The 120,806-nt window shown below is 40.0% G+C and overlaps 2 protein-coding genes across 13 annotated transcripts; one reads left to right on the top strand and one right to left on the bottom strand.

The window, feature by feature from the left end:
* Window positions 1-16,591: 16,591 nt before the first annotated feature.
* CP (ceruloplasmin) lies at window positions 16,592-81,888 on the top strand. Of its 2 annotated transcripts, XM_013991587.3 has the most exons (20): window positions 16,625-16,803; window positions 22,802-23,049; window positions 27,687-27,899; window positions 28,944-29,117; window positions 30,916-31,170; window positions 32,602-32,773; window positions 36,927-37,066; window positions 38,902-39,054; window positions 40,078-40,289; window positions 52,284-52,434; window positions 54,946-55,158; window positions 55,981-56,188; window positions 58,342-58,481; window positions 59,624-59,752; window positions 62,276-62,382; window positions 64,381-64,597; window positions 65,026-65,165; window positions 66,232-66,394; window positions 77,320-77,424; window positions 81,445-81,888. In XM_013991587.3, the coding sequence occupies exons 1-19, from the start codon at window positions 16,658-16,660 to the stop codon at window positions 77,421-77,423; spliced, it is 3,285 nt and encodes a 1,094-aa protein (XP_013847041.1). In that variant the 5' UTR covers window positions 16,625-16,657; the 3' UTR covers window position 77,424; window positions 81,445-81,888.
* On the bottom strand, window positions 70,458-119,126 carry HPS3 (HPS3 biogenesis of lysosomal organelles complex 2 subunit 1). 11 transcript variants are annotated; one of them, XR_014822198.1, is made up of 18 exons: window positions 118,784-119,126; window positions 105,323-105,569; window positions 105,078-105,179; window positions 104,345-104,516; window positions 104,156-104,241; window positions 99,131-99,323; window positions 94,325-94,406; window positions 91,146-91,300; window positions 89,550-89,658; window positions 85,831-86,012; window positions 84,803-84,983; window positions 83,506-83,739; window positions 81,967-82,152; window positions 81,442-81,630; window positions 80,284-80,391; window positions 75,750-75,956; window positions 75,056-75,150; window positions 70,458-71,284 (listed from the first exon to the last, which is right to left on the bottom strand). XR_014822198.1 is itself a non-coding variant. In XM_084986488.1 (18 exons), exons 3-18 carry the CDS (start codon window positions 105,091-105,093, stop codon window positions 71,157-71,159), a joined length of 2,319 nt encoding a protein of 772 aa, XP_084842614.1. In that variant the 5' UTR covers window positions 105,094-105,179; window positions 105,323-105,569; window positions 118,784-119,126; the 3' UTR covers window positions 70,458-71,156. The 11 variants fall into 11 exon arrangements, 2 of the variants coding, with proteins under 2 accessions (XP_084842614.1, NP_001092058.1); XR_014822200.1 differs by having other exon boundaries at window positions 75,750-75,925; XR_014822199.1 differs by having other exon boundaries at window positions 75,056-75,146; window positions 75,750-75,925.
* Between the last annotated feature and the right edge of the window lie 1,680 nt (window positions 119,127-120,806).

The raw sequence follows: 120,806 nt of genomic DNA, 5'->3' as shown, positions 1-120,806 counted from the left end.
CATAACATGAGTAAGCATTTGAATCAGTCTTTAAAATGCAAATCCATATACTACCATGCCTTGGGCTTGGAAGACTACAGTTTTCAGAATACAGAAGCTATAGCTTTCCAGAACCAAAAATAAGGACTCATGCTCTGACCTTGTATCTAGCAATATTAACAGCTGGGATGTCTTCCACTACAAATAACAGAAAACCCAGCTAAGAGGGGATTATCAATGGTGTTTGTCTCAAATATTTTAAAAAGTAAAGACAAAGGTGGCCACTAGAGTTGGACTAGCAACTTGATGATATGACAGCCTGTGTCTTTAATGCCCTTCTCCTTTCCCCCATGACTGCTGCCTCATGGTTGCAAGATGGTTGCTGTAACTCCAAATACTATTTCTAGGTGGAAGGCAGAGAAGAAAAAAAGAGCAGCATGAACTATGTCTTTTTTTTTTTTTTTAATCAAGAAAGCCAAAAATCTTCCAAGGAACCCCAGCCAACTTCTGCCTATCTCTCATTGGTTAAACCCCTATTATCTGACTACTCTTAAATGCAAGGAAAGTTGGAAATAAGTTTTTGTTGCCCCTATAGCAGAAATAAAAGGGAGAAGGGATTAGAAGTGTCTCGTGGGTTGGCTAATAAACCTCTGCGGTAGACAATAAGTAGGAATATTTGAAAGCAGGAATTGATTAAACAAAAAGGTTCAGCATGAAATTGAAACTAAAGGTTAGACTTTTCGTTCTTTTAACTTTTTAACCTCTTAATTTCATAAGTAGCACATGAGTACCTGGAATATTATCAAGAAAATCTTTGACCTTGTATCTTTTCACCCAAAAATACTCCAGGGTGTGCCTCCAGAAGAGGCACTTTTAAAAATCAATATATTAATAATGCTATTGCATCATGGAACAAAATTAATAATACTACTTCACTCTTCCATATTGAAACAAATAAGAACCTATTAAGTATGCATGCAATTAGCACCCCTTCCCCGCCAAGAAACATCCAAATCAGAGAGTTTTAAAAGTTTTACTGATAAAACCAGAATATTCTTTAATAAACTGCAAGAGATGGTGCCCAAATCTCACCAAGAATAATGCCTAATTCATCCACTCATTGTTTTATTTAAGAACACAATCTTAGATTTTGGGATTCAGAGATGAACAGGAGTCATGGTCTACTAAAATTAACCATAACTGGAGTTCCCGTCGTGGCGCAGCGGAAATGAATCTGACCAGGGACCACAAGGTTGCAGGTTTGATCCCCGGCCTCAATCAGTGGGTTAAGCATCTGGCATTGCCATGAGCTGTGGTGTAGGTTGAAGACATGGCTCAGATCTGGCATTGCTGTTGCTGTGGTGTAGGCCGGTGGCTACAGCTCTGATTAGACCCCAAGTCTGGGAACTTCCATACGCTGCGGGTGCAGCCCTCAAAAATACAAAATAAAATAAAATAAAATAATATCCATGATTTAATGGTTAGATGAAGTGTGGTTTAGTAAATGGAGTTGAGTGGAAGTGTAGCCATCTGTATGCACTCTTAACAGGGAAGAGTCAAGGACTAAGAATGTGTCAGTGGGATGTGTCTCCTGTACAACTATTGGAAGATGCTCTTATTCTAATGATGAGTATCCATTGTTTAGACATAAATACTTTAGAGCAAAAAAAAAAAAAAAAAGAAAAAAAACTAAAGGAATATGCTTTAAGCATATACATTCTTACGCTCAAATTCTATACTTAGCAAGAAAACTTTATTCCAAAACATTTTCTGAGTAGATCTAACAAACAAAATTTTTTTAAAGACCAATAATATAGACCCATCTTCCTTTACTTTTTGGATAAATGAATTATCATATTGTTTTATTCCCCAAGTTTGTTTGTAATCAAACAGCTCTGAACCTGGTCATTTTTTATGTAAGCCAACAGAATGAAGATTCTGATTCTGTCCACCAAACCCTGGACAGAATCCTTGCAATGGGCAGAGAGATTTGGAGGCCCAGCCTAAGATGGTCTGGGGCCATGCTCTAATGTTCTCAGACTCACAGTGCATCTCTGGGAGGCAGGTCTGCAATTGAATTCCAGCTACTTCAGTCACTAGCTATGGAGTCCTGGACAAGGTGTACAATCTTTCTCATCCATAGTTTCTTTATCTGTAAAATGAAGACACTGATACTTATTTTATTGTTTAAAAAGAGAAAGAGAGAGAAAATAGGCCCAAATTGACTTATGTATGCTAAGTCCCACATTACCAAATTGAGATTTAATACTTAAAATTATAGTTTTGTCTTCTCCAAGGAATGGAATTTTAAACCAGTCAATCTGGAATTACCTGGTTAGTGCTAGTGAGGTACTCTGCTTGAATAGACCCCTGCCAGCCCCTAAAGGAAGATGACCTTGCCTCAACCATCTTTTCTTGGCTGGTAGAACCTTTTTATTTATTTATTTATTTATTTATTTATTTATTTATTTATTTATTTTGCTTTTTAGCCTCACTTGCAACATATGGAAGTTCCCAGGCTAGGGGTTGAATCAGAGTTGTAGCTGCCAGCCACAGCCACAGCAATGCAGGATCTGAGCCACGTCTATGACCTACACCACAGCTCATAGCAACCCCAGATCCCCAACCCACTGGGCAAGGCCAGGGATTGAACCCACATCCTCATGGATACTGGTCAGATTTGTTTCCGCTGCACCACAATGGGAACTCCCTGGTATAACTTCTTTGTCCCATTCCCTTCTGCCTATGAAAATCTTTTATTTTGTACAGCTCCTTAGAGCTCCTTTCTCTTTGCTAGACGGAATGCTGCCCTACTTATGAAACACTAAACAAAGTCAATAAGATCTTCAAATTTTACCCAGTTGAATTTTGTTTCCCTAATAGTGGTATTCCATTGGCAAAATAATGCCCCCCAAAGATGACCACATCCAAATCCCCAGAACCTGTGAGTATGTTATCTAATATGGCAAAGGTGAAGTAAGGTGGCAGATGAAATTAAGGTTGCTAATCAACTAAACCTGAGATACAGAGATTATCCAGGATTATTGGAGTGGATCTTTAACGTAGAAGAGAAGGCAAAAGAGGTCAGAGTGATACAATGTAAGAACAACTCAATATGCCATTGATGGCTTTTAAGATGGGAGGGGGTCTCTCACCAAGAACAGTGGGCAGCTCTAAACTCTTCACTGTGCCCTGCCCTGCATTTTTCACGGAAACCCCAGTAAAGTCTGTGGTCTATGCTTCCTCCTGGGTCCTGCTTCTGAACAACTGTAGTGCCTCCCAAGTGGCCCCACGTGACAAGTGTTTCTCATTTCTAAGGGAACTGTGAGTCACAGTAAACTTTTCTTCTATGGCATTGGGCCCTTCGTGTCATCACTCAGTCACCTTTTATAAAGTAAGACCCGGATACAAATCAAAGTGTTAAGTGCTACACAGAGTGTATTATCCCAGCACAAAACTGAAACCAGCAGGAATGAAGTCAAGCAAAGGCAAAGGAGGAAGATGTTTCAAGAAAGTCACACATTGAAGTTCTCTGTAATCAAACCTTATGAATGAATTACTCTTTAATCTTTTCTAAAAATAATTCTAGTGTTGTGGTTCTCTTTCATTGCTTATTTGTTTTTTGGTTGGTTGGTTGGTTCGTTGGTTGGTTTGGGGAGTTTTTTGGCTGTGCAGGGGGCATGTGGAAATTCCTGGGCCAGGGATTGAACCCACACCACAGCGGCAACCCAAAGCCGCTGCAGTGACAATGCCAGATCCTTAATCCACTCACCACAAGAAAATTCCTCTTTTTCATTGTTAATAAATCCTATGCTTTGATTTCTACATCATTCAAGGGAGTGAGAGAACACAAATAAAGGAATAATTGAAATCTTATGCCGTTAAAAAAAATTCCCCTTTCCCGTAATACATCAATACCATCAAGGCTCTTGCTAGATTACAGTTTTGGCTTTCACTCTTCCCCTGCCTATTACCCCTTTACCTGCCGGAAGGTGAAGAGCAGGGCCTTGACCCACTAATGGGCAGCCAAAGAGGATGGAGCAACCAATGACCTATCTGTGTGATCACTCCTTAGACCGTCCTAACTGACCAATAGAGAAGAGGCCCAGCCAGGATCATACGACACTAGGTCAAGTCAGTAACAAAGTTCTGTATGCAATCACACTCACTGATGAAATTCCAGAGTTACACAACTTCCTGTGAAAAAACTATCATCAGAGTGGTCTGGACATGGCCGGAATAACCTGCTATTTTGTACTCAGAGTCTCCTGCTGTAACAAAGTGAAGCACTGTCCTAGGTGGAGATGATTTTTTAAAAATTCTCATCACGGAGTAGAGCCAGTTCTCAAGGGTCAAAAAGAAATATAAGTAGAGAGTGTGAACAGGAACAGTGGAGGTGATGAGAGACTGTATCTTGCCAGAGAGAAATAAAGCTGAAGCAATAGTCTGTAAAGAAGACTGCTTCATTTTTTTTTCTTTTTTGGCCACCCCACAGTATATGGTGTTCCTAGGCCAGGGATCAGATCAGAGCCACAGACCCACCGTGCCAGCGCTCCAGAGACGCCTGCTGCCGATGCTGTTGCACCACAGCAGGAACCCCATGAGAAGACTGCTTCCTAGACGTTAGCCATTATCAGCCCCAGGATCTTGATTGCTAAGTGCAGACAAGATTCATCCAGTCCAGAAATCTTTAGGTCGACAAGAAATAAATTGTAGAGAGTTCCTGTCATGGCACAGCAGAAATTAATCCAACTAGGAACCATGAGGCTTCGGGTTCCACCCCTGACCTTACCCAGTGGGTTAAGGATATGGCATTGCTGTGGCTGTGGTGTAGGCCAGCAGCTGTAGTTCCAATTAGACCCCTAGCCTGGGAACCTCCATATGCTGTGGGTGCAGCCCTCAAAAGCAAAAATAAATAAATAAATAAGTAAATTGTGGAAAATGATTAAAACTTGTGTTATGTTACTCGGGTTACTAAACAGGCATACAGTAATTACTTAAGAGAAACTATGAAACTATACCCTGGGGTTCTGAGGTAAAAATCTTCTGACAGACACAGCTAAGAAAACAGGTTATTTGGCCTAGTTTAGATTTCCTTCTTCTCCTTCTTGAAATGCTCTGCTGAGTCTCTCCCCGTGGCCCCTTTGCCTTCTCGTCTCACCTCTGTCTGTGCTAAATGCAGAAATTATCAATTGCAACATCTTTCCAAGTTCACTTTTAAGTACCAACTCTAGAACTGAAACTGAGCAGGACTTCCTTTTGTCTGTAGAAAAGGTTTAGCCAAAAAAATAAGTTTAATCAGAAAAATGAAAAAACACAGAAGCAAAGGAAAACAGTCAAACAGGACAGAACACTAACAGTTCAGTCAGTAAGCAAAATCAAGGACTTTTAGTTCCTTCTCAAGAGCTGCAGCTAATATTCTGAGCCATATCCTATGGGCTGTCTTGTAGATGCCGAAACCCTCACAATGCAGAAGACGTTAACCACATGATGACCAGACTGCAGCCATGACATAAACAGCCACGATGCTGGGAATTAGACTCAAGGAAATGGGAATGAACCGACCCTAGAACTGAAGATTAACTGTACTTAAGCCAATCAAGATGATGTTGTTCGGACCACTGCGTGACCAGTTTCAAGATGACTGTCAGAGTAGACTGTGATGTTTCTGACTGTAGCCCCCTCCCTCTACCTGTATATCCCTGAAACGCCCCTTTAAAAGGTCTTGCCCACTGGTTGTCAGGGGTGTGGGGGAGTCAGCCTTTGGACATGAGTCTATCCTATCACCTCAGCCCTCTGGCCGCAGCTGCTGGCCTCTGAAATAAAGCAAAGTTTCCTTTCCACCAACCTTGCCTCTTTATTGGCTTTAGAGCCGCAAGCAGCCAGGCCTCACTTTCAGAAACAGAATCACTGTAAGGAGGTTTGCAATAAACAACTCTGTCTATGGCTGATTTTTTATTAGCCCCCAGTGGCCTCTCCCTCTTATTCAGACAGTCCCGAGGCTGAGAGCCATCTCCCTACTTCCTGCCACACAGCAGCTACATGCCTTTTAACAGAAAGGGCGACTGTCTCAAAATAGGACAGAAATATGACTTCATGACTCTTCCTGCATTACACCATAAAATATTTATTTGCACTGGTCAGGGGTGTTACTGTTTAACCGTTTCATTTCACCGCAAATATAAGGGATACTATGAGTATATATTCTGAAGCCCTCAGCTCAGTAACTGTCCCAGCATTTTGGGGGTAGAATTTTCTAGAAGAAGGGACTTTGGGGATTGCTGCTGTGCTCTGATCACCAACCTTCCACCCCATGGGGCTGAGTCTGAATGTGGAATGGAAATGAGAAAGAAGAAAATGCCTGGAAACTTGCTGGCTATTGGAGGACAGAGGAAATGAAAAGTACCCACCTAACTTGAGACTAAAAAAACAAGGCAAGCAGCTCCATGTAATCAATAGATCCATAAATATAGGATAATTTATTCTCTGGGTAGGATTATGCAGACAACAATCCAGAAACATTCGTAGCTGCACACTGCACCACCAAGGGGCCATTGGGACAATTTTATAATTAACCTATGGTGTGGGGGTAGGTACTTAGAAACAGGAAGTGCATTCCTAAGTCAAGTTTTATGAATGGGTCACTAGTCTCATGGATGCTGGGAACATATTAAGGAAGATCTTCATTATCAGAGGCTAACAGCACAGAGGCCACTTGGACCTAAAGGCCATTAAAAAAAATCTATTAACTACAAAGCCTTGATGACAGAGAAGTGATTTCCCACAGATTACAGTCCTGAATAGGGTCAGTGGAAGAACAAGAGGATCTGTATGGGCTCAAGATGGGGTGAAATATGCCAATAGCCATTCACGGCACTTCAGACCTCTTTTTTTTTTTTTTTGGAGGCAGGGGACCAGTAGCATATGGAAGTTCCTGGGCCAGGGGTAGAATCCCAAGCCAGAACTGTGACCTATACCACAGCTGCAACAACGCCTAATCCTTAACCCACTGTGCCAGCCTGGGGATCAAACCCTCACCACCACAGAGATAACACTGGATCCCTAACCCAATGTGCTACAGCGGGAACTCCCACCTCTGACTTTTTTTTTTTTTTTTTTTTTTGCTATTTCTTGGGCCACTCCCGCAGCATATGGAGGTTCCCAGGCTAGGGGTCCAATCGGAGCTGTAGCCACCGGCCTACACCACAGCCACAGCAACTCGGGATCCGAGCTGCGTCTGTGACCTACACCACAGCTCATGGCAACGCCGGATCGTTAATCCACTGAGCAAGGGCAGGGACTGAACCCGCAACCTCATGGTTCCTAGTCGGATTCATTAACCACTGCACCACGACGGGAACTCCGCACCTCTGACATCTTGATGGTCCCACAATTTTATCCATCATTCTCCCACATAGACCCTGACCAGATATCCAGAAGTGACTTGCATTCCTAGCCTGAAGAAACAGTATAAGCAGCAGCGAGAACAAGAGATTCCTACTAAGCATAAAAGAATATTAAGTTCCCCATTTACCAGGGAAGGAAGTAAACCAGCAGTAAAAGCATCAGCAAAGTGAACTTTCTATTGGATCACTGACTGTTTTCATACAAGAGAGTAAATCAGTTATGTTGGATTCGAATGATGGTAAATATGCACAGCATTCCTGTCTCATTAAGGTACACGTTCTTCCCTGTGCAGCTGTCAAAATGTCTGAAGTGTACGGGTTTGAGGCACCACCTTTCTCATTTGAGCAGTTTCTTGGTTTATCAGAGAGATGTTCAAAGTGGTGGGAGTCATTCATGCTGTAAACTGGATTTCTAGTTTAGCGCCTATTGTATTGGAATGTATTGGAGAAGGAAAATATATGTTTGCCATTCCCAGGACAACTACCATGGGCCTGCCACCTGGACTAATCAGTGTGAAGGTTATGAGGAATTCCCAGTAAGTAGGTATAAATATCTAAATGGCTCAGGAGGGAAGAAAAGTCTAAGGTGCATCAGCCCAGTCCACAGATAGGGCAGATAAGACCATAAACAAGCTCCACATATCCAGACCCCTTGTTTGGGAGACATAAAGGCACCTGCTGTCTAAAAAGCATCTTATTTTCCTGTCTAAATATTTAATATCTTGTGAGTTATTCAGCAGACTTGGTAGGAAAGCCACCCCATATGTCTGTGATTTGTTTGAGTGTGGTTAGTCCTTTCTGTGCAGATGGGGACTACCAACATCAAGACCCCATGTTCGGCTCCCAACCACCCCAAGCCATCCCAAATACTAAGCCGTAGGAATCCAGGAAGCATTTGACTGGCTTCACACTAAGCAAAAAACATGTTGTTTAGAATCACTATAATCAGGGCTCCAATCAAGATGGAGGAGAAGTATGCAGAACTCACCTCCTCCTAAAAATGGATCAAAAATACATCCACACATGGAACAGTTCTCACAGAACACCTGCTGAACACTAGTAAATAGCCTCAAACACCTGAAAGGACAAGAAAGTGCGCAATATAATCGAACCAGCTAGGACCAAAGGGGAAAAAGAAGAAGAAGGTGGAGGAGGGGGGAGAAGGAGGGGGAAGAAGAAGCTGGACAGAACCTTCATCCCTGGGAGGGAGATGTGAGAGAAGAAATATCTCTGCACCCTGGGAAGCCCCCTCACCCACAGGGAGAGAGCCAGGATGGAAAGGGAGCTTCAGGAATCCCCTGGTGGCACAGTGGGTTGAAGATCCAGTATTGTCACAGCTGTGATTTGGGTCACTGCTGTGGCACAGGTTTGATCTCTGGCCCAGGAATGTGCCATGGCCATGACCACAACCAGTTTGTGGCAGGCAGAATAGAGAGGGACCTGCACAGACAGTCTGTGCCATGGCCCTATACATCACAGCCTGAGACGCCTGCTGGTACAGGTGGGGGCTGGATGCTGGAACGTAGGGTTTAGAGGAGAGATCCAGGGAGAAAACTACTGTTGGCTGCATAGAGAGAGCCTGAAGTGTTGGGACTCTGAGAGTGTAGAGTGCCAAAACCAGGAATGTTTGAGAAAGAAGCTAGGGCTGCCATAGAAGGCAAGCCCCACTGTTAAGTGGTGAGAAGAGAGGGCCTGGAATGCTGTAACAGCTTCTTTCTCCACAAGCCAGCCCCCTCCCTTCACAGGCCCCTGGAGCAGATGCTGGTGGATTGCCCCAGGCAGCGTGGGGTAGGTGCATGGCGGGTGTTGAGCAGGGTTGCTGAAAGCATAGATAGCTCTTCTTCACTTTAGGATAAAAAGCAGGGCTGAAATCTCTGAAACTTCAACCCAGCCATAGATTTACAGCTCCACAGCCAGCTGTGTCAATTCAGCTTCTGCAGGACATCCAAGTGGGCCACAGGTGCCCCTACAGACAGGATGAGTCTGGCCTTGGCAGCTTTGGGCTTTATGAGAGCATGCACTTGGGGGCTGAGCTGGCCCAGGGGCTGAGCCCCCTCCATAAGCTCCCACAGCAGGTCCAGGTGTGCAACTACTGCATCCTGGGACCTGACTTCAGTGGATCTACACTGGTGGCCTTGGGAAGACCATTGGCCCTGGTGTCCCTCAGGCATTGTTTTCCTGCTCCTAGTGGGAGTGCTCCAATCCCACATACCTCACACCTTAGCTCAGAAACAGATCTGGGGGCTTCTACTCCAACAACTAGGGAACAGACTCAGCCCCTGATAGGGCTGTGATAACCACAGAGCAAAGAGGAGGCCCTGCTCAATACCCAGTGCAGGCCCTGGTCACCACAACACCAGTCATACCTCCTATCAAGGGGACAATGGCCAGCTTACACTGAGGAAAGAGGAGGTAGACATCCATACTAAAAACAGCTCTTGTACCAAAAAATATCAAACCAACACAGCCTGCACAGGGATGCTCCCACATAAAAATAATTCTCCAAGACCACAGTAGGTAACTGTTTCTCCTAAACTCTTAGAGCAAAAGAAGTATAAGTAAAATGAGGAGACAGAGGAGCCACTCCCAGTTAAAAAATCAAGAGAGTTCCCCTGAAAGAACAAAAAAGGAAACAGCCCTCTTCGTTCTAATAGACACTGAGTTCAAAAATGAGATAATGAAAATACTGAAGGACTTAAGAAAGACTATAATCAAACATAGAACTTTCATCAATAGGAATCATGTCACCAAGAAGATTTTTGGTCACCACTCAAGCCATTACTATCATTTGTGTGGTTGAACAAGTGAATTGCTCACGGCATCCCCTCGGCACCAGAGACAGGCCGCAGATCCAGCAGCCAGAATGACTGTGAATCTCTGCATACATTGAGGCCTGCTTACACTGAAGGCTAACGTATCCATGAGACAAACACTATGAGAAATAAGACCAATGTTTTTGTTTTGTCTTTTTGCCTTTTTCTAGGGCCGCTCCCGAGGCACGTGGAGGTTCCCAGGCTAGGGGTCAAATCGATACTGTAGCCACCGGCTATGCCAGAGCCACAGCAACGCAGGACCCGAGCTGCATCTGCGACCACAGCTCACGGCAATGCCGGATCCTTAACCCACTGAGCAAGGCCAGGGATAAAACCCGCAACCTCATGGTTCCTAGTCGGATTTGTAAACCACTGCACCACGACGGGAACTCCCCAAGACCAATGTCTTAGGAAGTAAATGGTAAGGTAAATCCTCATTCATAAGTAACACTGCAAACTTGGGATCACCACTGGCCACTACCAGCTTCCACCCCATTTTGGCATTTATCTCAGTGGGTGATAGCATACTTTTTGTCCCTTAATATTTTCATTAGGTAAACTAAAATTACATACAGGGGCCTCGGTGGGAACTCACATGAGCAAACACATTTCATTTCCTTGTGCTGATGCTTCTGGAGAGGTGATTTGAGTCTGTGAGCAGCCCATTCCCATATAAAAGACCAGAGTGGAGGGAATACCCAAGGTCTCCCAAAGGATTCCGATTCCAAGCCACCTGGGAGGGGCAGCCTAATTTAAATGCCAATGAATTACAGTAACACCAAGTAGGAGGTCTTGTGGCCACTGGAAAAATGAGACCTTCACCCACTAATAAACCTGAAACCTCCTTTTGTCCAGAATCCATCCACCCAACAGGCAGGGAAATTCATGCGCTGATGGGTGGTCAGCCTCTCACTTTGTTGTGAGGCTAGGTATACTGCTGCCAATTGTTTTTCCATAGGACCATATTGATTCTCTTCCCCTTTTCATAATTGAGACCAAAATCCTAGCAAGACTTGTTTCCCATTTTGTTGCCACCCCAACTGCCTTCCGGATATAATATACACTTGCATCCAATTCACAACTCACATCTGGTATCAACACCACCAGTCCCTGAACTTGTTTGACAACCAACTTAGCCTTTTCAAAAGATTCTTATTGTGGGATACTCCAGTCCCAGACTGTTCCCTCTTTTACTAAGGCATGTAGGGGTCTCGACATCTGGGCAAGTTGGAAGATAAAAGACTGCCAGTACCCTAGCAAAACCTACTAAGGCTTGTTATTTGTTTACATTGAGGGGCCCTAAACACACCTCTATTTTATCAATAACAGCTTCAGGCATCACTTTAGTCTTACCAGAACACATAACTCCCAGGAACTCGACTGCTGTCCCAGTCCTTGCACCTTGATGGCATTTATTTCCCATCCCCACCTTTTTAAATGTTCCTGAAGAGACACGGCAGCTTGGGAGAGAGCAAGTCTTCACAGCTTAACAGGATTATCATCTATCATCAATGTAATGGTAGAGAGCTAAGGAGTGGGGAAGCCCATTTCTCCAAGTTGGGGCCACCATCCCATGACACATAGTAGGGCTGTGCAGATAACCTTGGGCAAAGAGGGTGAAAGACCATTGCCTCTCTTCCCGCATGAAGGCTAAACTGGTCCTGGTGTCCCTTATCTATGTGTATGCTGAAAAAGGCATTAGACAAATCTAAGACAGAGTGACGTGTCCTGAGAGAAGAGATCGTATCCACGAGTTGTGTTGTGTTTGGAACTGCTGCAAAGACAGAGGGTATTACCTTGTCTAATTCTCTAGAATCTACTATCAGGCATCGGGTGCTGTTTGGTGTTTTATTTTACTGACAACACAGAGCTATTAAAGCTTGGTACCCATCTTATAACCCCTACATTCTCTAATCCCCTGGTGGTAGTCGTTATTTCTTCTTATCCCCATGGCAGGTGATATTGTTTTGTTGCCACCACTCTCCCAGGGATGGGTACTTTTGCAGGGGCCCATTTGGCATGATCTACCATCACAGGCACAGATTCACAAGCTGAACTCGCCTGTGGTGATTGTGAGGTCCAGGTCCTGTAGGACATTCACACCCAACATATGCTCAAGAATGGGTGAAATATCAGTCAGAAAAGAACAGAGAGGCTTCTTTCCAATTTTTGAGTATAAGCTTATTTGTTTCACACATGCCATTTGGCCTCCATAAACAACAATGGCTTATATTTCTCCTTAGAACCAGGAAAGATTCCCATGAATCAGGGTGCACCGGGCACCAGTGTCAACTAAAATCAGAACATTCTGTTTATTGGTGTGGGACACTCAGTTCCACATGGGGCCTCTGGTTGCCCCCTTTAGCCAGCACCAAGGAGCAACCTTGACCCCACTCTGAACCCCTAGGAGTCTGGGTATCCACCACTGTTTTTCACCTTCCTCAGCAATGGAGCACAAGCTTATGCCCGTTCATTTTTTCTCTTGCTGTCAGGAGAGTGAACTCTTTTTCTTAGGGTAATGCTTTCTTTCTTTCTTTGTTTTTTGTTTTTTTTTTAAATTTCTTTAATGGGTAATGCTGTAAGATTAAAAATACTCAATTAGGTTGTGTATCTATATGCTCTTTAGCGGTCTCAGCTAATAAAAGTTCTTGCCATAATTTCTTGAGGGAAATTTTAGTTGGGCCCCTTTCTTTAATTTCCTCACTTTCTGTTGTTTTCTCTCTGGCTTCAACTACCTGTCTATTTTCCCCTGCATCATACATTTTCAGTCTCAAATCAGCTGTCATGATGCCATTGTCTGCAGGGATTGATTCATTATGGGGGTGAAAATTGAAAGCAAGGTCCCTAACCAAAGTCCCTAACCATCTGGACTGCAGGACACATCCCTCACGCCTGCTGTAAATAACTCCTCATCAGGTCCTTGGAAACTAGGGGCTTTGATCATATTTTCATTCCTAATTACCTCACTATTTCTTGTAACTCTTCCATAGAGGCCATTTGAAGGGTGGGGACAGCATGTCTCCCACATTTGGCCAAGCCAGGCTTATACCTACATGTATACATTCAATCAAGTTGGCTAGGCACCCTTGATTTCCTCCCACTGAAGCTGCATACAAACATTGCTGGAGAAGCAGTCTTTACTGTAACTGAGGACTTGCCATCCCCCACCCCAGCACACACCCAGTATCCCATAAAAGCCACACCCATGCTGCAACCCCTTCCCTACTCTTATGGTTAAACCTTCCAGTTAATTCAACTAACTCAGAGGAGGAATATTCCCACATTGTTGTTTGGGGGCTTGTAGGGATCTCTTCTCAATTATGTCCTAGTTCCCTAGTAGCCTGTGTTTCCAGTTTGGATCAGGTCCTTTTCCTCCTTTATAATTATGTCGGAAATCATGAGAAGAGGTGGGTACAAATGCAGGACACTGGAGGTGAACTTGCAATTAAGAGACCAACAACTTAAAACAATCTCATATACATATAGACTCTTATATCAAAACTTCAGAATAACTGCAAACCAAAAATCTATAATTATGTCTTCATCTTCTGCTGAGTCATATCCCAAGGATCCCACCTCTTGGGGTCCCAGTTCTGCAGTGAAATAACTGTTCTCACCTGTTAATGGGCCAGCCTAACCATGTTACATTTTAGTTGTCACTGACTTGCCATCACTTTAATAGTCTCTTCAGGTTGTATTTTCTTTTGCATAAGGTCAGAAGTAGCAGAACATGTCCTCTGGACATCCCTTTCTAACACCAGACTCTCTTCAGTCTTCTCTAGATTCCAACTGAGCTGTAATTCTTTTTCTGTGCTAATCCTTAGAGCAAATAACAAAGGCCATGTGACAACTGAGACAGCTTGCTCACATTTTTTTTTCCACTTTTGATTTCCCACTGCTTCAGTTATTATATCTAAGAAGCCCTTTGGTGTTTAGGCATCCTATACTCACACAGTGGCCCTAAGTTGCCCACAAACCTAGCCGAGTCACCCCATATGGAAGGGGCTGACCAACCTGGGATTCCCCCTACAACAATTGGCTTTCCTCCAGCAAGACCTCCTTACCCACTCCTGTGTTGTTTTCTGTCCCCTGGCTGGCTCACTAATTGTTGGAGGATGGAGAGGATGAAAAGTGCCCACGAACGGAGAAGGAATATTAACACCAAAAATGAGGCAGGTGGCTGCATATAATTAATGGATCTGTTCATTATAGGATAATTTACTCACAGGGTAAGATCACTGAACAACGATTCCGAATCCAGATGCTGTTCACACCACACAGGGGCCACTGGGACAATTCCATAGCTAACCTAGGATATGGGAGTACATGCTTAGAAACAGAAAGTGCATTCCTAAGTCAAGATTTATGAATGAGGACATAAAGAACAGACTTGTGGTTGCTAAAGACGGGGGAAGAAGAGGGATGGATTGGGAGTTTGGGGGTGATAGATGCAAACAATTACATTTAGAATGAATAGACAATGAGGTCCTACTGTATAGTACAGGGAACTACATCCAATCTCCTGGCATAAACCATAATGGAAAGGAGTCTTTTAAAAAGAATGTTTAAAAGAAGATTTATGAAGGAGTAATCCCAGGGACACTGGAAATACATCAGTGAAGGTCTTCATCATTGTTTGGAGGATAGCAGAGTACAGAGGCCACCTGGACCTAAAGATCTTTAAAATCTATTAACTACAAGCCCCTGATGACAGAGAAGTGATTTCCCACATAGTGAGGTCCCAGGTAGGGGCAGTGGAAGGCCAGGAGGAACTGTACAGTCCCAAGATGGCATCACTTACACCAACAGCCATATACCGGTTCGTATACAGGGGCTTAGAGCCAATTAGCAAAAAGTGGCACTTCTAGAATAAACAGCTAAAAGGTGGTCCCTCTGTGGGGATCATTTGGGGAAAAAGAAGCCTTTCTGGGCACCAGTTTTTAAAAGGAACAGCATCTTACAAGGCATAGGGTTGGCCAGTGGAGTCTGGGCAAGATTTTAGCCATACTCAGGTCCTCTCAGTGGGCATGAAGGCTCCAGAAAGAGGTCTTGAGACATCCTGGGCATTGTGACTCAACTTTCTGTATCAGGACAATTCGTTAAGATTATTGCTAGCTGGAGAAAGGAGCATCCCCACTATGTGACCTTACTTGGGTCATTTCAATTAATTTGGACAATAGCCCTCTGAGGCTGAGATTTTTAAAGATGAGGAAACTGAGGTTGAGGTCAAGCATGCATCTTGACTGGGGTCACGTGATACCATCAGTTTTGGTCTTCAACCTGTTTTCCCTGGCACCATTAGTCTCCTTCCTCGACTTATTTTTTCTCCGTAGCACTTGCTGTTAATACTGGAGATTTCACACGTCATTTATATATTGTTGTTCTCTCTCCAGTAGACTGTAAGTTGACGAGGGTAGGGATTTGTGTCTGCTTTATTCACTGCTGTATCCCCACAGTGCTTAGAACAGTGTCCAATACACAGAGGGCTCACTTATTAAATGAATGAATTGTTCAAACACTGGGGCGCTTTCTCCTATACCAATCTATTTCTACAAACACTTTTAGGCAATACTTACATAATGCACTGAGGTGTTCTAAAGAAAAAGTTTACATCAGCACAAAATGGGCACTGTTATCATCAGGATTTTCTTCAACTAAAAAACAAATAGTCTTTTACCTCCAAATTTATGTCCAAAACAAAGAGAGAGAGAACCAGGTTAATAAGCTGGGCTTTCTCGATTTACCAAGATCAACATTTGCTTTTGAAGACAGGTTTATTTACCTCTAATTTCTTCAGTAATTAAAACAGAATCATCAACTACTGTTATCCTCTGCTAGTTATTCAGATATAGCAATCCAGAATAACCTGATAAACATTCTATGCAGATGTGCTCGGAACTTATGTAATAAATAAATCCTTCAAAATAAATTCCTATTTGGGGATATTCAAGTTTGGTGTGCTAAATATCAAGTTATGTTAAAGTTGCAATTAGGTATTGTTAGGCTTTTCAAAAGGAAAGAGCTTCATATTTTGATTTATTTTGCAAATTTTGCATAATTTATCCTGATTTATTGAAAGTTCACTGTGTGCAGGGCTCTGTACTGTGGCATATTGTTGGAGGAACAAAGGGAGCATTTAGACATGATCTCTACCCTCCTGGAATTTATACTATGAATGGTAGAAGCATAGAGTTATGCACAGTTCAGTGCCTCCAACAATAACTGTTGACTTTTTATTCGTAATCAGAGGATCCTGGCAATGGAAAACGAGTTTTTTTTCCTGGGTTTACGAGAACTGAACTGAAGTGGAAAATGTTATTTGCTTTCACGAAATAATTTTGTCTTGTGCAACATAAAATTCTGTCAGTCAAGCAAATAAAGGAAGAAAGCCTTATTTATAAAATTACCTGCTTCTGATTTCACTTCATTGCCTCTCAGGCTTCAAGAGGGGGAAAAAAAATGAAGATTTTCTTGCTCGGTATTTTTCTAATTTTATGTGGTACCTCAGCCCGGGCAAAAGATAAGCATTATTACATTGGAATTGTTGAAACAACTTGGGATTATGCCTCTGACCGTGGGGAAAAGAAACTTATTTCAGTTGACAAGTAAGTCACTAATTTTTTCTTGCTTATAGATCAAATGTATAAATTATCATTTAAGAAAATTAAGACAATGATGAACTACTGATAAGGATGAACTATTTCTTTAATTTGTTATACAGAAAAACTACAAAATATGGACTTGAAACCCTAGACACTTTAATAAATGTCCTCTAATTCCTGGGATTTTGTTTGTTTGTTTGTTTGTTTTGAGAGGTTGACCTTACTTCTTTCAACTTGGTCTTGGGGAACTGTGTGGGCTTCTTATTACCCCCCTCTAACTGTTACCTCATCTCCTATTGGGGCTCAGTCTTTTTGTCTGTTTTCGCAGCTCTTTCATCTAAAGAATGACTGTAGAAAGGTTTATGTTTACTATACCATTTACTGATTATTAATGGTAAGAAGAAAAAGGTTTTTAATCTTCAAAGAATGTTTATAGAAATCAAATCTAATTTTAATATGACTCTCCCTGATACTTGTCAGATGACTCTGGACAGTTCAATAGGTCCATCTTTCTCAGACTCAGCATCCTAATCTGTAAAATGAAAATAATAGGAATACATCATGGGGTTGTTTAGAGAGTGGGTGCACAGAAAGCTCTTAGTACAGCACTTGGCGCGTTATACATGCGCAAAAAAAGTAAGACAGCTATTATAATGTCCCCTCGAAAAAACTCTATGTAACTTAAAGGTTTCTTGTGTCACTTGAAAGCTCCTTTATTTTAAGCTATATTCACCACATGAGAAGACAGAAGTAGACTTCTCTTTGAAGTTTTTTTGTCATGGGAGTTTATCTTTACTGAGGTCATCACTTTTAATAATGTTCACTAAAAAGTTAACACCAAATTGAAGTTTGTTATTCCAAACCAATATTCATTACATTTAAAGATGTATTTTAATGGTGATAAGTGTAATTTAATGGTCATAAATATATTATAAATTGTCATAAAAAGTTGTATTAATGGTGACAAATGATCCCAATGACCTATAGCTGTCAGGTGGGCTGGGAACCAGACCCCTGACCCCTGGACCCTGGCCTGGGTGCTGACCATGACCTCTTGCCAGGCCCTCAGGCTGCCCTCTTCCCTTTAATCTCCATGCTTGGTTGGCAATAGGCCCTCTGGAAGCACTAAAATTTGCTCTTACTTGCTCCTAGACTAGCCATGAAGTGAGAAGATGGTTATTTAAAGAGAATTCTTGGAGTTCCCTTCATGGTGCAGTGGTTAACGAATCCGACTAGGAACCATGGGGTTGCGGGTTCGATCCCTGGCCTTGCTCAGTGGGTTGAGGGTCTGACGTTGCCGTGAGCTGTGGTGTGGGTCGCAGAGGTGCCTTGCATCCCATGTTGCTGTGGCTGTGGTGTAGGCCAGCGGCTGCGGCTCCGATTCGATCCCTAGCCTGGGAACCTCCATATGCTGCAGGAGTGGCTCAAGAAAAGGCAAAAAGACACAAAAATTAAAAAATTTAAAATTAAATAAAAAAATAAAGAGAATTCTCTATTTAACTGACAAAAAAATCTAGTTAATATATTAATGCGAAATAAATCCTTTTTGTGCCTTGATTTTTCTACTGAAGATGTGAACAAGTAAAAATGAAGTAACTGGGAAAAAAATAGCTAAACAGGGGTTCCCATTGTGGCTCAGCAATAATGAACCCAACTAGTATCCATGAAGAGGCAGGTTCCATCCCTGACCTCACTCAGTGGGTCAGGGATCCATCATTGCCATGAGCTGTGATGTAGGTCACAGATGAAGCTCAGATCCTGCATTGCTGTGGCTGTGGCCTAGGCTGGTAGCTACAGCTCGGATTAGACCCCTAGCCTGGGAACTTCCATATGCCATGGGTGCAGCCCTAAAAAGAAAAGAAAAAGAAAAAAAGATACCATAAGTATTCTATAAATGTTAATACTTACTTTTACTATCAGAAAAAAAAGTTGAATTTTTTCCTAGTACCGCCCGTTTAAGAAAACAGGGGAGTAAACAAAACATTTGTAATGAAAAAACCTGCACAGAAGGCATTCATTTTACTACTTCAAACATGGTCTTAAATTTTAAAAATGATTTTTAAAGACACATAATCATGACCTAAAATTATCTGGAAAAGTCATTTATGATGACTCATACTGCAAGGTTACTAAGTGCAAACTAGTAAGCAAAAGCTGCTGTGGTACAAACACTTCTGTAGGACAGCCCATGTGTATATGCAAGTGAAGCACTTATACCATTTCACACGTTCTAAGCTCTAGGATTTGGTATCGAAGTTGCTATCTTCCCCAAGAACATATCCAAAAGAAGACTGACACTTAGATATAGTTTTTATACTATGCTGGTGAAGGTAGGCTACTTATAACCTATAATTCACTTGAGTTTGTGCTATGTACACCCTGGTTGAATCTTTGTCCACCAGTTCAATTTTGACTGTTTTTCTTGTATTTCCAGTGTGTAGTAGGTAGAATTTTTTTAATGGTCCCAAACGATAACCTACCCCAAATCTCTAGAACCCATGAACATGATGAGATATCACTCCCACAATTTATGTTATACTGAATGACACAGCTGACTTTGAACTAGGGGCATGATCTGGGTAGACAAAGAATAAGTCAGAGAGATTCAAAGATAATTGAGGGAGAATTCAACAAATTATTACTGGTTTAAAGATGAAAAAGGTCAGTTTGAAAGCAATACAGGTGGCCTTAAGGAACTGGGAGAGATCCTCAGTTGACAGCCTTCAAGGAAACAGGAATTTCATTCCTACAACTACAATGAACTGAATCCTGTCAACAACCTGACTGAGCTTGGCAGTGGATTTCTCCAGACAAGTACTCAGCTCAGCCAACATCCTTATATCAGCCTTGAGGTAACCTAAGCAGAGAACCCAGGAATGCCATGCCCACTTCTGATCCATAGAAATGTGAAATAAAAAGTGGATGTTTGGAGTTCCCGTTGTGGCTCAGTGGTTAATGAATCTGACTAGGAACCATGAGGTTGTGGGTTTGTTCCCTGGCCTTGCTCAGTGGGTTAAGGATCCGGTGTTGCTGTGAGATGTGGTGTAGGTCGCAGACGCAGCTCAGATCCCAAGTTGCTGTGGCGAAGGCTGGCGGCTACAGCTCCGCTGAGATCCCTAGCCTGGAAACCTCCATGTGCTGTGGGTGTGGCCCTCAAAAAGGCAATAAGTAAATGAATAAATAAATAAATAAATAATATTTATTTGTTGTTTTAAGCTACTTTGTGATCATTTGTCATGCAGCCGTAGAAAACTAAAATACTATGTCTCAATTAGTGAAGCTAAGAATCCAGAAATTTTCATGTATGTTACCCACATTTTATTAACCATGTCTAAACATAAACCAAGGTCCCTGAGGGCATTCTGAATTTATGGGAAAGAGTAACATTGTTATTACCTTACTAAGGCAATATTAAAAATGTTTTAATTTTCCTACCATTAAAAACTCACTTCTGGATATGAATCTACCAGGAATTATGGGAATTGCTGAAGGATTATGGGAATTGGGGGAGGGCTAAAACAGAGGCAGGTGATTACAGAGAGGGGGCATATCTATTGTAATGAGCAGAAAAGAGCATATTGCAATTGTCAACAGGAAGAACTGCAATTAATGTGAGTTATTTGTTTGGATCAAAGTGCAATAATAACAGATTTTTTTTTTGACTGGATATCTGACTGGCAAACTTCCTGCACATTTCCAGTAACTGAACCTTTGTCCCCAAGCTGTGCTCTTGAAGTTAAATAGACATACCCTAATGACCTTTGGTGTTCCTTTGGAGATAGAACATAAGCAAACACAAACAGACCTCCCCCAAAGTATTACATGATGGGAAATATTTCCCAATTTGGTTAAGATTTAATTTTGTTTCAGAAGAAAAAAAGACAAGATAGTAAAAACACTTTTAATATTGCTGTGTGTATATAAGAAATTCTAAACGTTAAAAACTCTGAATAGGGGAGTTCCCTGATGGCTCAGAGGGCTAAGAATCTGGCACTGCCACTGCTGTGGCTCTGGTTACTGCTGTGGGGTGGATTCAATCCACTGGCCCAGGAATTTCCACATGCCATGAGTGAAGTCAAAAAGAAAAAAAAATTTTTTTAAACCCTGAATAGATTATAAATTCAGATCAATTAGTTTAAAAGTAATTTTCACCCCTACCCCCCCAAAATCTTTGTATACAAAAAACAAATCCCAAAGCTTAGGCAATGCTCTTCCTATTTCAGGAAATGATTAAGACAGGAGAATTTCAATGCAATGAAAGCATTTTGACAAACCTGCTGTAGTTTAATTGAAATCAAATGGGATATAGTCCTTGATGCTATGGAGTCACATTCAGGAAATATAAATACACACTGTATCTAAATGAAGCCTCAAGAATTTGAGGGTTATTGTGTCCCCATTGCAGCTCAATGGGTTAAGAACCCAACATAGTCTCTGTGAGGATGCAGGTTTGATATGGCCTCACATGGATTAAGTGGAAAATGGTAAGGCATCAAATGTTACTGAGTTCAAAGTAGGCAAAACACTCTCTCTCCCTCTCCCTCTCACACACACACACACCCACACACACACACACACCAACATCCCAGATCATCAGCCAAAGTGTTTACAGTTTTATTCCAGTGGAGGAGGCCTTGGTTGTGGAGGGGCTTGCCAAAGTCCGAGTCTTAGCTGGGTTCTCATGAGTGGCTAGTTGGCATTGCCCATAAATAGATCACACTGAGGAATACAGGTTTCCATTTAGGACAGAAACTTGAGAATCAATTCAAAAGTTTGAATGCCAAATTCTCTTTCTTTTCCTTTTCTTTTTCTCATGGCTTCTATTTACTTTACTGATATTTTAAGGAAAGTTTGTAGCAACTATTAATCAGCCAATAATCAGAATATAAACATTCAATATTCAAGTATTTTTGGTAGCAAGGTATTAAAAAAACACAGGGGTAATTTGAATGCAAAGGCAATTTTAAAACCTATACACAATGCATGCATCAATTCCAACTTTAGTTTTGCTAAAAGAAATAAAATGATAGAATTACTTTAGCATTATTAATTTTATTTTAGGAAAAAAACATACATACACACACTATGACATCTCACATATCCAGACTTATTACCTATAAACTCAAATTTTTCCAGTGGCTGAAAGAGGTACATCCCAAGTGAGAAATGTCTTAGTAAACTACATTTTTTTCCTTTTTCAGGCACACCTGAGGCATATAGAAGTATCTGAGCTAGGGATCAAATCTGAACCAGAGCTGGGGCCTACACCACAGCTGCAGCAAGACTGGATTTTTTAATCCACTGCATTGGCTGGGGATCAAACCACCACCTCCACTCAGACAAGCCAGATCATTAACCAACTCTGCCACCGTGGGAACTCCTTAACTGCTTTATTTTATTTTATTTTGTTTTGTTTTTATTTAGCTTTTTGCTTTTTAGGGCTGCACCTGCAGCATATGGAGGTTCCCAGGCTAGGGGATGAATCTGAGCTGCAACTGCCAGCCTGCACCACAGCCACAGCAACGCAGAATCCAAGCCATGTCTGCGGCCTACACCTCAGCTCACGGTAACACCGGATCCCTGACCCACTGACCAAGGCCAGGGATGGAACCCACATCCTCCTGGGTACTACTCAGGTTCATAACCCGCTGAGCCACAACAGTAACTCCCACAACTGCTTTATTTTAATATTTCAATTTAATTTGATATTCTATTCCATAATACGTCCGTGTTCTAACATGAAAATCTTGTAGGAAATACTCTGGTTATGCATTATATTTTCATGGTGCATTTACACATGATTGTCTGCCATACAGCTGATGTGGGATGCCTGACATAATTAAAATAGCAGGGCTAAGTGCCATCTCTCCTTTTCATTTTTTGGAGGCACCCATGACAATAGGCAGACATTTAATGTGATATGGTCATTCATTCCTCTTTAGTGATAATGTTATCCCCAGAAATGATGGCTCCTAATACTTTTTTTTCTTTTTCTTTGCAGGGAACAGTCCAATATCTATCTTCAAAATGGCCCCAATAGAATTGGAAGATTGTACAAGAAGGCCATTTACCTTCAGTACACAGATGAAACCTTTAGGACAATTATAGAAAAACCTGTCTGGCTTGGGTTTTTAGGCCCTATTATCAAGGCTGAAACTGGAGATAGAGTTTATGTACATTTTAAAAACTTTGCCTCTAGACCCTATACTTTTCATGCACATGGAATGACCTACTATAAGGAACATGAAGGTAAGTTCAGCTCATATGCCAGCTGAAATTTCCTCCTCCTTTTCAGTAGGAGCACTTTTAAATGCTTGGGAGTATAGACTCTCCTCCTGGATAAGACCTGTAGCTGGGTTGTTTAGCTCAAAACTATTTTATGAATATGTATTTTTGTTCATCAAATAATGCCATGTTTCTCTTGTTTGTGCTTGCTTGTGTGAAGTATGAATGTGATAGGATTTCTGGGTGGATTCATGCTATGAGAATCAGTGAGAGCCGGTACTTCCTTCCCAGTGCCCAGCATCTTGCTAGACAAATAGTCAAAATAAGTGAAATAGTTGATATGCATCAAAGCCTGGAAAAGGCAAAAAATCCAGAGGGAAGAAATAGGACTCAAAAAGGGATTGTCATCTCTCTGAAGTTCCTACATGTGAACGTATCATAGCCATTGTCACCTTTCATCCTGACTTCGGATAAACTTGGTCCCAGCTAAGGCAATGTGAGTATTCTCATACATCAGCCAAATGGTGCATATGAGTGGATGATCCCAGAGTCACATCTGAGACACAACGTTAACCAAAAGGTCATTTGAATGTAAGACTTGGAATCCTTAAAGACGGTACAAGAAGAACAAAGATTAGATTTGGTGTTTGTGATTTTACTCTTAGTACTTGATGAAGAGGAGGAGGAAGAAAATAAGTGGTGCTTTGTGTGGTTAAGAGCAAGGACTTCTCCCTGGCATGGAAAATGTGGGAGAGCCAGCCCAGCTTTGAGCCAGGGAGAATTTCCAGTACTGTGATCCCTCAGCTCCCAGAGAGGGGATATGCCCAGAAGGGGGGCCCTAGCAGAGAAAGAAATCGAGGGTGAGAATCCCCCATGGACACCTCTCTCCCTCACCCAAGGTGGTGGGGGGGTGGGCAGCCGGGACATTCCTAGCCAGCAGCCCCTAGACCAGGAGGGCTGGTGCAGTTTGGCATCCCTTTAGTGCCCAGGAATCCAAGATCTGCCCTTTTTCAGCCTTGATTTCTCCTTCTGTGAAAGAGAAGGGGTGGATAAGAAAGCCTCCAGCTACATAAGCCTAAGCTTCTGGGGTCCATGTGGCTTTGAGGATCAGCTAGCAGTCAGGCCTGAGACATGGGAGGCTGGGAGGTGGGCAGCCTGGCTAGGCTTCCCATGCCAGCCCACAGTGGAGGAGAAAGGGTGGAGGGCCGTCTTCCCTGCTCTGATCTCCACAAGCACCTCCCTTCCACCCTCTTTCACCCTTCCTCTGCATTCCAGGAGAGTCTGAGGTCAGCTTTGATAGGCAGGGCTGCCAGTGTGGAGTGGCTGGTACCCCCTTGCCTGTCTGTTCCAAGATGTTCCAAGGGCCTATCTGTGTCCCTTTTTGGCTGTCTGGGGTTGGCTGGGACCAGAATCTTGAGCGAGCAGAGAAGCCTCACATCAAAAGCCTCTCCTGCTTGGCACTCAGGACCCCTTGAGCTGCTCTTGGGACTGGCCTGGGCATATCCTGGCCTTTGAAAGTCTGGTCTCCTGGGAGGAAAGCAGGTTTGGGGGCTGTAGTGCCAGCCAGTGTCCCCAGCCTGGCTTCCCTGCCATGTAATGGGGGGCTTATGGGAATGAGGGGGTCTCACCACCCAGCAGCCCCCCTGGGGAATGGGCTGGCTATGGCCAGTCAAGGGCCTGCTGGGTTTGAGAGAGGCTTCTAAAAAAGAAATCAAGGCCCCTGAAGGGGCCAGGCCCACAACAGGCTTGGCCCCTGAGGCTGAGGCCACAGACCTTTACCCCCGTGCCTGTGTGGAGCTTGCTTTGGACAAAGGTAGTGAGCCTTCGCTGATAGAGGTGCCTGTCCACTGTGGGCCCAGCCTCCCCACTTGCTCCTGGTCTGGGCCGTGTGGGCCTGTGTGGTACATGGCCTTGAGGGCAGCCTCACCAGTGCTGTGAGGGGCTTTCCTGTGTATTCCTCCCAGGCTCTAAAATGCCATAGGCAGCCTAGGGTCCAAAGACCAGTGCTAAAGCTCTCGCTTTGCCATTAAAATGCTATATGACTTCAGGCACATGACTGCCTTCTCGGGGCCTCTTTTGCCTTTTATACCTAGAAGCCTCCACAGCTGCTGTCTGAAGGCCTTTGGGGTTTGGACACATTGTCATTCTAGCTTCTGATGGGATCCCTAGGGGGTCGAAGTTGATGTGGTCTGCCACGCCCCTCCTCCCTGTCCCATCCTCAGAAGCCAGCTGCCTCAGTGCCCAGACGGCAGCTCTTGGTGGGTTGAGGCCAGGCCAGCTAGCCAGGTGCCATTTCTAATCTGATTTCCAGAAATTGTGTAGCAGGGCTTGGAGCATAAAACCAATTGGCTGAAGCCTCCTGGGAGGGTTGAAACTGTCCAGCTTTATAAGAAAAGCCTGGAAAAGATTTGAGGGCTCCATCAATCTACCATGGCTGCTGTGCCTACGTCTGCACAATGCCCCCCTCCCAGTAGGATGGAGGTTTCTCTGCTTATTGAGGCCTGAGAGACAACTGCAGGAGCACGCAGCCCAAGTGCCTTGAGAGTGCCGCTGCAGGGCCCTTGCAATGTCTCCGTCTCCATCTCTCTCATCTCTGGGGTATGCTTGCGCGTGCATGTGTCTGCAGGTGCTCTTATCCGTGGGCACATCAACGTGCCCCATCAGGAACTCATCCCTGCCTGTGTGTGAGTATGTGTCCTCCTTGCATCAGTCTTGGGCCACCTGGAGGTTGGGGTACCTGTTTTTGCATGAGTCCACAAGGTCCGTTGGTGTATCTTCTATGTGCCTCTTCTTGTGCCTTCTCCCGCAGTGCCCTGGGCTCTGGAGGGACCCCGACCCTCCCCATCTCCAGGATGATCCAGGGCCCTCTAGTCCCCTTCCCCAAGCAACCAGGCAGCTGAGCCAGGTCCCTTAGCAAATGCTCTGAGGAGAAGTGACTAGGAGCCTGGGTACAGGGAGTACCTCCCCTGGGGGCAAAGGGCTTCCGGACCACCTGCTTGGGCTGTGGACACAGTTATGTGCCCAGTGAAGCAGCGTGCAGGGCTGGCCCCAACCCCACCTGTTTATTCTGTAAACTACAGCCTGTAAGTAACATTTAGCATTCCTATGATAACAAAATTAATTTTTATGAAATAAATTATATTTCCTAGTTTAATAAAAAAAAATCAGGTTGTTAAAAAAAAAAAAAAAGGCCAAGGCCTTCAAAACTAATAGACCAATGCTAGAGTGTACCCTTGCCTTTTACAGGCTGAATGACCTTGGGCAAGTTACTTAAATTCTCTATGCTTCAGTTTTATCATATATAAAATAGGGACAATGACAGTACTTAATCATAGCTCGATAAATGCCAGCTATTATCATAAGCAAAAATGCTGAGGCCATAGTGATTAAGAACTTGATGTTGTCATTGCTGTAACTTGGGCTACTGCTGTGGCTGGAGTTCCGTAATTTCTGTATGCCAAGAGCACAAACAAAGGGGAAAAAAATGTCGAGGTCATGCTACAGTTCATTGAAATTATAAGGATCAAGTGTGGAAATTAGTATAAAATTAGTTATTAATTATTGGTGTTCTATTTAAAAGAGATATTGCTTTACAAGGTGAATGTTGACCTTCTTTAGTTTTATTTGTTTTTCTAAGCCAAATAACTATTTTCATAGCATAAAAGCTAACTGCCATCTTATTTTTTACAGTTTCATGGTATGTTAGGGTATTGATCATCTTTAAGATATGATCACTGTATTGTGGCTACATTAGAAGAAAAAAGTATTCTTATCTTTTAAAATACGTACTTAAGTATTCATGAATGAAATGATACAATGCCTGGGATTTGCTTTAGAATGACTTGATGATAAGGAGAAGAGTGGGTGGGGGTGTAGATGAAACAAGATTGGCCTTGAATTGATCATTGTTAAAGCTGGGTTGTTGGGAAAATGGAAGTTCATCAGATTATTCCTTCTACTTTTACATAAGTATGGAAATTTACAAAATAAAAAATAAAATAATTCCATGTTTACTTCATAGGCAAAAATTTGCTATTTATATAAGAAGCTTCAAATTATAGGAGAGGGTAGCCATTTTGCTCTTACTTTCATACTACAACCCTAGGACAAAAGTGTTCTTTAAATTGCAAACCAAGAATTCCCATAGTGGTTCAGTGGAAACAATCCAACGAGTAATCATGAGGTTGCAAGTTTGATCCCTGGCCTTGCTCAGTGGGTTAAGGATCCAGCATTGCCATGACCTGTGGTATAGGTTGCAGACAGCTTAGATCCTGCGTTGCTCTGGCTGTGGTGTAGGCCAGCAGCTGTAGCTCTGATTCGACACCTACCCTGGGAACTTCCATGTGCTGCGGGTGGGGCCCTAAAAAGCAAATAAAATAAAATAAATTGCAAACCAAGGTCACCATGCTCCTGATACATGTATTTACTGATTCTTAAAGATTCAGTCAAGTGTAAAAAAATAACAACTTTTTCTGTCAAATTTTCAGACCTTGTAGGCTTTTGCTCCTTATTCTTTGTGTTCAAATAGGACATCACTGCATCCCCAAGGGGGCATATGTGAAATGTTGAGTAAACTTTTGCTGAATGAATCAACAGACCATCTCTTTTCATTTAAGTTCAAACACATTCAATTTGTAATTTCATTGCATGTTGTTTCCTAGGGGCCATCTATCCTGATAACACCACAGATTTTCAAAAAGCAGATGACAAAGTGCATCCGGGTGAGCAGTATACGTACATATTGCATGCCAACCCAGAACAAGGTCCTGGAAAGGAAGACAGCAATTGTGTGACCAGGATTTACCATTCCCACATTGATGCTCCAAAAGATATTGCCTCAGGGCTCATTGGACCTTTAATACACTGTAGAAAAGGTACATTTTCTCATTATTACTTGCAGTAAATGACCAAAGACAGAAAACAGGGAGGTTTGTTTTTTCAAATATACATTGTCTTCTGCGCCATGATTGAGTAGGTAAGGTAGAGAGGTGGTGAGTCTAGGGAAAAATGCAGGGAAGGATCAGGGGAAGAAGGGATATATGGCACAAGCATTCATGAACACTGTTAAACCGCAACAAATATGCTCTCCTTGGGGGTAGGTTTGCTGGATCTAACCTCCAGCAGTCATTTAGAAAAGGTGTATGATTTTACCAAACATGACTCCTTAGTGACACTCCATGGTGAAAGGTCTGTAGTTATCTGTTTTGTGTTGATAAAACTATTATCGCAGTATTTTTGACACCATGGGGAAAGAGAAAAACATAGCTTACAAGCTGGAAATCTAAATCCCATTGAACAATAATGAGTTACTGACAAAGACTTGCTGTCTCAGTTTGTGGCTTATATACACCAGAAAATATATACACAACTTTAAATTACAACCTTCTTTCTCATTTGGCAAAAAAGTATTGAATAGTTCTATGGTCAGTGGACATCCAGATATATGAGTATCTTACAAATTCAAGTTACTAAATATATAATTCCCTAAATGTTTCCAAATTTATAAAACATGAGTCTAGGGGAGTTCCCGTCGTGGCGCAGTGGTTAACAAATCCGACTAGGAGCCATGAGGTTTCGGGTTCGGTCCCTGCCCTTGCTCAGTGGGTTAACGATCCGGCGTTGCCGTGAGCTGTGGTGTAGGTTGCAGACGCGGCTCGGATCCCGCGTTGCTGTGGCTCTGGCGTGGGCCAGTGGCTACAGCTCTGATTGGACCCCTAGCCTGGGAACCTCCATATGCCGCGGGAGCAGCCCAAGAAATAGCAAAAAGACAAAAAAAAAAAAAAAAAAAAAAAACAAACATGAGTCTAGATTTGTGGTTTATTAGGAAAATAAACATTAAAATTTTCTAAAACTATAGATCATATGCTAACATTTATGCTAAAAATTAAGTTCTACTGAAATACTAATTTTCACTTCAGATTCTCTGGATAAAGAAAAAGAAAAAAATATTGACCAAGAATTTGTGGTGATGTTTTCTGTGGTGGATGAAAATCTCAGCTGGTATCTAGAAGATAACATCAAAACCTACTGCTCTGAACCAGAGAAAGTGGAGCCAGACAATGAAGACTTCAAGGAGAGTAACCGAATGTATTGTAAGATTACGCAAGACCTTTATCTTATTTTTCTCAATCCATTACTTCTGCTAAGATAATTCCCTCACTTGAATAAGTAGTGTGTTTCTAATATGTGGCCTTGATAACAAAGAATATTGGACATGCAACTTGATATTCAACTTAGCAAGTCAAATCAAAACTAAGCCAAGTAAAGGCAGGCAGATTAAATTATTCCAAATTGATAAGAATAAGATATTTTCAATTGTAGTTAAGTGTATGTGTTTTATATTTATATATGTTTATAAGAATAAGATATTTTCAATTGTAGTTAAGTGTATGTGTTTTATATTGATAAGAATTATATTTATATATGTTTATCCTCCCAACTCACTCTAAAAATTATTTGAGGAAGCTTAAAATTGTTAAATTAATTATATGGTAAATCATTAAACTATATTTAAGAAAATAGGTCAAGCCATTGGTTCTAAAAGTATTTCTTTTATTTATATATTGTCCCTCACTACCCCCAACTTTGCATCATTTTTTATATATTTTAATTCAACTTATTTCTTCTAGAAATGTTTTCCTTACTGCCTAGCCTTCTTCTTTTTTCCTTTTTTTTTTTTTTTTGGCCATGCCTGTGGCATACAGGAGTTCCCAGGCTAGGGATCAAACTTAAGCCACAGCAGTGACAATGACAAATCTTTAACAGCTAGGCTATCAGGAAACTCCTGCCTAGGCTTCTTCTTAATTCTTAGAAACAAGAAAATGAGTTTAGTGACATAGTTTATAAGGATCTGCTTAAAAAAATCAAACACTTTAACACCAGCTAGACCAATAAGTATAGATTTTTTGTTTGTTTGCATTTAGCTTCTTCAAAATAACTCTTACTCAAAAACTGAGAACACAAAAATAAGTGTTCTGTTAAAGCAGAAAATTAATTAACAAAGTACAGATTTTTTGTTTCCAACTTTTGCTTATTTCTGGCTGGAAGATCCTTTCTTCCATAATTTAATCCAACCTCTACTATGTGCTAATCAAAATAGATGTTAAAGACTCAAACTTCTAGTCTGGTTGGGCCTGGGTTGGTACCTCTGTTGCATTTGGTTAACTCACAGTGCTTCCCAAAACTGATTTCCATCTTAACTCTAGGACCTCCCTATTTGAAATGTGTCCTTAAGGTTCTTTGAAGAAACTCAAGCCGTCCTGCTTTTGAATTTTTAGGTCTTTGTGGCTCTGGTCACTGGTCCCTACTGTCCTTGCCCTGAATTTCTTCTTTCCTCCTTCATATTTCTTCCAATTTTGTCATCCAATCTTAAAAAAAAAAAAAAAAAGCTTCCCTGTATTATTACAAAAGCAATTCACATTTGCTGTAGAAAACTGGGAAAGTTCTGATAAACCAAAAAAGAAAACATTGACATCATCCATACTATCACCACCACCATGATACATGGTTGATTACTAAATAACCTTCAGTCTTTTTTTCTATTTACTATATGTGTGTACATTTTGTATAAATGTATGTACATATGCACAAATTCAAATGCACACATGAATATTCCAAGGTGTAATTTATAACAAAGACGATTTCATCTTCAGTGTTGTGTTCATCTGCTAGAACTATGTTGACAAAAACCCCAAGGCTGAATTCAGGTCCAGAATGAAAGTGTTCTGTGATCGATTAACACTCTTTGATGTAGGTACAGAGGGAGGAATAGCGGTATGTGTGCCACCCATGGTATTTTCCAACCCAAATTGCTTTTATTTCTGTAGAGGTAACTATCAATATTCCAGGCACCAATGTCTGTTAGTCACAATCTCTACTCTTGACTTACAGCTGTGAATGGATACTCTTTTGGAAGTCTCCCAGGACTTTCCATGTGTGCTGAAGACAGAGTAAAATGGTATCTTTTTGGTATGGGTAATGAAATTGATGTGCATGCAGCTTTCTTCCATGGGCAAGTGTTGACTAATAAGAACTACCGCATTGATACCATCAATCTCTTTCCTGCTACCCTCTTTGATGCTTTCATGGTGGCTCAGAACCCTGGAGAATGGATGCTTAGCTGTCAGAATCTAAACCATCTGAAAGGTAAGGCACCTTTACCTGAAATTAACTGCCAATTGAAAAGAGAGTCATGGGAGTTCCCGTCGTGAGGCAGTGGTTAACGAATCCGACTAGGAACCATGAGGTTGCGGTTCGGACCCTGCCCTTGCTCAGTGGGTTAACGATCCGGCGTTGCTGTGAGCTGTGGTGTAGGTTGCAGACGCGGCTCGGATCCCGCGTTGCTGTGGCTCTGGCGTAGGCTGGTGGCTACAGCTCCGATTGGACCCCTAGCCTGGGAACCTCCATATGCCGCGGGAGCGGCCCAAGAAATAGCAACAACAACAACAACAACAACAACAACAAAAAAGACAAAAGACAAAAAAAAAAAAGAAAGAAAAGAAAAGAGAGTCATGTCTCAGTTATACCATTAACAGAGTGATGATTGGAAGTCAGAATCTGAAAGCTAAATACCTTTGGAATGATCTGAGCTTTGAACTGGTTACTTAATTTTTATTCCTATGACAATATGCATCATAATGTAATTTTTTTAAATCTAAAGACTGGATCATTTATAAAATAATTAAAACTTAAAATATGTTAATTTTTAGAAAAAGAAATGGCCCTGAATGTGTAGGCCTACCTAAAAGTATAATACTATATACAGTTTTTCAGATTTGTAAAATACATAATATTTTAAACACAAGAAGATTTGTGTATTGTGCTGAAAAGTAGCTTTTTTTTTTTACTTGATTCTATTAAACATAACCAGTTTTGTTCTTTATTTGAGCCTAGCTATTCCTTGGTTTAGCATGCTAAATCTCTCCTCCATTTCTCTAATATATTCCTAGTTCTTGAAAAATATTAGTTTGTAATATCATCCTCCTGAAGAAATTAGATTTAATCTAAGGTTTTGAGTATGTTACTTTGCCCTTCAAACATAATCTCATTCATCAAATGTCACCTTGGCCACAGAAGGCCCAGCACAGCAGGTGCATAACCATTTTATCTGAGAGAACAATAATAATACATGTTCACTCTCTTCCTTCTCCTCCACCCACCCTGTTTCTTAAAATATAGCAAAGCCTCCCTTTATCACTTATCTAATTTTTCTCATTAAAGCATTATTTATTTTAATGCCAAGGTCACTGCACAGACTCAGTAAAACACAGTGAATATTCATTTCTCCCCACATTATTTACCTATTACCTATTTTTTTTCTCATCAAAAGAACTCCATAGTGAAACCCCAAAGTAATGGGTTCCACATGTTTTAAAACACTAGTAATATCACTTCTCTGTGCCATATAGAGAAATTCTTTTCACTGTCTGAATTTTCCATGAGTGATATCTTTACAACTGTTGTTTATAGAATTGTTTCTAGCTGTCCATTTCTTCAATTTCCATCTGTCATTTCACCAAGTGAATAGGAAAAACATTGGTTTCATTAACCAGTGTCTTCCTTCTGTGTGTTTTTCAGCTGGTTTGCAGGCCTTTTTCAGGGTACAAGACTGTAAAAAGACTTCATCTGAGGATGCTATCCATGGCAAACACGTTAGACACTACTACATCGCTGCTGAGGAAATTATCTGGAACTATGCACCCTCTGGAATAGACACCTTCACCAAAGAAAACTTAACAGCACCGGGAAGGTAATTCAGAAAAAAAAGATATTATTTTCAAAATATGCTTCCCCATAAAAGAATCATAAAAGCCTCATTTAGCAATTAAAATTTTAATTGGTACCTGAAATTGTGTAACTAGACTGCTAAATATTTATTAAAGTGCTTGGTAGTGAGTTAAAATTTGAGAAATAGGACTTCTGAGTCCATGAAAAAGAGTAGACTTAAAAGTTGTCAAGTGCTCAACAAAATTCTCAGAAAATTCTGAATACAGTTAGACTAATTAATTTCCTGTTTCTGGAAACAGAGCATTGTAAAATCTAATAGCATTAAGTACATACATAAGATTGTGTAATCATCAGTACTGTTCATTTCTAGAAGTTTTTCATTATTCCGAGTAGAAACTCTGTGTCCATTAAACAAAAGCTTCCCATCCCCTGATAACTTCTATCCTACTTTCTGTCTCTCTGAATTTGCCTAATCTAGGCACCTTATATGAGTGGAATCATGCAATATTCGTCCTTTTCTGTCTGGCTTATTTTATTTAGCGTGATGTTTTCAAGATTCAGCCATGCTATAGCATACATCAGAATTTCATTCCTCAAACAAACAAACAAAAAGAATTTCATTCCTCTTTAAGGCTGAATAATACTCTATTTTATTCATATACCATGTTTCATTTATCCATCTACCTGTTTGTTGATGGACATTTGGGTGTTTTCTACCTTTTGGCTATTATGAATAATGAACATTGGCATATAAGTATCAGTTGAGGTCTCTGCTTTCAATTCTTTTGGGTATATAACTAGGAGTGAAATTGCTTGATCATATGATAATTCTATTTTTAATTTTTTGAAGAACCACCTTATGGTTTTCCACAGTAGCTGTACCATTTTACATTCCCACCGGCAATGTACAAGGGTTCCAATATCTCCGTATCCTTGCCAACATTTATTTTCCTTTTTTTTTTTTTTTTGGTATCTAATGCGTGTTCGTTTATCTTACACTTACAAAAGAAATCACCCACCCTCCATCCTATTCACCCCAAAGTCTATTTTTATAAACATTTAAAAATTAAAACCAAATGAAGCTAGACAAGTTAATTTCAGTACAAATCATGTTCAATGTAGCTGTCAAAATTAGGGTTTAAATTTCCTACAAGTGACCAATGTCCAAGTGACATATAGGGAAATCCTGATTATTGGCCAAAAGGAAAATTCCGTATTACAAGTTCGCAAATTCTGGTTCAAAAATAGTCCGTGGGTTGGATAACCTTTCCTTTCACATAGGTCTCAGTCCACTGACCACACAGTACACTAGCATTTCCAGGCAGTCTGCTGACTGCAGAGTACACTAGTGTTTGAGGTCAATCTGCTGACTGCACAGAACACTAGCATCTCCAGGAAGTTCGCTGACCACACAGTACACAGGCATCTCCAGGCAGTCCATTGACTACAGTGTACACTACTGTTTGAGGTCAATCCACTGACCACATGGTACTCTAGCGTCTCCAGGCTCTCTCTCACACATGGCTCATTTGTTGTAGTGGGAGCAGCACAACACCTCCAGCAGCAGGGGCTAGTGTCCACCTTGAGGCCGTGCTAGAGACAGCTGGCCGGGAATGCCTCACTGGCTCCTGCTCCACACTGGGATCCTGGAAGGAGGAATGAATTGTGGGCAGAGCTGCCTCCCTGAGGGGCCATCGGCCCAGGACACAGAGGAAGTTCACCCAGGGGGCTGGGCTGGGGCTGGGGCAGGTTAGCCCACTCCCTGCCAGCATGTCTTCATCCTCCCGTGGCCCAGCGAGGTAAGAGGCAGCCCTGCCTTTGCTGTGGCTGAGATAGGCCTGGGCAGGCTTATTGTCTCTCAGGATGTGAGGCTGTTCCTGACACTTGGTGAAGAGGCCCTGGAAGTGGAGGTTCTGGCCTATGGCAGGCAGCACCTCCTTCAGCAGTTTCCCCTTTCTCCATTTTTAATTAATAGCCATCTTAATGAGTGCAAAGAGGTATCTTATTGTGGTTTTGGTTTCCAGTTCCCTGATTAGTAATACTGAGCATTTTTTCATGTGTTTGTTGAAAATTTAGAGAAATGTCTTCCTTTGCCTAATTTTATGTGGGTTGTTTGGGAGTTTTTTGGTTGTTGTTAAGTTATAAGAGTTCTTTTTATATTCTGGATATTAATCCCTTGTCAGAGATATGCGCTGTACAAATATTTCTCCTTATTCTGCAGGTTTTCTTTTCACTCTCTTGATTGTGTCCTTTGATGCAGAGAAGTTACATCTTGTACATATCTCATGGCCTACCAGATGTTTTTCCTGCCTCAGTCTTCCTTTTCTACAGTCCATTACTCCTAAAATAGCCAAAGTGATCTTTGAAAAATGTCAGTAAAGTTATGCCACACCTCTGCTTCAAGTCTCTGCTCAAATGTCACCTCTTCTTCTGAGAAGCGTTATTTACCACACATCTACTTGGAAAGGTTAAGTAATTTACTCATGACAAACAACAGGTCAATAGCTGGATCTGGCTCTTACCCAAGCCTGTGATTCCTGAAGCAGAGACTTTAGTCCGCACTACACTGACATCCAGATGCGGTGATTCCCAAAGCTGTATCTCCAGCCAAGAAAGGCTTTTATAAATTGCAGATTTGCATTTTGAACTGCTTAATGGACATCCCACTTGGATGAGACCCCTCCAAATCAACAGGTCCAAATATAAACCCAACTTAGAACACAAATCTGAGTATTTTCCTCTGCTTGAATGCTATCACCATCCATCACTCAAGCCCTTGATCCCTCTCTCCTTAATCAATCCCTTCTTCTCTCCTCATCAAATGATGCCTCATTACATCCTAAATATCTTGGAAAGTTGTTTGCTTCTCTCCAGCCTCTTTGCCAGCACATCTGAAGTCATCACTACCCCTCACTGAGATTTTTTTAATTTCTTTTTATTTTTTGGCTGCCCTGCAGCATGTGGAGATCCTGGGTCAGGGATCAGATCTGAGCCACAGTTGTGACCTAAGACAGAGCCTTAACTCACTGTGCCAGGCCGGGGATTGAACCTGTGTCCCAGTGCTCCAGAGACATGGCTGATCTAGTTGCACCACAGAACTCCTTACTGAGATTTTAAAAGTAGCCTGCTGATTGATCTCCCTACCTTAGTCTTGCCACTGCCTAAGGGATCGCTAAAACCCTAATCCTGAGTGCTTTAATGTTTCAAAGATTTCCCACTGCCCTGAGATGGGATATGAAACCTTAACTAGATCCTTCCCCCATCTCTCCAAGCCTCACTCTCCACTCCTCTGCTCTGCCCTGCCTGCTATGCTCCCGCCCTAGTCTAAAAACATGCCATACTCTCTCCTCTGAGCTTTCCTGCAGGCTGTTTCCTCCTCGTAAACACCTGCCCCATTCTCCCCACCATACATACTCCATCTTTTTAACTTCACTTCTTCTCTAGATAGTTGTAAAAAATTACTTCCTCTGTAAAGCCTTTGGGTCTTCTCCCCACCGCTTCCCCCAAACTCAGAAGAAATATTTTATAACACCCTGTGCTTATTACATTTTCTTATATTGATTGGTTTGTAGCCTGTCTTTGGGGACAGACATAAAGTCCATGCGGACAAGGATGGGTCCAGCTTGCTTATGGGTGTGTCACCAGCACCTAACAGGGTTCCTGGCAAAGTGCAGGTGTTGAGTACATTTGTCAAATGGAAGAAGAGACAAATGGTGTGGTTTTGGCAAGGCAAACACCTTTCTGAGACTTAATTTCTTCATTTGTAAAGTGGGGGAGAATGATACCAACTTTGTTGGCTTGCCAGTTTCAGACAACAAGTGGAAGCTTCGAAAGGCTAATACGCAATACATAGTAGCTACTGTATTTTTAGACATTTCATAATTGGTTAAAAAATTCTATTGAAGGACAATTAACTGTAGGGGTTAATGTGGGCCCTCTTGAAATTTGTTCCCATCACTTGAACAAGTAAAATCTCTATGCCATGATCTCCACCCTTTAACTGAACATCTTTGTATGAAGTGCCTAGTACTACCTGCTTCTGTTCGAGTATTTGGTAAATCACAGATAATGATTCTGAGTGCTGGTCAGAATTTTTCTCTTCAGTTGGTATCCTATGTGAATACCTGCTTCTATTCTGCTTTTGAGTGCCACATTAACTCTTTTTCTTTTGGCAGTGCTTCAGAGGTGTTTTTTACACGTGGTTCTACAAGAATTGGAGGCTCATATAAAAAGCTGGTTTACCGTGAGTACAAAGATGCCTCCTTCACAAATCGAAAGGAGAGAGGACCTGAAGAGGAACATCTTGGCATTCTAGGTGAGTCTGTACAGAATATTTATGCCTGATGTACTCTTCCCCTGAGCTACAACCAACCTCAGAAAGAAAAAGAAGTTTCAGAACTTGCAGCATGATTTCTACATATAAACTGTGGCCGTGGAATATCAATCATCAATCAAATGCAGCAGCTAATTATTTTTCTAAATGTAAATTACCAGTAGTAAATCTTCAATATTAAACTCAGGCTACCTTCAAATGATGACTTTTTTTTGGAGTTCCCATCATGGCTCAATGGTTAATGAATGCAACTAGGAACCACGAGGTTTCGAGGTTTCGGGTTCGATCCCTGGCCTTGCTCAGTGGATTAAGGATCTGGCGATGCTGTGAGCTGTGGTGTAGATTGCAGGTGCGGCTTGGATCCCAAGTTGCTGTGGCTCTGATGTAGGCCGGTGGCTACAGCTCCGATTAGACCACTGGCCTGGGAATCTCCATATGCTGCGGAGGCAGCCCTAGAAAAGGCCAAAAATAAGATTAAAAAAAAAAAGAAAACAAATGATGACCTTTTTTTTCTTCAAAGAGGTAAAGGGGAATTGCATATTTATGTGAGAGTGTTTCAATAGGCAAAGCTATTAGCCTCTGCTCTTTGCTAAAGATATATTTCCTTAGAAATAAAATCCAGGCTACTAAAGAGACAGGCTGGGTTTGTTGTAGAGCCTTCTGCACACTGCCCTGAGGCAGAGCCCAGATACCTGTTCTTGCTCAGGCACTTGGGTGAAAGAGCAAGCGGGTGGATTCAGACTGTCCTCAATCTTCACTTATCAGCTGTGTGACCTTTGAAAGTACTCAACTTTCTGTGCGTGTTCCCTTTCTGTAAAATGGGAACAATAATAACAGCAGAGTCCCTACCCCATAAAGTTTGTAAGGATTAAATAAGTTAATACACGTAAATACTCAGAAGAGCACATAAGACGCTCTCAATAAATTTCATTTTATGTATTATGTAAAAATATTTATGTACTGTATATCTGTGGTTGTGTTCTCTATTTAGTAGTAATATTAATTTTGGTGATAGAAAATCCACAGAGATTTTACTTTTCACATCCAAGACAATTTAACTTAGTCCCTTTGGGTGATGAAGATTTATAGCATTTTCCTGGCTCTTAGCACAAATAACAAACATCTAGCAACAAAAAACTAGAATGAGAAGAGTGTACCCACTGGGAATAGTTTTTTATAGAGGTAAGAAGCCTGTGCACTGACTTGGATAAAAATAGTAACAAGTTAATTCAAAAGCTCTTCTCTGAGTTCCCACTGTGGTAAAGGGGCTTAAGGATCCACTGTTGCTGCAGCTGTGGTTTTAGATGCAGCTCAGATTCAATCCTCTGGCTCAGGAACTCCCATATGCTGCAGGGGGGAAAGAAAAGCCTTTCTCATTTCTTTCCAGCCTCCCCATGTCAAAGTGATAACAGACTTTTAAAAAACCAAGCTTTGGAGTTCCCACTGTGGTTTGGCAGTAGCAAACCCGACTAGTATCCATGAGGATGCAGGTTTGATCCTTGGCCCTGCTCAGTGGGTTAAGGATCCAGTGTTGCTGTGAGCTGTAGGTTGCAGACACGGCTTGGATCCTGTGTTGCTGTGGCTGTAGTCTAAGCAGGCTGCTACAATTCCACTTCAACCCCTAGCCTGGGAATTTCCATACATAGCACATGTGGCACTAAAATAAATAAGTACATAAATAGATAACCAACCAAGCTTTCTGTTTGCTGCAAAAAGCATGTTGCTTCCAGTAGTTCTTACCAGACAGAGGACAGGGCAGAGAAAAGTGTCTTTTTATCTGTGTTACCAGGGAGGATAATAACTCTCTTTGTCCCTAGGTCCTGTCATTTGGGCAGAGGTGGGAGACACCATCCGAGTCACCTTCCGTAACAAAGGAGCATATCCCCTCAGTATTGAGCCCACTGGGGTGAGAGTCAGTAAGAGCCAGGAGGGCACATACTATGCCTCACATTACATTTCTTCAAGTGAAAGTGAGTACAGCACTCTGTAACCAAATGATAATGTTTAATTACCTACTATGCTGGTTACCCCAGGAAAACTGTCAGGCTGCCAAAACCGAAGGCAGGAACTTCTGAGGAAACTGCTCATATGCCATCCTCAAGCATCATGCCAGGCAGCAAGTAAACCTCTTTCTCTACCATTTCCAGTTGACTTACGGAATTTTGTCCTGCTTTAATGAGTGATTATTGACAATTGTGGTATTAACTTATTTGGATTGTGTCAATTACCCTTTTCCAGAGTTCTCTTTGGGTGATTGTTAAATTTGCAAAATATTCTTGCACTTATTAGATATACATGTTAGAATATTTGAAAAATATCAAAAGGTGTAGCCAAAAATATTATCAGAGTTCTATAGTCAGCCACTGTTGTATTTTTGTATAATTCCTCTACTCTTTCTTCTGTGTACCTAGTATGTTTTACATGTGTGTGAAATCATAGTATATAAATACACTTACCAGTATGATTTTGAACCTAGAGTTTGCTTTCTTAGCATTATAAATATTTTATAAATATAATTTTAATGACACAAAATATACTATTATATCGAAGTGCTTAGGTATGTCAAGGCTGACCAGTGATGACCCTCTTCTGAGTCTCAGACTTGTATCCTCACGTGGAGGAAAGGGCTAGGGTACTCTTTTGTCAGTCTAATCGCACTCAGAGGGGCTCCACTCTCATGACCTAGTCACTTCCCAAAGGCCTCCCTCTAACACCATCATCTGGGGCATTAGGATGCCAGTGTGTGAATTTGGAGGAAACATAAACAATCAGACTATAGCAGGCACCAATCTCAGACAGAGGTTTAGAGGAGATTTCCTGGAGGAATTCCTACCTATCTGTGACCTGACACCAGAGCACAAATAGGATTCCATTGTAATTCATAAAAAGGAGCACAGAAGTAGGTTGTCCTGGATTAAATCCAGTCTACTCCGTGGCTCAAATGGCCACATTAGAAAGCATTCTTCACCTCTCCAATGTGACTTTTCTTAAAGATGTGCCTCCTTCTGCCTCACATGTGGCGCCCAAAGAAACATTCACCTATGAATGGACTGTCCCCAAAGAAGTGGGGCCCACTTACAAAGATCCTGTCTGTCTAACTAAGATGTATTACTCTGCCGTGGATCCCACCAAAGATATATTCACCGGGCTTATTGGACCAATGAAAATATGCAAGAAAGGAAGTTTACTTGCAAATGGGAGACTGGTAAGTCCAATAAGGAAAATGAAAATGATTTTCCAATCCCTTTGAATTATCATCATTATAAGGAAAAGTTCTGGGTTTTGAGGCAGGGAAGGTTCCACACATAATATTTATTATATTTCTTCTTAGGCTTGTATCTATATTGTGCAAAGATTCTCTGGCTTGTGTGGTTGTTCCAAGATGAGTTGGAAACAAGATTTTCCTTGGAATCTGATTTTTCATCATTTATCCCATAGCTTTCATGTATAGATTTTACTGATTGCATTCCTGTTGTGTCATTTAACATGTTTTTTCTCTTTCTCTCTGTTTACTATAAATCTGTGGCTAGGTCTACAACTTTGATTTTTTTTTTTTTTTCAAACTACTTCATGTGTGGTACTGGGTATCTCTATCAGGGAGTATATAATATACAATTATCTCTCAATTGGGGATGTTTTCAGCCACTGATAACTGTTTCCAAGATTCATAAACTAATTAGAGATTATGCAATAGTAATATTTTGATTCCATCATTCTTTCTTTGTATATTAGCTACTACTATACTTCTAAAAACAGAAGCTTCCCAGATTTCTCTTATGGTGCAGTGGGTGAAGGATCCAGAGTTGCCACTGCAGAGGCCTGGGTCACTGCTGTGGCATGGGTTTGATCCTTGGCCGGGAAACTTCCATATGCTATAGACACAGACAAAAAAAGAAAAAAAAAGAAAGAAAGAAAGAAAGAAGAAAAGAAAAACAGAAGGCTTCCCTTAATGGACTATTTGGTTACCCTAAGGTACCTGTTGTACAAGAAAGGAATGACAAGGAAGGAAGGACAGAAGGAAGGATGAAAGGAAGGAAGGGAGGGAGGAAGGGAAATGACAAATGCTTGATTCTTTCCTTTTATTTATGAGTTTTCAAATTAAGAGTTCTCCTTTTGCATACTTCTTAATTTCTTTTTAAGTGTGATTGTGAACTCATGGATCTAGGCATATTTGGTATGCTTCAATGCATTGCCATTATCCTTACTGATGTTCAAATTTTGCCGCTGTGGGACTTGTTCAGGTTGGCACCTTTATTTTTACAAGAACTCAGTAGTCTTGGAAGCCTCTTTGATTTCTAATTTTAAAAAAGTTATTTCAGGTTTATACTGTGTATTTTCTGAGCCAGACCTGAAATCAGTCATTTCTCCCCAAAAGCACATTCCTTTCAGTAAGAAATTATTTTTCATCCAGAGTTCCCGTCATGGTTCAGCAGTTAACGAATCTGACTAACATCCATGAAGATGCCAGTTCAATCCCTGGCCTTGCTCAGTGGTTTAAGGATCTGGTGTTGCCATGAGCTGTGATGCAGGTTGCAGACGAGGCTCAGACCCTGCCTTGCTGTGGCTGTGGCATAGGCTGACGGCTATAGCTCTGATTTGACGCCTAGCCTGGGAACCTCCATGCGTGTGTGCAGCCCCAAAAAGACAAAAAAAAAAAAAAAAAAAAAAAGGAAAGGAATTATTTTTTGAACAATCTGGGCATTAGGGGTGCCTAGAGCTATTGGATTAATAATGGTTCCTAGGCAGTTTCAATGAGCAGAACTGGAAAAAAAGTTTAAGATAAAATTCATCATGAGTCCATATTGATTCTTTCTTTTCTTTTTCTTTCTTTTTTTTTTTTTTTCCTTTTCTAGGACCGCTCCCGCGGCATATGGAGGTTCTCAGGCTAGGGGTCTAATCGGAGCTGTAGCTGCCAGCCTATGCCAGAGCCATAGCAACTCGGGATCCAAGCTGAGTCTGCAACCTACACCACAGCCTATGGCAACGCCGGATCCTTAACCCACTGAGCAAGGCCAGGGATCGAACCCGAAACCTCATGGTTCCTAGTTGGATTCGTTAACCACTCCCCCGCAACGGGAACTCCGTATATTGATAGTTTCTATTCAAATTCAATGCTATGGAGTTTGTTTTTTACTTAATTTCATTGATCTTACATCTGTATCTCTGTTCATCTGCACTGAAAAAGCTGAGTTCTCAATAACACCAGCATAAATATGTACTCATTTTATCCCATAATATACATACAACAGCCTTAAAATAACAATTATAACACTATACCAAATCATCTAATTACTGAAAACAGTTTAAGATTAGTTTGTAGCCCTTTTTGTTCTTAGAGTAAATCCCACTAGAAATATTCAATCAAATTACATATTTAAAGGTAGTTCCCTGGTGGTCTCATGGTTAGGAATTGGTGCTTTTATGACCACAGGCCCTGATTCAATCCCTGGCCTGGGAACAAGATCCCACATCAAACCACTGCATGCTGTAGCCAAAAAGAAAAAAAAAATTAACAGATTTAAATTCTCAGAATAATTCCATTCTGTGTAGTTTTGCCACCCACTGGATACACAGGTTTATTTAAATCATTTTGCTTCTGTTTTTTTCAGGGATTGCTTTTTTTTTTTTTTTTTTTTTTTTTTTTTTTGTCATTTTAGGACCGCACCCTTGGCATATGGAGGTTCCCAGACTAGGGATCTAATCAAAGCTGTAGCCTCCGGCCTACGCCAGAATCACAGCAACGCCAGATCCTAGCCACATCTGAAACCTACACCACAGCTCACGGCAACGCCGGATCCTTAACCCACTGAGTGAGGCCAGGGATTGAACCCACAACCTTATGGTTCCTAGTCAGATTCGTTTCCACTGCGCCACAAACTCCTCAGGGATTGCTTTTAAAACTGTAACATTGTTTTAAAATTATGCAAAACATTTAACTGATTCTAACATCACACCTACAAAAAGAGGTATATTCAAAGAAGTCTAGCTTCTATCCTTTCTTCCCTCTCATCTATTCTCTCACTATAGGTAATTTTTTTTCACTTTTTTCTTTTATTTGTTTTTCATTATTATTTTTATTGACTTAATCTTTTTAGAGAACTTTAATGTTCGCAGCAAAATTGAGGATAAACTTCAGGGACTTCCCATATACCTGCTACCCACCCCCAATAGCTTCTCCCAATATCAACATTCCCAATAGAGTACTACCTCCATTACAATTGATGAACCTAACATTAGTACATTATTGTTACCCAAAGTTCATGATTTACATTATGATTCACTCTTGGTATTTACATTCTGTGGGTGTGGATACAAATGTATCCATCATTATGGTATCATACAGAATATTTTCACTGCCCTAAAAGTCCTCTGTGTTCTACCTATTTATCTCTTCCTTCCAACCCCCAACTCCTGGCAACACCTGGTCTTTTTAGTTTTGTCTCCATAGTTTTGCCTTTTCCAGAATGTCATATAGTTGGAATCATTCAACTGTAGCCTTTTCAGATTGGCTTCTTCATTTAAGAATATGCACTTAAGTTTCCTTCAGGTCTTTTTATGGGGTCAATGGCTTATTTCTCTTTAACAGTGAATAATACTCCACTGTCTGGATGTATCACAGTTTATCCACTCACCTACCGAAGAACATCTTGTCTGCTTCCAACTCTTGGCAACTTTGAGTAAAGCTGCTTTATGAATAAATATCCATATGCAAGTTTTCGTGTAGACATCAGTTTTCAACTCCTTTGGGTAAATACCAAGGAGCCCAACTGTTTGATCAAAGATAAGAGTACATTTAGTTTTGTAAAAGACTGCCAAACTATCTTCCAAAGTGACTGTACCATTTTTACATTCCCACCAGCAATGAATGTTCCTGTTGCTCTGCATTCTTGGCAGAATTTGTTGTTGTCATGTTGCAGATTTTGGCCATTTTAATAGGTGTGTAGTGCTAGCTTATTGTTGTTTTAATGCGATGTAATGTAGAACATCTTTTCAAATTTTGTCATCTGTACATCTGCTTAGTTGGGGTGTCTTATGATATTTTGTCCATTTGTTTATTGGATTGCTTACTTTCTTAATGCTGTTTTATGTTTCTTTGTATGTTTTAATAAGAGATTCTTTATCAATTTTTTTTTTTTGTCGTCTTTTTGCCTTTTCTGGGGCTGCTCCCATGGTATATGGAGGTTCCCAGGCCAGGGATCTAATTGGAGCTGTAGCTGCCAGCCTACACCAGAGCCACAGCAATGAGCGATCCAAGCTGAGTCTGCAATCTTCACCACAGCTCATGGCAATGCTGGATCCTTAACCCACTGAGCAAGGGCAGGGATAGAACCCAAAACCTCATGGTTCCTAGTCGGATTCGTTAACCACTGAGCCATGATGGGAACTCCTATCAGATGTATCTTTTGCAAATATTTCCTCCCAGTCTGTGACTTGTCTTCTCTTGACATTACTTTTTTCAGAGCACAAAATTTAATTTTAATAAAATCCAGTTTATCAATTCTTTCTTTCACAGATTGTGCCATTGGTGTTGTGTCTGAAAAGTTATTACGATATCCAAAATCACAAAGATTTTCTCCTATGTTATTTTCTAGGAGTTATATGATTTTGTCTTTTATATTTAGGTCTGTGATCCACTTTGAGTTAATTTAAGGTTAACTCATGTTAAGGTCCATGTCTAGATTCATTTTTTGCATGTGGATATCCATTTATTATAGCACCATTTGTTGAAAAAACGATCTTTGTTCCATTGTATTGTCTTGGCTCTTTGGTCAGAGATCAGCTGACTAAATTTATATGGCTATTTCTGCACTCTCTATTATTTTCATTGATCTATTGGTCTGTCCTTTCACCAATGCCACACTGTCTTGATTATTGTAGCTTTATAGTAAGTTTTGAAGTTGGGAAGTATCAGTTCTCCAACCTCATCCTTAAATATTTTGTGGGTTATCCTGGGTTTTTTGCCTCTCCATATAAACTATACAATCAATTTGTTGACCCCCACAATTTGCTGGCATTTTGATTGGGATTGCATTGAATCTATAAATCAAATTGGGAAGAACTGAAACTTGGCCGTATTAAATCTCCCTATCCATGAACATGGAATATCTATTTATTTTGTTCTTTAATTTCATTCACCAGTTTTATAGCTTTCCTCATATAGAGCTTATATGTATCATTTTATATTTATAACTAAGTATTTCATTTGGTAGGATGCTAATGTAAATGGTATTGATTTTAATTTCAAATTCCACTTCTTCATTGCTGATATATATGAGAGTGATTGGCCTTTGTGTATTAACTTTGTATCCTACAAACTTGCTATAATTGCTTATTAGTTCAAAGAGTTTGTCTGTCCTTTTGGATTTTCTTCATGGATGATCATGTGATCTGTGGACAAAAACCAGATCCTTTCTTTCTTCCCAATCTGTATGCCTTTTCTTAATTCTTTTTCTTGTCATACTGCACTAGCTATAACTTCCAATATGATATTGAAAAGGAGTGGTGAGAGGAAACATCCTTGTTTTGAACCTTATTTTAGTGGAAAATGTTCTCCTTTCTCATCATCAAGTATGATGTTAGCAGTAATATTTTGGTAAATATTCTTTATCAAGTTGAGGAAATTCCCCCTATTCCTATTTTACTGAAATTTTTCTTTAATCATGAATGAGTGTTGGATTTTGTCAAATGCTTCTTAGGTATCTATTGATATGATCATGTGCTTTTTCTTCTTTAGCCTACTGATGTGATGGATCACATTAATTGATTTTTGAATGATAAACCAGTCTGGAATACTTAGGATAAATCATAGTTGGTCATAGTGCATAATTCTTTTTATACATTTGTGGATTCTGTTGGCTAACATTTTAAAGGTATTTTACATCTATGTTCATTAGAGACACTGGTTTCTAGTTTTCTTGTAGTATCTTTATATGGCTTTGGTATTAGAGAAATGTTGGTCTGATAGAATGAGACCAGAAATATTCTTTCTGTTTTTGTCCTCTGATAGATTTTAAAACATGGTATAATTTCTTCCTTAAATGTTTGGTAGAATTCATCAATGAACACTTCTGGGCTGTTTTGGAAGGATATTAGCTATTGATTTAATTTTTTTTAATAGATATATGCCTAATCAGAGTGTCTGTTTCTTCTTTTGTGAGTTTTAGCAGATCGTATCTTTTAAGGAAATGATCCATTTTGTATGGGTTATCAAATTTATGGGCATTGAATTGTTCATAGTATTCTTTTATTATTCTTTTAATGCACAGGATCTGTAGTAATGTCCTTCTTTCATTTCTGTTATTAGTAATTTGTGTTCTTTTTCTTTCTTTCTTTTTATTAGCCTGACTAAAGACTTATTGATTTTACTGATCTTTTCAAATAATTTCAAATTTGGTTTCATTGATTTTTTTTTTCCTATTGACTTCCCATTTTCAATGTCATTTATTTCTTCTCTATTCTTATTCTTTTATTTTTTAAATAAACAAATATGTGTATTCATAGTTTCACTTTTTGTTTACTTAACAATATGTAAGTCTCCATACTGTAATATATGGAAATATTCCTCATTCTTTTTTACAAAAGATATTATCCCATGATGTAAACATATCACAGTTTATACAATTAGTCCACTATTTGGTAGGTGTTTGAGTTGTTTCCAGTCTTTGTTCTTACAAATAATTACAACGGGTAGCCTTGTTCATATACAGGTTTTTATTTTTGCTGGAATACCTTTGGGATAAATTTTTAGAAGTGGCATTGCTGAGGCAAGGATAAATACATATATAATTTTGCTAGATATTGCCAAATTTCCTTCATAGGAATTGCATTATTTTGTATTCCCACCACGTATGAGCTTAGATTATCTGTTTTCCACAGCCTCATTCCAAAATGTATTGTCAAATTTGGGGATTTTTACCAATATGATAGGATATAAGCAGTACCTCTGTAATTTTAATTTGTGTCTCTTATTACCAGTTGTTGGACATTTTTTCAAATGGTTAAGAACTAAATTCACTTCTTTTATGTGAATTGTTCATATCTTTAGCCCAGTGAATGTTGTTGTTTGCATATCAAAATTTTATTTCTATCATCTTTTTCATTACTGTTAATGGATTTTGAGTCATAGTTAAGAAAGTTTTCCCAACTCCCAGGTTATAAAGGAACACACTCATACTGCCTTCAAGTACTTGTAAGGTTTCATTTTCCAATTTGAAATATCTGTTCCATTTAGAATTTATCCTGGTGTACAGTTAAGGAATGAATCAAATTTATCTTTTTTCTAAATGGCTATGCAATTAATCTCAATACCATTTATTAAAGTATTAAAAGTCAAACTTTAGTCTTTTTTTTTTTTTTTTTTTTGCTTTTTGGGCTGTGCTTTGAGCATATAGAGTTCCCATGCTAAGGATCAAATCAGAGCTATAGCTGCTGGCCTAAACCACAACCACAGCAATGTGGGATCTGAGCCATATCTGGGACCTACACCACAGCTTAAGGCAACACCAGATCCCAGACCCACTAAGCAAGGCCAGGGATCAGACCCACATCCTCATGGATACTGGTTGGATTCATTTCCACCACACCACAACGTGAATCCCTTAGCCCACTGACTTTAATAGGGCCTTGATCAGATGCTAAAATTTTCATACACAATTAAGTCCACATCCTGATTTTTCTAGTCTATTCCCTTGGTCTCTATTCATGCACCAATACCATCCTATTGTAATTATGGAGACTTTATAACATGTTTAAAGGACTTACAGCCATACCCCCATTGCACTTCTTTTTCATCATTTTAATGCCTATTTTTGCTTATTCTTTCTAATGAACCATGTAAAAACTTACTCGGTTCCAGGGAAAAAAATCCCGATAGTATTTTACTGGGATTGTCTCAAATATATAAATTAAATTAGGAAAAACAGACATTATAATAAAGTGAGTAACACTATGCAAGAAACATATCTTTCCACTTGTTCAAATCTACTTTTGTATTTTTTAGGAGTAAATTATATAGTTTCCCTTATATAAGCTTTGGATATTTTTTGTAAAGTTTATGCCTAGATATTTTATTTTTATTTGGCTATTGTAAATGGTAATACCATCATTTAAAAACTTCAAATATGTAACAGAAGATAAATGGTTTTCTACCTTTGAAATCCATTCTTTGATCTCGTGCTTACCTTGGAAAGGAATAAAAAGAGACATGTTTATTGAACTCCATTTAGGCATTTTAATATATTTTACTTCATTTAACCTTCACAGCAACCCAAGTGGTTAATAAGTATTGTTATCCTCATTTTTGCAGAAGAGGAACTGATTTTCTGTGGGTTGAGACCTGAAATTTGAGTTTAACCCCCTACATACTTTGTGATCTTCATTTTGCAAATGAAAGCATCACAATAAAATAAGGTATACAGAAGCATTAAAAGTTCTGGCTTTTCATTATTAGGCATGTAGCTTCAGATCAGATAAAATATTCAGAATAATGTTAAATAATGCCTTGTTTAGTGGCTGACCTTAATGAAAATAAGTTGCTTTACCACTAAGTATGACACTGGCTATTAGTTTTTCTTTTTTTAATTCTATTTCTAGTTCACTGAGACTTTTCCTGTTTACAATCACTTAAGTCGCTAAAAAAAAAAAAATGCTGTGTTAGGCACAGAATTAATTAGTAAGAAAGACCTGCTCTAATACAGTTTATATTCCAGGAGTTACCGTTGTGCCTCAGTGGTTAACAAATCCGACTAGGAACCATGAGGTTGCTGGTTCGATCCCTGGCCTTGCTCAGTGCGTTAAGGATCTGGGGTTGCCATGAGCTGTGGTGTAGGTCACAGATGTGGCTCGGATCTGGCATTGCTGTGGCTGTGGTGTAGGCCGGTGGCTACAGCTCCAATTAGACCCCTAGCCTGGGAACCTCCATATGCCACAGGTACAGCCCTAGAAAAGGCAAAAAGACCAAAAAAAAAAAAGTTTATATTCCAGTGTGTGGTGTAGCAGAGAGGAAGGGGCAATGAGAGTGACGGCATGGGAAGGAGAGGAGATAAGCAAACACAAGAAAAACAGAAATAGATAAACTCAGAAAGTGACAAGTGCTTTAGAAAAACAAAATAGGGTAATGCGATAGTGAACAGAAATTATAGTTTAGATAAGGTAGAGGTAGCTCAACTGGTTAAGGATCTGGTGTTGTCCCTGCTGTGGTGTGGGTCATTGCTATGATGTGGGTTTAATCCCTGGCCCAGGAACTTCCACAGCCAAAAAAAAAAAATTTTTCTCCTAATGTTGATCCATCCTTGCACTTCTGGAGAAAAATGTTACTTTGGGCATGGTGTACTTTCAACATATTTCTGTGTTAAATTTGATAGTGATTTATTTAGAATTTCTCATCTAAGCTATAAGTGATATTGGTTTAGATTCTGTGTGGTTTTTTTGGCTGTCATATCATAGTTGTACCATCTTCATTAAACAGATTGGGAAGCTTTCCATATTTTTAATACTTTGGAACAGATTAAATAGGAACCATCTTCTCCTTAGATATTTGAAAGAACTTGTCTATAAATTATTTTGACTTTATGACTTTTAAAAAGTAGGTTTTCTGTTTCTGTTTTTTTTTTTTTTTTTTCTAAATTGCTTTTTAGGGCTGCACCCACAGCATATGGAGGTTCCCAGGCTAGGGGTCAAATTGGAGCTACTGCTGCCAACCTACACCACCGCTCATGGCAACACTGGATCCTCAACCTGCTGAGGGAGGCCAGCGATCGAACCCGAAACCTCATGGTTCCTAGTCAGATTCGTTTTCCCTGGGCCATGACAGGAACTCCCTGTTTATGTTTTAATCACTTTCTATTTCACCCATTAATATTGCTCCAATCGGTTGCCCCCTTCTAAATCAACTGATCACATTTATTGCCCATAATAGTCATTTTTCTCGATTTATATGGTTGCATTCCTTTCTGATTCTTGATGTTGTATATTCAAGCTCTTTTTTTTAATAGACTTGCCAGAGTTTTGTGTATTTCACTTGTTTTTTTCAAAGAATACATTTTTAGGTTTAGCTGTTTTAATTTGTGGGGGTTTTTTGTTTGTTTGTTTTTGCTGCTCCCATAGCATGCAGAAGTTCCCGGGCCAGGATCAAACCCACATTACAGGTTCTTAACCTTCTAGGCTACCAGGGAACTCCTTAAATTTGCATCCTAATTTATTAATTTCTGCTTTTGCTTTTATTTAATTCCTTTCTTATTTTCTTTTTCTAAAATTTTCAGATATCTACATTTATTTTTACATGGTTTTGCCTAAAATAAGCATTTCAGGCTCTCAGTGTATTTGTTTAATTATATTCTATACATTATGACTTGTAGTATCCTCATGGAAATTACTTACTAAAAACTTAAGACATTCTTTTTTTTTCGGGCCATACCTGAAGCATATGGAAGTTCCCAGGCTATGGGTTGAATCGGAGCTGCAACTGCTGGCCTACCCTCAGCGACACCAGATCTGGGCCACATCTGCAACCTATACCCCAGCTCACAGCAACACTGGATCCTTAACCCCCTGAGTGGGACCAGGGATCAAACCCAGGTCCTCATGGACACTAGTAGGGTTTGTTACTGCTGAACCACAACAGGAACTCCTAGAAATTAATTTTTGTTTCTTCTTTGATCTGAATTATTTGGACAAAATATGGCTTTTTAATTTTAACTTTTGTCCTTTTATTAATAATTTTTAGTTTTGTCACATTATAATCGGGACATGTGACCTATAAACTCTTCACTAAAGTCTTCTCAGTAGGTCAGTACGTGAGTGATTGTAGAAGTTCAATGTGGGAATCCTTACATATCTGAAAATGTCACTTTGTTGTGCTTCCTGGTATAGAATTTTTCTCTCATAATCTTGACCCTTTATAAACATAATTATTACTCTATCTTCCCGATATTTATTGTACTAGAAAAGTCCAATGTTCGTGACAACTTTTAAAATGGATTATTGTAGAAATCTGTCTATCTCTGAAGTCTAAAATTTTTACCAAAATGTTTTTAGGCAGAGGTCTGTATTATTAGTTTTGCCTTATTTTCAGTGATGTTTTCGAATCTGAATATCCTAGTCTTTCCCCTTTATAGTGGTGAATATTTCTACTATTATTTATCATCATCTTGTCTCCCCCTTTTATAACTTTTCTCCAAAATCATTACTATGTGCATATTTTTCATCTTTGAATCTTTTCTTCAGACTTATGGAGCTTTCTTAAGACTACCTGTATCATTGATTCAGTTTTGCAGGATCTAACCTTCGGGTTAAATTTTTTTAATTTGATAAGCATTTTTTCATCTGACAAAATGATTTCGGAGTTCCCATTGTGGCACAGCAGAAACAAATCCAACTAGGAACCATGAGGTTGTGGGTTCGATCCCTGGCCTTGCTCAGTGCGTTGAGGATCTAGTGTTGCATGAGCTGTGGTGTAGGTTGCAGATCTGGCGTTGCTGTGGCTGTGGTGTAGGTGGGCAGTTGTAGCTCCAATTAGACTCTTAGCCTTAGAACAAAAGATCTCAGGAAAAAGATAAGCATAATCTCTCAAGTTTTTTTTTTGTGGGAATAACTTGTTTTTAGGGGCTCATATGCTTTGATTCCTTAGACCAACTACCTCCTTGTCAACTACTGAATCATTCCATAGACCAGATAGCACTTCTGCTTCCTTATTTTTCATCAGGAATGGGAGGAGGGGAAGCAAGAATGGCTAGAGATTGTGTGTATTATAATTCCAACTCATCTTAAGGCTATTTCTTCACTTTCACTTAAGATGTATACACTTCTACCTGCCTTGCCTTACAGGAATTCTTCAAGCTTTCATGACTGTGGATGGCACTTTCCCTAATTTCTAGCACAAGCACATATCCTCCTTATTTTTACCATCTTGGAGGTGGGTCAAGTGGAATGGGTAGAACTGGCAGAAAGGTAGGGAGAAGAGAGTCAAAACTTTTAGGTGCAGAAAGAGGCTTAAATTATTGTGTGGAACCAAAAAATCACACAGAGATAGCAATCCAAACTCTGGTGGTCAAGAAGAGTATTTTGTGAGCTCTCTTTACAAAGAAGAATGGAAACTTGTGTTCTTCTTTCTTTGGCAGGTCTGTGCATAAATAGTATTGTGTATATGGAAGTCTTTCTGCTTTATTTAGTCTGTCTTCATTGTTCTTGTTTTGATTTACAGAAAGATGTAGACAAGGAGTTCTATTTGTTTCCCACAGTGTTTGATGAGAATGAGAGTCTACTTTTGGATGATAATATTCAAATGTTTACAACAGAACCTAATAAGGTGGATAAAGAAAATGAAGACTTTCAGGAATCTAATAAGATGCACTGTAAGTACTACATTATCCACTGATATAAAGCTATTGCAGTACTGCACATGTAATGCTTTTAATTAAACCAAAATACTAATAGCTTTGCCTGTTGATTAATTTTCTTTCTTTCCTTTTTTTTTTTTTTTTGTTTTTTTTTTTGTTTTTTTGGTCTTTTTAGGGCCATACTCAAGGCATACGGATGTTCCCAGGCTAGGGGTTGAACTGGAGCTGTAGCCTCTGGCCTACATCACAGCCACAGCAATGCAGGATCCAAGCCATGTCTGCAACCTACACCACAGCTCACAGCAACAACAGATCCTTAACCCACTCAGCAAGGCCAGGGATCAAACCTGCGTCCTCATGGATGCTAGTCAGATTTGTTTCCGCTGAGCCATGATAGGAATGCCTAATTTTCAATAAATGATTAAATACAATAGTGTTCTAAGGGTAATATTGTTGGTTATTTAATACATCAGTCAATTGAATCTTCATTTCACTTCATTCAGAATAATAAAACATACAAAACATGCCAGTTAGCTGCATGGTCCTTAACATATGGCCCCTGAATCAGCCACCTCGCCATCACCCAGGGACTGGTTAGAAATGCAAATTCTTGGCTCCAACCCTGATGTACAGAATCAGAGACTCTGGATGTGGGGCTAGCAATCTGTGTTTAACAAATATCTAGGTTATTCTGATATACGATTAAGTTTGAGAGCTACTGGATTAGATGTTTTTCACATCTGTGGCTTAACAATGACAGGCTCCTTTTATGCTCTCTGTTCTCAATGAACTTCAATGATTCTCACCCTTGATTACATATAAGAATCCCTGGAAGTTTTTAAAAACTAATAAAACTATTTTTAAAATGTTCAGAAAGGGAGTACCTATTGGCATTCAGCGGGCTGAGAATCCAACTGGTATCCGTGAGGGATGCTGGTTTGATCCTTGGCCTTGCTCAGTGGGTTAAAGGATTCAGCATTGCCTGCAGCTGTGGTATGGGTTGCAGAGGCAGCTCAGATCTAGCATTGCTGTGGCTGTGGTGTAGGCCGGCATCTACAGCTCCAATTCAACCCCTAGCCTAGAAACTTCCATATGCCACAGGTACGGCCCTAGAACAGTAGGGTGGGGAAAAATAAAATGCTCAGAAAAACCTCCAGAGATTTTTTTTTTTTAATTTAGTTTAAACTTAGCATCGGATTTACTTTTTAGCTCCCAGTGTAATTCTAAAATGCAGTGATCTTTTAGAGACAGTTAACTACTTGTTCAAAATGCCCACATCACTAACAGAGGACATATGAAAAATCATTGTAGCTAGATGAAAACATGTAAAGTTGTTGTTTTTGAACGTATTGATGCTAATCAACTGATGTTGTTTTGAATTGTATTGAAGCTAGTCACACTACCCAAAATCTTTAAAATACTCCTTTTGTTTTTGCATTTCTGCCTTTTGGACAAGTCCAGAATATTATCTGTTAAAAACAGTGGTGAGAGGAAACTTTCTGCATATACTCTTCCCTGTTACTCAAATGAAGCAGAGAATTTTGCATTCAGAACAATGAACACATTCCCAGCCTACAGTGCCCAGGGAGAGCTGATATTATTTATCCATTTGGCTGCTCACAAATGTGGCTCCTGAGAGAACTGAACTGGCTTGCTGGGATGAACAGTGAGATTCCCAGGGCCCAGACTGTCAAGAACCCAGCATCTAGTTCTACCCCTTTCAACCAGGGCCTGCCTGGAAGTGCTGGGTACAGAAAGGAGTTGCAGAGGTGCTCCTGACACCTAAAAGGGTGGGCAGGCCTAAATGGATCTTTTTTTTTTTTTTTTTTTTTTTTTTTCCCACTGTACAGCAAGGGAGTCAGGTTATCCTTACATGTATACATTACAATTACATTTTTTCCCCCACCCTTTCTTCTGTTGCAACATGAGTATCTAGACATAGTTCTCAATGCTATTCAGCAGGATCTCCTTGTAAATCTATTCTAAGTTGTGTCTGATAAGCCCAAGCTCCCGATCCCTCCCACTCCCTCCCCCTCCCATCAGGCAGCCACAGGTCTCTTCTCCAAGTCCAGCACAAATGAACATCTCCTCAGAAAAGAAAATCATGGACTTGGATCTTTTATTTTTTTTTTTTTGTCTTTTGCCTTTTGTTGTTGTTGTTGTTGCTATTTCTTGGGCCGCTCCCGCGGGCGGCATATGGAGGTTCCCAGGCTAGGGGTTGAATCGGAGCTGTAGCCACCGGCCTACGCCAGAGCCACAGCAATGTGGGATCCGAGCCGCGTCTGCAACCTACACCACAGCTCACGGCAACGCCGGATCGTTAACCCGCTGAGCAAGGGCAGGGACCGAACCCGCAACCTCATGGTTCCTAGTCGGATTCGTTAACCACTGCGCCACGACGGGAACTCCTAAATGGATCTTTTAAAAATGAAATAAACCCAGTTGGTTCTGGAAAGTCTGGGAGATTGTCTTAAAGTAGGACATAAGATGAACCACTTTCAAATTATTGTTTCCCAACTTTTACAGCCATGAATGGATTCATGTACGGCAATCAGCCTGGTCTCAATATGTGCCAAGGAGATTCGGTCGTGTGGTATTTATTCAGTGCTGGAAATGAGGTCGATGTACACGGGATATACTTTTCAGGAAACACTTACCTGTCAAGAGGAGAAAGGAGAGACACAGCAAACCTCTTCCCTCAGACAAGTCTTAGGCTCTTCATGCAGCCTGACACTGCAGGTGTGTTCCTTTAAAGTCAAGTTTCTATTGGATCGATTGGGGTGGTTTTGGCTTAAAATTCTGTGTTAAGAATTCTGTGTTAAGGGACAAGTTCATCCCTTCCCCAAGCCTCCCAACTACAATTCCTTCCCTTGGAAGGTAAGTCTGGGCAACTATCAGCTAAGTATATTCTAGATAGGTCCATTTCCTGTTTATTGAGGGGAGGGAAGGGAGCAACAAAAGAGTGGCCTGAAGTTTCTCCTACTTCCACCCAGCCAAATCCTCAAGATGGTCTCCTTTTCGATTATATGGTGCTTTAAAGATAGTTGACACATCAGACTAGAAAGGCGTTGACTTCTGCATCTAAATTTCTTGTCAAGTCTCGGTAGCCTAGATGTAGTATTGGCTTATTAGTTGTTGGCAATCAGTTATCCTATACTAGAACTATAACCATGCAAATTCAGACACCTACAGAACTGGTTTTGAATGAATAAAACACACTAAAACAAAAAATAATTTTAACCAAAACATGAAAATATGCCAACCTAACTGAGGCTTGATTTGGTTCATTATATGCCACTAAAATGCAAGACAGGTCCAGTGTCACCTTTCCCTGTATTAGACAAATATAACAGTGAACAAAAGAGATCAAGTGTCTCCTTTCATGGAGCGGAAATTCTAATGCAGGAAGACAGACAACAAGCAGGTATATTACATGTGTATATTAAATAGTTATAAGTACTATGAAGAAAAATAGGGCAGGGGAAGGGGCTGCTGGCCACCGTGGGAAGGTGGATAAAAATACTCTGGGGAGGTGACACGTCTTCTTATTTCTCATTCCAGGGACTTTTGATGTTGAGTGCCTCACAACTGATCACTACACAGGAGGCATGAAACAAAAATACACTGTAAACCAGTGCAAGCAGCTAAATGAGAATTCATACCTCTACCTGGGAGAAAGGACCTACTACATCGCAGCAGTGGAGGTGGAATGGGATTATTCCCCAAGTAGGGAATGGGAAAAGGAGCTGCATCATTCACAAGAACGAAAGTAATTCTCCACACTCTGACTCCCAACTTTTTTTTTTAGCTTTCCTTTTCAGAGAAGCAAGAATTAGGCTACAATAAAAACCAATGAACAGGAATTCCTGTTGCAGCTGGGGGTAAGGAACCCAACTAGAATCCATGAGGATGTGGGTTCAATCCCTGGCCTCGCTCTGTGTGTTAAGTGTCCGGCATTGCTGTGGCTGTAGTGTAGGACAACAGCTGTAGCTCCAAGTCAGTTCGTAGCCTGGGAACTTCCCTATGTTGCACATGTGGTCCCAAAAAGCAAAACCAAACAAACAAACAAAACACAACAAAACAAAACCCAATGAACAGTTGCATTAAACAATAACAACAAAAATAACAAAAGTCTTCCTAGGGACCTTCTTCATTCATTTCTGTTTCTCTTAATTTTCTCACAGGAAAATTTTCATTGATCTCATTTGATTCTAGTCACTCATCTTACTTTCTTTTCTATTAGACGGTCTTCTCATACTCGTGTCCCCTGTCATGGGCTTTCAAACTTAAACCAAAATTAATTGCTACATTTAGAACTAAACTAATTTTCTTTACCAACTGTTTGTGCTTATCTTTCCTCCAAAGATTTCATTATTAGCCTGGTAATAAATTATTTCACATTCTTACAACTATTTATTATGTATGGAAGAAAACACTTTAAATTCTTGAGGTCACTAGAGCAGATAGTGATCTCTGTTCCAAGAGTTTACAGGAAAACATGGTTTGAAACAAACCAATAACATATATACTATGGAATATGAAAGTGCGTTCGGTGTGAATAAATGTAAGTCAAGGATGGTGATTTGGGCTCCAGAAACAATACATTTAGAGCAGCATCACCTGGCACTTCAAGGCAGCTCTTTTGTACTTTGCCAAGCACTCCCCTCTACCATCTCATGTCATGCGTTAACCCTTCATGGATATGATTTGAGAGATCAGGGTAGGTGTGTGTTCAGATTACCAGATAACATGACTGGAAATCTGTAGCTGAGCCATGGTTAGCTGGTCAGGTTGACTGAGATGGTAAGTATGATTTGCGGTGTAAGGGAGTAGGTTATTTCAGTGAAAGGTGTAGAATTGTCAAAAGTGCCATTAGGGAGTTCCTGTTGTGGCTCAGTGGTTAACAAATCCGTATAGGAACCATGAGGTTGCGGTTCGATCCCTGGCCTTGCTCAGCGGGTTAAGGATCTGGCATTGCCATGAGCTGTGGTGTGGGTCGCAGACACGGCTGGAATCCCGAGTTGCTGTGGCTCTGGTGTAGGCTGGCAGCTACAGCTCCAATTAGATCCCTGGCCTGGGAACCTCCATATGCCGCAAGAGCAGCCCAAGAAATGGCAAAAAAAAAAAAGTGCCATTAGGAGTTGATGAAAGCATTAGGTAAAGGGAATGGCTGGATAAAGGGCCATTTCAATTCCTATAGACCACAAATACTACAGGACCCAGAGAATGCTTCATTGATGAAATCTAGACCCATGACATTTTAGAGTCATAAGGAAACAGAGATGATCTCATCCCATACTTCACTGCAGGGGTGAATAAAGTGAGACTCTGACTGACACTGACTAGCTGGAGGTCATTTTAGCTGGTGAGAGAGTCAGGGTCAAGACTCAATGTCTCCAATCCTAGCTAGGTATGGAGTTCCACCATACCTGTCTGTTGTTTTGGGTTTTTTTTTTTATATTTTTTATTGAAGTACAGTTGACTGACAGTGTTGTGTTAATTTCTGCTGTACAGAAAACTGATTCAGTTATACACATATATACATTCTTTTTAATAGTCTTTTCCACTATGGTTTATCCCAGGCTATAGGTCCCTGTGCAGTAAGTAGGACCTTGTTGTTTATCCATTCTATATATAATAGTTGCATCTGCTAATCCCAAATTCCCAGTCTATCTCTCTCCTACCCCCACCCTTCCCCCTTGGCAACCACAAATCTGTCCTCTGCATTTGTGAGTCTTTCTGTTTTATAGATTCTTTCTGGCTAGAATAAGAGAGTGATATTACAAACTAGCGTAATTAAATTAAAATTATATTGTTATTCAAAATTTCAAACTCAACTTCCACTTTCCTTAAGACAAATACTAACCTTAATTGTGTGTGTGTGTGTGTGTGTGTGTGTGTGTGTGTGTGTGTGTGTGTAAGTGTTTCAAATGCATTTTTAGACAAGGGAGAATTTTACATAGGCTCGAAGTACAAGAAAGTTGTTTATCGGCAATTCACTGACAGCACGTTCCAAGTTCCAGTGCAGAGAAAAGCTAAAGAAGAACACCTGGGAATTCTAGGTACTGTCACAGTTCCAATTCATCAGGGGTGGGTTAGTGATGTAGTGCTATGTGCAGTGAGAGTCAGTCCATGTCTGTGTGTCTAATTTTCTTGGTTCATATATTAAGATTATTCAAATAAAAATAAAAAACAATAATGACTCAATAAAATGAGAAGCCTATATTTCTAAAAATATGGCATAATAAAATATTACTAATTTCCATTAGAAACAATGTATTATACCCCATATACTAATGAAGTCGTATATATTTGGTGTTTAGCAAATTGATGCCTGTAGTTTTGACGAAATGGCTAGAAATTACTTTCTACTGAAATTCTTAACTGAATTCTCCCTGTTATCTCACTCCTTCAGAAAAAAGTCATAGCTATTTACTTTTAAAATTAAGATGCAAATGATTAACTCCAAGAAATGTACATATAAATAAGGAAATAAGGAAAAAGAAAAAGTATTATGGTGCACAAGGCTGGGGAAAAGTTGCCTTCAGATTTTCAGAATCACTTTAAGAACACCAGAATTGTGAATTTCCTTGAAAGTCATCAAGTGCAGGGGAAGCCTCTCTGAAGCCCACTGTGTTTCTACACTGACAGAATTCCCTTGGGCTTGCGGATCCTCGGTCCCTGGAGTAAGACACTCAAGGGAGAGCAGAGTGGCATTGGTGCTGGGTCCCAGAAATTCTCTCAGGCAGGAGACAAGCTAAGACTGGCTCAGGAGTAGGAATGGGAGGGATCGTCCTACCTGACCTTTCAAATGCAGAACAGTCCTTAATTCAAAGGGAGATCTGGAAGTCCAGATGTTGAGAAATGCCTCCTGGCCAGGGTAGGGTCATAGCTGACACACTATGATTAACCACTACCCTGCAGGGAACTTTTAGGACAAAACCTCCCTCCACTAAGACTTGATGAAAGATGCACCCGTGGTCTCTGTCTTTAGAGACAGCCATAACTAGTGTTTTTATCTGAATCTTCTGGGACCAGGTTTAAATCCAAGACACTACAGTGGAGGCAGGGGCGGGGGAGGTGGTGGGGGGAGACAAAATATCCTTAAAGATAAAAAAAGTTATGTATTCTTTTCTTTTATTACTGAGTTAGAGCTTCCAATCTGATAGGTATATAAACCAGTCTTCCTTTCCACTCTTGCCAGGTCCACAACTTCATGCCGATGTTGGAGACAAAGTAAATATTGTCTTTAAAAATACAGCCACAAGGCCCTACTCAATACATGCCCATGGAGTGAAAACGGAGAGTCCAACAGTTATCCCAACAGTACCAGGTATTTATGGTAGGAGGAGGGGTGCATTTTAATAGACTTTACAGCCTTTCTGCACACAACTGTTATCTAAATGAGTGCATCATGAGGGAGTGAAGAAGGAGGTGGTTAAGAGGGCATGCAGGGAGGTGGGTCTGTGTACATGTATGCCTACATGCATATAACAACAACAAAAAAAATCCATAGAACTATAAGGAAAAAAAAAACAACTGGTGGTACTAGAGACCTACATATACTCAAGGTTAAGTAGCGGAGATGGCCTCCCCCAAAACTGATAGTTCTAGAGACCTATATATACTCAAAACAATAAATAAATATAATCTCAAGTTGCCCAAAGTGCTGTGAGAAAAGAAGAAGGCAGATGAGACAGTGTAAGTGACAAAAATACTATTGTGGGGGGAGGGCAGTCAGGAAGGCTTCTTTGAGGAGGTGCCACCAGTGAAGACACCTAAATGATAAGAAGTAATGAGCCACAGGAAGCTGTAGAGGGAAGGTATTCTAGGTCCTGAATGGATGTGGACTTGGTGGGTCTGAGGAATGGCATGGAGGCCAGAGCAGAGCAGAGCAGAGCGAACAGGGTCAGAAGGTGATATGAGATCCAGGGAAGGCAGGGAGGCAGTGGGAGGGAGGGGGAACCTCAAGACGCCATGGTTACCACTTCATAGTTCATCCTAAAATCCCATGTGAGGGTTTGAGCTGGAGAGTAATGAGCTAATGAACCTCTTTTTTTTTTTTTTTTGTCTTTTTAGGGCTGCACCCGAGGCACATGGAAGTTCCCAGGCTAGGAGTCAAATTGGAGCTGTAAGCCACCAGCCTACACCACGGCAATGCCAGATCCAAGCCACACCTTTGACCTACACCACAGCTCATGGTAATACCAGATCCTTAACCCATTGAGCAACTCCATGGATCAAACTAGTCAGGTTCCTTACCACTGAGCCACAATGGCAACTCCCCCATGAACATTTTTTAAAGGATGATTCTGGCTGGTGTGTGAATAAGTGACCATGGGGGACAAGGGCAGACATCTAGTGTCAATTAGGGTTCTACTGCAATAATCTGGGTAAAAAATTAGTAAAACTTACACCAGGTAGGAAGCAGCTGAAGGAGCTGTGGTGTTCTGGTTCTGTTTTAAAGGTGGTGCTAAAAGGACTTGCTGAATGTTTGGTCATTAGGGAATGTTAGGGAAGGAGGAGTCAAAGACAAGCCCAAGGCCACTGATGGCAAAGAAGTTTGGAGCAGATAGAAAAAAGAAGGAAAGGCTATTTTTGGCTTATGAGAATAAGACTATCGAAGAGACAGTACATTCATGTGATGGTTTATGCTTTCTCAGTGAAATGTTCCGCTTACAAAAATGGTAAGGACATAGGGGCAGGTAGGATGGAGGACTTGAGGAAAAAAGGAAAACATCTACCATATCCTCATGTCCTCCTTGATTCCCTAGTAAAGGTTTGTCAGACTCCGGCTAATTAAAGTCTAACATTTTGAATGTTGAGATCTGCATAAATGGAATGGACAGTGAGTGAACATGGCTGAAAGTCAAGGTCTTGTGAGCAGTTGTATAGGAAACCCTGAGGATACTGGCAGCAAAGATCAGGCTGGAGAGGAACCCAGAGCAAATGGAAGAAAGTAAAGACCTTGGCAAGAGAGACGGATGGAGAAACTGGCCATTTTCCAAGTGTGAAGGTCCAGGGTGTGGTTGTGTCCTGTATGTAACAGAGTTGTCACAGAACAGTGTGTGGTATGACAGAATGGGAGGGACAACAGAGGTCACTGTGACAGGTCAGTGATCCATGAGGTCAAGAGGTCTAATGACAGCTCCCTGCCTGGAACTATGAAATCACTGAGGATAATGGTGAAAAAGGAGAAAAAGCAGGCCATGTGAAGCCGAAGGGATTACACAGGATGGTCTAGATACAGACACAGAGAAGAGAAGTGAAGAAGGGACTAGCACTGGGGGAACATCACTTGGGAGGTGGAAGAAAAAAAGGGTTTTAGAGAAATAGATTTCAGGCTAAGAAAAGAATGGTTGCAAAGTTTATACAAATTGTGATATTGGAATTGCCACCTCCTGGCTTTGTGGTGTGGCATGTATGTCATCGCTAGTTAATTCAGAACTGACAAGAAAATATAAAAGTGTGTCATACAGTTGGTTTTAAAACTAAATTCTTGAAGTTACTGCTGTGACACAGCAAGCTAAGGATCTGGTGTTGTCTCTGCATCGCTTAACCCCAGCCCAGCACAGTGGGTTAAGGATCCAGCATTGCCACAGCTATGACATAGGCTGCATCTGCAGCTCAGATTCCATCTCTGGCCCAGGGAACTTCCATATGCTGTGGGTGTGGCCAAAGGAAAAAAACCCAAATTCTTGAAAACAACTTTGAGGACTGCTGCAATTTGAAAATAATTACTTTGCCATTTCCAGTTTCTGGGTTATTGGTTATCAAGGCTTCAATAATAATTTGATATATATATATATAATACATACCAAATATAACCAGATATGTTAAAACTTGATTAACTTAGGTGAAACACGCACTTACGTATGGAAAATCCCGGAAAGATCTGGAGCTGGAATAGATGATTCTCCTTGTATTCCATGGGTTTACTATTCAACTGTGGATCAAGTTAAGGTAAACTTTAAATCATATGTGTTTTGTGCATATTCCCCAGATGGACACACAATTAAAGGAAGATGTCATTAGAATTTTCCTGTGGTCCAACTCTATGACTCTAAAATCACAGGAAAGTAAGCTACTCTGTAATTCACTTTGGTTTCTTTTTTGTTTTTGGTTTAAGGATACAGTATCAATGTATTAACTCTATGACTACTGATTATGGGTACCACAGAATTAAATATTAACATGGTATTTTATTTCCCTTTTGATATGAAAATACATTCAACTCAAAGAACTGAAGTACATGATTTCAGAGTCCATTACATGATAATAAAAATGGTGATCCCAGCAATCAACCACAGCACAGCTAAACCTATTTGATTAAATCTTCAGAGCCCAAAGGCCCTCAACAACTATAAATCAGAACATGTATCTAGACTTTTATAGAGTTAAACCTCTAGTCCAAATCTCTCTCTTGAGTTCCAGACATGTCTGTATATATACACCTGCCTACTAAACATCTCTACCAGCATGTCCCACAGGGATGGGAACTCAGCAACTCTACAATGGAAACTGAGATCTTTCCCCACCTCATCCTGTATTCCCAGTTATAATAAATAGCACAAATACTAAACCTACTCATTTGTGCAAGCTACAGTCCTGAATATAAAGTATCTACTTCTTACCTCTGGCTTACCCAGACAATTCACCCCTACATAGAGCTCAGTCCATTCCGCCTAGCGCCACAGATCAGGTGCTAGTAATTTGCCTCAACTACTGCAATGACTTCATAGTCTCCAGTATCTTTCCCATACAAGCCTTCCTTCATTCCACCTCTAGGATCACTGGTCCAATATACAAATATGCTGCCACTCCACATTCAGTTTTTCAAGGGCTACTTATGACCTATAGCACAACATCTAAAATTCCAGAACATAATCTAGCTCAGGAGTTCCTGTTGCAACCCAGGGGTAATGAACCCAACTAGTATCCATGAGGATGTGGGTTTGATCCTTGGCATTGCTCAGTGGGTTAAGGATCCAGTGTCGCCATCTGTGGTGTAGACTGCAGACATGGCTCAGATCACAAGTTGCTGTGGCTATGACATAGGCAGCTGTTGTAACTCTGATTCAAGCCCTAGCCTCAGAACTTCCATATACTGCAGGTTCGGCCCTAAAAAGGAAAAAAGAAAATTCAGCTCAAAGGCCTATCGAGACCTAATCTGCCGGAGTTCCCAATGTGGCTTAGCAGTAATGAACCCGACTAGTATCCATGAGGATTCAGGTTTGATCCTTGGCTTTGCTCAGTGGGTTAAGGATCTGGCATTGCCGTGAGCTGTGCAAGTCGAACATGTGGCTCAGATCTGGTATTGTGTGGCTATGGCATAGGCCAGCCGCTGCAGCTCCAATTTGACCCTTAGCCTGGGTACTTCCATATGCCACAGGTGTGGCCTAAAAAAAAAAATAATAATAATAATAAAACCTAATCTGCCATTACTGATGTCCAGCCAAACCAAACTTTTTGTAGATTTAAGTCCATTGTGGTCTTCCCTGTGTTCATTAGCATTTTATGTACCCCTATCACAGCAATCAGTCCATTTCTTCTATTCCTTGAGATTTTCCCCTGCTACATTGAGTTACTGGAGGGGAAGCCTTGCTTTGATTCATCTTTGGATTTTTAGTGACTGGTACAGTGTTTGGCTTATGGGATAAGCAAACCAACACTGTTCATTTGGGGTTCTTCTCAGTTGTTGTTTATTAGCTGCTGAACCAATATTTGGCTTCTGCACATATTTCTGTTACTTCAGCATCACTTTCACAACCCACCTACTTCTCATCATTGCTCCAATTTAACTACTCCAATGGAAAGTTATGACTTGACAGAACCATGTTGGGCAGTCTACTACCTAAATCTTTCCCTCCAAGATTCCTGAGATAACAGGCAATAAGATCCCAGTTCTCTGAAATCTTAACGTATACCACAAGAATGACTTAAGTTTTTTCTTGTTTTCAGGATCTCTATAGCGGATTAATTGGGCCACTGATTGTTTGTCGGAAACCCTACTTGAAAGTATTCAATCCCATAAAGAACCTGGAATTTTCCCTTCTGTTTCTTGTTTTTGATGAGAATGAATCTTGGTACTTAGATGACAACATCAAAACATACTCTGATCACCCTGAAAAAGTAGACAAAGCCAATGATGAATTTATAGAAAGCAATAAAATGCATGGTATGATACATTCTTCTAAAACCTATTTTTTCCCCTTTCTGCTTTCAGATATAATTTCTTGGGGCGACTACTCATTTGTTTCATTTTATAATAAACCACTTCTGCCACACTTTGCATGTGAGGTAGAATTCTGTTCAAAGCAAAAAGGGGAGTATATTTAAAACTATTAGCTTCTCTTCTAATTCCCTTTTTAGTCTAGTTCACTTTTAAACTCAAAACTAGGAATAAGCCTTTTAGTGATAAGTGACTATAAGCAGAAAAACTGTGATATTATTGACTTTAAAGTACCCATTTCCTCTATCTGTAGTGAAAAAGTTCTAGTATCTCAAAAAGATCCCACTTATTAACCAGATAATCCTATTTTCTGTGAAATAGCCATTGATTTAAAATATTTTGGAAGGTAATCAAAACTCACATGTTGTCCCCAGCTATTAATGGAAGAATGTTTGGGAACTTGCAAGGCCTCACGATGCATGTGGGAGATGAAGTCAACTGGTATCTGATGGGAATGGGCAATGAAATAGACTTGCACACAGTACATTTCCACGGCCATAGCTTCCAATACCAGGTAAGGCCACTCATGGTCGTTATTTCTGCTCTACTTGAAAATGTTTTAATACAAATGAAGAAGATATTTCCTCAGAGAGACTTACGATAAGTTTAAGGCTTTAAGAGACAACTCAATTATTTTCAAAGAGTGTGGCATACAATAATTTCAAGTGCCATTATCAAACCTTTGTTACATGTTGGGCTTTCCTTTGGATTTAGTTTTTACTGGCTTTTCTTGGGGTTCTGCTCACACATTCCTGGGCAAGGCCTTTGAATGGAACTGCCAGCACAGAGGGTAGGAATGTTTACATGATGATGGATCAGATAGTAGAGATAAGACTTTATTATAACCTCTGCCTGTTCTAAGTTTGGATCTTAAATGGCCTGAAGTGAACAAGATCAGGTGTCAAGCAACTGATTGGTCCCTAGATCTCAATCCTACTTTGACTTCTCACCTAGTGCTGATTTCAGCAGGAATCAATAGCTGTTTTGAAAATGCTTTTTTCTTACCTTTGGAGTTAATGTAGAAAATTCAGAAGCTTCCACAAAGCACACTGCAGAAAAGGCCATTTTATTATTTGTATTTTGGTTTATTTCTTAGCAGACTTTCAATTCCATCCCTGCAGAAATACCCTCCAAGCACTCTGTCAAGACTACCTGAACTATCCCTGGTTTGGGCTTCTCTATTGGCCTCCATTTTTGCTCCCTTCATTACTTACCAGCCTTAAAGTTTCGCAGACAAACTAATCTAGGATAGGTTCAGAAACAGTGAGATTGAAATGGAGGCACAGCTAAATTCTCTTGTGTAACTCAAGTACTCTGATAAAAAGGCAAACAAAGCCAGGTGCTCCTGTTGGATGACTTCACCTTCATCACATCTTTCCTTCCTACCCACTTAATGGCCCATAGTGCCAAGGGTTTAGCAGGAATACAAGGATTGAGTATTAAACATAGAAATGTGCAGGGTCTCTCTCTTTTTTTTTTAAAGATTTATCCATGTCTCTGAGCTGGCCAGTGAAACATTACTTGAATGAACTCTCACATATGATAAACATTATATAATATTTGTCATTTTTCTAATTAAGCACAGGGGCATTTATACTTCTGATGTATTTGACATTTTCCCTGGGACATACCAAACCTTAGAAATGTTTCCAAAAACATCTGGAACCTGGTTACTCCACTGCCATGTGACTGACCATATTCATGCTGGAATGGAAACTACCTACACCGTTCTACCAAATGAAGGTGAATATCTAGTTAGTAATTCTGGAAGGCATATGTCATGAATATTAAGATGCACTTCTTTGCCTAAATACTTCCCTCAGTATGAAGCATGTGTGAATTTGCTGCCTTGATTTCTTCCTTTTCTACCTCCAAACAGGAATTCATTTATTTATTTATTTACTGTTAAATGGTGTGGGGTGCTGCTTATCTTCTGATAGCTGGTACTAATAACGGCACCAGTAGTCTCTAACACAAACTAACGCCAATTTGATGCAGTGTAATTAACATTCCTTGAAGCAATATATATGAGAGTAGTGGTGACTTAACAAAAGACACATTTAAAATTTAACTTCTTTCTTAATAGAAAACATTAACTTTTTTCTAGGTAGTACCTGGTACAGGAGAAAGGGGTCTCCAAAACCCTCCAATAACCAATATAATTTCAAATAGTCAATTAAGCAGAACAGTGTCTTTCTGTGCTTCTGAGGGGAAGGGAGATATTATTATTGTTCATCAAAGACTGTCTTAGTCCATTTAGGTTGCTTTAACCAAATACCACATTGGGTAGCTTATAAGCAACAGAAATTTATTGTTACAGTTCTGGAGACTATTAATCTGAAATCAGAGCATTTGGGTGATGGCCCTTTCCTGGTTTCAGACTTATTACATAGCCTCACGTGGGGAAAGGGACAAGCTAGCTCTCTGGGGCCTCTGTTATACAGACACCGATACCATTCATGAGGGCTCCACCCTCATGACCTAATCACTTCCCAAAGGCCCCACCACCTAATCCTTGCACCATGGGCAATAGCTTTTCAACATATGAATTTGGGGGGCATACAAACATTTAGACCATAGCAAAGATCCAGGAAAAATACAGATCTAAATTCTCTGCTCTGCTCACCCCAGCAAGAATTCTCCTGCCGATGTCCGCACATGCACACAATAAAAACACAATGAATGGAAAATGAATGGTCCTTTTACGGATAAACACTAAAGAAATATGTTGTATAAAGAGTAAACTTCCTGCTCAGTGGCTTCAGGCTTTAGTGTTCCCTGGGTCTTCTGAGTTTAGAATTGTTGGAATTGGCAACAGCAAATCCAACAGGGGGAAATGAGGTAGAGAAACAACTCCTTGTGTTTCCTCTTTGAGCTGGCATAAAAGGAAACATATAAATAGATGAAAATAAAGAAGCAAATATATTTCAAAAACTAAAAATCACTGAAAGATTACTGTTACAAATGAAAAGTTTTAATTCCCGCTCCTGGGTCTTACACAAAGACCTCATAGTTTGCAAAACTACTGCCATTAAAACCCTTTATTACGAAGAGTGGTACTGAGAGCACCAGAACCCCAAAGACTCAGACAGACAGATAACCCACTGGGTTTAATGCCAGTATCTGAACAAGGTGAAGAGTCAAAGAAGAGAAAAAAACACTTTAAGTAGAATTTAAAGAATGTTAGCACAGATACAAGCCACACAAAAGAATGGTCCTGCTCAGAGAAACAACCAAGAGTAAGGGAACACAGAGTAAGGCATTTGGGACATTCACGTGTGCAAATAAAATGCCTCACATTCAGAGGATGCTACTATAGGCTAAGCCAACACAAAAGAGACAATGAGAAGTTTCCTCTTACATAAGCCTGGAAGGAGAAGAGGGAGATGACTGCTTGCTTGGTTAAGAAAGGGGAGACTATTTTAAAATCCATACTAAAAACTGAAGAACAAATAGCAAATGTGAAGAGAAAACACACGGTGGAAAAAAAGACTAAAGAGAAATCTGGCTTTCACGAAGAGAAAAGGTATTATGTGGGATTGAAAGAAGCAGTAATGAACAAAAAAGAGTTTGAACTATTCACAGAAAAATGGGAGCCACATTTATCTGTGTGAATTATCTTTAAATGAAAGTTTGATAAAGCTTTAGCCAAGTCTACCTTAATTCTAAATCTTAGGAAAAGTTTTCCCTACCATGACACAGACAAGGGAGAAAATCAAGTTATGGTGAAATCTTTCAATATTATTCACCAGGGGACAATTTCTTCCACAAAGAAAAATAAAATCATTAGAAGAGACTTGTGGATATCCTACCATACCTAATGGAATGCCTCACTTCCCCTACCAGAGGAAGCATAACAAAAACCTCCTCTGACAAATATAAACATACACTTTTTAGACTGACACTTCCATGAGAGTGAGATAGCTCCCAAAAGGGAGCCACCTGTAGGAGGAAAGCTTGCTTAGCAGCTTTAAGTTCTTTATAGTCAAGGAGTGTATATTCTTTATTTCCAGTAGGTTTCCAAATCCAATCTAATACTCTGTTTGGTAAATATCTAACCACACATTAACTCAATGCAAAGGAATTTTTTAAAAACATTTTTGGACACAATGTCAGACTTACAGAAAAGTTGTAGGAGCAGTACAAAAAGAATTTGTTTACCCTTTACCCAGATTCTCCAAATGTTATGTTGCACAGCACCATTTGCTTTCTCTTCCTTCTCCTATCTCCCCATCTCTGTATACGCACCCTGACTAAAGAGCTTATAAATACATACTCCTATTTCCTAACAAAAAGAATATTCTTGTACATAATAAACACAGTACACCTATCAAAATCAGGAAATTTAAAAAAACATTTCAATGTTATAGACTGTTTTCATTTTACCAATTACTCTGTGTTCTTCATGGAAAAAGAAAATCCAGTTCATACACTGAGTTTGGCTGACATGTCTTCTCAGTCTCCTTAGTCTGGGGCAGTTCCTTGGTCTTTGTCTTTCACAACTCTGATACTTTTAAAGAATACAGGTCAGTCACTTTGTAGAATACCCTTCAATTTGGGTTTGTCTAATGTTTCCTCATGACCAGATTCAGGTTATGCATTTTTGGGGGCAGGGATATTGGGTTTTCTCAGAATACATGTCAAGAGGCACCAGCTGTTGATTTGTTCCCTGACTTGTTATGCTCATTTGAAGCATCTGATTAAGGAGGTGTCTGCCAGGCTTCTCCACTGTAAAGTTATTAATTTTCCCTTTATAATGAAGAAGGATATTGCGGGAAGGAAAGTTAATTTTTCTTTAAATAAAGTTGTACTAGAAATACAGATGTGTTTTAAGCATATAAAGAGCAGAAAAATATGTGAATCAAGAATAATTAAACAAAATAACTTTAAAAAATCAGAATTCATTTAAATCACCATGTACTAATTTTTTTAACCATATGATATATACTATTTTTAATAATGATCTTAAAAATTTCTTTTTCTATAGAGACCAAGTCTGGCTGAAAGAAATAAACTGGTGATAAGTGAAAAAAAAGAAAAAGCAATGATTCATATATGTGAAAGTGTTGAATAGAATACTTTGGAATGGCTATAAGCATTTTTTAAAAAGACTGAAAACATATACTTTTGTGCATTTGTGGGGAAAACTGTGTTACACTGTTTCATATGAAAAGATCAACAGATTGGTATTATAACACATGAATGACTTTAATACACTTAATAATACAATTGATTGATATAGGGCATCATATCACCACCATTATGGCTTTCTTTAAAAAACCACATTTAAAAAAAAAAAAAATCCATGACCAGACATTATCCTGGATAGTCCTCAAAGGATCACTATTAAGATTTCAATGAAATGTTTCTAAACTTTGGCTTCCCATCAACCCCTCTAACATGCTGCTCATATCACTGCTGATGAACCAGTGGACATTGGGACACAGTATACAGGAAATAAAATATTAAGATAAAATAAAACAATAATAAAATTTCAAAAATAAAAATTTAAATTAAAAGAATTTACATAAAATAAATTTTAAAATAAAATGATGCCAATCTGAGTTTTGTGAACCCTTGAAGACATGATCAAAATGATGTTACTCTACACTGGAGAAAGGCAGAGTTGACAATTCTATAAATTAGATTCTGGTTAAGATGAACATTGTCATCAGGAGGAGTTTTTAAAATATGGTTGTGGAAACACCAGGTGAGTAGCATTTTTGCCCAACCTTAACTAAAGTCAAAGCATACTATCAATGAGCTAAACTTGGACTCAAAATTGTTTAATAAGAGACTAAAAAAGAACAGTTCTTCATATTTCTTTATTTTCACATAGTCTAGCTAAAAGAGTAAGAGGACACATCAACAAAAAGATGGAAACAAGGCTTTGGCTGAAAAACATGCATTCCACAAATCATGTTAATAGCCAGATACAAAGAAAGTTAGTTTTGTAAACTTCTACTTGATTTGATTCAGAGAGAAATTCAGCATGAGTTTTGAAAGTAACAAGAAAATAAAATTTGAAATATTTTATTGTGGGAAAACATTAACATTTTTCTCAAAGAAAATTATTGTTTTTAAAAGTGAACCAATAGAAAAAAACCGGAAAAATTAAAAAGTTAAATTCTGGACCACTTGGAGGGACATTCTTTTGAGCATACTCACAAATTGTTTCTTTGTGTTCCTGGGATGAAAAAGATTGTCATGTCTCCAACAACAGTGGATTGATGTTCCTTGGAATAAAATTAGTCTCTACCTTTAAAAATATATACCTTCTTTGAGGAAATTCTTATGTCTTGTAGCTTTTTTACATTCCAGACAAGTGAATGGATTCAGTTCATAAACTATGAAACTAAAAATACCACTGAGGTAAGCAGCCTAAAAGAATTTGCAATATATGTACAGATTCAATATAAAAATCCTTTATTTATATTTTTATCTGGAATTCAGTTTTTAAAAATTCAGTCTCATATGTGATTGTGGTATTTTTCAAGTGGTACCTTCAAGTCAATGATTTCTTTCGACTGCAGTAAAGAAGATATGGCAAGAAAAATGCTGCAGTGCCATCTTCTGGGAGCACATTTAAGAAATCCCTTAGTTCTAGTTCCACAGCAACAACTGACAATGTTTCTGTTTGTAGGAAAGAATATTTGAGTTAGAACCAAAATTCTGTCTTTCATCCAATTATTTTATTACTCAACCAATTAGAAGCTAATTCAGGTGACAAAATGCTATAACTATGAGAGAGACAAAGAGAGGGAGAGAGAGAAAAAAGTAATTTAAATCCACAGACTGCTTTATGGTTCTAACAACTTCTTATTTATTCTTTCTAGAATCATTTGTAGGAAAATACCATTAATTGCATACTTTAATGTTAGGACCATACTGCAGTTGACTTATAAAGATTGTTTGCTAGGACAGGAAATACTATTAATTGTTGGATGACAATTTTCTTTTTCGGGCCACATTGGCAGCATATAGAGACTCCAGGCTAGGGGTCAAATCAGAGCCACAGTTGCTGGCCTACTCTACAACCGCAGCAACACCAGATCTGTGCCGCATCTGCAACCTACACCATAGCTCATGGCAATGCTGGATCCTTAACCCACTAAGTGAGGCCAGAGATCGGACGTACATCCTCATGGATCCTAGTTGGATTCGTTAACTGCTGAGCCATGACAGGAACTCCAGGATCACAATTTTCTAAGTCAGTTCCTATTATAAGATTTTTCATGTTATTAATAAGCAGAAATCTGTTTTTAAGACTATTTACCTTTTTTTGAACTGCGAAATGAATATGTTCTAATGAAAAGTTTAAATATTAAGGAATTTAGTAAACATTCGTGTAAAGGTAACTATGTAATTTTATGATTCTATTGCTTCTTGATACATACATGCTACCCTCTGCTGGGAAGAGAAGCCAAGTGATACTTAAGAACAATGTTCCCAATGAACTTTCTCCTCAATGCCATTCCCTGTGTGCTCCTCCCATGCCCACCATGTACTCTATGTGCAGAGTGACTGAAATATAAAATCGCATGCTCAGGTGTGTGTGCATTCATCCAAAGTCATCTGTCCAATATTCAGCAACCTAAATCATCCCTTACAAAAAGAAATGACAAGTTAGTGAATGGTGTGGCAATGACAATATGGGAAAGCTCCCTACCTCTTGAATCAGACAGACTCAGGCAGGGATCACACTCATCTACTGATGGCCTGGGTGACTTTAAGAAAGTCACTTAGGAGTTCCCGTCATGGCTCAGCAGAAACAAATCTGACTAGTATCCATGAGGACATAGGCTTGATCGTGACCTCGCTCAGTGGGTTAAGGATCCAGCTTTGCCATGAGCTGCGGTGTAGGTCAAAGATGTGGCTCATATCTGCCATTGCTATGGATGTGGTGTAGACCAACGGCTATAGCTATGATTCGACCCCTAGCCTGGGAACCTCCATATGCCATGGGTGCAGCCCTAAAAAGAAAGACCAAAAAAAAAAAAAAAAAAAGTCACTCAACCTCCTGAGTCCTAGCTTCCTCATCTATAATATTATGGTACTATCTTCTAGTTTCCAGAGTCCTTTGAGAATTAAAATACAATCTTGCCTTAACAAATAATAACTACTAACATTATAGAACAATAAAATAGAAACTTAATAAACAATAACTACTAATTGGCAAAATCCATTAGCGTAGTGGTTCCCTACTAGTACAATTCTGCCTCCCTAGGGGACATCTGGTAATGTCAGGAGACATTTTTAGTTTAACTTGGCAAATGCTACTGGTATTTAGTAGGCAGAGGACAGGGATGCTGATAACATCCTAAAATGCACAGGAGACACCTACACATAAATCATCTGATCCAAGAGGTCAATAGTGACAAGGTTGAGAAAGGCTGCATTAGAAAGTTCCTAAGCATATTATATGTCTCTGACCTCCATAATCTAAGCACACTGTATAAGTCCCTGACTTCTACCTCCAACCTTACCATCTTGTAATTTTGCCTAGCATTTTATTCTAGAATTAACCCCAAACTTCTCATTAGTCCCAGGCAATTTAAAAATTGGTTTTCTCAGGGTTACTTAGTAAGTAGCAAACTTGGAACTCAGTTTCAATTCTTCCAACTCTAATCCTGGTTAGAAGATTACTGTCAGCACAGAGACCTCACTGCCCCACCACCACTCCCACCACCATGAAACTGGACCTGAGGTTATTTAGGTGTCTCCCTTTCAAATCAATAAATAGTTATATTATGCTTCCTATGGAGAAGCACATTGCTGGAAAGGAAAGTGAATAAAACACTATCCCAGCTTTGGAGGCCCTACAGTCTAATAAAGGTAAATCACATACAGTATTTAGTCCCATGAGCCACATACATACATACACAAATATAGTAAAGATATTTTTAAAAATGGAACATTTGGAGGAATGATTATTGGTTCAGCTACAGGTAAAGAGTGTGGATATGGATCAGAGTCTCTGACTGAGATAATGACATTACTGGGGTGTGAAGACTGGGATATCTATCTGGAAAGTGATCCACCAACAAAAATAATCAACTCAAAATTATGTGATTGGAGTTCCTGTTGTGGCTCAGTGGTTGACGAATCTGACTAGGAACCACGAGGTTGTGGGTTCAATCCCTGGTCTCACTCAGTGGGTTAAGGATCTGGCGTTGCCATGAGCTGCGGTGTAGGTCACAGATGTGGCTCAGATCCTGCATTGCTGTGGCTCTGGTGTAGGCCAGGTGGCTACAGCTCTGATTAGACCCCTAGCCTGGGAACCTCCACATGCTGCAGGTGCAGCCCTAGAAAATACAAAAAAAAAAAAAAAAAAAAGTGACAAATATGATGCAAATGGGACTGGGTAATCAAACATCTGGCCTTTCCACCTTCTGAAAACCAAAAAGTCACACAGGGAGATGGGTAGAACACATAGTACAACAGAAAAACACCATCCAATGGCCACTGGCCACTGGCCAAAGGCAATTACCTCAGCTGGAAAATATAATTCCAACACTGTCACCTTCAGATATTTTATGCACACTGGTATCAATATGACCCTACCTTTGTCATCAGGCTAAACATTAACTAGTGATATTAACATACAAGAGTAGAGAAACTGATAACCAAATATCTATCGAGATTTATAAATGACTATGAAGTATAAAAGTTCAAATAATAACTACCAATGCTGCAAAATACTGCATAATTTAGAGATACTAAACTTTTAAATCTTTGAAAATCTTTTTAAATCTTTGTCATTCCTCAGAATTTGCTTACAATTATGATTAAAATGATAATAATCTTAATGTCTTACACAAAGTAAATTAAGTACCCAGGCCATTAATAAAAAATGTACTTGTTTTCAATGGCTATTTGAATTTTTAAAATACAGATATTGTGAGTTTCTATGACCTTGATAATTTGTTAAGTGTGTTTGAAAAGGTAAACTTAAAAGCATTAGCTCTGGGAGTTCCTGTTGTGGGGCAGTAGGTTAAGAATCCAACTACAGCAGCTTGGGTCACTGTGGAGGCAGAGGTTTGATCCCCAGCCCAGCACAGTGGGTTAAAAGATCTAGTCTTACTGCAGCTGCAGTGTAGATCAAAGCTGTGGCTTGAATTCAGTCCCTGGCCCAGGAACTCTCATATACCATGGGTGCAGCCATAAAATTAAAAAAAAAAATGCATCAGCTGTGGAGCTAATGGAGATAAACAAATATCAAATGTGTGTGGGGTAAGGGAGCATACAATTGTTGAAAATAAGCTCTCCAGATGATTCTGCTAAGACCCTCTTCACCATGCTTGAGAATCACATGACAAGAGAGAAAGCAAGGCTTCAGCAAATATGGAAACAGAAACTAAAATGCTCAATCAAATTTATAATCAAACAAAAAGATTATTTTACCTTTTAATGATGACAGGTAAAGTTGATATTTCTCTCCACCACGTTTTATTCTCTGACAAAGTTCAGGTAGCAGTTTTTTCCACCACAAAGTCTATCTTAGGAAAAAATGAGTATTTTCTAAGTTTGATACATGTTACATTCAGATTTCCAACAAGAAGAAGACAACTGTGCAGGGCAAAAGTACATCACCTTGACTAAGGCATCAGAATTTGTTAGAATAGTCTTCTGCTTAAACTACAGCATAAAAGTCAGATATGCAACTTGAAAATCTGATTATATACTGTACATATGTACATGACTATTTTCAAAGAAACATAGCTATTTCCTGTTACCATCTCTTAGGGGGCAAGGAAAAAGGAAGGAACAAAAAGAAAAAGTACTCAATTCAAAAACTCTTCTGAAGACAAGATAGCCCAGAAAAAATTTTCCCATCATCCATTATGTTTTCCAAATCTCCAGGTAATAGCCTACTTCAACTCCAAACAAGAGATTTTCAGTGAAGATAACATACATTTTAATAGTCACTAGTGGTACTCAAAACACATAACATATTAAATATACATGCTCTTTTCACCCACGCAACACTTTAAGGTTGGACTGGCCTAACTGGTCACCGTTTTGCAGACAAGGCAACATGATTATCATCTGATTATCACTGATAAAGCCTAAAAAAAACATAAGCTGAAAAGCATACCCGATTCTCTTCTTTCAGTTCGTGATTAGCATATGGGATGACTGCCTCCGGGCATCTCTCTAACAGCCTGTCTATGCACAGTTCATACTCTTTCAAACGCGTATAACACAGAACATGGACACTGAGGCCAGCAACAGTGTCTTCTGAGAGTGGCTCCAAGAATGGAATAATGGAAGCTATGTCAAATGAAGGACCACATATAAGAGACTATGAACAGAAAAGTGAAATGTTATGGAATGAGGCACCCAAAAAACTAAAGCACAACACACAGAATACAGTTTTTTAAAAAAGACTAAACCTCACTTGCAAAAATAAGAAAAAGAAAGCAATTTTAGAGCACACACATATATTTACCTAGTAAGTCTAATTAGTCCCAAGTATTAAATCACTTTGAAACCACTCTAGTTTAAAGAGCAAATAATAGAAAGCAATCATTTTTAAAATAACATTTTATTTGCTTTGGATAGGCTGAAAATTCAAACTAATAGGAATTCTTTAAATCTCTATCCTGAGGATACAATCAACATTGTTGTCAAGATTTACATCCAATAAAATTCACCTCAAGAATAGTTATAAGAGTTCCCATCATGGCTCAACGGTAACAAACCCGACTAGTGTCCATTAGCATGAGGGTTTGATCCCTGGGCTCGCTCAGTTGGTTAAGTATCTGGCGTTGCCTTGAGCTGTGGTGTAGAACACAGACATGGCTCAGATCTGGTGTTGCTGTGGTTGTGGTGCAGGCCAGCAACTGCAGCTCTGATTCGACCCCTATCCTGGGAACTTCCATATGCCATGGGTTTGGCCCTAAAAAGACAAAAAAAAAAAAAAAAAAAAAAAAATTATTTCTAACACTGAAAACCTAGAAGAAACCTAAACATTAAACAAGAAGGGATGAGTAAATAAATTGTTATATTCAAGTGATGGAATATTTTATAGCTATTAACATTGTTTTCAAAAGCTAATGACAAAATGCTCCTGATAAAATTATTTTAAAAAAAAATCTCAGTACAAAGTTGTACTCTTTCTTTTGTTTGTTTTTGGCCACACCCAAAAGCATATGGAAGTTTCCAGGCCAGGGATCAAACTTGCAATGCAGTAGTGATCAGCTGCAAGGCCAGATCCTTAACATGCTGTGCTGCAAGGAAACTTCCAAAATTATATTCAGAACATGATCAGTTTTGAAAATCTACACAAGCACATATACATCTAGAAATGCCTTTGGAAGCGCTTCAAAATTTGAAACAGAGACCAGCTCACTGGATGGGAGGACAAAGCCTACTTTTTTGTTTTCTTTTTCACACTTCCCTGTATTTTCCAAGGTTTCTATAATAAGTATGCACTACATATAGAACCTAATAATTTGTATCAATACCATTTGCCACAAGGTAAATAACATACCAGCAGGTATTAATTCAGCATTCACAACCTGACCAATATTTTACTTTTAAGCATTTAAAATATAAACACTACTCTTGATTCTGCCACCAAAATAATCTCTGCTTTCCTTTTCTTCTGGATAAAGAGATGGTCATATCCTAATTTTATTCTTTCTGTACCCTTTTTGCTACAGCATCTTCTCAGACTCAGAGGAGGATATGGAACATGAACTATCCATTTACTGTCAGCATCATTATTTTATTGCAAATATCTACCAAGGAATGGCTAGGAGAATAAGGTTTGTCCCTTTCCTTCCTGTAAAGTTTAATAATCACCTTCATCTGAATAATTTCCTGACAATAAGATACTAAATATGAAATAAAATGATTAAAATGAAATGAGTCAAAGCTTGGCACAAAACGGATTATCAATAAACTTTTTCATTGTATCCATATCATCAAGAAATTTAAAAATAAGAAACACTAGACAATATATATCACTGAGTAAAAAATGGTCCACAGGTTACTACAACTACTCCTCTTTAAAATATTCTTTATTCTTCTTAGCAGAGTGTTCTTTCTTTTTGTTTTGTTTTGTTTTTTTTTTTTCTTCAATATTGGAAATGGACTCTCCACCCCTAACATAAGCACTGTTTATTTCCTCTTCTGACCTAGATCCCTTAAGCTCAGCTGACTCTGCAGGGCTTGGAATATACAAAATTCTCTGTCTTCTCTACACAATCACACCTGTGGCTCTACAACAGGTGGTTGGCAAGGAGCTGGGGTGAGGGGAAGGGAGAAACCAGGACAATGATGGTAAAAGGAAGGGCATTTACCAGTTACTGTGTCATTCTAAATAGTGACTTTTTAACATGTCTTTATTTATAGATTTTCTTTATTTTAATTTTTGGATAAATATACTATTACAGTGATTGAGGACAAAAGACAGAGATTCAAATCAAATCTGTGTGGTGGTAGCAGTGGTAGTGGTGAGCTAGTGGGCTGTGGGGAGTCACACAATTTTTTTTCCTAATTTTTAAAAATTTTGACCATGCCCACTGTATGCAGAAGTTCCCAGGCCAGGGATCTAACCTGAGCCACAGCAGCAACCCTGGCCACTGCAGCGACAATGCTGGATCCTTAACTTGCTGTGACACAAAAGAGGGAGTCACACAATTTTGAAAAAGCTCTCCAGGTGAACTGAATGAACCTCCTCATTCCTGTATGTGAGAACAAACAAGACCTTTTTGTTTATTGGTGTTTTTTCCCCTTAATGATTAAGACTAATTGACCCCAGATAATCTAAAAAGAGTTATTATTAGGAAGAGGATTTAGAAAAGTTTCGGCTGACTATACTTTCTATCCTGTATCAGCAAAGATTCCCAGAGAGAAAATAACCTTTTAAAATACTTTAAAATAGATTTTAGGCTAGCCTTAGTGGCCTAGCAATTAGGGATCCAGGGTTGTTACTGCTGTGGCACACAGGTTCGATCCCTGGCCTGGGAACTTCCACAGGACGGCCAAAAAAAAAAGGGATTTTAAAAGATCACTGAATTACATTTTTTCAAGCACAGATTATAAATATGCTTTGAAGCTTTATCAGGAGAGATTTATTATTACATATTACAATTTTAATTATAATTGCAATTATGATTTCAAATATGTAACTAGTACACATGTTCTAGGAGGGCAAGGTCCTGCCTGCCTTGTCCAAATCTGTACATTGATCACATTTATAGCACGCAGTTGAGGAATATTTGTGGAATGAATGAATCTGAGACTAAGCCCTCAGCAGCCTCTGTATCATAAGAGAACTAGAGATAAGAATCAACAGGAGGAGTTCCCGTCGTGGCTCAATGGTTAACGAATCCGACTAGGAACCATGAGGTTGAGGGTTTGATCCCTGGCCTTGCTCAGTGGGTTAGGCATCTGGCGTTGCCGTGACCTGTAGTATAGGTTGTAGACAAGGCTCGGATCCCGCGTTGCTGTGGCTCTGGTGTAGGATGGCGGCTACAGCTCCGATTCGACCCCTAGCCTGGGAACCTCCATATGCTGCGGGAGCAGCCCAAGAAGTGGCCAAAAAAATCAACAGGAATCTTCTTTGGCAATTTTTAAAAAAATATAAGTAACTCCATTTCTGGAGACACACCTGCTGTCTAGAGGGTGAGACTAAGCAACATGGTGTCTTGAGCTTACCTTTCTGATCCCCATCCCTGATTTGACATTTTGGTTTCTATAAGCAATAACCACACTTACACCAGTTTCCAGTAGAAATCAGGGGCTGCAAATTCAAAAGCCTAATGAGGCCAAAGAGATGATGAAAATGCAGGAAGGCAGCTGGGTATAAGGAAATTCCATGACAGACACTTAGCATCTCCACCAGGGAGACAGATGACTAGCCTGTCAGACAGGAGAGCATGAGCACTGCCCAAGGAGGGAGCCACTAGGTGGCTCCAGCCTGCAGGTCTCAGGCAGTGAGAGCTCAGGGTTACTGCTGAATCAAAGTTCTGCTGAGTTTTTCAAGAGAAACTTGGAACTCAAAATTCTTAATTTGAAATCTCAACTTTCATATGTTGGCAGCTCCACTGGAAAGACCAAACAAAACAGATGTGGGGATTATATTCAGTCCTTGCGCTGGTGACTACATTTAATAAAATAAAAGAACATCTACCTCTAGCCCAGCTCAATCCACCAAGTCAAATGTGGACTTTATTTCGCATTTCCAGTCAAAACACAGTGACAGAATTCCTGCAGGAAGTTCTACATTCTCTCAATCATATTTCTTATTTTTTAAGAAGATCTTTTCAGAAGCCAGATAAGCTCACTATTCTGACCTACTTCCTTTAAGACAAATATAGTGCTTGGCTTGGGCTAGAGGCCTAAACTGTGTGAGTGAACACTAAAACAAAAGTGAATTGCATCAATAGAAACACCACTAAACATTTCTGCCATACTTTCATTTCACAAAGTATTGTCAAACACATCCTGAAAATAAGGTGAGACAGTCACATGGCTTGGTGAAGCTCACTCATCCACCACCAGCGACAAAACCAGCCTTCCACTCTAGATTAATAAAACAGCTGGTGTCTCACTAAATTTAAATCCTATACAATATTATAATATGCATATTCATAAGAAAAAGAGGCATTTTTATTTACCTGTAATTTTGAAAGGTCATCCATGAAATTTTTATCCTCTAAAGAATCGGATGATAGTAAGACATTAACCCATGGATTAATTAAGCCATAATGACTACAGGTGTTTATCTAAAATGTAAAAGAAATTCATTGTAAATAAAATACAAAAAAATAAGACTTTCTTCATTCATCCCTCCAAAAGCAATTCCCAACCTTCTGCTGTGTGGCAAAATTAGGTATATATTTCCCAGGAATGCAAAGAAAGTCTCAGAAAAAGTTTCAGCCTTACTGCTTCTCACAGAATACACTGTTACTAAATAAAAGACTACAAAGAGGCACTTTATAACAAAAAGGGCAATACTGCTTTTAAGCTAATTATATTCAAAAAAAATTTGAGAGTAATACTCAAAAATTTTTATTTCTACTACTTTCCTTGGAAGGCAAAAATCTCTTCTATAAGTTTGAGATGATTCCCAGAAAGACCCCCTTTTTTAAGAAAAACCCTCATTAGACATGGCATCAAAGGAGAGGCAAAGGGGTTGTGTGGTGGGGAGGAGGTGCCAAAAGGGTACAAGCAGAGTTGTTAGGGCTTCCGCAGACTGTGGAATAGCTCTTGTCTGTGCAGCTGACAGGAAGTGGAAGTCTGGTATGGAAGTCTCTCTCGCAAGACTTTAGCAGTTCCTCTCCCATCAGGGAGGTCTACAGATATCTCTCCTCTGATTTGCCACTTCATGAGCACCTCCTAAAGGAGCAACACATGGGTCTGGGGAGAAGCCCCTTCCCTGACACATTGACTACCCAGTTACTACAGCAAGTAATATGGGAGCAGTAGGCAGCTCTCTTTAGAATATAAAATTATTTAAAATGTAGGCAAATTTACTCATAGACAATTTCTTTTTTAATTTGACCATGGAGTACAGGGGTTTGATGTGGGATCTCAATTCCCAGACCAGAAATTGAACCCTCAGCTAGTGGTGAAAGCACAGAATCCTAACCATTGGAGCACCAAGGAACTCCCACTCATAGATAATTTTTAAATGTATTTTTAACTCTTGTTTAAAAATGGTATCTGGTAATATGAATTATGTTTGATTTTAAGCCATTAAAAATAAGAAAGGTCATTATCATAATGTGTGATGAACATAAAGCTTAATTCACTGTACTATTCCATCATCTTACCAGGTCCTCTGATGTTCTCAAAGGTATGGTGTCAGGAGGCTGCTTCTTAGATAATCTCCAGATGTACTGTGACGTGAGCTTGAAGAAGAGTTCCTGAAGTACCACATCAGGGAGACACGCTACCAGCAGAGCTTCCCAAAAGTCTACTAAGAGCTGAGGAATCGTATCTTCATCCTTGCCGCAAAGCACCTTGAGAACAGTGAAACAAGCGCCCATATCTCAGATGAATATAGCACCTATCAAGTTTCAGATGGTCTGAATAGCACTCCATCATGTGGACTACATATTCAATAATTTATCATTAGCATCAGTGCCATGGTAAAAGTGAATTTAGTTAACAGACTCCAGATTGCATGAATGAAATTTTTCTAGATACTTTTTAAAAAATATGTACTTTTATAAATGGTTATGGATAAGTCAGATTTCTCAATAAACAAATGAAGACTCTCTTCGCTTATTCTGCTCCCCATCCCCCACCAACTTCACCAGGTCATCCAGAACAATTACATTTTCAGAGTGGCAAACCTTAAAGAAGGAATCTGCTTCTTCAATTGCAATTTTGTTGTTCTTCTGTAAGCCCAGGACTGAAGCCACAAGTAACCCAGGCTGCGTCTCTTTCAAGTGAACCGCAAACTCAGTTGGAACCATCTGTCCCTTCCTCTGTTGAATCAACAGCCGAGGTTCCAGGATGAAGCCACATACCAACTTCATCTTTAGATAAAAAAGACATTTAAGAACAGAATATATATTGTATTCATCTTGAAAATACATGCCAGTGCATTCAAGAATCACTGATAAGCCACTGATAATTTACTTAAATCTCAATTTTTTAACTACAAAGTCAAGTTTTAAGGACACCATTGATGATTGTCTTTATAGAAGATGAAGGACTTAATTAAACATCAAGATGTCCTATTTTGTAGAAAGCTTTCTTTTTAGATCTATATAAGATTTTTCAAAATTATGAAAAATACATCTTTCTAGAATTCTACTCTTCAAAGTAAAGACATCTCGGCATTGACTTGCTGTCCTCATCACAACAAAATGTGCATTTGTACAGCAGTAAAGCACTCCTGATCTTCTTGGAGAGGCCTGAGACATAACAAAGTGCTCAATTAATGTCACCTCTTAATTTCTTCCTCTAGCTCATGTTTCTACATGGCCTCTCTTCCCAGGGAAGCCAGCTTTTTTCTGATACACCATTCAAATGCCCCATCCTCCATACAGTCATTTATGACCTTCCCATGAGCAGGCTATTTCTGCAGCTAATGGACTCCTAAGGCTCAAGTTTAATATCCCGCTTGCTGAAATAATATATGCGTGCATATATTATCATATATCACTGTTTTGTTTTCAGGAACACACCACACCATTCCCTCATGCCAGGTCAGTCTGTCAGCTCACAGCAGAGCCTATGTACTCCTCAATCCCAGCACTGTGCTCTGAACATACCTGACACTGGATACCCATTGCTGCCATATTTCATTCATAATTCTTCTTAATTTGCCAAATCCAAAAGCCCAAGTGCTCCACTTTGGTCACTTCCTTTCCTCTTTTAAAAAATATTTTATTTGGAGTTCCAGTTGTGGCTTAGTGGTTAACGAATGCAACTAGGAACCATGAGGTCTCGGGTTTGGCCCCTGGCCTCGCTCAGTGGGTTAAGGATCCGGCATTGCCATGAGCTGTGGTATAGGTTGCAGAAGCGCTCAGATCTGGCACTGCTGTGGCTGTGGCGTAGGCTGGCAGCTACAGCTCCGATTAGACCCCTAGCTTGGGAACCTCCACATGTCGTGGGGGCTGCCCTAGAAAAGGCAAAAAGACAAAAAAAAAAAAATTTTTATTAAAGTATGGCCGATTTATAATGTTCCTTCATTTCTGCCATATAGCAAGGTGACCCAGCCACATATACATTCCTTATTTTTCCATAAACCTCCTTTCTAATATTGTTTATTTTCCATTACAATGAAGAAAAAATGAGCTACACAGAAGCCAAAGAAAGCTAAACACCTCAGAACCACCAGGTCCTATGTAAGCCTGCTGTTAACATCAGGCAGGGCACTGTACCTCTGAATGGCTTTTCATTTCATTTCTGTGCATGTCAAGATCTCCCATTTTCAAAGCCATTGCTGCCTTGGTCAATGTCACTAAGACTGACGACAACCCAGAAGTATCCAGCTTCCTTAAATAGCTTATGGCAGTTAATGGATCAATATTCTTCATAGAAGGACTGCAGAGAATATGCGGCAGTTGCTTCGGCTCAGCCACATGAAACATCTGCACCACTTTTGCTGCCAGTTCCTTTGGTGAGCATAAATGAGAAATAAAAGGTCAGTCAGCTGATAGAAAGTCACAAAATCAACAACAAAAAAGGATTAAAAAAACCCAAAATATAAATATTCCAAATCAACAAAATTATAGTATTATGTTTTGATTTAAAAAGAGAGTTGGTGGTGATAACGTGGGGGACCTAAGATGAACTGATGTGATCTCTTTGCTGAGTTATAGAGAAGAAAAAGTAGGGAAAGTGTGTACTAAGTTGTGACCAGCATTCCTAATATTAACAAGAGTTCAGAAGAAGAAAACTCATAGTGAATTAAATTACACTCGCAAGTCTATTATAAAAAATTACTGCTTAGTACAAAATATACTTAACATTTATAAGAGAAATTTCATCTATCTCAAAACCTTAAAACCTTTGGTCACAGTACCCAAATTTGCCTATTTGTATTCAACTCTTTAAAAATACATGAAGGGCTAAAAATAATCCTTAATAATGTCTAACGGTCACTGGGGCAGGATTTCATAAGGAAAGCTCTGGACACATGGAGAGTAGGGCAACTGAGGTGTGAAAAGGGCTGCGATGAGAAAAAGACAGGCAAGGCCCAGGTTCTGTGTCATTCTTCTAAAGACATGCCACCGTCACACCGGGCAGGTCACTCAACCACAATGGACCACACTCCCCTGTCTATGAAATGAGAAATTCTCTCGCAGGACAGCAGGTTAAGGATTTGGCATTGTCACTGCAGTGGTTTGGGTTGCTGCTGTGGTGCAGGTTTGATCCCTCGCCCAGGAACTTCCACATGCCATGGGCATAGCCAGGAAAGAAAAAAAAAAAAGCAAGTTACAATATAATGAGAAAGTTTGTGAAGATGATTATAAGTTCTTTTCCAAGCAATGATTCTTTAAGAGTATTTAATGAAGAAAGGGCACAATAGTTATCTTTAAAAAAAAACAAAAAACAAACCAAAAACATGGAATATAACACCAAAGAAAAACACTTGGAACTTGATTCTAAACAGAATTACATAAATGGCTAAAATGAAAAGTTAAAAGATATAACTAAATAGAAAACTGTATTCACTTCACTTAATTCTTCATCCAGGTTTTCATAAAGTGAATGATTAATGTAAAAGATTAATCCCCTCTCGTATTTCTGCGATCCATCCTCTACTGCCCAGTCCACTCGGGCCAAAACTTCAGCCATGGACAAACCAGACATCTTATAGTACGGCAAGGCAAGGTGGGAATGCTGGGTGTCAAGCCTAAAGGGAAGGAAGTAAAGAAACCTCAAATTTGTCATTTTTAAGCTTGGATGTCTAACATATTTGATAATAAAACAGATCATGCTTTCCAGAAGACATAAATCTCAAAATACTTTTTCTACAAGCTCCTGAGTTCCATTCTGCAAAGTCATTCTAATTAATGTATTTTCCTTTTTGCCTACTCATAATAAAAACCGAAAAACAATTCATCAAGTGAATTTTAATATTCATATGTGCATGACAAAGTAATGGTTCTTATGAGTAGTTAAAGTCTTTTATTTATTTATAAGGACCCCATGGGCTAAGTAAGACTTGGAAATAATCATATATGAAAAAAATTTTAAAAATCGATCTCAAAAATAGAAATCACTATTCAACCTAGTGTCCTTGTCTGACAAAAAAAGCATTAACTACTTAAGAATATAATCACAGATGTCCAACTGGTATCTCTCCCTTAAAGCTAATGGGCAATTAACTAGTAATGTGGTTATCTCAGGGGTTTTCACTGGTTGTGTCTCACCACCACACAGAGCCCTGAAAAGAAACTTTAAATTCCTAAATTAACTGGTGGGAGACTTATGAACTTGAGACTCACTGCTCAATCTAACAAACTGTAAGTCCTTGAAGGCAGGGAAAAGGTCATGTTCATCTTTGCCTCTCTAAACTTAGCATGGTACCTGGCACACAGGATGTTCTCAACAAATGCTTGTGGAATAATGAATCAATGAACCACCTTCCCTCATGTGTTCCCCCATTTACCAGGTAACTGCCACAGATGGAAAAATTAGTAAGTACCCTCAAAGCTCAGGATGCCTTCTCTAACAAGTTTCCAAGCATCATCACCAACCTGCTGTAGCAGTCTCCCAGGTGTGCACAGCTGTCTTTAAATGCTTCTATAAGCTCGGCTTTTTCTCCAGGTTCCAGCTGACAGGCTTCCATGAGGGCAGCTCTCACTAACAGGTGAGCCTCGCTGAGGAGGTGGATGCAGCTCTGGGTTTTCGCAGTCTTATAGGTATTACTGTAGTCTACCTAACCCAACAAAGGCAAGCAGCTAAAGTTGCTGCAGATGTTACCCCAAAGTTTCCCAGTTCTTAGGAATATCTTACACTGTTTGTTAGTAAAGTTAACATTTGAACACATTAAATCCTAAAAAAGTAAAAAGTGGTTATTTATCATTCTAAGGCCTGGCTAAAGTGGTTTTCTTTTCCTCACAATCTATAAGCCAGTTTAACTCACACATTTATTGTAAATACTCTCTTGTTAAACAGCACTAATCATTAGAGAAGCTTAAAGTAATACTGTCATACTAATACTGTTAACTTAGCAATAATTTTATCACAACTTGATAAGGCTAATTAACATATCTGAAATAGTTAAATTTTTTTAAGTTCCATGATTTAAATCCTCAAATTCAGACTGAATATCCTTCCTTTATACTGGTGAATTTAGGTTCTACTACATCTATTTCTGTAACTCACAATGGGCTTATAAAAATTATCACTAACTAAACTGAGTCGATCAGTATTTTTAGACTCCAGTAGGCAAATCATTTAGATGAAGTCAAAGACTTTCAGTTACACAAGACCAAAAATATAGGACACAGCTGATATAATTATCAGCATTAAAATGCCAGGGACAAATTAGGCAAAACCTTGACCTGATGATCAAAATTAACATCATCAGTGAGGGGCAGATGAATATTATGTGCCTCTCGTGGTGATACCCTAAGAGAGACACATCACCACCTGCACAATGTTCTGGCTGAGAAGACTATCACCTGCATCTAATCATGAAAAATCAAATTAAAATAATACAGTTTTAAAAGGTGAAGGGGGGAAATATTTTTTGAAACTGTCTGTTATAAACCAAAGAGTGGAATCTAAAAATACAACAAGAGAAGCATTCCATTGTTGCTCAGCAGGTTAAGAACCCAGCTAGTACCCATGAGGACACAGGTTCGATCTTTGGCTCTGCTCAGTGGGTTAAGGATCCAGCATTGCCTCGAGCTAAGGTATAGGTTGCAGAAGAGGCTCAGATCTGGCATTGCTACAGCTGTGGCATAGGCTGGCAAGTGTTTTGACCCCTAGCCTGGGAACTGCCATATGCCTCAGATACAGCCCTAAAAAGCAAAAAATAAATAAATAAACAAAAAAATAAAATATAACAAGGTAATGAATAAAATAAAAAAGAAACAGACTCACAGATAGAACAAACTAGTGGTTACCAGTGGGGGAAGGGAAAGATAAGGGAGGGAGATTAAGAGGTACAAACTATTATGTATAAAATAAACTATAAGGATATATTGTACAACACAGGAAATACAACTATAAATAGAGTATAACCTTTAAAAAATGTGAATCATTACGTTATGTACCTGTAACTTATAATATTGTATATCAAGTATATCCCAATAAATAAAGAAAATAAGGGAGTTCCCTGGTAGCCTGGTGGTTAGAACTTGGCTCTTTCACTGCTGCAGCCTGGATTCAATCCCTGGCCCAGGAACTTCAACCCCACATTAAGCTGCTGCATGCTGCAGCAAAAAAAAAAACAAAAATTAAAAAAATAAAAATAAAAAATAAAATTTAAAAAAGAAAATAAAAAATTTAAAAAAGAAAACAAAGGAATGCTGTGAACACATTCTGGATTAAAGGAGACTAAAGAGAAATGACAGTTAAATACACTACCTGATGCTAGACTTGATCCTAGACCAGGGTAGGGGAAATGCTACTAGGCCATTATTGGGTCAACTGACAAAATTGGAGTATGAACCATAGACTAGATAAAGTATTGTACAGATGTAAAATTTATTTATTTTATTTTTTTAAGGCCACACCTAGAGCATATGGAAATTCCCAGGCTAGGGGTCGAATTGGGGGTACAGCCGCTGGCCTATGCCATAGCAACGCCAGATCCAAACCGAATCTGCAACCTACATCACAGCTCAAGGCAATGTTGGATTTTTAACCCACCAAGCGAGGCCAGGGATCAAACCTGCATCCTCATGGATACTAGTTGGATTCTTAACCTGCTGAGCCACAATGGGAACTCTAGATGCTAAATTTATTGTACTATGGTTATGCAAGCAAATGTCACAATTCTTAGGAAACATGCACTGAAATATTTAGCAGCATTAGGCTATAATGGATGTAATTTACCTTCCATTAAAGGTAAGAAGAAAACATGTGGAGTTCCCGTCGTGGCGCAGTGGTTAACGAATCCGACTAGAAACCATGAGGTTGCGGGTTCGGTCCCTGCCCTTGCTCAGTGGGTAAACGATCCGGCGTTGCCGTGAGCTGTGGTGTAGGTTGCAGACGAGGCTCGGATCCTGCATTGCTGTGGCTCTGGCGTAGGCCAGTGGCTACAGCTCTGATTCGACTCCTAGCCTGGGAACCTCCATATGTCGTAGGAGCGGCCCAAGAAATGGCAAAAAGACAAAAAAAAAAAAAAAAAAAAAGAAGAAAACATGCATGCATGTGTGCATATTTAGAAACTACAAGAGTGCAAAAAGGAAAAAAAGAGAGAAGCAAAGGGGGTATATACTCTTTTTGTTGTTGTTTTTTAGGGCCACACCCACGGCATATGGAGGTTCCCAGGCTAGGGGTCAAAGCAGAGCTGTACCTGCCGGCCACACCCACAGCCATAGCAACTGGGGATCCGAGCCTCACCTGTGACCTCCACCACAGCTTGTGGCAATGCCAGATCCTTAACCCACTGAATGAGGCCAGGGATCAAACCTTCATCCTCATGGATACTAATTGGATTCATTTCTGCTCTGCCACAATGGGAACTCCTATCTGTTCTACTCTTATTCCTGCAACTTTTCTGTAGGTTTGAAATTATTTCAAAAATAAAGAGCTTATAAACTGGTCAGGGATAAGGAGGCAGTTGTCACTCTTAGGAAAGGAATAAGGATGCCCTTAGGACAGGGCTACAAGTGCTGCACACCCCTGGGACCATCTTCTATTATTTCAAACAAGGACAGAGGATCTAAGATTTCTTTCAGCTCCTTTTTATAGTTCTCTTTGCTAGGGTTCAAAGTAAAGATCCAAGGCCACTTATGTTTAGACTGGCTAATTAATTCTCGTAGGAGAGTGGGTATGAATAAGGGAGTCTTATTTAGTGAAGGGAATTTCTCCTGGCTCCTCAAACATCAGGAGCTGTGAAAACAAGATGAAGATACTCACTCCACTGTCAGAGCCTGGAAGCAATGGCAGTAGCATTCTGAATGTATGATAATTAGAATCAGTTTCTAGGAGTTCCCGTCATGACTCAGCAGTAACAAACCCGACTAGTATCCATGAGGATGCAAGTTCGATCCTTAACCTTGCACAGTGGGTTAAAGATCCAGCACTGCCATGAGCTGTGACATAAGTAGCAGATAAGGCTCAGATCTGGCGTAGGCCAGCAGCTACAGCTCTGATTCAACCTCTAGCCTGGCAACCTCCATATGCTATGGGTACAACCCTAAAAAGACGAAAGAATAAGATAAAAAAAAATTAATTTCTAGTGATCAATTAGACTCTAAATTTATACAAATAAGAATTACAAGTCTGAGAGTAATACCATTTCTTTGTACAGTTGCACTGATGAGATCGTATTCACAATATACAAATTCCACCCAGCCTCAGCTACAGGAGGTGTTCTGAGGGTAACACTGGTAACTTTTTTAGAACTAAAAGCAAAACAAAGGACAAGAATTGTGAGATAAGCCAGATTATTAATAAGTGGCAATTTTAAATGGTAAATATTAGATACCTAAAGTGCTATGATTATGGGCTTTAATATTTTCCCTGGTGATTAACTACACAGACAATTTTAGCTCACAATGCTATGTAGGCCCAACAGCTTTTAACATGTTAACACTCTCATGGACTGATAAACCAATCACTTCTAATTCATTCCACAAGTATTTTCAATTGGGCAATAAGCTCAAAGAATAAGCAAGAACCCTCAAAAGAGACACTTGGCTATGAACATCTCTATACCCACACTCTCTCTTGCATGTGGCCTTTATGGGTCCAGCAAGCCCTACACCACAAATCAAACCAGACATCCAACAGAGCAACAGGTGAAACACTCGTGGCTGCTGGGAAAACACAACAGACAGGACTGTACTTTTGCTTAAAGCACTATCTTATCTCTTGCTTTCACTTCTATAGTATGTAATCTTAAAAACGTAGACCTCTAACCAAATGAATTTTGAAATACATTAGAATTGTGTTCAAAAAATCATTTTTAAAAATGCAATACTTGAAAAGATTACAAATGTTCAAGATTACAAGTTGTTTTTCTTCTTGATAGAAAGCTTTTAGGATGTCAGTTCCAGACCACTTTGTGCACACTCTAAGTGACCAGTTACCCAAGGCAACCTGGTTATTCCTGTTGGTGGAACAAAGCAAAGGCACAAATAATTTGAAAAAGCAGAAATTTATGTTAGAAATGGAAAAGAATGGTTTGACTTGAAATACACTCTATGTGACCCCCTCCCCCAAAGAGATTTTTTTTCCTAATTAAATTTTCCATTGAGGAATGTTTAAATTAGAGTGCATTCCCCACCATTAAGTTCATAGTACAGAAAACATCAAATAGAAGCATAACTAGTCTGGAATTAAGCATTCTACTCCAAACAATATAAAAGCAGAAAAATCAAAGAGGCAACCTGAGATTAGGATTATCAAAATGCACTTGTGTTTTAAGGTAGATTAACACATTATCTACACATCATGAATGTCCTTTAAGGTAAGAAGTGCATTAATTTCTTTTGCATTGAAAATATCAGAAACTAATCCTTGGATAAAGATAGAGCCACTGAAAGGTCAACGAAGAAACATAATAAAGAGCCCTGTAGTTTGGATCAACATAAGAGGCTCTGTCTTATTCATTAATTATACAGGAGACTATGTCCTTTAACTTCTTAGCAAAAATACCACAGATTTTTATTGAAACTACTTTATAGTTCATTTTCCTCTAGAAGTTCAAGATATCATAGAGATCATTAGAACCTTCTTTTCTTACTCTGGAAAAAGAACACCCAGAAGCCATCTGACCATTCAAAGTTTTGATTTTAAAAAAAGAGCAACTAAGATGTACACAAAATACACCAGTAACAATTCATTCCAAAAACTCTGGCAGGAATGTCTGGGGGGAGGGGATGCTTACCCAAGCCTCTTGGGTGACTCTTTCCTCTCTGGAATGGTTTCAGGGTCTGCCTTAGTCAGAAGTATGACGTGGTTTTTAAAGTGACAGATGGCTTTCAAGCCTATGAAAAGTTGTATTCTTAAAGCACAGACATCCATACTGACAGGTGGGCAAGCCTAACAAGGAAAAATACCACACATTCAGCCAAGGAATAAAGTGCATGAACTTTCATCTTCAAAAATCAATCTTAGGAGTTCCCATCGTGGCTCAGCGGTTAACAAATCCGACTAGGAACCATGAGGTTGCAGGTTCGATCCCTGGCCTTGCTCAGTGGGTTAAGGATCTGGTGTTGCTGTGAGCTGTGGTGTAGGTCGCAGACACAGCTCAGATCCCACATTGCTGTGGCTCTGGCATAGGCTGGCGGCTACAGCTTCGATTCGACCCCTAGCCTGGGAACCTCCATATGCCACGGGTGTGGCCCTGGAAAAGACAAAAAAAAGACAAAAAAAAAAAAAATCTTATTTGATACGATCTATTTCCCTCCATCGCTCCCTCCAAATAATCCAAATTCCTATTCTTATCAGAACAAGAGGATATCCTGAACAAGAGGATATCCTATCTAAACTTATGTAACCAACTATCTATTTCTTGTGTCTGCCAAAGAGCTACTTAGCATTTGATTTTGACTTAATGAATACAGAGAGTGAGTGCACCTGAGGCCCCACAGCTGTGGGAACTCCTGCGTGTGCCTTACAGAGCCTCCAGGAGCCCAGCCCTGTGCTGGTTACCTGCCCCCCAGGGAATTCCCCACTAACAGTGGGCTGGCTCGAAATATGTGCAAGTGGGGTTTCTAGGCAAAATCAGACACTCTAAAAGGACATTCTATGGCACAGTGAGTACATAAAACAGTTTCTTGGTGTGTACAAAAGAAACGTGTGCATATTCAGATGGCCCCTGTCACCTCTGTAGGTATGAACACTGCCTGGAATGGCTGATGGGCTGGGGTGTGTCAGGCAAACTGGAGAAATCTCTGGACCAGCAGCCAGGCTCTTTTCCTTATAAGGGACTATTCATTCATGTGGAATGGATAAGAAAGAAAATGAAAGAGCTCTTTCTGGGCTCACAAAAAGATGCTGCCAGGCCTCCCTCTCTCCTCCATTAACGCTGTTTTTGATTCTGAGGTCATCGTCATTTTCCCTTTTGCACAAAGTACATGGGGAAACACCTCTATTTTTTCATTCCTAAGAATAGCTGAGGTGGCCTGGGTGATGCTAAGCTAGAATCTCAGAAGAGAGAGAAATAAAGATCACAGGGACTTTTGGTCCTGACTCTGAGGCTGTAAAACATTTCTCAGACACCACAGCTCCAAAAGCCCAAGTCAGCAAGGAAGCAAAATGACACCGTGCTTATGCAGAGACATACAGGATTTCAGAATAGCGGAATTGAAAGGAAGTGGGAGCCAGGAGGTGTCATCACCACCGTCCTTCCCCGTCACCTTCAGAAGGACCGGTCTCAGGGGCAGCGACACCCACCAGCTGCTCGTCACTCCTCTTTTCTCCCATCCTCTCTTCCTTATTCCTTCCCTCTGGTTTTATGAGACTCTGAGAAGACTTGGAATTACGATTTATTTTCAAATGCAGATGGATCCTACATCAGTCTGTTATGTACTCCTCACTCCACCATCACTACCTATACAAGCCTATGTCTCTCTGAAGTTTAAAAGAAGAGAGCAAGGCAGGATGGGGTGAAGAGAGAAGAAGCAAGAGACAAAGAATCTGTCACCTTTCCATTTTTTACTAGGGACATAACTTTTATTTTTAAAATAAGCTCTGGAAAAGACTACATGTGTATCTTAGAAAGGCAAAAGGCATGGGACAGAAAGGCATGGGAAAGCTGTGATCCTGGTTTCTCAACAGGCTGAAGGTGGGCAGTGAGCCTGGTCAGCAGAAAGCTACAGGCAGGCCACAGCAAAAAAGAGAACTCAGCTCGACTTTCTGAAAACGCTAGCAAATATCACAACCTGAGCGACAAGGACAGTGGAAGAGAACCTCAGACACATTAAGCACTACACACCATCATCACTGAACACATTTTTACAGAAAAGGGTATTCCAGGTGCCAGGTGGACATTAACTTTGTGCAAGATAGACCATCATAATGTGGGGGTTCCCTGTGGCATGTATATTCACAGTAAACATCCATTCAGACAGCTTATGCTTCACAGGCAAAATTGCACATGATGAATATGATACAAATGATCAGTGTATTTCTGAGAACAGATATTCAAGGTCAGAATAGAGAGAATTTCATCATAATATTGCCTCTGTTTATGTGTGGTCAAGAGCTTTTCAGAGACTAAGCATATTAGTTCTCACTAAAAATGAGGTTATTGATTTAGGATATCCATTAACATAGATCGAAACTACTGAAATACAGAAAGTTGTGGAAGGCTTTTCATAAAATGATGAAAGAATTATAGGCATATCTAATAATAGTATAAATAAGTCATTTGAATGCACTACATTTACTTTTGTGCTCTTGGGTATCCTGGTTTCTGTATTGTTTTGTTAACAGCTCTATACAATTGCCACCAATACTTCTGTTAAAAATGAGTAAAGTTATAGCAAGCGCTATCTCTGAAGTTATACTATACATATGCTTTACCAAATTTTAAAAACTACATAGTATATCTAAATTCTGAGTGAAATGCTTTCAAAGTAATCTTAAAAATGAGCATCTAGGAGTTCTGTCATGGTGCAGTAGTTAACGAATCTGACTAGGAACCATGAGGGTTTGGGTTCGATCCCTGGCCTTGCTCAGTGGGTTAAGGATCTGGCGTTGCCGTGAGCTGTGGTGTAGGTCACAGACATGGCTCAGATCCCTCATTGCTGTGGCTCTGATGTAGGCTGGCGGCTACAGCTCCAATTAGACCCCTAGCCTGGGAATCTCCATACGTCGCGGGAACGGCCCTAGAAAAGGCAAAAAGACGGAAAAAAAAAAAACAAAAAAAACAAAAAAACAAAAAAAAAAACCAGCATCTATACCACGAATCACAATATGCTTACTTTTTATACCTAAAAGTTTTAACTGAACAAACTAGACTTTAATGTCTGCCAAGCTTAGATGCAAAGAGCAAATTTGCAAGCATTCAGCATGTTCTTATTTGATCTTAACGTTTCACTGTCATAAGCCAGTTCTAACCTTCAGGGTTGTGTCCACGTACGGGTCCTCCTCACGAGCAGCCGCTGCACTGCACCGCACTGTGTAACACTGCAGGTAGTTACTGAGGAAGAGAGAGAGACCACTGAGCTAAGTGGAGGTCAGGAACCAACATGCCCACTGTTGAGAGGACTTCACAGGAGAACAGAGCAATGGTGTAGGTGGAGCAAGACCCAAGTACTTGTCAAATGCTGATAAGTAAGGGTGCTTCTTAGCAAAGAGAGTACCTCAGAACCCCTGCGGAGTGTTTTTTTTAATGTGTAATTGGTACCCACCACTCCACCGCATCATAATTTCTAGGGAGCTGAATCTAGACATGTCTATTTCTACGAAGCGCCTCATCGGGTGTAATGTATACTCCTAGTTAAGATCTGAGTCTGGGTCAATATCCTCATTTTATAGATAAAATGATGCCCCTGGGATCTGCCCAAAGAACAGAGGTGACTAGCAAAGCCAAGATCAGAAGTTTCCTGATTATTATCTCAGGATGAAAGGGAGCCCGGGTTATGCTGGGCAACATACCCAGATTACACAAACCCTAATCCAATGGTGGAAGAGAAAAACAGAGACCATGTGACGGAATCTTCAGAATTAGCTAGTCCAGCAGCTTGTTTTTAAAGATTAGGACCTAGGAGGCTCATGATTGGTCCAAGTCCTCTCTAGGCAATGAAGCCAAATTAGACCCCAGGCTTCCTCACTCCTCTACCTCTTTTCACAACCCCAAGCTGCTTCTGCAGAGTAAACACCCTGGGGACCCCACGCCCTGGGGATCTAATAGCAAGTGCTTGATAGATGCCCAAAGACTGGTGGATAAAAGTCAATCCTCCACCACTGACATTAAAAATGGTTATAAAAACAGTTAACTTAGAAATCACTGTAAGACCCATCTTGTGAGTTCCCGGGAATGATTTTTTAAAACAAATTAGAAAGTGAGAGAAGTAAAAATGAACTCTGTTGGAATAAAAAAATAAAGGACTAAAGTAAATCTAACAATAATCTTCAAACAGAAGAACTACTTTAACAAGAGAGTCATTCTGACATTTTCACAGTTGCAGGACTTTACACAATGTAAGGGCACCAGTCAGGACTCTGTTGACTGCGGCTTCCATTTCGGTATCAGCCCACTGTCATCTCTGTCCACCTCCACAGAGCTCTAGGATATGACCTCTGGAGTCATGACAGTAGCTGGGACAGCAGCACCACCACTTGGAAATCTGGAGTAGAGAGTTAGCATCCTCACAAAGTAAACTGAACAGAAGGGGCTTGGAGATGGTGGAAACCAAAAGAAGCACCTGCAGTGGGGCCAGAAGGACAGGTCAGAGTAGCCATGAGCACAAGGATGACCTTTAGGTTCTAGAGATAAAAAGGCTGCAACCTCGGACTCTCTTCCAGTGACATTAATCCAGCTATTGGCTATTGCTGGATTACCAGGCAGCATACAAAAGAATAAAGTGAACTGAAGTACGTTGGCCTGGAAAGATGTCCAGGATATGCTGCTAAGTGAAGCAGAAAGTTGCTAAAAAGTGAACATCGTGTCATTTACTTCTGCAAAAAAACCAATCATAGTAATAAATGTCTTCTTTAAAAATAACTTGGGTGACGGAGTTCCTGTTGTGGCTCAGCGGTAAGGAACCCACCCAGTATCTACGAGGATGCATGTTCAATCCCTGGCCTCACTCAGGAGGTTAAAGGATCCAGTGTTGCCTCGACCTGCAGCATAGGTTGCAGACTCCAGTCGATCTGGTGTTGCTGTGGCCTAGGCCGGCAGTTGCAGCTCCAATTCAACCCCTAGCCTAGGAACTTTCATGTGCTGTGGGTACAGCCCTAAAAAATTTAAAAAATAAAAATAAGTTGGATGAATATAGACCAGTTGTTGATGTGGTTGACCGTGAGGAGGAGGACTATGAGGGGCTTTCCCATTTATATATGTCTATACGTATGACATTTTATTACATGATTTTATATTATTCTTAGATTCTTCTAAAAAAAAGTTACCGCTTTTTTTTAGGGTATCTAAATATATTACCCTCGGAGTTCCCATCGTGGCACAGCGGAAATGAATCTCACTAGGAACCATGAGGTTGTGGGTTCGATCCCTGGCCTCATTCAGCAGGTTAAGGATCCAGGATTGCCGTGAGCTGTGGTATAGGTTGAAGACTCGGCTTGGATCTGGCATTGCTGTGGTGTGGGCTGACAGCTGTAGCTCAGATTAAACTCCATATGCCGTGGGCACGGCCTTAAAAAGCAAAAAAAAAAAAAAAAAAATGAAATAAATAAATAAATAAATATACCACCCTTCAAGAAACATTTCAATACTAATTTATAGATCAAAATATTCCTAAAATACTTATCTATTGGGTAAAATTAAAAAATATACAAAAATGAGTTCAGCAACACAGGATTTTAAATATAGGGATGGGGGCTTTATTAAGAATCTTAATTTATATATAGCAATTGCCAAATGTAATGTATAATGCCTCCATCATCGTTAGGTTAATGATGTCAGGGTGTCTTTTGGTGCTAATACTAAGCTCCAATAATTTCCTGCCTGGAAGCAGGCAAAACCCACAGACTTTAAGTCTCTTCAAGTCCTCATAATACAGTTTTTGGGATGCTTTATTCCATACTAGTTCATGGCATACTTCAGGCAGTGGCAGGGTCAGGGGGTGGGGGAATACATTTAGAGGGTCCACTCACTAAATTCTCAGTGTCCTGCACATCTGTGCAATCAAATAGTCTTTCTTATAAACATTTTGGAACAGAAATTAATATCTTCTTCCTTCTTTCGCCCTCTAATTTTCCCGTGGTTTCTGAGGAGCCATAGTTTCCTAGACTCTTCTGCATCTTTACAGACTCCCCTTCTCATCTTCCCCTTGCTTCCTACACATGACCTTCACCAGTTTAGTTCTCCAACTATTTTCCTCTGTCTTCACATTCCTCAGGCTGTGATCACTACTTTGGTAATGAGCACTTTACTGTCAGTAATAAGACATCTAAGCTTTCCTTTTTTCCCTAATCTTCAGTCCTATGTGTTCATAAACCTACTCAACATTTCCTCTTGATATTCCCTAAGCACCTCAAACGCCAATGTTTAAACCAAACTTCTTTCTCTCCACACCACACCAGCCTTTCTTCTTCCATAAAAGCAGTCTCAAAACTAGTGGGTTTTCTCGTGTCTCCTTCATTCCCATTCTCTCAGGAGACACCAAGTCTTGTCATGCTCTTGGTGAACCCTCTCCCATCCACTCTTCCTTCTCTTCTCACTGCTATTGTCCTACCCAAATACAGCCCCTCATTATCCTTACTGAACCATCCCAATAGCTCATTATCTATGTTCAAGCCATCCTCCATAATGGCCACCATTCATTTTCCTAAACTAATGCTCTAGTTACATCATGTTCTTTGGTTAAAATCTTTTAAAAATCCTTAGTTTAATTTCCAAAGCCCTGAGCTCACTCTCAGTATTATTTTCCCCTCTTTTCTATGTTTCAGCTTCTTTACATTTAAAGGACATCACTACACAACTTTGGAAATTGGAAAGACTAGCTACCTCCACATTGTTTGCTTAAGACACACACAATAGCATTTCTCCCTCCACCAGAAATCAGGAAGAGGGGAGCACCCCCTCTGGGAGTGGGTGTGTCAGAATCTCCAAGTGGGTCCTGTGCTATGTGAAATATACTCCAGAACCTGCTGGTGATTCTCATATTACCACTAAGTTGAAAAAAAAATTTTTTAAATAAAAAACTCACTGCCCCATGCAATTAATTATTAGATGCTCCTGCAAACCTGGACATAGCTTTGATTACAGTCTTCCCTCTATCTATAATGCTTTTCTATTCCAACTTCTATCTGCCAAATTCTAACCAGCTTTCGGTCCTCATTTCAAACACACAAAAAACTTTTTCCATGTGACTCAGCCAGGAGTAATTTTCCTCCTCCCACAGCTTATGCCACTTTCACAAAGTCTTAAGACATTTTTCACAGTCTCTTAGTGCTCTTGTCCCTTGTGTGTGTGTCTGGCCCTTTCTCATGTTGTTGCTTCAGAAAGCAAGGTGGTGTGCCTTCAAGGTTGGTTGGCCAGAGTCACCAGAGTTGGCACTGCTCAATGCGGTGGTGCCTTGTGTATAATCTAAACTCAAAAAAAACCAGGAAATAAAAACACAAGTATCACTTGCTGCTGAGATAAAACGAAATGAGATTAAAGTCCCGCTAAGGAACCCTGTTTACATGCCAGCTTATTAGGGAAAGGCAAGTCAGAAGACATCTGCCACCAATTAGCCACATGACCTTGACCAAGCCCAATCTCTGGATTCCTTCCCCATTTGCACAACTCGGGGGGTAGAATCGGTAGTTTTTTTCAGCCTCTTTACAGTTCTAAATAATTACCAATTAACTCAACTAATACAGAAAAACATATGACAGCTCTGTGAAAAAAAATTAAGAAATCTAAAAGGAAATCTAAAGAAATGCCCTGACTGGACCCACTGACTTTTTATTAGAATTCGCTGTGATAATCTTTCCTCATGAAGAACCTTATACTTCATTAGAAAGATTCCCATCCAGTCTAAGAAACTAAAACAAGGCAAGCCAGAATCTAATCTCTGACATTGGAAAGGCAGGGATGGACTATTTAAAAAAAAACAAAAAAACAAAAAAACAGATCATGTAATTCATTTACAATGCTATATGCTGTTTCACCTAATTCTCATCTAAAGATTTAGAAAGCACCTTAAGAATTTATAGAAATATAAGTGATTCAAAAGCCAGCAAGTGAGTGGAACATACCTTGTGATGACATGCAAAAACTGTGGTGTGAGCACCGCCTGCTGAGACTTCTCGGGATATTGGTAGACTGACATTAATTCAACAGATTTGACAACCATGTACAGATAGCCCACGTGAGGTAATGAGAAAAAACAAAAGAGACTCAGCAACTCTTTTTCCTGAGATGAACTTTTTGTATCAGAAGTAAGAGACCCTGGATGACAAAATGAAAAAAAAAAAAAAAAAAAACCATGAAACCAGTAAATAAAGGGAATCAATATTTTAGCTTTTCTACGCAAAAAAAAATGGATAAATGGATAAGAACAGAGGTTGCTTAGAGGAAGCTGCTCTTTATACAAGAATGCCAATAAAAAAGGAAAAAAGAGTGGTATATTTAGAATATCACTATTTTGGAATTCCCACCATGGCTCAGTGGTTAACGAACCCAACTAGCATCCATGAGAACATGGGTTCAATCCCTGGACTGGCTCAGTGGGTTAAGGATCTAGTGTTGTCGTGAGCTGTGGTGTAGGTCAAAGGCATGGCTCGGATCCCTCATTGCTGTGGCTCTGGTGTAGGCCGGCAGCTGCAGCTCCAATTCGACCCTACCCTGGGAACCTCCATATGCCACGGATACAGTCCTAAAAAGACAAAAGTCCCGTCATGGCGCAGTGGTTAACGAATCCGACTAGGAACCATGAGGTTGCGGGTTCGGTCCCTGCCCTTGCTCAGTGGGTTAACGATCCGGCGTTGCCGTGAGCTGTGGTGTAGCTTGCAGACGCAGCTCGGATCCTGCATTGCTGTGGCTCTGGCGTAGGCCAGTGGCTACAGCTCCGACTGGACCCCTAGCCTGGGAACCTCCATATGCCGCGGGAGCAGCCCAAGAAATAGCAAAAAGACAAAAAGACAAAAAAAAAAAAAAAATCACCATTTTGAAAACCCTAATAAATTAACAGATCCAGGTAATAATCATCAATGGTTGTAAACTTCACAAAAGAGCCAACCTGCTACTACATACCTTCCAAGAGAACTCAACACTACTTGTGGTACCAAAGGAAAAAAAATAATCATGATCATCCACATCTGTTCAAGCCTGTCTAGACCAGCACTGTCAATAAAAATATTATGTGAGCCACACATGCAATTTAAAGTTTTCTAGTTATCACTTTAAAAATATAAAAATAATAATAAAAACAGACAAAATGTTAAAAATGCATTGTACTAATCCAACATATCCAAAATATTATTTCAACCAGAAATCAACAAAAACTTAGTAAGATATTTTATGGGTTGTTTTTGTTGTACTGAGTCTTTAAGATCGAGTGTGAACTTCACACTTATAGCATATCTTAACTTAGATTAATCACACTTCAAAGTGCTCAACAGCAATATATGACTAATGGCTACCACACTGAACAGTGCTGCTTTAGAACACAAGGAATTACAGAGGATACAAGAACATGTTAGAAGTTCCCATTGTGGCTCAGTGGTAACAAACCTGACTAGTATCCATGAGGATGTGGGTTCGATCCCTGGCCCTGCTCAGTGGGTTAAGGATCTGGCATTGCGGTGAGCTACGGTGTAGGCAGCTTAGATCTGGCGTTGCTGTGTCTGAGGTGTAGGTCAGCGGTTACAGCTCCAATTCGACCCCTAGCCTAGGAACTTCCATATGCCTTGGGTACAGCCCTAAAAAGACAAAAAAAAAAAAAAAAAGAACATGTTAAATGTCACTGGGATGAGTCAATCAGCAATATTCAGGCTGTGGGAATTTCTAGAGTAATATTCAGTTTCTTGGTAACTAAATTGCAAGGAAAAGAGAAAGACAGAAGGCGGCAGAGGCTACATATTAAAAGCGATGTAATATAGCGATGTAATATAGTTCTATCTCTTGGGATAGAACATGATGGAAGATAGTACCAAAAAAAGAGAAAGTACATTTATGTATGATGGGTCACGTTGCTGTACAATAGAAATTGACAAAACATTGTAAAACAAATACACTTTAATGAGAAATTTTTTAAAAAGAGATGTAAAAGACATAGGAACCAATCACAATGTATGACACTTGGACTCTGATTCAAACAAACAAATTGTAGAGAAAAATTTTTAGACAATCAGGGAAATTTGAACAACTGACTTGTATTTGATGATATCAAGGTATTTAAAAAAATGTTTAATAGTAGTTTGGGCTTGTTTATTTTTTAATGATTTGATTTTTTCTGGGTTTAAATAAAAGAATCCTTTTCTTTTAAGAAACACATGTTGAAATGTTTATGAATGAAATGATATAAACTCTGGGATTTGCATCAAAATAATCTGGCTTAGGACTAAGGGTGGTTATGAGGCAACACTGTTGAAGCTGTATGATGTAGTACAATAGTCTATTGTACTATTTTCTCTACACCTATGTGCTAGAATTTTTTTTTTTTTGTCTTTTTGCCTTTTCTAGGGCCACTCCCATGCATATGGAGGTTCATATGCATATGGAGTGGTCGAATCAGAGCTGTAGCTGCCCACCTACACTAGAGCCACAGCAAAGCAGGATCCAAACTGCGTCTATGACCTACACCACAGCTCACCGCAGCACTGGATCCTTAACCCACTGAGCAAGGCCAGAGATTAAACATGCAAACTCATGGTTCCTAGTCGGATTCATTAATCACTGAGCCATGATGGGAATTCTTAGAAATTTTTCATAATGTTTTTAAAAAATGTATAGCTCTGGGAGTTTCCTGGTGACACAGGTTAGGGATCTGGCGTTGTCACTGCTGTGTCTCAGGTTCAGTCCCTGGTCCTGGAACTTGTACATGCCATGGTTGTGGCCAAAAAAAAAAAAAAGTACAGCCCTGATTAATACTCTTCAAGGACACCCATTAATAACAGAAGAAAGTTCAACTACTACACTCTCCATAACCGGCCCAAAGCAACTGGTCCAGTTTTTACTTCTTTTTCTTTCCTACACACAGCTGTGCTCTAGTCATACAGAGTTGGTCACCAATTTCCAAACACACATGATGATTTTACACCTTGTACATAGTTTCCCTTATGTCATAGCTTACTAAAATCTCCATCTTCTAAAAACTATACTGATCCATCATGGATCAGCTCACATGTGCACTACCCATCCCCTCATCTGTCCGTGAAGTAAACACTCACTAGATACCTACTATGTGCCACTGTTCTAGGCTCTGGGGATACACCCTGCACAAGACAAAGTAACTGCATTCTTTCTAGTGAGGGGTGTTGGGGTGGAGAATAAACAAATTCTGCAGTATGTGCAGAGGGAACAGTTTAAACTGAGAAGTTAGGAAGTCCTCTGTCGTGAAGTGACACTGGAGCTGTGAGTTGAAGGCCTCAAAGTCATCAGTCATGCAAAAGCTCTGAAGGAAGTACGTGCTAAGCACTGGAAGAGATGATAATGGGTCTCAGGCAAGAGTGAACTTGGCATTTCAGAGGAACAGAGGAAAGCCACATGGATAGAGGTGCAAGCAAGGTGAGTGGGACAAGATGAGCTCAAAATCAGGGTCATGGAGGCCATGGAAAGGATTTGGGCTTTTGTTCCAGGTGCTATGGAAAACCACTAAGTAAACAGCTAACCCTCGAACATGACTGAGGGCCCTCTGGTCTCCAGCCTTGTGTTCCACCTCCCTCTCCCTTGCTTCTTTCAGTTCCTCAAACCAAGATTCTCCCTTGGCCACATCGCCGTTGCTGCTTCCTCTGTACCAACCCTATCCCCAAATCAGCCCTCGTTCACTCTGCAGATCCTCTTTCTCAGGAACACTTCCCTGACCCCTGGATGAGGTCAGGATCTTTGTTATAGACTCTCAAGGCAGGGTTTTTCTCTTACAGGGCACTCATGTCAGGGTGTTAACTGTACACGCCTTCTTGTGATTATTCCATTCATGTCTGCCTCCCCCTTCAAGATAATAGGCTCCATGAGTGCAAGTACCTTACCTACATTTGCTCATTGTTAGCTCCCTAGTATTCAGTACAATACACAACATAGTAGGTACTCAATAAATGTCTCTCAAAAGAAAGAAAAAAAAATTAATAAAGGTTAAAAACACATTTAGTCAAAATATTTATATCCTTCCCTAGGCAATACCTAAAGATCAGGACTAAGTAACTAAGTACTGAACTCAAGAGTGATTCCTTTTTTTTTTTTTTTTTTTTTTTGCCATGCCTGAGGCATGTGGAAGCTCCTGGGCCAGGGATTCAACCTGTCCCACAGCAATGACAAGGCTGGATCCTTACACTCACTGAGCCAGCAGGGAATTACCAGTGATTCTTAATCTTGATTGCCCATTATATTCCTGGGGAGGTTATAAAAAATGTTGATGCCCAGGCTGCAGAGCTAACCAATTAAGTCAGAATCAGTACTGAGAGACTGGGCATCAGTATTTTTCTTTTTTTTTTTTCTTTTTAGGGCCACATTTGTGGCACATGGGAGTTCCCAGGCTAGGGTCTAACCAGCCTACACCACAGCCACAGCAACGCCAGATCTGAGCCACATCTTCGAACTACACCACAGATCAGGGCAATGCTGAATCCTTAAGTTACTGAGCAAGGCCAGGGATCAAACCTACATCCTCATGGATACTAGTCGGGCTCATTACCACTGAGCCACAATGGGAACTTCCTGGGCATCAGTATTTTTAAAAGCATCCAAGTAAGGCCAATGTACAGCAAGGTTGAAAACCACTTCTCTAAATGGACTTCCATTCAGTTTACATTTCCTCACCTTGCTTACAAAGCCATGATAAGCAGTTCTGCCAAATAACCTGGCTGGAACTCTAATGAACCTCGGCTATAACAGGGCAATATTCCTTTGGGGGCCTAGTGACCACTTCAAAAGGGACATGTCCTCCCCATGGCTTCTCCTAGAGGTCACAACTTCCCTTTCTAGTGCTGACAGTTATTTGCTAAGGAACTTGCCCAAGGCCACAGGGAGACTCAGTGAAAGAACCTATCCTACTACTCACCCCAGGCTCCCCTCTCAGCCCAGAGCCTTTTCACCTCACAGCACTGCAGCACTGTCATACTTACCTGTCTGGTAAATGGGCAGCAGCTGAAGTGAATGTAACTTGATGTCATCAGACAAAACATAGGATGAAATATCAGGAGCAAAACGTCTGTAAGTTTGAAGAGAGAGAAAGGGAGGGAAAGATCTGATTTCCATATACTATACACAGGTAATCATATAGTAAATGCTGATGAATAAAAAGCTTCCAATACCTATAAAGCAGGTGCTGAACATGGAAATATTTTATTTTCTCATCAGCTAATCCTGTTGACTCTAGTGTAACAGATATTCCAGACTGTTCACTTTTTTCACCAAGAAGTTCCATGGGCTTTTGGCAGATAACAAAATCATCTGACTCAATCTGCAAAGTTTCATTACTAATACCTTAAAAAATAAAATTGCAGAAAATTTTTTAATATTCCAAGTACTCCCTGAATGCAAATTCCAGGTACTCACAATAACCCCCCACCAATTAAACAGACCTATAGTTATTCTATCTATTTATATACACATACACCTCATGTATTTCCTAGGGCCTTTAGCTTTGAAAAGTTTTAGTATGTGCTCATTTATTCCTCAAAACTGTTAAAGTACAATGGGATAGTATCATCATCCCCATTTTACACATGAGGAAATTGAAATTCAGAGATGGTATTCCCACCCAAGGTCATTCAGCTAGTACATATGAGCATGGGGACCAGAAACTCCTCAACTAGCAACAGCTGTTTCCTTATTTTCAATGTTAAGTATATGCTGGAATACATTTACATATTACAGAATAAGATGTGGGCAACCAGATCATCAATCCAAATCCCATGCATTAGGAACAACTAAATCTATAAATACTGTGGCTTGGCGATATACATCCTGGAGCCCCTCAAAGATTGTCAGAACTCAGTTTTCTCTACACTCAAAACAAGAAAGTAAGCTGAATTCATTATTTACCTTCTGCCTGTTTCATCGGCTTTTTGGTCTTCTGTGGATGGTGGTTAACATTCTCTCCACCTTTCGGGTCTGACTCCAGTTTTAGGATTAAGACTTCTAAGTCTGACATGACAGCGACATACCCAACACAAAAAGAAATTTCAATAGGGGTGATATTATCTATGTGGATAATTAAAGAACGTTCAAAGTTCAATACCGAGCATTCTTCATTAATGATCTGATACTTCAAACTAAATAAGACTAACTTATTTGTGCAGCCAACAAGAAGGTCTCCTTTCACGGGGCAACAGGAAATGCACAAGGGGGCCTCAGAGAGTGGCATTTCCACAATAGACATCTGGTCTCTGAAGGTTTCACTGAAGGGTGCCTCCACATTATGTCCAACCATTCGTATACACACTCGGGAGTTTTCAGTCCTTTTACTTCTCCAGTTCACATAAGCACGTAGAAATGTAGCTTTGTTTTTCTCTTCAATTGCTACCAAATAGTCTCCTGAGAAGGAAATAAGATTATACTTAGGATTTGTATTTAGAAACAATCACTTACCTTGCACACCATGAAAAGGAACTATAATCAAATCATAGCATGAGTGTTTGAATTAGACTGGAACAAAACTCTAAGTAACAGGATCTTAGGTATATTTTTAAATGACATTAGGCATTTAGGTTCTGAAATACAATCTCTCCCCATTTTCATGTCTTAAGATAACCCATTAATTATTGTTACAACTTACAGAGAAATTTTATGTTTTATTCCTATACTAGCTCTCTTATTGTAGCTCTGAATCCATAGGTCTAACAAAGCTGTCCTAACATAAAAGAGTTCAGTTATCAGTGTGATGTTAAAATTAGGTATAAATTAAGGAACTCTGAAGAGGTTAGTAGAACTTACACCACAACCCCACCCCTTCCCACAGAATTCACATCTCCATATCAACTCTGAGAAATAGGATTAAACTGTACATATTAAATAAAATTTAATCCAAGTGAATTTTCCCTTAATTGTTGATTTTGTTAGATTTTTTAAAGTACCAAGTAATTTTGTAATTACTTTTTGTTGTGAGAAGTCAAAGTGATAAAGAGGTACATAATGATCTCTCCTCTGCAGTTTGATCCATGAGGAGCCAGTGTTAACAGGCACAGCCTGGTGTGTGTCCTTCTAAACCTTCCTCTCATATAAACATAGATCACAGAGTGGTAGTTTGTCGTTTGGTTTTTACCAAAATGGAATCACACCAAATACATGTACGATCTGAAAATTTTAAAAATTACCAATATATTATCAAATGATTACCAATATATCTTTCCCTCCAGGTTAGATACAGTATCTTTTCAATATCTGCAAAATATCCTTTACATAACATGTGCCATAATTTATCCAACAATTCCCCTATTGATATACTACTTCCAAGTATTTCCAGGGTTTTTTTTTTTTTTGCCACTATACTTTATTCTATAATAAGCAGACCCATATCTATATTTATTTACTGGGGGTTAGTTTCAATGGCATAGATTCCCCAAAGTGAGAATATAGGACCAAAGGGCTGGTACATTTTTAATTTTTAATAGATACTGGTAGATTACTATCTCGATTACGTAATAGAGATTCATGTTGCCACCAGCCCTGTTTAAACAGGCCGGTTTCCCCACATCCTCACTGCCACTGACTCAGTGTGAGGGAGAAACATGAACTCTCATGGTTATTATAATTCATATTTTTCAGACCACTTATAAAGCTGATCATCTTATCCTATATTTATTTATCCACAAATAATTTCTCTTCAGCAAGTTATCCACTTTTTTATTAGACTGATTTATCTTTCTTATCAAGGAACAGCAGCTCTCTAAGTAAAAGTGATATCAATATTTTGTTGGCTCTGAATAGCAAAGCATTTTTGGTCTATAGTCTGACTTTTGACTTTGCTATTGTTTAACTCTGTATGGTGTCTCTTACCATATAATTTCTATGTAGTCAGATATGTATCTTTTTTTTCTCAGCTTCTAGGTTTCCAAACTTGCTTAAACAGTGTCTTATGTCCTCCAAATTACATAAACACACTCTTACATATTCTATGTTAATTTTTTTAATGTAAATTTTTAATCTTTAGAATCCTATGGCTTGGGGTAGGGGGATAAGTCAGGGTTCTTACAAACATAGAACTTACTATATGCTAAACATCATTAGGTAAACAAGCCCCTGTCCAGTCAAGCGAATTGAAATGCTGCTGTTAGCACACTAACTTCCCCACTACAGATGCAGCAAGCAAGCCGGGCAGCTTGTTTTTGCAGACACTCAGTGGGCGTACCAGGCCCTCCTCTACCAGAATGAGCCAGCCTTCAAGAGGTCCCAACCGTCCTCTGATGCTGGTTCCTCTGATGCCACAGAGGTGGAGCCTGCACCTGTTCTCCCCCCAGAGATCTTGGTGGAAGGCCTAACCATGCCCAGCAGGCTTCATACGTTTGCTCACTGTTTCAATGAAGTAGTTTGATGAAGTTGGGGGCAAAAGATGCCTTGTGTCATCTGCCTTTCTAGAAGTTCCTCAATAAATGTATTTTTAAAGTTTTTTTATTGTAGTAAACTATAACTTAAATGTTACCATTTTCACCAATTTTAACTGTACAATTCAATGGCATTAAGTACAACTACATTGTTGTTCAACCATCACCACCATCTCTATAACTTTCATCTTCCCCTGACCTCTGTATCCATTAAACAGTAACTCCACCTCCCCACCCTCTGTACATGGCTTTTATTATTTACATAATACAATACAGCATCATTACTGAATAGCACGATTATGGCAATACATAAATGAACTATCTGTACACATCTGCAGATCTAACTCAGACCTAAGGTACAAAAATTGAAAGCAAAACTAGATGAGTTAAGAATAAAAATGAAAACTAGGATTGAACACTGCAATAAATCCAAAGTACTACCTTGAGTATACAGACTCTGGCAACCACTATTCCACTTTTTTTTTTTTTTTTTTTTGTCTTTTTGCCATTTCTAGGGCCGCACTTGGGGCATATGGAGGTTTCCAGGCTAGGGGTCTAATCGGAGCTGTAGCCACCAGCCTACACCAGAGCCACAGCAACATTCGGAGCTGTGGCCGCCAGCCTACACCAGAGCCACAGCAACATGGGATCCAAGCCACGCCTGCAACCTACACCACAGCTCATGCAAACGCCGGATCCTAAACCCACTGAGCAAAGCCAGGGATTGAACCCGCAACCTCATGGTTCCTAGTTGGATTCATTAACCACTGAGCCACGAAAGGAACTCCTTTTTGTTTTTTTGTTTTGTTTTCTTTTATAATTTCTTGTTTTAGAAATTATATAAAAAATAAATAAATAATATTTATTTTTTTTTGAAGGGCCGCACCCACGACATATTGAGGTTCACAGGCTAGGGGTCTAATCGGAGCTATAGCCGCCGGCCTTCACCAGAGCCACAGCAACATGGGATCTGAGCCGTGTCTGTGACCTACACCACAGCCCACGGCAACGCTGGATCCTTAACCCACTGAGCGAGGCCAGGGATCAAACCCGCAACCTCATGGTTCCTGTTCAGATTCATTAACCACTGACCACAACGAGAACTTCCTCCATTTTCTGTCTCTATGAATTTGACTACTCTACGTACCTCATGAACTGAATCATACAATATTTTTCCTTTTGGGTCAGGTTTATCTCACTTAGCATAGTGTCTTCAAGATTAATTTGTTTTGTGGCATGTGTCCGAATTTCATTCCTTTTTAAAGCTGCATGGACATAACATTTTGTTTATCTGTCTATGAACATTTGGGCTGCTTTTACTTCTTGGCTCTAGTGAAAAATGCTCTTTACCCTGGTGTACAAACATCTGTACAAGTTCCTGTTTTTACTTATTCTCTGTATATACCCAGAAATGAAATTGCTGGATTATACGGTAATTCTATGAATTTTCTAAGGAAACTTCATACTGTTTTCTGTAGCAGCTCTATCATTTTACATTCCCACCAGCAATATGCAAGGCTTCCACATCCTCATCAACACTTCTCCACATCCATTTCTCCACATCCTCATCAACACATGCTACTTTCTATTTGTTTTGATCATTGCCACCCTAATGCGTATGAAGTGGTATTTCTCTGTAGTTTTGATTTGAATTTCCATGATGTCTATTCAAATCCTTTGCCCATTTTGAATTGGGTTGTTTTGCTGTTGTGGAGTTACAGATGTTCTTTGTATATTCTGAATATTAATCCCTTATTGGGGATATGCTTTACAAATATTTTTTCACATTCTGTGGACTGCCTTTTCAATCTGTTGATAGTGTCCTTTGATGCACAAACTTTTTAATTTTGATGACCTCTAATTTTTCTATTTTCTCTTCTGTTGCCGGTGCTTTGGTGTCATATTCAAGTTACAAAATGAATTTTAAAACTAAGAATAGGAGTTCCCATGGTGGCTTAGCAGTAACAAACCCAACTAGCATCCATGAGGATGCAGGTTCAATCCCTGGCCTTGCTCAGTGGGTTAATCATCTGGTGATGCTATGATCTGTGGTGTGGCTGGCAGCTGCAGCTCTCATTCGGCCCCTAGCCTGGGGACCTCCATATGCTGCAGGTACAGCCCTAAAAAGCACACGCACACACACAAAAAAATTAGAAATATTTGTGAAGTTCTCTTGTGGTGCAGAGGGTTAAGGATATGCAGTTGAGTCTGCAGCAGCTTGGGTCACCACTACGGCATGGATTGGATCCCTGGTCTGGGAACTTCCACAGGCTCTGGGCATGGCCAAAAAAGAAAACATAAAAATATTTTTTAGTTACAATAAAAGCTTTTAACTCATATCTATAAATACATGCCTATTTCATTGGTAAAGTCTATATAACTATATACAATTTGCAAACTAGAGATAATACCTATGTTCTCTTATGTTTTCATATTAATAACTTGTTTTATAAATGATAAACTAGAACTTGCTTAGTATGTCTATCTGACAAGCTTTTAGTTCTCTCAGTTAATTCTTATAACAGCCCTTCAAGACATTATCCCCTTCTCCATTTTATAGACCAGGAATCTGAGGCTCAAATAACTGAGGTAACTTGCCTAAGGCAACAGGCAACACAGCCAACAAATGCCAAGCTGGGACTTAAACCTGGATCTAGTTAGCTCAAAAGCTGAAGTTCATTCCCCAATAACACTGTCTCAAAATGTTTGAAAGAAAATATAAGGAGTTCCCATCGTGGTGCAGTGGAAATGAATCCGGCTAGGAGCCATGAAGTTGCAGGTTTGATTCCTGGCCTCGCTCAGTGGATCTGGTTTGCTGTGAGCTGTGGTATAGGCACAGACACAGCTCAGATCCCTCATTGCTGTGGCTGTGCTGTAGGCTGGCCGCTACAGCTCCCATTCAACCCCTAGCCTAGGAACCTCCATATGCTGTGGGTGCAGCCCTAAAAAAGAAAGAAAAGAAAAGAAAATATAAGTTTAGAGGATTCTGTGCAGGTCATAGCTCTTTATAAGAGAAAGTAATCAAACTTTTTAAAGCATTATGTAGCTAGGGCTTTATTTTACAACAGCTTCCTGTCTTCATTAAGTAAATTTAAAAATCACTCTTATATTTACCCTTAAGCTGAGAGTCACTGATTAAAAAAAAAAAAAAAAACCAACAAGGAAACACAGGCCTTAATTGATCACTAGACCAAATAGACTTAACTGATCTCTACAGAACTTTTTACCCCAAAGCAGCAGAATACACTTTCTTCTCAAGTGCACACAGAACATTCTCCAAAATAGAGCACATCTTGGGCCACAGATCAAGCCTTGGTAAATTTTAAAAAATTGAAATTATTTCAAGCATTTTCTCTGATCACAATGCTATGAGACTGGAAATAAACTACAGGAAAAAAACAGGAGTTCCCGTCGTGGCGCAGTGGTTAACGAATCCGACTAGGAACCATGAGGTTGCGGGTTCGGTCCCTGCCCTTGCTCAGTGGGTTAACGATCCGGCGTTGCCATGAGCTATGGTGTAGGTTGCAGACGCGGCTCGGATCCCGCGTTGCTGTGGCTCTGGCGTAGGCTGGCAGCTACAGCTCCGATTTGACCCCTAGCCTGGGAACCTCCATATGCCACAGGAGCAGCCTAAAGAATTAGCAAAAAGACAAAAAATAAATAAATAAATAAAAACAATCAGTGGCAATTTAAAAAAAAAAAAAAAGAAAGAAAAGAACAGCAAAAACACAAACTCTTGGAAGCCAAACAATATGCTACTAAACAACCAATGCATCATTGAAGAAATCAAAGGGAAATTAAAGATAGAGACAAATGACAATGAAGATACAAAAATCTAAAACCTACAGGACACAGCAAAAACATTTCTGAGAGGGATGTTTATAGCAATATATTCATCTCAGGAAAGAAGAAAAAATGCAAATAAACAACCTAAACATCTAAATAAGGAAGAACAGACAAAGCCCCAAATTAGTAGAAGAAAAGAAATCACAATCAGAGCATAAATTAATAACATAAAGACAAAGAAAACAATTGAAAAGATCAATGAAACCAAAAGTTAGTTCTTTGAAAAGATCCACAAAATTGATAAACCATTAGCCAGACTGACCAAGAAAAAAGGGAGAGGGTTCAAATCAATAAAATTAGAAATGAAAGAGAAGTTATAACTGACACTGTAGAAATACAAAGGATCATGAGAGACTACTGTAAGCAACTATATGCCAATAAAATGGACAACCTAGAAGAAACGGACAGATTCTTACAAAGGTACAACCTACCAAGACTGAACCAGGAGGAAACAGAAAATATGAGTAGACCAATCACAAGTACTGAAATAGAACATGTAATTAAAAAAATTTCAAAAAACCAAAATCCAAGACCTGATGGCTTCACAGCTGAGTTCTACCAAACATTCAGAGAAGAGTTAATACCTATTCTTCTGAAACTTTTCCAGAAAGTTGCAGAAGAAGGAACACTCCCAAGCTCATTCCATGAAGCTACCATTACCCTGATAGCAAAACCAGACAAAGATACCATTTAAAAAGGGGAAAATTACAGATCAATATCACTTATGAACACAGATGCAAAAATCCTCAACAAAATATTAACAAACTGTATACAAATATACATTAAAAAGATCATACACCATGATCAAGTAGGATTTATCCCAGAGATGCAAGGATTCTTCAATGTCTGCAAATCTATCAATGTGATACGCCACAATGGCAAACTGAAAAATAAAAACCATATGATCATCTCAACAGATGTAGAAAAAGCTCTTGACAAAATTCAACACCCATTCCTGATAAAACTCTCCAGACAGTGGGCATAGAGGGGAACTACCTCAATATAATAAAAGCCATTTACGACAAACCCACAGTTAACATCATTCTCAATGGTGAAAAACTGAAAGCATTTACACTAAGATCAGGAACAAGACAATGGTGTCCTCTTTCGCCAATGTTATTCAACGTATTCTTAGAAGTCCTAGCCAGGACAATCAGAGAAGAAAAATAAATAAAAGGAATCCAGACTGGAAAAGAAGTAGTAAAACTATCACTGTTTGCAAGAGTTCCCATTGTGATGCAGAAACAAATCCACCTAGGAACCATGAGGTTGCAGGTTCAATCCCCAGCCTCACTCAGTGGGTTAAGGATCTGGCCTTGCCATGAGGTGTGGTATAGGTCGCACACACAGCTCAGATCTGGCCTTGCTGTGGCTGTGGCATAGGCCAGGAGCTACAGCTCCAATTCGGCCCCTAGCCTGGGAACCTCCATATGCCATGGGTGTGGCCCTAAAAGCAAAAAAATAAATAAAAATAAAAAATAAATGAGTGCTGGGAAAACTGGACAACTGCATATAAGAGAATGAAATTAGAACACTGTGTAACACTATGCACAAAAATAAACTCAAAATGGATTATACCTAAATGTAAGGCCAGACACTATAAAACTCCTAGAAGAAAACATAGGTAGAACGATCTTTGACATAAATCATAGCAACATCCTTTTGATCCAAATAAAGACACAAATAAACCAATGAGACCTAATTAAACTCAAAAGCTTCTGCACAGCAAAGGAAACCATTAAAAAATGAAAAGACAACACAAAGAAAGGGAGAAAATTTTTGCAAATAACTCAACTGACAAAAGTTTAATCTCCAAAATATACAAACAACACATACAATTTAACAACAAAAAAACAACCCAATTGAAAAATGGGCAGAAGATCTAAACAGACATTTCAGCAAAGAAGACATACACATGGCCAGGCACTTGAAAAAATGTTCAGCATCACTAATTATTAGAGAAAGGCAAATCAAAACTATGAGGTACCACCTCACACTGGTCAGAATGTCCATCATTAACAAATCAACAAATAACAAATGCTGGAGAGGATGTGGAGAAAAGGAAACCCTCCTACACTGTTGATGGGAATGTAAATTGGTACAGCCACTATGGAAAACACTATGGAAATACCTCAGAAAACTAAATATAGAACTAGCATGTGACCCAGCAATCACACTCCTGGGCATATATCCAGACAAAAATTTCATTGAAAAAGACACATGCACCCATATGTTCATCACAGCACTATTCACAATAGCCAAGACATGGAAACAACCTAAAAGCCCATCGATGGATGAATGAATTAGGAAGATGTGGTACATATATGCAATTGAATATTACGCGGCCATAAAAAAGGACAAAATAGTGCCATTTACAGTAACATGGTTAGAACGAGAGACTCTCATACTGAGTGAAATAAATCAGAAAGACGGACACCATATGATAGCACTTATATGTGGAGTCTAAAATTTGGCACAAATGATCTGCCTACAAAACAGAAAAGATCATGGACATATAGGACAGACTCATGTTTGCTGGGATGGAGGGGGAAAGATTGGGATGAACTGGGGAGTATGGAGTTAGTAGATGAAAACTCTTGCATTTGGAGCGGATGGGCAATGAGATCCTGCTATATAGCACAGGAAACTAAACTCTTCCTTTTATGTAGCAAGATCATAAACTGGTTAACACTAATACCAGATTAAGAAAAAGGTTGTACTCCTATGACAAAACTGTTATCAGAAGGCAGAAAAAATACACGATCCATCAAAATATGTTTTATGACTTTAGAAAAGTCAAGGTATGGTAGGGGTTGGGGGGATGTAACAGACACACTAGGGCTCTATTTACTACACTTGTGCTAGAGGACAGGTGATAAGGGCCATGTGGTTTTATCCTCTCTGCCCTACCACCTCCAGACATGCCATAAGCAAGTATCTAGCACCAGAGCTCCCCACACAGCATTCTACCCTAACCATCAGGTCTTTCCGGCATCCCTCCCTTGAGTGCAAGGAGTTCTCTCGCCCCCTCTTCTGAAACTTGAAACCAAGCAGGACCCTGTTGGGCTCCAGGGCAAGGAACCCTTTTTGTGTATCCTGTTAATTTTTTGTAAGGAATAGGCTTCAGCCTCCTTGACCTTCTCTGAGGGTAGGTTCAAACAGCTACTAATCAGGGAGGGAGGGGATATAGAGAGGTCAAGGGAGGAGTGGTCCAGAAACAACTGTGCAGCCTCAGAGCAGGATCCTGGTTCCCCCTCAAGGGATACACACATCTTTGAGACAGTACTGCAGAACTAAAACCTTCAACAGGAGTTCCTGCTGTAGTGCAGAAGGTTAAGGACCAGTACTAGGTGCTGTCTCTGCAGCAGCTCAGGTCACTGCAGAGGCTCAGGTTTGATCTCTAGCCTGATATAGTGGGTTAAGGATTTGGCATTGCCACAGCTGTGATGTAGGTTGCAGCTTCAGCTCAGATTCCCTCCCTGGTCCTGAACTTCCACATGCCGAGCGTATGGCCAAAAAAGGGGGAAAAAAAAAAAAAAAAAAAGACCTCCAATAAATGGAAGATATTAACTACTTGATGAAACATTCTTCATTCCAGAGAGGTCAGAGAAGCACTTCAGGAGACCCCCTGAGGGCAGATTAGAGGAATACAGGCCCTGCACCTACTCTGATCCTTATCAGCAACTCTGACCTTGAACCACGTAAAACTCCTCACCAAACAGTCCTTGGTGGGAACATAGTTTTTGAAGGGTTGAGCTAGTTTTTGAAGGGTTGAGCCCAAAGTATCCCCCTTCGCCTGGCAAAACAATAAGTTATTTTATTCTCCTTCACCCAAAACTCTGTCTCCAAGATTCAATTTGGTGTCTGTGCACAGAGTTGTGGCAACACTCCCTTCACCATAAAAAACGGAAATTAAACTTCCATTACTGATGATATTTAGGAGCCCATCCTTCAAAATTCTGACATATACAGATATATACATATGGCTGGGCCCACTGCATGTAGAAGTTCCCAGGCCAGAAATCAAACCTGGGTCACAGAAGTAACTCAAGTCAGCCACTGGATCCTTAATCCACCGAACCACCAGTAAATTCCTGACTTGTATTCTAACACCCCCAAATTTATGAAAGGAGGACATCCTGCTAATTAGAGATTAAAAAAAATAAAAATAAAAACTGAAAATGTTGCAGTCCCCTTGTGGCACAGAGGGTTAAGGATTCAGCACTTTCACTGCTTTGGCTCAGTTCCCAGCTGTGGCGCAGGTTCGATCCCTGGCCCAGGAACGTGACGTGGGTACAGGCCAAAAAAAAAAAAAAACACAAAAAACCTGTAAACGTTTTCTGCTTGGGTAAGAGACTGCAAAGCATTTACAGTAAATATAAATCACTAAGATTCATTTTGTCTTTGACAGAGTGGGAGCAGGGGAAGACATTGCTTGGAGCAAAGAATCTCCACATCTAAGTTACTGTAAGTGGAAGGAAAGAGAACAAAGTGTAACTGAGCAGTACCCTATGAAGCCTTCCCAGAGTGGACCCCTACTCATGTCCTCAGCCTGTCTTTTTGTCTATAGAAAAATTTTAGTCAAAAGAAGTGAGAAAATACAGAGAAAAAGGAAAACAGTCAAGCAAGAAAATAAGAGTTTAGCCATTCAACAAAGTCAAGGACCTTTAGTTCTTCCCCAAGGACTATAGATAATATTCTGAGCTACATCCTTGGAGCTGTTTTACAGGTGCCGAAGCCCCCACCAGGAGGAAGATGCTAACTGTATGCTGCCCATGAGCATGTAGACTCCAGACCAGTAGGAACCTGAAGGTTGATGACACTGACTCCCAATTACCTTAACACCAACCAATCACAAAAATGTTCATGAGCTGATCACACCCCGCTCCTTGAGCCCTACCACCTGCAGGGAGGGCACAGTCCTTGAGGCTCCCTCTTTGCCTGGCAACTAAAGCTACTTTTTCTGTATACTCCAACTCTGTCTCCTGCATTTCTATTTGGCATTGGTGTACAAAGGCAGCTCATATTTTGGCAACAAAAGGGAAAAAGCTGAGAAGTATAAGACAAATTATCTGGATATCAGCACAGCTATCAAATCTGTGGATTGACAGAAAGTGTATCCAGACAAAGTTCAAGCTGAGGACTGAAAACTACCCTTGAGCTATCTGACTCATGTTAATGCCATATCACATGACTCCTAAACTTTAAGAGAGCCAACTGAATTACAAAAACATCTTTGTTTTTCAAGGCTTCACTACCACGCTACTCACTTGCTTACAGCAGCCAGTGTGGCTCCAGATCAGTGATTCTCAATCCTGACTAAACACAAGATTCACCCCAATGCTGGGCCACATCCCAGGAAACTGACATTGTTTCTCTGAGGCTGTGGTTTTGGAATTGGTTTTTTAAAGCTCCCTCAGGTGACTCTTAGACACAAGTAGTGGCATCAAAGGATTCCCCCCCAAAACACCACTAACGACAAACAAAGCTAGAGGTTTACATAATGCCTGCCACTTCCAATTCTAGATGACATGTCCTTTCGGAAGAATGAAGCAAACCATGTAAACATAGTATCTGTCTGTCTATCCTCCCCACCCCCCAAAACACAAACACATACTAATGTTGAAACTGGTGAGTTTGCCACTCAATAGAGCTCTTAAAGGTGAGAATGCCTAACTCTAAAGAGGAGGTGGTAGTTCCCTGGTGGCTCAGCAGGTTAAGGATCCAGCACTGTCACTGCTATGGCTCTGGTTACTGCTATGGCTTGGTTTTCATCCCTGGCCCAGGAACTTCCACATACAATGGGCATGCCCACCTCCCAAAAAAAATTTTTAGGGCTACACCTGCAACATGTGGAAGTTTCTGTGTTAGGGGTGAAATTGGAGCTGCAGCTGCAAGGCCACACCAGAGCCACACCAGCTCCAAGCTGCATCTGATACCTACGCCACAACTTTTGGCAAAGCTGGATCCTTAACCCATTGAGCAAGGCCAGGGATTGAACCTACTTCCTCATGGATACTAGTTGGATTCTTAACCCACTGAGCCACAACGAGAACTCCCCCCCAAATTTTTTTTAAATAAAAAATGAAAAGGAGGTGGGATGGAGAAAACTACCACTATTGTGAAATGATTAGGAGAATAATACCAAAATCAAAATCTTCTGCTGAAAGAGAACTCACAGATCTAATAAGTGGTTTTCAAACTAGTCTGTGGACCTGCAGGCCCCTGCTGATGTAGTCATTTTTCAAAAAGAAAAAAAACAGTATAGTAAACTGCTTATAAAGCAAAGACATGTTTGTGGCTAAGTGTTTTTCCTTTTATAAATAATGATGACAGTAAATGGTAGGACTTTTTTAAAAAAATATATATCTTTACTTGACAAAACGAACAGTCGAATACTGTGTATAATAGCCCCAGTTTTTGCTGACCCAGAAAATTCCAAAATTTGGAAATCACTGATCTAATAGTCAACTTAGTGTTTTGTTTTGTTTTTTTTTTAATGAAAACTGAGACCCCAAAGTTTCTATAAACTCACACCCAACCAGTTACAGAATAGAGATTAGCCAGAGATCTCCAATCCTCTCCATTTTACTGGTAAGTACCAGAGCCACAGGCTTTTCCACCTAAAGACTGCAATTTACACATTTACAACCTTCTTTAAAATCAGGATTCAAATTTTAAGTGCAGTATTAGGCAGTTAAAAGAATCCTATGACGAATTCTTCTGTTATACAAAGAAGCACCTATTTTGAAATATTGGATTTTTCTAAAATAGCAGTATGCCCACACAGTACCCCCTTGATACTGCTTCACTTTTCTGATGGAAAAATACTGCATGCTAGCACCCTGTTTGGGTGAAAGGGGGTCTAAGATCTGAGCTCAACGTACACAGATTCAAAATGTAATGTAAACTTTCAAAAGTCGACAAGAGGTAGATAAAATGTATAGATGTAAAGGGACAGGCCATGAGTAGGCACAATTGTTGAAGAGGGAGCAAGTGGGGCGGTTCAAGAGAGTGTTCTCCCTACTTTTGTACGGACTTGTTTTCTATTCTAAAAGAGGTCTATTTGGTTTGGTTTTAAGTGTCTCTGTTGAGTGGAATCCAGCCACCCAACCAAGGGAATTTCCCCTGAGGGCGCCAGAAGAGGAGTAACTATCAGCGTCTCCCTCCCTCCAGACGCTCACACCTGTGGTTGCCAGGACAACCGCACAGCTCGGCACACCTTCCATTAGCCCCCACCTGGCGAGAACCTCCGCAAGCACCAAGTCCCTTCCCCACCCAGAGCTGTCGGCGTCGCTCGGTGCTCTAGAAAGGAGGCCCCAACCCGGCGCCCAAGAGCCCCCTGACCCCACCGCTGCTCACCTGCCTCACTGTAGGCCAGGCGTAGCACCCTGCCCAGCGTTGAGAAGGCGCACCTCGGCCGGCACAGCTCCTGCCCCGAAACGGCGAACGCCTCCACCTTGCAGCCTGCTGCCACGAACAGCGCATCACGTCCGCCACCGCAGAACTGTTCAGGCTCCAGTTTGCAGGGCACCACCTGCTGCGACCCGAACGGGTGCAGGTTATACAACTGCACCATCTCGGCGACCGGCTGCAGGGCCCCCGGCGGTGCTGGCTCCTACCAGCCCACCCCGCGGGGCGCCGCGAGACCCCGCGCGGCGGCCGGAGACCCCGCGCGGGCAGAAGAGGAGGCTGTACCACTTCCGCGAGCGTTTGCACGGAGCCAAGTCACGTGAACACCAGCTGGGCCTGCCTTGGGCTCCGATTCTTAAAGAGACCTCAGCTGGGCCAAGAAGAGAGGTCGCGCCGCAAGGCGCCGCCCGCGGCCCTGCCCCATGGGCTCGCAGGCCCTTGGCTTCTGACCCAGCGGCTTAGCGCCGACTGTGATTCTGCGACCAGAGGTGGTCGGGTGCAGGGACTGATACGTCCTTCGCTTCATCTTTTCACACTACTGCTATGGGCTAGGTGAGATTTTTAGGCCCTTGACTACATTTAAACGCTTGATCATTTGCTCTCATGTACCATTTTGTACTTGCTTCAGGGTCATCACTTACGTTTCCCCAGTAGCCTGTGATCTTCTGGAGGATAGGCCTGCAAAAACCGAAGTGGCATGCGCAACTCAGCTCCAGACTAAACACGCAGGAGTTGCTCAGAAATACTGGAAATTTCAATATATATATTTGCTGAAGAATCATGGATATCCTCTAATGCACTACAACTGTTTGACCCCAGAGGACAGAAGGACTGACTAGGGGTTCTCCCTCCACTGTTCCTAAAACTATCCTGTAATCTGTATTCTGTATCTATTCCTGACATCTCAATGTGGAGATGTAGAAAAAAGATTTAGATGAAGCAAGTATTGGAGCTACTTTTTCCAGTTCATCCAGAAAAAAACCTAAGTATGGACTGAGGGTCGCTGTCTTACTTTTGACACGCAGGGTCCGAACCTAAAAGAAAATGCAAAATTTCCTCATGGCCCTTTCTTAGAATTTACAAATTAGATGCAAATGCATTGAAGTTCATTAAACTTCTCTACCTCCACTTCCTAAGCCCTTTAGATGAATAAAATTCCCATAAGTAATATCCTTTTCTTCATCCAACCAATAGGGAGTCAGTTCAATAGGGAGTGAACTCAGCGAGGCCAAGAAGTGAACAAAGAGATTATTCTTGTCAGCCAGCTAGGGCGAAAAATTCAAAAAAGCCTCATACAGGAAACAACCAACCTAACACAGCTGACAACCTATTCTTTTAGGTACAATGCTAATGAATACCCCCTTCTCCACCAACACCTGTGTTATTATCTTCTTTCGATTATTTTTCTCCTTCCAGACTGAAAATTATAATTTTAGTACTAAATTAAAATTTCAAGACTAAAATTACAATTTGCTCAAAGTCTGGAACCCCAGCCCCTTCTAGAGATAGCCACTTCTCCCTTCACTTGCACCTGGCTCATCTAAGATTCTTAGGGACTAGACATGCTAGCCAAGAGAAGGTAGAGGATGTGCCTGGTTTCCATGTTTGTCAGGAGCTATCTGTTGGTATTCCTGTTACAAATACAGGGACAGCGGTAGGCACGCCCTCATTTCCTTATGGGAGGCTGGCTTAGTTGGCTAGGGCAGACATAACTAGAATAGATGCCTTAAACAACAAATTCCCCCCTACACACACACACAGTTCTGGAGGCTAGAAGTCCAAGATCAAGGTATCTATAGTTCTGGTTTCTCCTAAGGCCTCCCTCCTTGGCTTGCAGCTGGCCACTGTCCTAATTCATGAGGGCTGCTATAAGAAAATACCACAGATTGGGAAGCTTATAAATAACAAATTTATTTCTCAAAGTTCTGGAGGATGGAAAGTCCACCATAAATGTACATAGAATAGCTCAATG

The sequence above is a fragment of the Sus scrofa genome, chromosome 13 (genome assembly GCF_054392235.1).
Source record: "Sus scrofa isolate SSC_HxYL_T2T_F1_AM1 chromosome 13, Sscrofa_HxYL_maternal_Yorkshire_Landrace_v2.0, whole genome shotgun sequence".
NCBI lineage: Eukaryota > Metazoa > Chordata > Mammalia > Artiodactyla > Suidae > Sus > Sus scrofa.
This window is presented reverse-complemented; position numbering and strand designations above follow the sequence as displayed.

Coding starts and splice junctions, on each gene's coding strand:
- HPS3 (NM_001098588.1), bottom strand. CDS start 119,000: ATGGTGCAGTTGTATAACCTGCACCCGTTCGGGTCGCAGCAGGTGGTG. Junction 104,242..104,344: donor GTTCAGCACCTGCTTTATAG/GTATTGGAAGCT, acceptor TCAAACTTACAG/ACGTTTTGCTCCTGATATTT. Junction 94,407..99,130: donor TTTTTGCATGTCATCACAAG/GTATGTTCCACT, acceptor TCTCTTCCTCAG/TAACTACCTGCAGTGTTACA.
- CP (XM_013991587.3), top strand. CDS start 16,658: ATGAAGATTTTCTTGCTCGGTATTTTTCTAATTTTATGTGGTACCTCA. Junction 23,050..27,686: donor CTACTATAAGGAACATGAAG/GTAAGTTCAGCT, acceptor GTTGTTTCCTAG/GGGCCATCTATCCTGATAAC. Junction 40,290..52,283: donor TACTTGCAAATGGGAGACTG/GTAAGTCCAATA, acceptor TTTGATTTACAG/AAAGATGTAGACAAGGAGTT.